Raw genomic sequence first — 144,179 nt, forward strand, 5'->3', positions numbered from 1 at the left:
GAATTTGTCTTTTTCCTTAAGCAAACTACCCCTATTCACAGGTAAAAAGTGGTCCCAGAGAAAGAATTTTGCCAACTGAATTTCTTTCATTTTGATACATCAACAGTCCCACCCCAACTCTCAAGCCAAGGTCAGGGACAGATTGATGTGACTTGATTGTTTTATGACAACAAGATATTATTTTTTATTAAAATACTCCCAAGGAATTTCTTCCTGTTATGAGTAAAATGAGGCTGACCCAGGAGTAAGTCTGTGCTTTACAGGGAAGGTGATTGCTCCCAGGGATTCTGATTGTTAGACTCTGGGCTAAAATTCCCAGGTTCAGAAGCATTTTTAGAAAAGCTCTCAATCAACCCTCCAGAGCCTTGGTCCCAACCCATCAGCAGACAGGTCTGAGAGCTGAGGGTGATGACTGAGCCCTGCTCAGTGAGGGCTGGTACCTTCATTTGGGTCTGAGTCACCTTCTGACAGGCTGCTCTCTATCATACCAAAGGCATCCCTGTGCATTATGCACACTCACTGCCAGCTGGAGTTGTCTCACTGTGGTGAAAACAAAAGAATAATGACATTAATGATTTGCCCTAAAACACATTGCTGGGAAAGTCACACTTCAGGGCTTGACAGGTTCTCCTCAGCTGTGTGAGTAAAAGTAGCTGTCAGTGAGGTAAAATACCAGGAAAAATCTGACACTGGTGGTACAAAGGCTGCCTGAATTGTGTCCTGAGGGCAGCCCTGGGACAGATAAGCCCAAGCCCAGTGAGCTCAGGGCACAGCCTCCAGAGCAGCTGCCCACTCTGTGTGCCAGTGCAGAGCCCAGCAGGGCAGCCCTGCCCCAGGGACACCGAGGAGCTGAGCAGCAGAGCTCAGAGCTGCTCCAGCACAGCCAGCCAGAGCACAGCCCTTCTCCTGCACCTGTGTGTGCAAAAGGCAATCTCACTTACACACTGACAGATGCAGGTTGGTTTTGTGCTACTCCGTTGGGGTGAAAGGAGCCTCTGTTTGAAAATTCCACTGCTAGATGGTACTAGGCATCTACTAGGAGCTTTTCACTGGGAAAAACTCCTCAAACCTTTCTCAAAGGATCCATAAACCTGTGCCTTCCACCATTTAACTTGTTACTAAGCAAGAGGAAAACCCCACCCACTATTCCAGCAGAGCTCTTGCACACCCATCTGTATATTTGGCTTATAACACACAGCACTGTTGAAGACAAACACAGGTTTAACACATCACTCACAAGTTATTCCAAGAATTGAAACACTTGTGTGGATTTCTTTGGGTTTCAGAATAGCTCCTTCTTAGAACTGTCACAGTCAATCAATTAAGAAAGCTAAAAGTAATCAGTCACCCACGGTTGATTGGATTTAGTACTTGGTGAATGCTTTTTTGTTCCTGGATCAACTACACCCACTTTCAAAGCTGATTAAAAATTGTTTATGATCTCTTCCACCTGTTCAGGGTGATAAACTGGCTCCAAAACTAATAATTTCCAAAACTCTGCCTAAGTCAAAAGTGGCTCCTGACAGGGTGCAGCCTGGTGTGAAGACAAAAGCAGGTGAAATGTGAAGCAGCATCTGTGGAAGGAAAGCTTACAGACATCACTTTTTGAAGCCACACTAAGAGAGCAGTGTCTCTGGGCACAGGGAAAGTGGAGTTGCTGCCTGCAAATGCTCAGCAGCTGCCCCTGCTGGGCTCTCCTGCCTGCCTTCCCCAGAGCCACCCTGCAGGGACACGGTGTGGGACAGCATCACTGTGGGTGAATCTCCAGCACTTGAACCAGCCCTGCCCTGCTGGTGCTGCTGAGAGCTCAACAGGCAGCTTATCCTTAGAGCCAGGACTGCCAATCCTGGCTCTGCCATTCCCAGGGCTCCTACAGGCACATGGATGCCCTGCCTCTTCAGCAGCTACAGTGGAACACTGGGAGAGTCTGCAAAAATGGCAAAAAATGGTCTCTGAGACCAAAAATGGTCTTGCTGCAATCCAAACCATTTGGGCAAATAAAACCTTCTGCCATCAAACCTGAAAACAGAAGCTGACAAAGCCAGGAGCTGCAGGACTCCACGGAAACCCTCCTGTCTGTTGTTGGATACCATTATTTTGTTTTGTTCAACAAGTACTTCAAATATTTGTATGAGTAATGGCAACATAAAAAAAATCAACAGACAAAAAGACCTTGAGTCATTGCCAAACCACAATAAAATATATTTTCTGGTGAAATATACAAACAGAATTACCCAAGTTTCATGTGGCACGTAGATAAGGACTAGATCTCTAAGATGATGCAAGTCAGGGCACTCCCAGTGAAATCAGTTCATACCACCTGCAGGCTCAGATCAACTCATTTATCCTTATTTCCTTAATTGTCAGTGTCACCTTTCCTAGGCCATTCATTTAGGCTGCTTCAATCCACCCAGCAGCCTCTTTAATTGTGGAAGAATATCAACATTCAATTTTAACCCTTTTTTAGAAGCACTTTTTTGGAACATAATTTTAACAATTTTCCAAAAAGGTGGAAGTAAATGATATTTTATACTTGTCACCCATTGTGGATCTGCTGGCTGGGTAATGTCTCAGGCACAGCCTCATGTGCTCAGCAGATGAAGCAGGCACTCCCTGGGGACTCCTGTGCTGAATTCTCACATGCTGGTTTTGCAGGTGACTCCACTGGCACGTGGCACTGAGAGGGCACAGGTCTCCACAGCATTCTGAAAACTTGAGGCCAGAATCCTGAAAGGGCTTCTGGATTTAAACCTTCTGGGTTTAATGCATCTCCAATGCCCACTTCCCTCCTGCAATCTGCATTTCCAGAGCATGAGAGGTTAGCCCAGCCTCTGATGATGCTCCTGGTGAAGGATCTCATCCCAGCCCTGCAGTGAGCTCAGAGCCATCTCCTGGGGTCCCTGTGACACCCTGGACCTGCTCTGGCCCTGTCAGACCTCGGTGCCCGGGGGGGGAGGCATCATGTCACCATCCCAGTGTCATTGCCATGTGAGGAAGGGCTGACACAGAGCAGGGGAGGCAGGAGGGAAGAGGCAGCTCTCTCCAAGGCTGGCTCAGGACACAGATTGCAGAGGGCTCCAGGACACGAGAGGCACCAGGGCAGCACAGCAGGGCTCCCCCACAGCTCTCCAGCCCCTCTGAACTCATGTGGCTTCTTGCTGTCATGGTTGGCTTCTGAGAAGTCCCTCCCCAAGGTGATTAGGGCACAGTTTAGGTAATTTCATCAGCAGGATGCTTAGTGCAAGGCTGAAGATCCAACTGGGAAGTGGGAGTTCACTACCTGAGCTGCTGCACCCCTCTGCCAAGCAGCCCCATTAAAAACTGGCAGTAGGCACCTACCCACACCTATAAATGCCTATTGACCCTGGGGGAGGCTGGTTACCTCGTCAGAAATGGGAGGGGAGCTGGGCTCCTCGTGGTGGCTTTGTTCTGCTGACCAGTGGGGGTTTTTTAATTTTAAAAATAGTCTTCAAAAAATGGATGTCTCAAAATGCCTCAGCCCATTTAATTAATTACAAGATTTTATAGAAGAAAGTAATGAGTAAGTTCAAGAGAACTGCAAAAAAACAAGGATTTATATCATCTTTTCTTGGTCTGGTTAAAGGCTGGTAATCCACAGCAGATTACTGGGATATAATTGACCCATATATATAAATACATATGTATGAAAGCAAGTTAAGGTAGCATATTCCTGTGGCTGCTCTCTCCATCCACCCATGAAGAATACATTTTACTAATGGAATGAAATGCTTTAGGTTTTCATTTTACTTTTAAAAGTCTACATATTCATATAACTTTCTTGGAGGCTCCTATAAACTAAGAATTATGTTCAGGGCCACTGCCAGAAATAAGGTTTGTCAGGGGTCTGTAACCCATTCAATAGAGGATCAGCCAATGGCCCAAGGGCACTTCCCTTCAAGGGAAAGGGTGAAATAACTGAGGTCAAGGCCTCAAACCCAGCTCCAGTTTTAATCATGTTGCTGATTTAGAGCATAACAAGCCTTTTTTTTTTTTTTTTTTTTTTTTTTTTTTTTGCAATTGTCAAAAAACATTTTGTTTTTCCTGACATGTCTACACTGGCCCCCACATCTGTTTTTTGCACTACTCCATGCTCAGCTCAAGGACAGGGATATTCACCATGAATGAAATGCAAATATATAAGCTTTATGTGGAAATAGATTCACTTGTCTTATGATGCTGCATAAATACGAGGAAAGAGGAGAGAAAAAATATATTTTTGGTGAGGAAATCTTTCAGTAAAATCCATATTCTTGGAAGTAAATTAAAGCATTGGGGTAAAAAGTTCCTAGAGGATAATTTCTTAGATTTGGGAGGAAAGGGGAAAAGAGGAGATAATCAGCAGAAGGAAGGGAAGGAGCCAGGTGTTCAACCCTCATTGGACATTTTGACACAGCTGTTTCTTAAAAAAGACATAAAGGTTCTTTCTCCATTTCACAATGAAGCTAAACAATTTGTAAAACATCTTTGTGTGTGTGAAATGGAATCTGTTCCTCCAGCCATGACACATCTCCCTCAGAACCCAGCTGCTGAATCCACCTGGCTGGCTGCCCTCCTCACCCAGCTACTGCAGGTGAACTTGCTTTTACATCACAACCACCCAGTGCTGCCAGCAGGGCTTTTGGGCACCAGCAGTGCACAATCCTGTTCTGCTGATATCACTGCAGTCTTTTCCAATTCGTTTGGTTCAAAATCTTCTTCAAATAGCTCAAAATCTTAAGGAAAATTCGACAAGAGCCACTGTTGTTTCTTTGCCTCCCATGAATGGTGTACATGTGTCATTTGGGTAGTTAAAGGCCTGTGTATCCCAAAGTAAGCAGCAGCCCTGCTGTGGAGGTGATGTCTGGGGCCACTGCACCTCTGGCACCCACAGCCCACACATCATCACACAGCAACATCCTTTCCACAACGTCCATGCTCTCAGCTCCTGGCTTGGAGCGTCCTCAGGGAAACTGCCCCTCTCCACTTTCTGTGCTCCTGACACCTTTCCATCAGTGTCCCACACGAGCCCCTGGGCAGGGCACTGTGGGCAGTGACAGCAGCAAGGCCATGGCTCACAGGAGGGGTGAGCCTGGCCCAAGGGACACCGGGATAACTGCAGGAGTTCTGCCAAGGACATCTGACCTTAGCCAAGGTCCAGCTGGGGAGCAGGGCAGGGACACCATGCCTAGCCAATCCCACTCATGAATAGGAAAAATGATGGCCCTGAAGGCTTTCTCAGGCACAGTGGCCATGGATAGCACCTGGTCTCCAAGGAAGGATCAGTGATATTACCACCAAGCAGCCTGGCTGCAGCACCCCTCCCACATCACAAACACCACGGCTCAGGGCAGCAGCAAGGAAATCTGAAATCTGCTGAACAGAATAAATCCCTTTGGGGCAAACACCAGGATTGTTACTCTGAATTCTCCAGCTTATCTGTTGTGCATAAACTCTAAATTAAAAGCAACATGCAATAAATAGAAATAGTCCATTTCAGGTTTGTACAGCAACTACTTTATTATTTTCAAATGCAAATGTTTGCATTGTTTGCTATTTTACAATTTTACAAACTAGGTATAAAAGACCATAAATAAATGACATAAGTTATGTGTACCTAAAATTCACGGAGGGAGAAAAAAATTACAAATTAAAACAAAATAGAAAAATCTATATATCTAACCCAGAGATCGTTCAAATGCACGAACCAAGAAATGCTGTTAGATTTTTTCAGTATGAACTAAATTATAATATGCCTCATACATTCTAATTTACACAGTCCTTGCATATTCCAACATACTTGCAGTGATACAAAAAAATAAATGCACTCTCTTTTTATTTGTCTGATTAGTATTTCAGATTTTTTTTTTTCTGGTTATGAAAATGTCACATAAAAGAAAAATACTGCTTTTTAAGTCCTGTTTACTGGTTACTTACCAGCTTTTTTTTTTTTTTTTTGTATTTTATACATATATATTTTTAATACATAAGATCCATCACAAAATGAGCACAGCAAGAAACCCGGACAAACATCAACCATTGGTGTGTGAGCAGGACAATTGAACACACTCCTCGTGGGGGATAAGCTGGTGATGGCCTGTCCCCGAGGGCAGCAGTGTCTGGAGCAGCCTGTGGTGGCCCAGCCTCTCTGTGGTGGCCACCTCTGGCAGGCACAGCTGGCACATCCTGGTGCCTGCCATGCCCAGCTGCCCTCGCCTCCCTGCCAGCCCTGCTGCTCCTCCTCCTCCAGAGCAGGAATTACCATGGAGGCTCAGCGAGGGGGGAAAAGGGAGCAGCAGCAGCCTCGGGCACCAGGCCACAGCTCTGGGCAGGGCTGTGTGCCCAGACTGCCCCACGTGTGCCCGAGAGCCCCTGGCCCCCGGGGGCAGCACGGCCACCTGTCCCCTGCCCGGTGCTGGTGGCCCTGTGTCCCTGGGGGCAGGCACTCAGCTCCACTCCAGCTGCCCCACAGCACACAGGGTGAATTCTCCAAACACAGCCAGCTCTCCTAGGGAGGGTCAGCATGCTGCAGCACTGCTCCCTGGGCCATGGAGTGTCTTCTGCTGCTCTTCAACTGCCCTTCAACTGCACAAGGAACGGGACACACTGCACAACTCTTGCTAACTGTTAACTTTACAGGTCTTGTTGCATTTTTGTTCCTTATCTGTGCTGGGAACCAGGGAAGTGTTCTGATTATTACGTTGCACACAGAGCAAGGTGCTTCTGTGAATGGAAGAACTGCATATATTTGCTAGCATTCAACAAGTCTTTAAAATCCTATTTTTGCAGATAAAAAAGGCTACGTAAGAATTCAGTTCAGGATTTCCAGTGGATGGAGATGCAGGTGTTGCCTCCACCACCTTGCCACTGAGAAACTGGTCCTTCTTGGTCATGAGCAGGGCACTAGTACAAATAAACAACACTTAACAAGAACCTTTAGCACCCTTTAGATCCTGCATCCATTACTCCAAAACTAACTTGAAATTGCCCCTGTTTCAGGCTGCTGAACTACTCAACAACGTTAGTGTGGCAGCTAAAAAATACACTTACAGATACAGAAATTTCAACACTTTCTTAACGTGTGTGTTCTCGCTATCCTTTCAGACATGAGCTATCAGCCTGGTCTCACAGGACAGAGGTGTTTGGGGCACGTTCACAGGCAGTTCTACACACGAGGTGACCTGCACGCCGACACACGCACACGAGCACACGTACGCACCTTTCAGAGGAGACAATAATCCATTATCCATTCAAGGAAAAAAATATATTTATATCACTGCAATGGCACCTTTAGTGTAAAATGTCACTTCAGCAATGTACACAGGCAGCTCACAGGAACTGGGTTCTTTGCTGTGGCACCTGGCCTGGCGTCCATGGTAAGATGTGTAGTGCTCTGTCACCTTCATTGGTCCGGGATGCAGCGGTGACAGCCAGGGGAATGAGGGAGACAACAACAAAATATATAAATAAAACCAAAGGTAAGCAGAGAAAGCAGAAGAGGAGGAAAAACAAAATCCAGAAGTCTGCAGGGCTTTGACACAGTACATTCCTCAAGTGACAACTGGGTGCTGAGTCTTAACGAGTTAGTTATCGCTCAGTGGAGAAAAACAACGGAGTGGGTGGCCCAGGAAAAAAAAAAGAGAAAGTAAAAGTCACACTCTCTTCAGGGACTGATGACTGTTCAGCATGTGTTTTCCAGAATCAGTGCTATGGAAGACGCAACTGTGGGTCCAGAAGGCTTCATGTCTGCTCTGTGTTCCTCCATGGTCAATGTGATGAACAGGATGGGCTACGAGGCTGTGAAAGCAAAATCCATTTCCCTGCACGAAAAGAGAACCCAAATTAAATGTATTAAACCACATGCTCCAGACCTGCCCAAATGGCAACGCTCAAAGGGTGGGAGCCATCTGCCTTCCCTGTCCTTCTCCCTTCCCTCACACTATTCCAAAGTCTTGCCTCCATGGCATACCTTACATACAGATGTGTAATCAACCAATCTACCTTTCCATCTATACTTATATGGGCCACTTTTTTTTCCCTCCATCTGCTCTCTTCAAGCTAAAATTCCATTCCAGTGGATGCCCCTCCTTGGCCATATTTCATCTTACAGGAAACACAACCACCAGTGGCAGTGCTGAAAACCCAGCATCTGAGCTGCCTTCACAGTTTTCATTCTATAGGGACACAGTTTTCCATTTTGTGTGGAAAATATTGCACTGTTTTGAATTACCACTACTAGACTCCGAGACAGCAATTTAACAAACTGGCCAGAAAATTGGGTGTATTTTGGTTTTAGATAAAAAAGATGATCTCAACAGAACGCAACAGATTTACAGCAAGGAAACTTCAAGTATCTCTGCACTTGAGAGGCAGAAGAATTTTTCCTGCTGAAAGTACAAATGTCAGGTCTTTAAGATGAGTAACTACTTCTTATGTTGCCTGGCAAAGTGACATTAAAACATGCTGGTTTAAGTAGATTTTTTTTTTAAAGAAATCTTAAATTTCTTGAAATGGAAAAGCTTTTAAAAGTAATACTGCAGAACAGTTTATACTGAGCTGTCATGACTTGACAGGATCCAAATTTAGCATCTCATATTCAGAACAAGTTGTTCTCTGAGAGAGTTGGGAGTGAGGGAGAGTTAGTGGTTAAAATCAGCAAGTTATTGTTAAAAGTGACAAAAAAAGTGATGTGAGTGACAATACAGTATGTGTGATTTGTCCAACCGAGTGAACTGTTTTGGATTTAGGATAAACTCAATTATTAAGAAAGTTTGACCTATAAAGCCACTAAATCATTTCTGAATTTGCTGTCAGGTGTGGAATAGGACCAAAATATTATAGACTAAAGAACCAGTCTTAGTGCCATCAAACGATAAATCTCACCTTTCTGACATTGTGCCTGGCACAGCTGAAATGCAATGTCAGTTCTAAAGGACATGTCATGAAAATCCTCCTCCTGCTCAGCCCAGAAAAAGTGCCCCATCTTTTTTCTAAGGTCATCTCATCACTTTGGTTCTCAGAAGGACTTTAAAGAATCTAACTTACATACTCTGTTCAAAAAGAGTAATAAAAGCTTCATGACAAATAAATTCAAGCCTCAGTGTGTTAAGAGCTTTACTGGATAAAGCTTTATCCTGTGTGACCTGCTGAGGACAACCACACTGCCACAGCAGTCTCCTCCACGTAGCAAGCCAGGGCATGCTTTCAGTGACTCAGCTTCCACCTATTCCCTGGAGGAGGCAGAGGGCAGCTCTTCCATGCTCCCTCTTGTTGGCCATACCTGCAGAGGGGTGTCAGGCCCCAGCTGTGCAGGCTGCACCTGGCACTCACACACCCACAGCTGCCCCCATAATCCCAGATACCCACCCTACAGGGCTGGTTTTCCAAGTGGAGTTTGGTTCCCACAACTGATCCAACAGGATCACGGTGCACGAGCTGTTACCCTGCCTGACACCCAAACTGCATAAAACCTGCAAGGCTGCATGCTCTATCCCATTTTTATCTGCTCCCTTTCCCATAAAACCACTGACACCACAAGTGAAACACATCTCTCTAAAACCCAAACACTGCTTTTACTGCTGTTCCTGAGAATGCAGGAGAAGCCTTTGGTTCTTCTCGGTGCATTTATGAGTATTTGTACTTTACACTGTGGCATCCATTCATGTTGAGCTTTTCCAACCACAGCATAAGGGCATCCCTACTGCTCTCAGTGTGAATTGAGGTCAAGCTTTCAGCACTGAGCTGAGCCCCAAGACACTCCTACACCTTGAATGCACACCCTACCAGGCAACAGCTTGAGAGCAATTTGAGATAGTGCAATTTTCACTGCCATCAAATAGAGCAAACAATGGGAAAGGCTCAGCAATTAGTCTGGGAAACCAGCACAGATTCTTACCAACCATTTAGGAACCCCAAACAACACATACCACAGCAGTTTTTATTTTCCCCCAACAGTGATGAAATCCTAGCACAGCTTACAAAATAAAGCACCATGAATATGTTGGACACAGTACTTCCACTGACCTTCCGTGAGGCAAAGGGAGTAAGTTTCTTGAAAGAGAAAAGAAGTCTGAAAACTCCACAGCCACGATTGTCACAGCTGACTCCTGGCAAGATGGTCACAAAAGTCTTTCAATGGCAGGTTTCAGCACGGCACAACAGCCAAGCACCTCCCCAGAAGTCCAGTTTGGCCCACTAATCCACAAGGTGGGTCACTTCACGTCTCAAGCCCATAAACGGGTAGATCACTAATTGGCAGGCACTGATTAGCCACATGATATTCTCACTGAGGTTTTTGCAAGGTGTTAGTGATGCATCCAGTCTGCAAAGAATATCCTAGGGCAGATTCTTCATTCCAGTGAAAGATACACAACGGTGGTTTCACCCACAAATAAAACACTACGGTTGTAATCCTACAGGTCACAGGGAGAAGGAAAGTACTGTTGTTTTTCAAGCACAGTATCTGGCAGCAAACATAGCATCAAAACTTGAATGTGACTTTATATTTATATAGATACATGTATTTTACATATCATTGATCAACAGAGAAGTATGTTCCAAGAAACCATTTGTTCCAGGTCTGGTTTCAAACGACGGCTCGTCATTTCTGGAGGCCCCCTCCCAACACACACACTCGGCTTCCGCAATCTGTACATCAAGCAACGCTGCAGATCTTGATTTCCACGGGCGAGGAGACGAAGTAAAAAAAGTGCAGTTCTTCAATTAAAGTGCATGGATGAGGTAAACTAATTTCAAGAGTTTTGAGTTTATTCAGTGCTGGCTCAGACGGGAACCATCCTGCCGTGCATCTGTTGCATTTGGGTGCGCATCGCTTGGACGCTGCTCAGGATCTTGTTCTGGTGTGCCAGGGCCGTGATCCCGATCCTGGCCAGGTCCCTGTGGAAGGCGAGAGAACAACAAGGGGCTGAGAGTGGTGGATCAGATGCTGCTGCAGAGAAAAATATCAAGAGCCAACCGCAAGCAGCATTAGCAAAAGCAGATGTACAGAAATGTTTAATTAAATAAGTGGAGGCATTGTGGAGGCATTTTAAAGTTATCCTCCATCCAAATGAAAGGCATTCCATTCCTTTAATGAGTGCGATGATATGCAGCACAAAGCAAGAGAGGCTGATTAAATCCAGATTTACCAGTTTTTTTGTTATATTGCTGAGTACTTACTCCTGGTTCATATGCACCACAGCCTCTAGGGTGGTATAGCCAGCAGCTGTGAAGTTATCCTTGTATCGCTCCATTTTCATGGCTTGGAGCCAGTCACTGACAGAAACAACCGCCGAGAACTCAGGGGAGCTGGGATCCAGCAGGGCTGTGCTAGGTCTGGATGCCAAACAGTGAAAGGACAGAGAAATGGTGTCAGCTGGATCACAAACCACAAACCCAAGTTTGGTCTCTGCAACAAGTAACCTCAATGATGAGGGAAAGCAAGGGCAAGAGGCTGTGCCCAAAGAAACTCTGCACATCAACTCAGATCAAAACTGAACTAGATGCAAAGGAATAGGCCAATTTTTGCTAAGAATGAATTTCACCTGATGTTTCTATTTTTGGTTTGATATCTAACTTGAACCACAATACAGCTTATGATTTCCATCTCAGATATATCCAAGTTCACAGAAAATGCTTTTCCTCCCCAAAACAAGGAAGATGGCAATGCTGGAAGGCATTTGGCCTGCTGGGTCTGTATCTCATGGGCAGCAATGCCAGACCTTGCCAGCCCTGCATGTGTCAGACTTCAGCTCAGCAGCTATAGAAACACTGCTGAAGTATGTGCAAAGAACTGGGAGCTCACACCCTGCCAGACTGGTTTGGAGGGTAAAACTCTGGGCAGGTTCAGATAACTCCTGTTTCTAGCCAGGTCTGCTCAGTGCATTCAATCAAACTCAGGACAGCAGGGAGTTAATCCTCTCTTTAATCAATCCATTCCTGACCGAGTGTGTGCCAGGAGTGGCGGGAATCACACCAGCTTTAGCTTTGATCTTTCTTTGCACTGTGGAATGTGCTTCTCATTTTGCCTTGCACAGTTTTGCCAATAATTATTTTTACAACATTTTCTTCTCTTATTAATATTGCATTTACTATTTCTTGTATATCATAAGTCACAGGTTCATTAAAGCACTATAAATTACTGTTATCTATCTAATCAAAACAATTATCATTTAGCAATTTAATTGAAAATGCACATCATCAAAGACTAGGTGTGCAATAGCATGGTTAGGTCTTGCCTGAGGCATTGAGTACACGCTGGCAACACTTGGTTCAACTCTTTTACTGCATTATCTAACACAAGACCAATGATGATAACCTATTTATATATAATTATGCTTTATGTATAAAGTCATATATTAATAATGCTATATGCATATTTGAAATTCCTACTCTGAAGACAAAAAAAAATATTTATAAACAGCCGTGAATGTGAAATGACCTTGAATAGGCTGTTAACTTACACACAAAGAGAATGACCTTGAAGAGGTTATTAACTATTGGAGAACCTAAATATTTCAAAGAATACCTGAAAATTGAAAAGAATGCAAAATGGAGGAGCTCAAACTGTGATTCTTCAACCAAATGATCACAGCAGATCCTACTGTGATTCTCACCACGTAAATTATTTAAGCCTGGAGGGAGGATACATTTTTGCCAGGCTCCCAGTGCAATTAGGGCAATCTGGAAGAAGTGGTGATAGTGGTCTCACAGGGTTAATGATCCCTCTTCTGGTGACATACATTGTAAGCAAGACTCACAAAGGGACATACAAGCTTAAAAAAGGATGTTGTTCTGTTGGAGGCTGAGACAGAATCTCTGTTACTCCCCCACTGATTCAAGAAACTTAATTTTGCATTGTCTAATGCATATTTTTGGCCCTTTTCTCCTACTAAAAAACATTTTTCTATTATCTTCCTCGTTTCTTTTAAACTTTTTTCCCATATCTGCTGTAAGCAATCTACCTGACAAAGCAGAGAAGTTTGGAAAAAACGGACCAAAGCTGGTAGGGATCAGTAAAGCTCCTATTACTTCAGCAGTGTTTCACCAGCTTACACAAACTGCTGATCTGTCCCAACAAAGCTATTTTGGTTTTACCCTACAACTCTGGGAGTTTTCCTTCCTGCTCACTTCTCTTGCACGTACCAGGCACACCATGCTTAGCAAACAAAACAAATGTAATGCGGGATCGGTGGAGACATGAAACTGGCTTTCCACAAAATTAAATTCAAATTCACATAAAAATTAATCCACACCTTCCCAATGCCTGCGAGGCGTTGGCTGTAATGCTGTAACGCTCATTTGCAAATCCTACACAAATCTTAGGGTTTATAAAACTTGATGATGTGCTTTTCCTGCAGAAAACCACATCACTCTTGTTAGCTGCACTGACTGAGGTGACCCTACCCACTCAAGCCCTTTCACCGGGGGGAAAAGGGGAAAGAAGCAGCAAACTTTGCTGCTCATCAGAGCTTGCCTGCTCAGGACGTGCTTAAGGCTGTGCTGGGAACTTGCTCAGCGTTGGTGTGATCCAGCAGCAGCTCTGCTCACTCCCCTTTCCTCCTGGCAGGGCTGAGCCTGGGTGCCTGGGGGGCCACAGGGAGCCAGCAGAGCCCTGTGCTCACCCACTCAGAGCAGTGGCTGCTGTGCAGGCTGGCCCTGGGAGCTGTGTGCCACCTGCACTCTGCCTGCCACCTGCACTCCGTGTGTGCCACCTGCACTCCGTGTGTGCCACCTGCACCTGCCTGTCACCTCCCCCGGGCTCCCTGGTCCGTCACAGAGCAGGGCTGACCTGGAGCTCTCGCTGCCTGTCCTCTTGAGGCTGTTGGGGTTGCGGATGAGCTTGTCCAGCATGTTGACGATCTGGCCGAACTTGGGCCGGTCGCTGCGCTCCTTCTGCCAGCAGTCCAGCATCAGCTGGTGCAGGGCGATGGGGCAGTCCATGGGCGGGGGCAGCCGGTACCCCTCCTCGATGGCTTTGATCACCTGCAAATGGCACAATTAGGAAGACACTGGAGAACATCACACCCTGCTCAGCCCACCAGCCGTTTATCCTAGGGCTGTCCAGACTTCGGTGACAAATCCCCAGTGAAGTGATGCAACGTGGAAAATTGCACTCGGACTCAGACAGCTGGTGGTCTCAGAACTGTCATTTCTCCTCAGCAACTCAAAACTGAAAGTGTACCCAGAGCAGACATCAGATACAGCAGGGCAATTTGTCACAAAAAAGCACATGGGATACAGGGATGACAGAAGAGCCCTGGTTAGAAATAAGCAGCTAGCCTCGTTGGACAGAGGGCTGGAGAAGCAACAGCTCTACAGCAAGTCTTTATTACCAGTCAGTTTTGGGTGCAGTATGTTGAGACTGTATTTTCCCCATCATTTTTAAGGTACAGCAGATCACTCCCTCCCCCTGTCCTCCCAGGTTAGCTCATCTCTGTCAGTGAGAGAGGCCTTGCAGAGAACATCTTCCCTCACTGCTGTATGCTCTGAGCCAAGAAATACAGAGATGGGAACCCTTTTGTGCAGCTTTACAAAAGTCCAACACATCTTAAGTATGTATTTCATATTTAACAGAACTCAGACTGAAATCACTTCGAGCCCTCTAAAAAGCACTCCAGAGGCTCTAATGGCTTCTTAGCTCTCTCAGGAGAATGGGACACAACCAGAACTCAATTCTGACATGACAGGGACATGACCCAGGAGCCTTCAGATCTGAATTAATCAATATGACACTGCTGGCAGGACTCACCATGAGACAAGAGACCAGGAGTGCTCAGAGACTGAGCTGCACTAAATTCTCTCCTTCTGGACTTGTCCAATTAGTGGCTAAAATCCACTGGGAGGACGAGGTGAGGGATATGCTTGCATTATTAGCAGCTATTCAGTGACCACAAATAAAGTGGCTCTCACTCCTCCAGGAAGTATGAAGATCCTTTTGATTTCTCTTGATTCAACAGACACTGAGTATAATTTGAAATCTACTTCTGCTTTGTTGTGAGAGGACCTGCTCTTGCCATCATTAAGGAAGAAAAAAGGTATGTCTATGCTATGGACTGTAAGGAGTGTGCACAGAGAGTAATATTGGCTCTCCCTGTCATGTTCAACGTGGTCTAGCAGTGCACAGTCTCAGTGAACACCAGCCTAACATAAACAGCTCTAATAAAAGCAGCTGTTTGTTGCAGGGAGCTCCACTGTGCTGTGCAGACATGCCTGATATAACCGAGACACATCTGGTGTTTTATTTTCTTGCTAAGTCTTGATGACTTCCTGTTAGCAAAAGGAAGGCAAGATTGGGTGCCAGAAGAGACATTTCACATCAGAAGGAAATTAAAATTATATCTCCCATTTAGATTAAATGCCATCCGCATCTAGACACTCTTTGAAAACGTTCAGCTCTACAGAAGAAAGCAGATGACTTGTAAAATGCCTTAACCACTCCCATGGCTGTATATTCAGATTACCATTTTTCTTCTTCTCTTACTTGCTTGTAAATCCCCTGGGAAAAGAATTACGGATAATCTAGGCCTCATTTTCAGTGGGATTTTTTTTTTTCCATTTAATAAAAATTCTATTAGCAAAAGCTCTTATTAGCATTATTATTAAATACTCTTCTGGAACAGCAGCCATTGTGCACAGTCCCTCTTGGAACACACTGAAGTAGTCCAGATGGTATGGTTAAACAGGACATGCATAATTTAAGAATGGTCATTTACAAAAGCTGCTTTTTAATGCCCTCAGGGGGCAGCTATGCCATTGTCACAAGGATGCTCTGACTGATAATCAGAATTGGATTTCCTATGTGTTGATTTAGATATCCTACAAGGAGTAAAATCACCTGGAAGAGTTATAAGCATAGTGGAGCTTCAAGAATTAACTACCAATAGGAAGCCCAATCAAATTCAAGAGTTTTTCTCTTAAAGACATTCAGTAAACTCAAGATTTAATATGAACATTCAGATCTTCCTTCTCTTGACAGTATTCTGATTTGACAGTTTAAATATATTAGTTTCCCTTTCCTCCATTTTTCTTTAATTGCCGTTTTTTTTTTTTTTTTTACATTTAAAAGACCAAACCAAATAAACCCTTGTGTATAGACTCTAACTTGAGAATCCCCTATTCCATGAGCTTAGACAAAGCTTGAAGCACTCAAGGAACTTTAGTTCCACAGAAGTTCCCTGAGAAAACAGGAGTCTACCACCCATGGCATCCTTTTAAAAACCTGGAATAAACATCCTACAGCTACATAGCAACTGCCACAGAAACACATCAGCAGACATCTAAGGACAGAGATGAAGGGGAAAGGCAGGGGAGCTCAGCAGGACACTCACATCTTGGTTGGACATGTCCCAGTAGGGTCTCTCCCCGTAGGACATCACCTCCCACATGACGATGCCGTAGCTCCAGACGTCGCTGGCCGAGGTGAACTTGCGGTAGGCGATGGCCTCCGGTGCTGTCCACCTGATGGGGATCTTGCCCCCCTGCCACCAGGGAAAGAACCACAGGCTGGTGAGTCAGTGCACTGCTGTGTGTGGCTGACACTGTTCTTCCTATTCAGAGTACAAAATGGTTTTTTGTGCACAGCTCCAGAACCCTCGTGAAAAACGCAGCCACTTTCTCTCCCCCTCGCCACAAAGCTGTCAGATCCAACCAGGAGGCAATGCTGCCCATCTGCTTGCTTTAGTCACCAGGAGGAGAACCAGTACATTGTTAAATGTATTTTTATCAGCCCTCCAAGAGATCTCTGCTTAGGGCTATGCTGAAGCCTGAGAACAAGCCAGGGGTTTTACAAAGTATATATTAGAGATTTAGTTGACAAAACAAATAAGTACACGCTGTTAATTACTATTTCCTTGCTTGCTTGTCTGACCTGCTTGGCCTGTTTCAGAAAAATGGGATTATAAACATTTTGCTTTTCAAAAAGGTAAAATAAAGAGAGGATAAACTGGGAAGATTTATGAATACAGTGGTGTTTCCCATGGGCAATATCCCAACTCCTACCAGAGATGTGAGAAGGCAAGCAAGCCTCTGGGCTCTCCCAGACCCTGGAGGACAAGTTCAACACCAAACCAGGGTACAAGGCTGCTTTTAATACCTGTTGGAGAAATCTGCCTCTTCTTAAAATACTTTTTTTAAACAAATAAAAACACTTGGCCATCTGATTTGGGCCACTGAGGTCCTACGCTGTTTAAAAAAGGAACTCACTCCATCCTGTTTATCTGATTTTGCCTTAGCTGAGTGATCCCAGGCCAGAGATTTCTCCTTTTGTTTATGCTAATATGCAAGGTGTTTTTAATTGAGCTTTTGGTTTCCTGCAGTTCCATCTGGGGAATGACTTAAGCTGAACAAAGGTTTTTGGATTTTTTTTCATTTGCTTTTATGCTTCTTTGATTAAGTTTATTTTGGTAGTTTTTTTTCCCAGCCATCTCCTAGATAGCTTTTATCCATAACTGAGTGCAGTGTGTGCATACTTAATAGTATATTGTTCTACTATATCTCTCAAGTGTTTAATATGGACTGGTTCCAAGCCAAGGGAAATCAAAAGGGGTCCTTCCCTGGCTGCTTCAGCCTTTGCATCAGGCCCTTTGTGAATCAGGCTGTGGCAATATGTGCCTTGGTGACTACAAGATGCTCTCGCTTTAACGAGTTACTAACAGGAGCAGAACACATCCTTTTCTTAAAAAATGTTGCTTTAGAAAATTGCATTCTATTGCAGCCTCTCTGGTTATGCAAAAGCTTTATTCCTCCTTTCAGACACAGATGCACTGACATTGTTTATACAGGGCTGTCACTCTAAAAATTGTCAATAAGCTCTTTATATTTAGCTGCTTGAGCACAGTGGAGTTAATCCAAATATCCCTGATCCTTCATTACTGATACCAAATGAAGAGAATGACTGTAAAGCAAATGTCATTGACTCTCTCTAGTTTACTCCTGAGAGCCAACAATACCATATCTTCAACTGCTAAATTCAAAGAGAAGCTTTTCAGTCATTTGTCTTGCCCTTGTGTGCTTGTCTAAACTCTGATTTCCCTGAATACAGCTTTTCAGACCTCTGCCTCTGCTTCTTCCACTTGCCACCCTTATGAGTGAGAGACACCAAGGCTGGCCAGCATTTAATGCTACAGGAGTCTATCCTTCCCTGTAATGAGCTGTGAATCCATTAAAGGATGAGTGTTGGGATTAAACAGCAAGATCTGAGTGCTGCAAACAAACTCAGCACTAGGGAGAACAGATGGAGAATGGCAGATATTTAAAAACGAAGAAAAGAAGCAATTAAAAAAGGAGACTTTATAAACAGACATTTTTCTCTTTAGGTGCATGTTGATATCAGAGGTATTGGTACAAAGGCTGGTAATGGCTGGGATGTTGTTTTGTGGCCAGAATACTTGCATTAGCCTTATTCCTCGTGCAGCATATTAAAACGGCTTTACCAAAATTACCTAACAGTGGGATGCCAAAATATAGATAAAATGGAAAAGAAACAAAAAATGGGAACGTAGGCCTAACACTTTTCCCAGTCCAAACAATCTAGGTCAAATTTATGACTGGCTTTGTGATGGGTAAAAGTGTATGCATCTTTTAAATTTTTTTTGTGGTGCATCTACACCTTCTGTATCAAACATGAGTATGAGCAGCCATGTGAAACCCTGTTTCTAGATTATCAGGAGGAACAGAAGTCCAGGCTCTAATTTCTGGCACCAGATTCCTGTCACGTGCTGTATTATGAAAAAGGAACAAGAGGAATACATGGGTCACATCCTCAGAAAAGAAATACTGCTGTGGCCACTGCTGTAGCAGCCACAGCACATCAATTTATAGGAGCTATGGAGCCTGGGCCAATGTTTACTTTTAGGTTGTGATTTAGGTTTTCACTTGTGACTGAGACTATTTTAAAACAAACCACTGACACCTCCCACACAGTCAGACAAAACCAACATGCAGGCACGACAGCATGGCCATTTTCCTTCCCTCCTTACCCGTGTGGTGTAAGCTGCCTCAGGATCATCCTCCAGCACCCGGGACATGCCAAAGTCAGACACCTTGCAGACCAGGTTGCTGTTGACCAGGATGTTGCGAGCAGCGAGGTCCCGGTGCACGTAGCTCATGTCAGACAGGTACTTCATCCCTGAGCCAATGCCACGGAGCATCCCCACCAACTGGATGACTGTGAATCTGCCATCATTCTTCTGCATATGGGGAAAGGAGCAAAATCACAGAGCATTAAGCTAAAAGCTACATTATTGCCACTGCTGAAATTGGCCAAGAGCAGAGCTGCGGATTCCCATCTTCCCTCCAATAAAATGCAAAGTTATTTCCTTGCTCTCCTCACCAGTGTCTATAATTCACCAGTAAAGCAAAAACCCAGAGGTTCTGTCACAGCTTTCAGTATCCTGCTTGCAATGAATCTGATTTTAATGAGTCTACAGCACTGCAATGCTCTCAAAAATGGAGCAAGTCAGAACTGTTCACATTAAACATGGATTAGTTAAAATCCTGCTATTTTAAAAATTAATTTATTTTATATTCTTCCACTTTATATTAATTCTGGTTTTTGATAAAAGCAACACCAGAAAACAGAATTCCCCAAGTACAAACATAATTTCTTTAAAACTGCGCAAGTTTCAGTATCTGTCTGAAAAGAGAAAAGAAGAGAAAAGAGAAGGGAAAGAAAAAGAAAAAGAAAAGAAAAGGAAAAGGAAAAGGAAAAGGAAAAGGAAAAGGAAAAGGAAAAGGAAAAGGAAAAGGAAAAGGAAAAGGAAAAGGAAAAGGAAAAGGAAAAGGAAAAGGAAAAGGAAAAGGAAAAGGAAAAGGAAAAGGAAAAGGAAAAGAAAAAAAAGAAAAAGAAAAAGAAAAAGAAAAAGAAGAAGAAGAAGAAGAAAAAGAAAAAGAAAAAGAAGAAAAAGAAGAAAAGAAAAAGAAGAAAGAGAAGAAAAGAAAAAGAAGAAAAGAAAAAGAAGAAAAGAAAAAGCTGTTTCCCAGTATAAAATCTCCTTAGCTTTTGAAGAAATCACCTACCCTGAGGAAGGCATCCAAGGAGCCATTCTCCATGTACTCAGTTATGATCATTACTGGTTTACCTAGAATGTGCAGAAAGAAAAACACAATTCCATGATGAACACCAATGTTAATGGGATAAAAATGGCTTGCACATGATTTTACTGCCAAGACACCTGGCTTACACAATCTAATTTAATTTGAAATGCACCAAGCTTATGCCTCAGCTGTGAGAAGCAAGAGATGAAATATTACAGGACAGAAACATTTAATGGGCCCATTTGGAAGGTTAACCCTTTGGCTGATTCATTGACAAGGTCTTTAACTAAAGTGGCTCCTGCTCCCTAAGGAATATGTGAATTGATAATTGAGAACTAAGAAACAGATCTGTCCAAACCTGACAAAAATCTTTAGCATTATATATTGTTCTCAGAGCAGAAAATGGAATTCATGAATGCTTTGGTCTTTCTGTCTTTTTTGAAAGATCAATGCTTTAGGCAAGTTGGAAGCTGCCAGGAGCTACAAGGTATTCCAAGACAACTGGATTCAAGAATGAAAAATGCAGGCTGTTCCTTTCAACCATTTCTGTCCTGAATTTGTATTCTGTGTTTCTCTCGTTATTTATAAATGAGCCAAAGCCATTTGCCTCCTGAAGTCAGCCAGGGGCAAATTCAGTGCCCTGTGTCACACAGGGGGCCCAGAGCTCAGCAGCACCCAGCTCCTCATGCTGCAACAGGGGCCAAGCTGGGCAACCTGAGGAGAAATGCAATGTTACTGACAGGGGGATGCTTTCTAGGCACTCTCCTGCCTAAAGCAACAGCAAATACACAAATAATGCTTGATGTGCTCTTTAAGAGTTTTATTAAGACCATACAGGAACTATAGTTTTCTTCCTAAATAAAATATGGTGTCCCAGAGAAACTCAGCTTTTACTTTTTGGAGCAGGTCTGAATAAGGGAACATCACAGGGAAAGAAGGCTTCAAAGGCAAGGTCACCCAGACTGTAGATAGCTCAACTGCATCTTGGCATGGGAGGTATCAGAACTACTTAATTTTTCCTTGCTTCTGTCACCAGCAAGGATCTGCTCCAGAACAACCATCTCTAAAAATTACCCTACCGTGAAATGTTGCAGCATTTAACGTTCCCCTAATAGTTTCTACCTCAGTGCATCTTTCACCAAGATTCTTTTCTCTTCATTTGTCAGGGATTTCTGGTTCTGAAGTAACCTTTTTTTAATTAGAAAACCATATGCTATAGGGACTGACTGTAGGAACATTTTACCACATTTCACTTCGGCCAACGTCTATGTGCGATACGTAACTTGTTTCACTCATCATTACTTATTTCACCTTCCCGGTCCCAACCTGCCCTTTACAGGCCTTTTACTACTCCTGCTTTTACTTCCCTTCCCTGCTGGTAATCAAATTATTACTGGTTTGGTCCCAAGCAAACCAGCACGCCTGGGAAATGCCATTACTGAATGTTGCAGAGAAGCAATGGTATTGCATAAAGCAAACTGCTCTGGATGAAGGGCTGAGTGACCTTGGCTGAGTACATCCTTAAGTAAAAGGATGTGATTAAACATCATCCTCCCTCTAATTCACCTTTGAAAGCATTCTTTGGTAGAAAGAGGAAAAACTTCAACCAAATCTGCATATGGCACTGGTTCATTTATGCTTTGCAACTGTGACGGCCACCCTTCCACTGAACAAATACAGCTAAATGAGTATTAATTAACCTTCTTCAATCAAAAGATACTATGTCAATGGAGAAGGGAAAAAAAAGAAGACTCTTTCAGTGCATTAACATGTAATTTCATTACTCAGACACTTCTTTAGCAGGGGAGGGGGGATAGAGAGAGGAGGGAGAAGTTACCATCAGCGAGTCAATTATTAAAGTACTTGACTAGCAGCCAATAATTTATTCATGGTTTTTTGCTCCCTCTCTCAACCCCCATCTATACCACTATTTATCTCACATTTTAATTTTCAGTTTATTAAATGCATCCATTTATCACAGCATTCAGCAAACCTATGGAGAAATGGAGACAAATGTGTTCTTAAGTGGCCCTGTTTCCCCAGGAGTGCAGCTGGCAGTAAGGGAGCCGTGTTGCTGCTGGAGCATCACTTACTGGGAGCCAGGAACGGGGCACTGCCAGGTCACACTGCCACCTCCTCCCCGGGTGAAAATTCCCAATCATTTTAATTCACTGACAAGTGCATTATGCAAATGCCTACGGCCATTATAAGTGCTGGAGCTGTAGCAGCTCAGGAGCTTCCAGCCTCAGTGGGACTGCAACACAAAGATTCCCCTGTTGTCTTTCTTTAACTGAGGTGCTAAAAGAATCACTGTCTGAGACAAACACCGTGGCCTGACCACAGCCCTCCTCCCCTTCGTTATAACAATCACAGAGAGAGACACTCAGACCTTCCAAATTTAAACAGAGTACCGTATTTTAATTTTAGTTTTGAGGGAGGCTCTCAGTAAAGGATGGCCAGAAATTAGTCCAAATTGCTCTCTGCCTTTAAAAGCAAACTGCCACACACTGTATGAGCCATTTTCAACTGTTGAGAGAAGGCAGACCAGGAGACAGCAACACAAATGAGCAGGGGTAAGATTTCCAGAAACAAAAGTGGCAGAGTAAGTATCAGCTCTCACTGACATTCAAGAGGGACGGAGTTTTACAGTGGAACTGATGGTTTTGATAACCTTTTATGAGAGGTACTTTGTTCTTCTAGTGATATTTTACTTTTTAACTTTTCATCCATCTCAAATTTTAATTGCTCCCACTATCAATACCCTGCATTCATGTTCCTCATTCTACAGAAGGTGAGCTTCACAAAGTCCACTCTGACAGCAGCTCATAATATCACTGCCTGCTTTCTATGCTACCCTGAGCATGAGCCCCAAGACCCAAAGAGTCTTGAGACTGGCAGAGCCAGGCTTTGCCACCGTGCTACCGAGGGCAGCTGGGCAGAGACAATACCTACAGCATGGCAGTGGCACCTCATCAGCTCAGACCCAAGCACTGGTGTCTCACAGGTGCATTTTCAGCTCTAGACTACAGCCAGCACCCAGCAAGCACTGTCACTCTCTAAAGCACTGTCAGACTTAAAAAACCCCAAACAAAAATATGGTCCAGGTAAATTCTGCACAGTGAAATTAGCACACCTGTAAATCAGAGAAAACAAATAACCAAGTTTCACACTAAAATTGCCTGCTTCATTTCAAAGGCTTGCTCCTTACATCTGTGCTTTGTACTTCAAACATATGACTGTGTAGTTTTGTTTTGGTATTTTCCCCCATCATTTTGAATTCTTCGCTCACCATCTGCTTTTGCCTATCCTGTAACAATCATTTCAGTCTAGCAAAGATGTGAAAGATGCCTGCTTGGCATAGCAAGAAGGGATAAAAAAAAAAGCCAACCCCTGCAGTATTAATTCCCTCTACAAAATCTTGTACAAGCTGCCTACAGATAGAATATCAGCTGAAGCCGTAAACCCATTTATAGCTGACAACAAGATTAATGACTTGTCCTGCACTGATTTCCTCCTATTAGCTATCAGTGGATCTGTTCCATCTGTCATTTTACAGGAAAGAGGGTAAGAAGGAGAAAAAAAAAAAAAAGCCAGCACACACCACACAGACTTAATTTCTCAGTGACTTCTAAATTAGACTTGTCAGGAAAATGACCTACTTACATTTAGTAACTACACCTTCCAAGTGGATGATATTGGGGTGGTCAAATTGTCCCATGATACTGGCCTCACTCAGAAAGTCTCTCCTTTGTTTATCAGTGTAACCAGCTTTTAGAGTCTTGATAGCAACACAGATCTCTCTTTTTCCTGGCACTTTGAGACGTCCACTGCACACTTCACCAAACTCCCCTTAAAGAAAAAGGCACAAGAATCCATGGTCACGAGCCTGAAGCATGCACTTGTGTTGTCAAACTGTTATGTCAGTACATTTGGGAAAACTGTCATACAAAAATTATAGGATCACACGTTCCCTAAAAGCAAATTTAAAAGTGTATTTAGGGAAAAAAATGCAAAAGTTCTGGCACTTACCCACACCAATAACTTTTTCAATCTTTATGCAGGAGGCATCAATTTCTTTGGCAAATTCCCTCACAGCTTGGTTTGGATCCTCATATGTAAAAGGATCCACATATGTTCTAACACCTGCAAGGCAGAAATGTTTTATTTGAAGTCACTGATCTACATGCTGCTGAACACAGAACATATGAGACTGAAGCCTTAATGATATACAACAGCAAAGAGAGTGTACAATAAAAATGTACTGTAAGCCAGGAATGACTGATAAGGAAGGAAGGACTTAAGTATTTTCCCCCCCCAGTACAATATTTTTAAGTGTAAACATTTAATATTTCCCAATATTGATGTAAGGAATCAGGCTTTTGCCAGTTAATGAGCTTCACCAATCACTGCCATCACTAGCAGAACCTGTCAGGGGCCTGTGAGAATAAAACACATCCCTTTTTCCTATGGGAGGCAGGAAACTCTGAGCTCAGGTCTTGGGTTTGGTACATGGAAGTAACAATAGGATTCAGTGCTGGAAAAAGGCAGCAAAGTTCTTTCTCCCTTTCCTGCAGGATTGCCTCTGGCCCATTCAGAAACTGCTTCAGCAGAGTGCTGTGGGGGGAAACCTTGCCTAAAAATCAAGTGGCTAAGAACAGGTATCTTTCAATGGCAAGGAACAATGGAAAAACTTGATAAACCCTTCTCCTCTCTGTAGCCTCAAAACATTTTCCCTGGACACTTCTATTTTCCCTGTCACTGGCATCAATAAATTTGGAAGCAGGATGTTTGCAAGAGGGGAAAACAGAAACCTATTCTCCTCAAGAGGAATGCAATCCCTTATCTCCTGAGCACCAGAACATGAGCCATGTTTCACAACCCAAACCAAAACCCCCCAGCACCAGGGCCTTTTACCTTGGTTCAGGTGTTTCTCCTCATCTGCCTCTTGCTTGGCCTTGCTGTACTTACTGCGCCTGCCGGAACAAAACACAGCACCTGAGTGCAAAGTAGGGACCTGAGAGGAGCTCAGCTGTCCTGACCTGCAGAGACCTGAGCTGCTGGCACCTGCCACAACACACAACCAGGGCAGGAGGATCCTTACACTCCCCTGCGTGTTACTGGCATCAACAGAAGCACAAATCTATTTTGTATCTCAGCATTTAAAGAAAGAAAAAAACCTTTGTGCTCCAGCCACTTTTTCTTCAAACTTGCTTTTGCAATTGAGAGCCCAAATTTCTTTTTTATCCCTACCACACAGGGATGGAAATGCTACAACAGAGGTGTTTTGGTAGATTGACTTTCAAACATCATTAGGCAAATGCCAACATCAATACTCTTATTTAAGTGCAAATTTAAAACTGAAAACAAGTCTCTCAACACAGAAATCAGGATCTCAGCAGAAAAAAAGGAAGAACCACCAACCCTGACCATCGAAAATTAGGATCCCAAGGATTTTGCTTATTCTTTTAATCACTGCTTAATTGAAGGGGCTGAAGAACTCCTGATGGCAGAACTCCTCTACTACTCCTCTGAGCTGGAGGCAGTAACATAGCAGAGTGTGTTAATTCTACAGATTACTACTTCTACACCTACACCTGTGACACTGTAATCTAGTTATGTATTTAATTAGTTCAGCTTTCAGCTCCAATGGACAAGGAGCACTACAAAAAAGCTAATACAAGAAGTTAGTCCATTAGGGAGGATATTTAGGAGTCTGCTCAGCCAAATGTGCAGGAATTTGAAGTTGCCCAGCATCCAGTGGTATGCAGATGCAGAGAAATGATTTGGGCTTTTACCCACCCATCCCTGAGTGCTCAGAATCAAGCACAGAGCAGACACTGATGGAGGGAAGGGCTTACTGTTTCTTACTCTCAGTTTGCCTGTTCCCAGGAAATCCAAATTTCCCAGTCAGGCCCAGGAGAGCTGACTGGCAAAAGGCTGGGGTGGAGAGAAGAGGGCAGGCAGAAGGAGAAACCAAGCCTGGAGAACAGGAGGGGAGAATGGCACTGCCAGCAATGTCCAGCTGCTGCCTGGAGTGGGGCAGGGGACAACCAGGCCTGCCAGGGACACCAGGGTGACACTGGGTTAATTAATAGGCTGAAAATGAGGAATAAGGAGAAGAGGAAAATGAGAGCAGGTACAACAAAAACCTATAAGATGTGATTGAAAGGGGTCAAAAAACTCTCAAGTAACAGGAATAAAAGACATAACTAAGAGCCACACTTGCAGCAAATCTCCCTGAGCCTTACCATACCTCTCCTGTCAGCAAAACCCCTCTGCCCCTGAGCAAAAAGCATCTCACTTCCCACTCTGCAGCTGCCCTGTGGGGAATGGCAGCTTCCCACTGCTGTCAGCTGGGAGCCCATTCCCAGCCTCTCCCTTTGCAGTCCTCGGGCTGGGTCATACAACACACTATGCCAAGAATTAAAAAAAAAATATATACACATTAACCATTAAACAGAAGGAAAAAAGTCCTGTTTGACATGTGAAGACAACCTGATCTTTGAACCAAGGGTCACAGGTCCCAACATTGACAGGACTTGTGTTCAGACAGAAAAAGCAGGTACACATCCAACCACAAACCAGTGGGAGCTTCTTCTCTTGAAACACAAATGGCTCCAATCACAAGAAGAGCATTATTGAAAACCACACTGGATCCAAACACCTCCTTAAACAGTTTATTTGCCCAGAACTTACAGCACTGGTATAACAGAGCTGAGTGAAATAATGGCATGATGAACTGAGCTGCTGAACTGAGTAAGAAGGAAGAGGCAGCACAAATCTCACCCAAGGCCACAAAAGACCAGGCCAGCTAAGGGGACTGCAGAGATGGTTTCAGGTATTGTACAACTTCTCTCAGAAGAAAGGAAAAAAAGGGAAAAAGAAGATTCTGCATTTTAATCAGGATGCTTCAAAATAATTTTATTAATGTTTAGGCACAGATGGGAAATACAAAATGCAAACAGACTTTGTGCATGAAAGCATTTTAAGTATGAAAAAAATTCTCTTTATCTTATTTTTAAAAAGTACAAGCACCCTTACAACAGATTAAAAAACAACCTTCCCCCACTAAAACTCAAAGACAGCAAAAAACAAAGGGAAACAAAGGGATTACTGTTCAAGCAATGTAATTGTAGCTTATTAAGTTTAAATAATACCTTCTAAACTACCTACTTCCACCTCTCCGTGTCACCTGCTGACCTCTCCTGCCTGGCTTTGGGCAGGACACTGCTGTGTGCCATTGTCCTGGAGAGCAGCCCAGGAGCCCCACGCCTCTGGGGCAGCTCACCTGAGTGGCAGAAGGGAGCCTTTGTCACAGATCTGAATCCCCTAATTACGGGGATTTGGGCAGTGCTGAGTCAGTAGCCGGCATTCAGGAAAAGAACACAGGAGCTTTCAGGAACTGCAGGGGTCAGAGACAGGCAGAGCTACAGGTGGGGCTGGTGATGAAGAGGAGTTAACAGCGGGGGGAATTAGCAGGCACTGAGGTGAAACAGCAGGACCCTGCTCCCACCTCCTCCTTCCCACACAAAGAGGGGGTGGGGGGCTCAGGCACCAGGCTGGCAGAGCACCTGCTCCAACACCACCGGGAAAAGGTGGGAAAATGTGTCAGCAGAGCAAAGATAAATCAATCAGCTGGAAGAATTTCAGAGAGAAACTTTCAGATGACCAGAGGATTTGGTCAGACCATCTGACTACACACAAGCCCTTTTAGAAAGTGTCTCTCTCTGTTCTACACTTCCCCAAATCCTTTACAACTCATTATGAGATGCTGCAATTTCCCTCAGCATTCCTTCGGAGCAGGGTTTAGGGCCACCCACGCCCTGTCCTGCCGGTGCTCCATGGATGTCCCCATCCAAACCTCGGGAAGTTTAAAGGAACATTAGGCAGATTGCTTCTCGCATAGCAGGACAGAGCCCACCAGCCTGAGCTGCCTGAAGGCAAAGTCCTTGGACTAATTCTGCTGTAAAGATGAATTTTGGGATTTGAACAATGTCTTGAAAAAAGCACGAGGCTAAATTATCAGCAGTAGCCCAGTGTTCAAAAGTGGGCACCCACAGCATATGCCCTGCTCCCACACTGGCTCGTGGAGCACAGAGGCCATGTCTGCAGGCCAAAGCACAGGCTTGATTGTACAAATATGACTTTCAGGTCGTGGTTAGATTACAAAACCTTCTCATGGGGACTCTCTGGATAGAAAAGCTTATTCTCATCTGGAGTAATTTTGGAACAAAGTATAATTATTTTGCTATTAACTTCTGCTGGCGTAGGAACATCGTGAAATATCCCCAAAGTCCACACCTCTCAATGACATTGTGATAGTAGTTAAAATCATTAGAGTGACAGTGAACGTAAAGTAGATTCTGTTTATTGAGAGCTACTTCCAGCTACTGGAGAGCTGAGTATTAAGGGCTATTAATTAGCAAGGCACCATGCATTAGTATGCACAGAGTAGTTTCACTGTCCTAGTATTTCATTCATCTTGCTCTGCCTTTCCCCTTCCATGGCCCCTCTGAGAGAGGCCAGTGCAGAGGTAGGGGACATCCCTGAGCCCATGGCCACCAGGATGTTTTATCTCCACTGCCACCAGTGCCTGGGCCGGGCTGCTGTCCCTGCTGCCACCTGCTCTGTGGTGCCTTGGCAGAGATAAGTGAGCAGACAGCCCTGGGCAGAGCTGTCTGAGCCCAGCAGGGCTGTCAGTACCTGGCTGCAGGCAGCCTCTCCTCTGACAGCTTTATGGCCGATCCTAACGAGAATCAATACCAGGGCAAGGGGTTGACAGTTCATTTTCTAAAGAGTGATCCATTGAGGGCCAATCACCAAGCAGTGTTTATCAGCCTTGGAAGAGACATTTTTTTATAGGGGGAGAAGGGGAAGGAATCATCTCAAAGCAGCTCGACAGGCTCAATTCTCCAAGGTGGCGACTCATAATTAGAAATCCAATGTATCCTGCTATCAATCCTACCTTAAATAATAAAGTGATCAATAAAAGCAAGAGGAGATTAAGTCATCAAGCTCAGTGATGCTATTTTCTGTTGCAATGGCTTTTAATAAACCTGTCTCTCCACACCACATTTTCATATGTTCTGCTCTTCTTTCCTCTTGCCAGCATGGAGGCTCTGAGTTGAACACCCACTGAAAGTGATCACAATGCATGTCTACTTTCCAGATATTACAATCAGAGTCACTTAACTGCTCCCCAGGACAATTTAAAGAGAGCAAATGAAGAGGAGTTTGAGTGCATTTACAGCTGATGCCATTAAACTGACCAACAGAGATTGACAAAATGTGCATCGCTCAGATCCCGGGCTTCAGATGCAGTAATGATACAAGCAGTTTTATCTCAAAATTACACTGAAGCAAGATCATGCTGATCTTTTTAAATGAGACTGAACACAAAGATGAAGACAGAAACACTCACACTGTGTTTCTGCTACACTGTCCTCCCACTCACAGGATTGTTCCTGATGCCTGGGTTGAATTTGGGAGAATGAAGAAGCACTTGGTAGAAGATTATGGTGCTGCATTGACGAAATAGCCATCGATCCAGTTCTGTTGTGTTACTGCATCTGATGCTGAATGACTGTGGCTTCCATTTTACAGTCATACCCCCTCACACAGGAAGGACTAGTACAGACTCATAGACTTACACAAAAATCACCAGCATAGCAGTCTGATGGCTTAGTTAACAAACTGCCGTTGTTTACTCCCTGTCTGTCAGGAGTCAGTCCAAGAAAATCTACTGTACCCATACCCATGAAACTTAACTTCAAATTACACTAACCACAAATCTCTAGCTGGCTTCCTTCTCAATGCCAGTTATTGGAATCAGCTTTGCATTTGAAGGGCAAATAGAGCTGGAACTATTGCCATTACATCACATGCTGCTTGGTACTAACGTCGAGAAGATCAAAGCTACACGGGAGAAGGCTTGTAATGCAAATGTACTGTTTATGATGCTAATCAAAGAATTTAGCTTTGTTTGGAGGAGACAAAAAGCTCCCTGATGAAAGAGAGAGAGGGAGAGAGAAGCTTAAGTTCTTACCTCCTGCTGATGACAAAGGCTGCAATGAGAATGACCACAAGAACAACACTGCCAGCCACAGAAACAAGAAGCACTGTGGGATTGGTACCATCGCCAATGATGGGGGAAGGAACTGAAAACAGAAAAGGGAGCATTTGTGTCAGACAATCCCAAAAAATCAACCTAGGTAGCACTCAATGAGCTTTCTGGCTTATGAAGGCAGTTTAGAGTAGCACATCTGCTTTCAGGCCTTTATTATATAGTCATTTGACACAATTTTTCCAACTGCTAATGAGCTGAAGACATGATGTTTGATAATTATTTGGGGAACTTCAGTTCACCAGGCACAAGGACTCCCTCTCCTTCTCCCCTCCAGTGCTGCTCAGAGGGTATAATGACTAATTTTTTTTCCTTTCTAATTGCTTTCCACACTTCTTTCCTTCTCCTTTTTTCTTTCAGGGTGACTAGATGATCACTCCACAACTGACAGTAGGAGAGTAAGTAATTTTAAAATGTCTACTCTCTTCCTGATGGATTGTTTTCAGTTGTTAACATCCTGAATGATATTGCCACTAACTGGCATGACCTTAACTTGATTTAAGGAGACCTCTATGTCCAAAATAAAATAGGTTTGGTCACAGTGCCTTTCTGTCACTGAAAAGCAAACATTTTGGGGACTAAATCTGCATGTTTCCTTGAGCAAAGTGAAAAGCCCTCCTGACAACATAGTTTGAACATTCTTGTCTTTATGTAACTGTCTAAAGAAAAGTGCAATTATGGGAGCTGATGTAGGACACCTAAATGATCTGTGTCAATAGCTTGTAAAGGGGAGTAACAGGGTTCTATTCTCCTTGAAATAAGATATTCCAGAAACATGCAAATGTCTACTTTTCAGAAAACAAAATCTCTCAAGCATCAATGGTTTCCAAGTGCTTATGGGGTGCCTGTTTCCTTATACCACAGTGAAGCACTGTCACTGCTAGAATCTACAATACAGTGTGGCATTCACATTCTATGGAAAAATCCCTTTGCCTAGGATTTTTCTCCTAGGAAGATGAGAAGCCTCAGAGAAAAGAAAACAATTATTATTTTAATTGATTTTCCTGTGTCTTGCTCGTCTGGAATGTGTTTGGAGATTGTTTCATTGGACTCTGGTGTGAGTTGTTTTCACTCTTTGGCCAATCAGGGCCAAGCTGTGTCAGGACTCTGGAGAGAGTCAGGAGTTTTTATTATTATCTTTTCAGCATTCTGTAAGTATCCTTTCTGTATTCTTTAGTATAGTTTAGTTTAGTATCCTTTAATATAATATAGTATCATAAAATATTAAATGAGCCTTCTGAGAACATGGAGTCAGATTCCTCATTCCTCCCTGCCACGGGGGTCCCTGCAAATACAATAATACAGCATATCCAAATAGATGTCTCGGGCCAGCATCATGCCATCACCAACAGCCATGTGGCCATGGAGGAACATCTCACAGCACATACACCACAATCCAAGTGTGAGAAATAGCTTCTCACTTTTCATAGTTTAGGAAGGTTTATTAAACCTCATCAAAAATACAACAGAAGACTGAATAAAGAAAAAAGGTTACAGCGCCAGGAGCAAAAGATTTTCCCCACTAGGTGCTCAGCCTCCTCCCAATGGAGGGTTTCCCTTTTTAACCTTTTAACCCCTCCCAAAGTTCTGTCCATCAACCCCTTCTTCACTGTCCAGCGGTGGAGATGTCTTCCTCAAATCCTGATTGGAGGTCAGGTGTTCCACAGTGACAAGCCAGCCCTCCCAGATGTCCCAACTCCAGCGTCCCTTGATAACCATGCCAGGGGGTACAACATAACTATAAATCTATAAACTTCTCTTAACTTTATGCATGACATTTGTCTATGAATTGTGAGAGCCAATCATGGCATTGCTCACCTATCACACAAGCATCCAATGGGAAACTCCCCGCACACAGCCCATTATATCAGCACTGTCTGCAGGAGGAGCAGCAGGGGGACGGGCTGGGGATGCCATTACCTGTGTTGGTGGTGAACTCAAAGGGCCCACTGAAGTCTCCGTAGCCTGCTGCTGTCCTGGCCCGCACGTGGAACACGTAGGAGGTCAGGGGGTTGAGCCCTTTGATGTCGGTGTTCCTGGAGGCCGTTTTCACGATGCGATAGCTGCGCTCGTTCTGGTCCTGCCAAGGCAGAACACGGCGTGATGGAGTGGAACTGTGAACCTGGAACCCTGCTGCCTTGCCAAAACTGTCTGATCAAAGATGAGTAACAGCAATGGAATTCTCAAAATACACCCTGAGGGCTCCTGCTGCTGGCCTTGCTCAATCCCCCTAGCTGCCTGTGCTGCACGGGGCTCTGAGCAAGCCAAAAAAGGAGGATGAGGCAGTACGAATGATGCTCATATATCACTGATTATTTAAGAAGTCACACAATGAAAACCTTTGGAAAACGGCCAAGCATTCAAATAGGATTCTCTTGATGAACAAGCACGTTTTACTCACACATGCTGGCACTTTCCTTTTCTTCCTACCAGCCAGAAGCCATATAAAAAAAGGATAAAAATATTTTTAAAAAAGAAAAGACTTAGAAAATATCTTCCAGAAAGTCCATTATTAAAATCATTCTATTTCTGGCTGGAAAATCTATCAGAAAATGTAATAATCTAGCTTCCCTGCAAATCAGATGCTTTTTAATGTATGTGGAAAGCAAGTAAGTGATTTTTTTAAAATAAAAAAATTAGAAGCATTCGTGTGCATGTGAGAGACAGCGCACACAAGCAAGAGCAGGTAATTGTTCATTTTTGTAGAGACCCTTCAAAGAAAATAGCTCTTTTCATAATTCCCTACTTGAGAAGTTATTTGAAGGAATAACATCTCCCTCGAACTTGGAAAGTATGAAGAATCTAATTTTCTCTCCTTATTCTCTATTAAAAGCCAGCCAGTCCACGCTATCACTCTAAGCAGAAGCTGTCGGCAAACAGATCTTATTATTATGACTCTGTTATATACTTCATTATTATACTTCTGTCTATGAAGTAAAGCTAATGTCTCACTTCTGCCCAACACTATTGACTCTCATTATAAATGTGATTGCTATAAAAGCCCAGTTTCTAGGTAGGAAAGGAATAACAAAATAAACTCATTCTGTACAGCAGGAACAGCCTATGAGTCTTACTCTTTCAAGCAACCATTCAAGTGCATGAAATCCTTAATTGGATTTTATTAAACTGAATCTACTTCGTTTCAAATGATGGAATCCTATCTGGAAATAAACCACAGTGGGATGGAGTAAAAAAGCTGTGCCCAAGCCCAAAGGGAACTCCTGGCCTGTCCATTTGTGAGCAGTACCTTTTCATAGTATTTGACCTCATACTCCAGGATGACTCCATTTGGCCTGTCAGGTTCCAGCCAAGCCAAGGCAACACTGTGCCTTGTTATCTCCTTAGCCTGGATCAACGCAATCGGGGACGGAGCTGCCAGGAAAAAAAAAAACAAACAAAAAACAAAGAAACATTATAAGCAATCATTTCATTTTAATGAGGAACATGTATTTTTAGTTGTAACTTTCACAACATGAGCACTTTCAGAAATTGTGTTTTTCCGGGGGGGTGCAGGTGAGGGGAAATTAGAAATATTATGAAGATTTTTCCTGTTTTCTCTACCAAAATGACATTTAATCATCTCTAAGAAAGATTGGCTTTGGATGCTGGACAGTACTAGATAGGTGGGTTTTGAAGTAACAATGCAGTTGTCTAAGCACTGAAACGTTCATGCTGCCCAGGAAAAACCTTCATAAGAGATGGTGGTACTAAAAGGATCTCTTATTTTTGTCTTGTGTCATTTTGGTCCACAGTCACTCTCTTCTTCCATCTACTAAAATTAACTGATGTTACTCCATTAGCTATTTACTTTAAAGGAACTATGAAGTTCCTGAGGTTCCAATCTTGTTTTCTCTAAAGTTGAGAAAATATTGCCACTGAATTTAGTAAGGCCAGAGTAAAGCTGAATACATATGAATTTAGGCCCTCCCATTAGAACCAGGAAACTTGTATTTCAACAGCCTGAGCCAATTTGTGCCTCATAACGTGCCCTGCTTACACCCAAATCTGTGAGCAGTCCCAGGAAAATGGCCAAGGGCCAGATTCTGGCTTTGGTAGCTCCTTCCCAGCCAAAAGATACAGAGACTGGTCCAGTGTGTGCCAAAATGGCATCTCCAGACCCTGTCCCACGTGGTGCTGCATTGATGCCATGAATAGAAAGAGCAGGATTGCACCACCACGGGTAAGGGCTGCAGCATTTTTGGAAAAACTCTCCCTAGCAACAAGCTAAACTCCAAGACCCTTTAAACTGTATCTGTGTCAGTAATAAAGGCTGCAATGAAGAAGATAATGGAAAACATCTCTTTGTGCACCGTGCACTGTCTAAAGAGCCCCTGCTAATGCTGAAGTTCAGGTTTCTGACTGGCTGGAGGACAAAGCCTTCTCCCTTTGCCTGTGATAGCAGCAGATTCATGGCTGTGCTGGAGAACGGGCCTTCTGAAGATTTATGAACCCGGCTGCCCCTTTCTTGCTGTTGTGTTGCTGTGTGGTCACATCTCTAGCCAGCTGTTATCAAGCTCTTTTGATGCTGACAATAGCTGGTATAAATGGTGGAGTCTCCAGGGATAAAAAGGGACATTCATGAAATTTTTAATCTTATCTAACAAAGCTGTCCTGTATAACCAGAGATTAGAGGTCTTCCTAAATTGAATATATTTCTTCTTTTGTCCCCTGATGCTGTAGCTGCTCTTTTTCCCCCACTTCCCTTTCTTTTTGTTTCTTTTTCTACCTTTAACTTTGGAATGATGTTTCACGAAAATGTTATAAAGTTAAAAGTATCCTTGAAAGAGATATCCTTGAAAACTACCAAGAAAGGCAAATAAATAAAACAGTCACTATAAATGAAAGGAAAATTGAATGTTGAAAGCCTCAAACCTACTTGACCATATCAGACAGTTCTGATGGAAGTGAAAATAACCGGTAGATGCTGCAGTCACAAAAGGGTGTCTCCTCTTGATGTGAAACCATCAGGGAGCTGCTTCCCGATTTACTATTTGACAGTTTGGCATCTCTGTTAGAAATGCCTCCAAAACCTTTATCTCTTTTTTCCTTGTCTGTCTCTCACAGGCAAAGGCAAATACTCAATGACAGAGGAGACTATAAACACACAGCCAACAGGGAGGATCCAGGTGTGCTCCATCAAATTATATCTGTGGCACGACTGCAAACCTGCTTAATAACCTCACACTTCCTCAAGAGAGAATCAAACCTTTTTTTAATTCCCCTCTGCAATAAGAATACTGCTCAGCTAATAAATTAGAAATCAGATTTGTTACCCTAAAACACACATGCACACGCCATTACTGATAAACCAAGCAGAGAGAAATCTGCTTAGTTAATCGCTGCCTCATGCAGGGCAGACAAGCAATTCTTTTTACTGAGAATCCATCACTTATGCTGGTCCGAGCTCAAGAACTGTAGAGGGAAAGTTCCTTTTCTTTCCTTTATCCTCTCTTTAACCTCCTTGGTTTGCCATTTGATTTCAGCAGGCATCTATATTGGAATTTACTGAGTCCTTCAATATTGGGCTGGTAAGTGCTGTATGAAAACACATCTCTTCTCTGTAAAATGGCTATTTGCAGCAGAAGAATTTATATTAACTAAGCCTTCTAGTGAAAGACTCTCAGCTTTATATAGCTTAACAAGTGCTTTCTCACTTCTCACAAAAAATGGACAGCTGATCTTAGGCACCACACCATGCTGGAATAAGCAACATGCTCCTGGCTTCCAGGACACAAAAAGGACTTGCACATCAACTCCTTTGTTACTCCTTGCACTTTTAAGAATGGCCCTATTTTTTCCTTCCTGCCCTTTATATGCATATTCATCCTCCTTAACTTCTAGTATTTTCTTTTGTCCTGGATTCTGCAGATGAGCCATTTGCTCCTGACTTTGACTGCACACCCTGCCTCTCCATACGCCATACAGAAATCCTAAGAATGCCAAAGTCCAACTACAGAACTGCAAGGAGTGACATCCCCGCAGCACAGACCTACAGTGGTCTATACAATAGGATGGTGAGCTGAAACTCTGAAGACCTTGAGGAGCAGGACCCAGTACCCACAAGGTACTACAGTTATCCCACTGCATGGATACAACTCTCAGTTACCAATTCCCTTTTATTTCTGCAGGTAGCCCTACAAATCAGGCTTACTTTTCCCCCTTGTTTTTCAGGATCCACCATCTGACCTGAAAGACTGGACTCCTGGAAGAACACCAGTTTCTCCTTGCACATGTATTACCAAAGGACATAAGGGTCTGGTCAATACTGTCCATGATAAAGAGGATGTCAGCACTGCCAGCTCAACATGGCACTCCAGGCAGCAGGCACGGCCTTCTGAGTGAGCTTGTGTAAAATATTTACATTCTTTGTTCTTCTGCCTTTTGCCTTTAAACTGCCTCTTAGGGATGATGTGAAGATAAACGTGTAACAGGTTGTAAAATGATGCTTTGATCACAAGCAGAATAAAAGACAGAATACTCTCTTCTATGTGCGTGGGCTAACTGTTCATCAGATGCACACATTCCTACATAAAACACACTGAGGACAGCTTGACCAAGAAGAATAATGTTCACAATTAAGGTGCTCACAGTAAGATCCCATGAAACTTATGGAAGGGAGTAGGAGATCACTTTTTCTTTCACCTTTTGCACTTTCCTCCACCCTGCTCCTTTATGTTTGGAAAGAAGCAGTAAGCAATAACTTGTTTCTCAATCATCACTGCTTACAACAGCTAGCTTTCTGCCACACGTGCACAGACTGCACATACCAAGCACCAATCCTACCAGAACAGCCCATTTCACAAAATGAGGTATTTTGGTGTTTAAAAAGGGGTCTCCCCTTGAACAAAAGCACCAAGTGTAACTTTCCTGAGTTCAAAGCTCAGCAGTTCCTCTCCCTGAAAAAGCCCACTCCCTACTGATGTGAATGTTGCAATTTTCTTTCATCTACTTCCTCAATAACCTGCCATTAAACACCTACTAGTAGTTTTATTACCTCAGTTCTGAGCTTGCAGCCTACAGAGAGAGAAAGAGCACAGATGTACTACAAAAACTTCACCCAAATGCCATAAAGCCATGTCCCAAGGCTAGCCAGTGCTGAATTGTAGCACTTTTGAGGCACTTTAAAGGATGGCAGAGGCAGAGTGTCAGTTTTTCATTACTGGTTCAAATTAGGAGGGGTGGGGGGGAATGGAAAGAGGAAAAAAACAGGAAATAAATAGATGCAATAAAGTCTCTGGCATGTAGGCATCCATGAGTGAAAACAGCCCTTTATAAAACTACAGCACATGAGTACTCAGATATCAAAGATACACAATGCCCAGTGTTTTATTGAAGATGCCTTCTTACCCACAGCGGGGTTTACTTTCCACTCCCCATGATTTGAATTTAAATGGATCATGTTTACTCAAGGGGTCTTTCACTGACTGAAAAATATACCCACAGTTTGTACATTATCTCAGCTAAATTCAAATAACATATTTAAATTTAATTACTTGAAGCTTAGGGGTTTTCATGCTTTTCTTTATTCCCTCAATTGCACACAACACTTATTTGTTCTTATCAATGGCTATGCGCTTTGTCAAGCAGCAAAATTAAATGCTTGAAAGCACTAATGATGTTACTGTGATTAAGGGTTTTTACCTTCCAGGGTAGATACTAAAAGCCTGCTCCATTATTAATTACTTAAAAAAAAAAAAAAAAAAAAAAGGAAAAATAAAGGAAAAAAAAAAGAAAATATTTCTGAGAATCTAACACTGAAGAAAAATCCTCTTAGAAATCAAAGCAAGAAAATAAAAGGTCTTTCATTAAAAAATCTTCTCTTGATTAGGACACAACATATTTAAGGGAACCCGGCACATTTCAGGGGTTTTTTTGACTATTTACCTTGTAACACTGAGGGTGCTTACATGAGATTTTGTAAATTATATTAGTAAATAATCTCACAGCAGGAAAATTATATAGAGCACAAAGAATCAAATACACTTTTAATAATTTCTAAAGGCCCATGCTCTGGACCAGATTCTGATCATTTTATTCATGTAAGAGGGCATCTAAGTTGACTAGCTGTCACACTGACTTCAAATCTAGGGAAGAGAGAATTGTCCAACCCTCTTTAGTTATATAAAACCATTTACATAGCTTTACATAAAACTAAAGTGTATTTACCAGAATAAATTAAAAAGAAAGCAGTTCTCTTTCACAGAATCACAGCATTGTTAGGGTTGGAAGGGACCTCTGGAGATCATCCAGTCCAATCCCCTGCCAAGGCAGGGTCACCTGGGCAGGTTACACAGAAATGAATCCAAATGGGTTTGGAATGTCTCCAGAAGGGGAGACTCCATGACCTCCCTGGGTGGCTGTTCCAGTGCTGTTCTTCTTCATGCTGAGCAACTGCTTATGTTTTAGTTTATGGCCTTTGCTCCTTGTCCCATCACTGGGCACCACTGAAAAGAGCCTGGCACCATGCTCTTGGCACCCCTTTGAGATCTCTTTATTGCATTAATGAGATCTCCTCAGTCTCCTCCAGACTAACCAGCTCCTGCAGTCTCTCCTCACAAGAGAGATGCTCCAGACCCCTCACCATCTTTTGGCATCCACTGCACTCCCTCCAGTCACTCTTTCATTTTTGCACTGAGGACCCCAGAACTGGACACAGCACTCCAGATGTGGCCTCACTGGGACCAGAAAACATTTTAGCATGACCACAGCTCAAACATATGCAAAGCATATGTACAAGGCATGTATGTGCATCGGGATAAGCACAGCAAAGGCTCCTGCACATGTGTGAGGCGACGTGCACTCCCAGATTAGATGTCTGTGCACGTCTGAAGAGCCAAGCTGGAGTCTGGCATTCCCATTCCTCACTGTCAGCATGACAGCTACGCCTTCTCCCAGGGACCTGCCAGAGTCTGTGGGCTGCCTCTGCGCTTCAAAAACTAACCACATGCATATTTGGGGCTTTTTTCATTATTCCCTCTGTAGAAGTGGAGCAAACATTTGTACTAGTGATGATTGGGCCAGGTTAGGACTTGGACAAGGATCTAGAGGCCTGATTGCTCAACCAAGCCACTGGAAGCTTCCCAAGACATTCCCGAGTCCTCTGTCTTCCCACCGTCTGCCTCTCCTTCCCCCAGGAATGACGACTGGCGAGGAACACCTCCCAGCCTGGGGAGTGAGACAGCCAAGATTCAGGGCAGCACTTTCACACTTTTAGTGTTTAAAGCAGAGACGTTAAATCTCCTCCTGAGGAGTAAAGTGCCCGAGGTTATCCACCCACACACCGAATCCCGGCCGGCGCAGGGAGAAGGTGTGACAGCTGAGCTTGGCCTCCTTCTCCCAATCCCTTCAACCAGCCCTAATGCTGCTGAGCTGAGCTTCCCCTCCTTCTTGCTGGAAATTACACTGCTGAGGGAAAGCACCAGCTTGGCCACAGGATATTCTCACAGGACACCTTCATCCCAAAATAACAGGCACAAGGGATCTTCCCGTGCTTTCCAGGCTCTGCACCCCAGTCACAGACCTCTGAGGAAAACAAGTGACAGGCTCTCCAACCTAGGGACCAGCTCACATCAGTTGTTTGTAATGACGTGTTCATAAAGAAAGGGGCTAGAAAATGAGATTTTAAAGACTGTTAACACAGTATTATTATGTTTTAAACATTTCCTCTGTTTTAAAGTTTTCATTTCTTGCCTCTCCCAAAAGAACCTGTGCTGCAAATCTTGCCAAACCACAAAAGCTGGCTCTGACTTGCATCAAATCAAAAACTTGAAGGAAAACCCAGGCTCTCAGCAGCAACAAATAGTAGTAGTTGAGGATTATTAGTGCTGTACTTTTACTACCTAAGTCCAGCTTCATTTCTTGGTGACTAGCAGTGGCTGCTGAGGACCCACAAAGAGCCTGTGTATTTTCTGGGCTGCACATCCAGTTCACTTCTAGCACAGAATACTTCAACATACCAGAACTCCTCTAATTCAGATGAAAACTATTACAGGAATTGAGATGAGACCAGAGTTCCCTGTGGTTTACATCAGAAATGAAGGGAGGATGAAGAAGATTTCTGCAAGCCCAGGAGATGGCTTGTTCTGGGGATCAAAGAGGGCCAGCTCTGGACAGCAATACATTATTTTCAGGTACTGGCTCCTCCAATTTTGAAGGCCAAATAATGATGTCAGCTTATGCAATGCAGGTCTGGAATTACTCCAAAGATCTGAATCTGCAACCTACAATCTCAAAGATTGCCTTAAACCAAAAGATTATAGAATCTACATAGCATTTAGCAAGAGATTTGTATTACAACTCAAGCATGGGGTCTGTTTCATCTGAAAACTGCTTGTTTTCTTTCTGCTAGCTTGCTAAGAAATCTTGTTGGCATGTTCTGACAAGGATAACTTAATAGTTGCCAACAGAAACATGGCAGAATACCGTGTATTTCCTGTATGTACCAATGCCAGTTTAAAACAAACAGGAAAACAAGCCTTTCAGTTGGGAGGCAATTTATAAAAGTCTATCTGAACATCACAACCACTTAAAAACCCCAGCACCAAAATATTTCTAAATGCTAGAATGATTAACATGGAAGGGTGAACATACTTTGAGCTGTGAGTTGCTCTAGAAACTCTAGAGCTCTAAGTAATTTGTTAAGATGGATAATTAGTCAGCAGCTGTCTGACCCGAGCAGGTTTGGAGCCGCTGGTCACAAAGCACGTCATGCTGCAGTTACTCTTCCCTCTGGTTGAGCTTGGAATCTGACCCAGTATAAACAGCAATAAATTTTGTAGCCTAAAGAAGCCAACACTGATGCTCCACTGCATTATATTGGCTTGAGAGAAGCAGAAAAAATGGGCCAGGCAGTCCAGACAAAGAGAGACTGCTGTGGGCCAGAGCTGTCACACTTAGAGGTGGGACCCCAGGACCTGAGTTTGGGTGGGACACTTGTGGCAAGGACGGGCTGTAATCATCCTCCTGCTTCTCAGATGCTGGTGGTCTCTGCAAGCACAGACCACCAGAAACCCCTGATGGTGTGACACAATGTACAGCACCCCTGAGGACAGTGGCTCTGGGGGAGCTGAAAGCAGGAATTAGAGACCATAACCCCTAGCTATTAAAGCAGATAATAATGCTAGAAATTGAGTGTTCCCCAACAGTTCAAAGTAAGTAGTCTGGAGCAAAAAGCTCCACTTAGCATCTTTCCCTCAGGGCAGCTCTGCCTGACCCACATGCCCTGCTGTTCCTCCCAGGAAGCCAGAAGTAGCCACCAGAGTTAATTCCTGCCCAGAAATAGCCTTTCTTTCACCCTTGCACTGCTGCCTTTTCTAAACAAACTCCACTCCCCCTCAGCCCCTTCCACCAGGAAATCAAAGCTACCCTTAAAGAAACACCAGTTACCCCCAAATGAGACCCCCATCCCATTCTCTAAGCCCTTCCTCAAGTCAAGCAACCATCCAGCTACTCCTCCTTCATTGTGCCATCCTCCTGCCCACAGTTAAGACACGTTTGCACACACATCATGAGTCAACACACAAGAGGGGAAGAGCTGTTCCCAAATTGCACAGAACCAATGAAATAACTGACTGTATCTGTGCCCTGCAAACCACTTGATGTGCACAGCTTTCAAGCCTCTTACAACAGTGTTTCAATAATCCATAGAACAACATAAAAATACTGACCCTGCATCCCAAAGGGGCAACCCACTGTCTCACAGGGCATAGGACAGCTCTCACCTGATGCCCCATGTCTGTATCTATTAACAGAAAGCCTCATTTCTTCTCCCTGGTCCTTTCTTATACTTACCAACAAGTCACCTGAGCATGTGGTTACCCCAACAGGTATGGCATGAAGCTTAATCTATCATGGGGCAAATGTGTGATTTGGCACCCAAGGCAACACATCTCCTAATGCTGCTCTCCCTGGTTCTCACACAGTTACTTCTTATTTACTTGAAACAAGGATGTCTAGATGATGTATATACATGTGCTAAATAACCTCCTTTGCCACTTACCTTCAGCATTAAGAATATTAGATTTTGTAAAAAGTGCTGCTTAAAAGCCTTTTTAAAATCCAGAAAAACAGAAGCCTCTGCCCTATTTGCCACTTAGATGCCTTGGAAATACTGAAGTATCTTCTAAACAAAATAAATAAATAAATAAATGGCATGACTCACTCTGCTAAAGCAGCATTCGCTATTTTAATAAATAGATTTGGCCACATTGCCTCATCCTGGCTTCTGAAGTGCTGCAGTAATAGCAGAGACTTAGATTTTGCCATTTGAGTTTCTCAGATCAATCATCTAAAGTCAGAGATGGCAAGATTCTTGGGGGAAGAAAAAGCAATACAATTATAAACGTTTTACTCCCACTGTGATCCACAGCTCCAACAGCCACTGCAGGCTGGGTCTGTGCCATGCCCTCCTGAGCCTGCAGCACCCAACACAATCCAAACCCAGGACTCACTCAACAATAAAAAACACAATTCTTACCTTAACACTTGTGAGCATAAATTGTTTCAAGCCACCCAAGGTAAGGAACTTCAGCCATATTTAGTTTCAGCTCCTTCACACAGAAGAGGCTGGTACAGAAGGTTTGCATTTATGTATTTACATTTCAGCTGAACAAACGATACATTTTAATTATAGCTGATATTCAGAGCATTCAGCTGGAACTCCAGTGAAGTACCATTCAGCTGGAACTCCAGTGAAGTACCCTCTGTACAAAGGTTAGGTGGATTTGACATGATACCATCTCAGTGCTGATGAGAAATGCTTGTGATTGAATCAAGGTTTGGGTTTTCTGGGCTCAGGTCAGTAGCACTTTGTGAAGAACACTGCTCTGACAGCACTTGGAGATCCTCATTCTTGCAGGATGCTGCTAAACACTGCCATACTCCCCTGTCAAAACGTCTCTTCTCCAGAGAACAAAGATACTCTGTGCTGTTGGAAAGTACCACAGAGAATCAGACTACAGCACACTTAACTCACACTTGGAGCTTTCCCACCAGGTCCTTTCACTGAACTGAATTAAAGCCCCTTTCCTTCACCCATAGCGGGCAGATTTGTTCAGGAAATTAAAAATCATTAATAGACCCGATGAGAGAGAAAAAACTCTGCACACAGTGTTGCTACAAAAAGCAAAATTACCTATGTTTGCCATTCATTAAAAAGAAAAAAAAAAAAAAGTGATGAGGTACAAACTGGGGAAGAGTCCTAAGCTTCCTGAAACACATAAACCTTAAAATTAAAATCTTAGTTCATGATGTCAGTAGCCAATTACATCATAGGTGGCACATAATTAAACTTATAAAGGGGTTTCATTATTTTGGTTTTATGCTGCATACTGAAAACCAGTGCATTATTTGTTTTAAAATTGTGTCAATTGGAAAAAGTCCAAGTGGAATCAGCAATTAAATATTAAAGGTGATTGCCTCAGTGTAAAAGACTCCAAAGAATAACTGGTTTCCTGTGCAATGCAAGTGCCATTACAAAGTCTGAAAAATTTCAATACTAAAAATAAATAAATAAAAATTTAAAAAAAAATTTAACCTTGTGAGGTTATAAGGATATTGACCTGTACAAAGACCAGCCAGATTTATGTCCTGGAAGAGTACTGAGTTACAGTCTGGGCAAATGAAAGCCCATGAAAACAATAACTTGTGCAGCAGTCAAACGGACTGGTCTGTCTCCTGAGTTTGGACATTCATTTCCAGTCCCAGATTCCAGCAGACAGGATGACACTGACTGACCTCTTGCAAAGGCACCACTGGGCCTGCACCCCCTGCCTGCAGAGCCCCCAAACGCCTGCAGCTCCTCCAGGACTGCCCTTGGCTGCTCCACTGCTGAGTGCCCACAGGATTTAACACTCAGCCACTTAGATATTCCAGTCACTTTCTGCCTTATTTATGTGCATGCACAATATCCTGATAAACTATAAGGGAGGCTGTGGCTACTCCATCTGCATTCCCTTTTATGCTGGGAAGATAAATTGGGGCTGATTCAGAGGACAGATTTAAAGAACGCAGTCTGTTACCGAGACAAGCGCAATCTTCCCAGGGAGCCCTTGTAGCGGGTTGTCTCCAGATCATGCCTTGATTTGTTTGCTAAAATAAATGGGACAGCACACAAAACTCAATTCATATACCAGACACCTCTTCCAGCCCACTATACTTTCCTGGTTTGCTCAGTCAAAACTGTCTTGTTCTATTATCTCTCAATCAGACCACTTAAAGGCAACACAGAAAATTAAAAATAATAAAAAGCTAATTAAAAATGTCAGTGCTTTCTTTTTAGCCTTTGGTAATCTGTGGAATTGGAAGACATATCCAAAGCACATTACAGTTTAAGGGTTTTTCTGACTGCAATAATCCATTGATACTTTCCATGGATTTTTATAAAGACAAAACCAAAGCTATATTTTATGGAGCAGTAGAAGAATTTAATAAAAAAATCAGCATCAGTCAATTGTCTTTTTAAGACTAGGTGATAGAATTCAATAGCAGGGATAAAAGTCCTAATAAACTCTGCAGGAACAGTTCAGAAGGCTGAGACAAAAACTATCATTTCCTTGTAAATTAACAGTAGGATTTTTCTATAAGGGATGGTTTGAAATACAAATGACCACAGGAATAACAGACAAACACTTGAGCTTCCTCCACCTCTTTTGACTGCATTTAAAAAAGTAAATACAAAACCACTTTTATTATCACCAGTTTCCAAACCACAATTTTCAGGGACCCTGAATCCATTCTCAAAGAGCACTCGAAGTTCTGGGGCTCTGGTTTTTGAATTTAGTAATGAAGACAGATTACCTTAATCTAAGGAGATGCCATGAAATCCTTCAAGTGGATGCAGAGAGAGGCTCCCACTTTGTTTGGGAGGGGAAGCCCACTGGAGCCCTGCCACGATAATAAAGCGCTGCCTGCACACCAGTTCACACGTGGGGCTAAATCTGAAGTGACATTTCTCAATGAAAGAAGCAGTATTCACTCGTGTGCTCAGCATTTTGATGTCCACCAGAAGCTGGCAAACATGATTATAGGGAGCCAGCAGGCATGCCACAGCTCTATTTAGCCCTCACGGTTTAGCACAGCGCTATGCAACACATAAATAAAATATAACGGGCTGCTTTGGGATGGCATTCTGGGAGTGGGATTTCATGCATATGGATGGACTTGACACACATTTCACAAGGACAGAATATCTGAACCAGAATGGGCTGCTTCTTCACCCACCCTTTGGGGTCAGTTCAGCATCCTGCCCTCCAAACCATGAGCCAATGCAAAAACTTTTGGGCTTCGGGGACTAGCGATGTTTATTTGTGCTACTCTGCATGGCATTTTAATTAGTAACTGTGTGGATTTAAAAACTGTGAATGGACACACAGGGGCAGTTGTGCAGCCTAGCTTTTGTGTTTCTATTCTCTCAAAAAAATCCTGTTTGAGGACATCAGCAGGGGGTTAATGGAAGCTTTGATAAAGTCCTCCGAAGCCTTTTATTGTTGCTGAACTACCGACTGGACTCTGCTGTCTCTCTGGCTGCTTTCCAATTTATTTAGTCAGCTGCAAAAACAACTAGGGAATTTAGAAGCCCATCCAAACATTTAGTAGCCACAAACATTTTTGGGCAAATTCTCCTTCCACATGAAAATATTTCTGTGCCAGTTGTTTAAGGGAAGTGCTCACACCGATCATCAAGCCCCATGAATGGGAAATGTCAGTTTACTGCCAGGGAAAGTGAGCACACAGTTAAATAGACCAGGGCAAATAAAAGCTGCAGGACCACATCTCCATCTCTGTCAGTTTGGCAGCTATTCATCTGTACCAACATCACTGAGACCAGAATTTTATTCCTCTTTGAAGTAAATATATATGACTTAAATATGACCAACACTACCCAATGCTGAAATTAAGCATCTCTTTCCCTAGGAGGGTGTGTAACTAACTTCCATTTTCTATAGCAAACCACGAGATCTTTTAAAAAATGTGACTAAAATTTTATTTAAATGCTGCAATTACATCTTGGCTCTATCTGACATGCAGCTTGTCTAAGCTGTTCACTGAACCCTGAAGCTGGTTATTTACTAAGGATCTTTAGAAAGCACTTTTTTTTTTCCTTCCGACCAAGACTTGCATCCCCCACCTTGAATACAAATTCATGGAAATGGGTGGTGCAGACAGCTTTGGCAGAAAGCAGGCAGTTGTTATTTTAATTATTATTTCCTTGTGGAATGCTGCAGTTACCTTAAAATAATAATTTAGTCCTTCTCAACAATAGTTTTCCCAGTTTTGTTTTTAAGACGGGAGCACGTATGCTTATAACTACACATTTATTACAGACCATCAGTTAAAGCCTCTGCAAGAACACGGAGTTGTTAAGAAGAAACTCCCACTTGCATCTGCCAGCTTGGAGAAGCTCCTTACTCAGACACATAAACTTACACACGTAATTAAACGTGCAGCAGAAGAAACCTGAAGCAGTCAACACATGACATCTTCAAGTCTCTGAGAAATCTCATGCTCAATGCTGAAATTTGCCCATTGAAAAGTATCCCCCCCCCACTGTTCAGTTCCACACAATTCCCAAATTTCTAGTGCTAGGATCACTTTTCTTTCTGGGTCTCTCACTGCATTAATATTTGAAAGATCTGTGGTTTCCCAAAATACACATTGGGTTTGCTTCAGGAGTCTTCGCAGTAACTCATTCAATGTAAATCTTCAGATGCCCAACGCCAAAACACAAGACCCTCTGAAAGCCAAAGCAGGGGAAGAAAAGGCAGGTGAAGAAAAGGCTGTCCTGCACATCTTGGCAGGTCACCTCACTGATCAGGGCAGATAAAAACCAACAACAGCACCTTGTCCCAACCCTCCTGCTTGAACAATGTGCAGGGGGTACCGCTGCTCATGTCCAGCAGAAAAACGTGAAGCCTTACAAACCCCACTGATTTAGATTTCAAATGGGAAAGTTGCATATAATTACCCTGGAATTCTGCAAGATGCTGTAAGAAATCACTCAGAGTGTCACGCTCATGGATCACCCCTTTTCCAAGTCCATGCTTACTTTTGATTTTCTTTCCTACTGAATACAGGCTTGACACAGCTCCATTTGGGGAATAATTTGCTGGTCTATCACCCTTAGTACAAACACCTTAAGGCAAAGTAAGAACACCCCTTTGCAGGTCCCTTTTCCCATTACCCTGACATTGTACAGAAAAAAGAATGCAGCTGGTAGTATCACACACACTTCCCATGCTCTGGACAGCTGGCACATATCCAGATGTTTGCCAAGAGATTATTTTAAATCAGATTTGTTGGGAACTGGGTGGCCAGGGTGCTGCGACTGTTTATACACACCCAGATACGTGCATGAGTTTCCTCACGGGTTTGTGTGCCTGAAAAAGGACTCCTGGAACAGGCTATTTGTATCCTTTGGCTGCAGGGAACAAGTAACTGGAAAGGGTGGGACTGTGCTGGTAGCAAGTACTTAGAATAAAAATAAAAAACTGAACTGACTCTTGGATGCCTGAGAAGGCTACAGGCAGACCAGCTGTGCCAGCATCTGGAGCGCCACTCACTCCTCGGCCTGAGCAGTGACACGAACTCACTCACCCTCCTGCACCTCTCCCAGGTGGGCCATTGAGCTGGATGTCACCTCAACACCCTCCAAAGGTCCAGAGACTCCTGAGGAACAGCCGGGCCCAGCACCTCAATCCTTCCCTCCACAAAACCCCACAGCACAGCCCTGTCCCTACCTCACCCCCAGGGACTCGGCAGGGGCCGGGCTGGAGAGCTGATGTGCACGAGCATCCCCACAGCCTCACCAGGCACCAGGGAAGGGGGATGCCAGCACAGAAAATGACTTATTTTGCCAGCTTACACTATTTCATAGGGTCTGTGAAACAGTGACAGGAGTGCATGATGAATTCTGTCTTCACATTCACAGAGCTCCTTTGCCGGCTATTTGGAGATGAAGTCTTCCTTGGGGTTATACAGATCTTCAAAAATTATGTTTCAACACAACAATAAACAGCTCTTCACCAGGACTGCATTAAAAAAGGAACATTTTTTGCAAGAGCTGAGCATAAAACTAGCAGTCTGAATGACTACAGACCTTGCAATTTTTAAAATCAAAATTAACTTCCTTCAGCACCTCCCTATCGATAGATTTTTAATATGCACATAAATATCACCACACATAAAATCAAAAAATGTTATGTTCACTCTCAGCAAACAAAAATGATTTACTATTACTTGTATTGAAACCAGGATTGTACTCAAATAACATAAGGGAGGCTTAGAGAATCAGATGGATTGATCAACCTTCAGAGTAACAGTTAATTTTATTTTCCAGTAGTAGTTTAAGGGTGTTCATGCAGTCACCTAAAGAAAGGTCTGTGACTGAAATCTACGTAACAATGTCTTTTGATGTTTCACTACAGAGCAATTCTTTATAGGTAAGTTATAAATATCCAGGAAAATAGTGCATTGAAAAGAATATACTAAAATCTTTAGCTTTCCTGGCCTTGGCATGCATTGCTTTTGATCTGCCTGAGCAACTATTATTTTTTTGACACAAGGAGTGCACACTGACCAAGGGCAATGTATGTCCATGAATTTTTACTGACTGCAAATGTAGCTCAGCACAGGCTAAACCACACTGGCATAATGTAAGACCTTATATGCATTTTCTGTGCTGCTCTGCACAACACGTGAGGAATGCTAAACAGCATTTGAAAGGAAACATGGGCTTTCAAAGAAGACCCACCAAAATATAAAATGGGAATATATATTGCCCAACCAAAAAGTCCAGTAGAACTTATGAGTCATAACTCCCAATTCTTTCCTCCTTACCCCTGCCATTTCTGACTTAAAATACCAACATCCTCAAAGGACTGGGATCTTTCAGGTTTGGGTTTTTTTTTTTTCCTTTTAGTAAAGGAATTAAGAACATAAACAACAAACAACCTAAATGCTAAATAGAAGTGAGTAGCAGCTGACATTTCCCTTCCCTGCACTGGAAGTCAGTATTTTGGGCTCACCACAACTGCAGCCTGTCCCAGAAGAACACTCCATTCCCACGGATCTTCTCGGGGGTGCTGAAATATCCTGGTGGCACCGTGACCCATTTCAGCTCCTGCCTGGAAAGGGCAATGAAGCACTGCAGGGCTCTGAGTGCCAGGGCAGGATCTGGGGAGCACACAGGAGAGGGGAAGGACTGCAACACTGCCAGCCCCCTGCTCTGCCAGGGATGGGGCAGCTCTGGGACACTGAACACACGGCTGCACAGGCCAGAGAGGGGCCCTGCACACACACGGGGCTGGGCAGAGCACTGACAACAGGAGCAGCAATAACTGGGACAGAGAGCCTGAGACATTCTCCAGAAAGATCATTTCTTGATCCTGAGCACTGGCAGCTCGAAAACATCCAGGGTGATGCAACAGGAGAAGAAGTGACTTTATTTACGTACACTGTATTTTCATCCTAATTGGCACATCCTGCATCCATCCAGCTCTGCTGATCCACTTAAGGAAACACAGAGCCCAAGGTAACCTAACAAGGTAACAAATCACCAGGCAGTTTGTTTATTCAGAAATACCAACTGCTTCAACTCCAACAAGCAAAGGAGCGAGCAGGACACCCGTCCCTCATAAAATGCAAACAAAACAAAGGGAGCCAAGCAAGCAGGAAAATAAGTTTGGATTTTAAATCTCATTTAAGCCTGTGCAGGCTCTGCCCCCACACCACTCCCCTGCCTTATGGATGCCTCCAGCATCCATGCAAAAACCTTGTCCCTGTGGCACTGCCCCCACAGGGGGACTGAGCGGGGAACCTGCCTCTCAGGCTGGAGACACAAACAGCTCAGCTCTTTAATCCTTAATAAAAATATAAACTGTTCAGCACATCTTCGAAAGAAAACACACAACCTTCCTGCATGCTGTGAACAAGATCTCTTTATTGAGAGCTTTTCTTTTAATTTTGAACAGTTTCACAGCATTAACCTTAGCAGAAAAAAAAACCAAAAACCAACCAAGAAGCCCAGAGATTTCTGAGCTACACAGTCAACAGCCTGATAGAGTTCCTCATTGAAATTAGCTTCTCCTAGCAGCATCACATGAGAATTGCTGGCCTGCATCTCTTCCACAAATAATTTCACAAATTTTTAAAGATGGGCAAAGTGCTGATTTCATTTCACTGAAAACTGAAAGCCCAAAAGCCACCACTGCCAGTGGTGAGACCCCCAATGTCAGCACTTGCAGTACTCGGTGTGCTAAGGACACTGGCTTCAAGTTTCAGCCACTCAGTGTTCCATCCTTGCTTTTTCTATTTTTTAATCTCATAGGGGAAAAGAGTAATGGTTCCCAACTCAAAAAAAAAAAAAAAAAAAACCAAAAAAAAAACATGCAGAACAATGAGCTGAATTAACTCAAAATTCTTAAAATGTCACAACACTGAAGTATTTAACTGGGAGATAGAAATTTTTACTTGCTTCAAAGACTGAAATTTAGCTTTTTTTTTTGGAAAAGTAAGCAAGTTATAATAACCAATACTTTTCCAAAGAAGCAGAAAAATACTTTTTCAAACTATTTTTGATCCTACTGTGAATGGCAAATCTTATTCTCATTTAAACACTTTTCTATAGTATTGCAAACTGAAAAGAGTTTCTAAATGAAGAGTGGAAAGCAAACTGCCTCATTTCATTATCTCAGGAGTAAAACGACAAAAGCAAACAAAAACCCACCTGTGCTTTTCAACTGCACCTTTTAAGTCACTGCAATGCATTCCATCAATTTTGGGCTGAATATACCACAAGTGATTTCTCATTGCTTTCTGCCTGTCTCCAAATGCACACCTTCCAAGGGGCAGGCACCACGGCCAGCAAACACACAGACACCCAGATTCCTGATCCTCACATCAAAAACTGCTTGGAAAATTCCTGCCTATCTTATTCACATTATACAGTTGCATATTTGGAAGGTGAAGTTGTTATGAGGAAGAATTTCCTGATCCCTTGCATACTCATCATTTTTACGGAATTTGACTCAGAGTTGCACCTCTTGCAAAGAGTTCTAGCAAATTCTCCAGAAGATAACCCAAAAGCACTGCTCATATATAAAGAATTATCAAAAACTCCCCATATTGACAATATTTTCTTTTTCCTATCAAGCACAGGCATACAAAACAAAACCAATGAAGTAATTTACAACTTTTCAGTGTTGGAGCCTTCATTTTTATTAGTAAAACAGGGAAGAAGCGCTATTAAGGGAGGAGCTTGGCTCTAATCTGAATTTAGAATTGCCTTAAAGAAACCAAGGCAGCTTTACATTAGTGTAAGAAAGGTGCAAGATGAAAACCAAGCCTGTGGCAGTGCACCATCATGACATGATTTCTTTATAATGAAATATAGTGAAAGAAAATTAGTGGCACAAGGATTTTAATGCACCCCAGACACACATTTACAATGATTAAACAGATGAGTACTTGTAAAACCCAAGGGTCTAACTTTACAAACCTTTACTCAAGCAAGCAGTTTCACCAAAATCAATGGGACAATTTGCATATGTAAGGCTATTTATCTCGCTGGGATCTGTAGGTTTAGGCCACACATTTCTATTTAGATCTTCTATGCAGCAGAAACCACAAAGTTGTATGAAGAATGGGAGAACAGTGCACCTTGGAGTTAATTTTCTTTTATACCAGTATAATTTTCTCTGTCCCTCTGACGCATTTGATAAACTGGGCATGTTTCGAAATTGGAAACGTTGGCAAAAACACAAATTTCCTGATGGGAAGAATACTACTCATGGATAATAAACAAAATCAATTCTTATTTGAATATTCAATCAGATTTTGGTTTGCATATAAAAGCATAAGATGGCAGAATTTTCACACGGTAGGTGGATCCCGCTCACTTATTCATGCATATATGCATCCACTAATCCTTACACATGCCAAAATCAGTCAGAAATACTCTCTTTGCTAGGCATTCACAGCACAAAAACACTGTCCCTGCTGCTGTCCTCAACCTTCTCTTTTCGTATAGCGTATGACAGCACTCTCCCACGGCTTTCTCCCAAGACTCCCTAATAGCCCCTGCTCTCTATTAGTCTTCTTTTCACTAGGCAAAGTGGTGGTTTGAATTTTTGAATCATAATTTAAAAGGGATGCTGTCAACTGTATATGAAGAACAAAAAACACTGGACCAGATTTTCAAAGGCGCTTCAGCATGGACTTGACAATTTCGCTTGTAACTGTCACTGCAAAATTGAATGTATCTCTCACTGGTAATACTGACATGTCCTGGACTACAGCTAAAAGCTGCAGATTTAGACTATGCCTCTGCCTATTTTTCACACACACCAAATAGGAAACAGAATTCAAAATATTTATATGGTCTGGTCCTATCAAAATATGCAATATTAATAATGTCTCATACACCGTAAGCCCAGTAATAAATGATACCCTGTGAGCTATGCTCTGAGGCACTGAATGCCTGCAACATCTGTGGGACCTGAAGGCAATCAGCACTCTGAGCCATCAGATAACAGGTTTGACGGTCTTGTAGCCAGTCTGACAGTCTGGAGATCTCATTTGCATTTAGAAGAGTGTCATATTCAAATGTATATAATTTTGTGCATTAAATTAAAAATTCAACTGGAACCCTGTGTGTTAAACCCTAGCTGGCTGCAAACTAAGAAATGTTTTCATGGAATTAAAGGAAAAGATCAAACAAATTAGCATCAAAACAAAATGGCAATCTGCTGCTGCAGCCTTTGCCCTTACTAGGTCAAGCATGGGGTACTAAAAAAGCAGAGCTGCCCAGGGTATCTGAAATAATCTCGTATACACAGAAATAGTATTTCGCTCTCCCAGATGAACGAAACGCAAAAATCAGTCAGCCTGAAGTTGAAAGCTCATATAGGATTTCTACTGCAATGCCAGTTCTGATCAATCGAAACATTGTCAGCAGCAGGTTAAGGAGGTATTTATTTAACAAGGGGACAGAATCTAATTGACTTTCCAGGAGAGGAGAGCGAGCAGGCAGGCGAGCGGGCGCCCACTCGTTCCGCTCTTTGAATCTTACACAGCCCTTTTTCAAGAGGGGCAGGAGCACAACCCTGTGCTCCCCAGGCATGTATTTTGCCCTCTGCAGATACCAAGGACATCCTTGTGCCCCTGTGCAGGGTGTCCCCTGCAAGGAGCAGAGCTGCTGGTGGGCCAGGGTGGGAACAGGGTAGCTGTGCCGTTGTGCTTCTGCAGAATGCCTCCCAGCGTCCTGCCCGTGTGCTGCAGCACAGACACAGCACCCAAACCCTTCTCTCTCCCTGCCTCTGAAGCATTTAAAGTATCCATATAAATCACCAGAAAATAAGGGTTTGACCCAGTTACACATCTTAAAGCTCCTCCTCGCATTCATTTGCTAATGCTAAATGTAATGGAAATCTCAGCTTCCCTAAAAAACAGGCAGCAGAGAGGAAGGGAGTTGCTGTTTATGTTCCTACCTGCTTGGTTAGTGGTCACAGTGACTGACACAGCCTGGTCCTGGCTGGGGTTTTGCTTGGACACTCCATTCACTGCCCAGACTTCAAAGGTGTAGTTGGTGTGTGCCAGGAGGTCGGTGATGGAGACTTTGGTGGTTTTCAGGCCGTTCTGCTGGGGGCTGAAGTGCACCCCACTGCCACAGGAGCGGCAGCGGCTGGGCTCGCCCGCCCCGCACCGCTTGCACACCACGTTGTAGGAGATGTCCTCCCGGCCACCCTTGTTCTGGGGGGGGCTCCATTCCAGGTTCACTGAGGTCTCGTTGACATTGGAAATCAGGTGCTGGGGAGCAGATGGAGGGCCTAAAAAGACAAAGTACACATATTTTTAATTAAGGGGAGGGGAAAAAAAAAAAAAACAAAACAAAGCCTACATAGTGACATCAGAGTTGCACATCCCAGATGCTGTGCAACTCCCATTCAAGTTAAGGACAAGAGAGAATTGAGAGACCAAGCAGAATTTTACTTCTCTATGTTCATAATGAAGGCAGAAAAATTAGCTGGTAAGTCAAACTCTGATCTCTTTATCTGATGAACTAACAGTATTTTCCAGCTCTAAATGAGCCTGAAATCTCAGTATTGCTACTAAACAGGAGTGGGACTTTTTCCCTTTCACTGTTTATACTTGTTATGAAAAATGTAAATTTACCTATCTTACATATTTTTTTCCATGATCTCCTAAGCAAAGCATCAAATGCACAAACTTCTGCTTCACTTCAGATTTTCAAAGTCCCCCATTACCTACAGGCAGACTCTCATTGAAATTATTATAGAAATATCTCAAGGTATCTTTTTCTGAAAAATACAAGTGCAATATTTTCCAGACAAGTTGATGTCAAATCACATTCAGTGAACACCGAAACCCATCAAGCAGGGACCTGAACATGACACTTCAGCATGCAGGATGGAGATTTGAGTAGGAAGCCAGACACAGAACTAACGCTTTGAAGGATGGAAAATAAAGTTTACAACAGGGGAGTGCTGGAGAAGGTGAAAGAACTGAAGAGGAAAATATGGCCAGCATCTGAAGGAAGGGCTGATAAAAGAAACCTGGTCAGAAACAAGAGTCCAGACAGAAAGCTTGGCAAAAAGGCTGGATTTGAGACACAAATTTTCCACCACAGGGATGGGAGACTTTATAAACACGCTGCCTGAGAGCTCCCAGCAGGTTCTAACACAGGGACTGTGGGATCAGAGCAGAGCCCAAGGCAGGCTGGGCAGAGCCCAGAGGCAGAGCCCCTCCTGCACCTCTCCAGAGGTGCCATGGCCAGCGCCGCCCTGCCCCGCGCCGACCAACGCACGGGCACAAATCCTATTGATGTGCCTAAATCCCCACAGGCCTCAAACCCAGAGGCAAATTGGAAATGCAGAAGAGCTAATCCTGCAACTCTTAATCTAATTTCAATACAGTTGAGACACACTTTTTGTAGCCTTAAATTTAAGGCGGATGATTCAGAGTGAAGCCATGAAAGAGATGGGTATTTCATCCATCCCAAAAGGCTTCCCTGACCATTGCCAGGCAGGCTGCTCTGGGCAGAGCACACAGGGACTCTGACACACACAGGGCTTTGGGACAGGGCTGCAGGTAAGCACTGCATCAAACAGAAATGAGACAGAATGAGAATGAAGATTGCAAAAGGTATCAATCCAAAACAGAACACAGTAAAAATAGCTCTGCTTGCTAACTACTGATAGTCAGAGCTTTACATACAAATATTATTAGCAGAAAAATACTGCTAATAATTTTGCAAAGTCACAAATTCAAGACACAGGAAAGCTCATGAAAGCTTCCTAGATTTCATCAAATACTTTTGATGGGTGCAACACAAAAGAAGTTCAGCTAGATCTCCTTGCAGAAAAGGAAGGAAAGGAGAAAGTTCTGGCAAATTTGTCAAACATTATGAAACTATGAACCTGCCAAAAAAGAATCAGCCAGCACCAACAGTTCCATTAAGTGTATAAATAAATAAGTCATAATCTCTCATATGCCAAAGGTACAAAAACAGTCATTGTGGTAAGACAGGAACCAAATACATTGAAATGTGAAATTCTACTGAAATTACAAAGTGACTCATCAAGTGTAAGAGCAAAAAGGTTAAGCTGTTAAGGGAGGACTATGGGGAAAATTAATTGTGGCTCCCTCCTCAATCTATCAGGTTCATGTCAAAGGAAGCCTGAGGCCTGAACAGGCTACATAGGACAAGGTTTTGAGGGCTGCATCACCTCTTCAGGCCTGTGCTTGAAGCCACTTGATGCAAGACATGCTCAACAGGAGACAGGACTTATATTTTGAGAGAGGTAGCTAGGTTAAGAAAATGTCTAGCTAAGTCTTAAATGATATAGAGAGCTCAAATGGGTCTTTGGTACCCAAATGAAAGGTCTCTGTTGCAGGAGTAACTAAACAGGAATTTTTTTGTCTGTATTTACTTCAAAAATACAAAATAAATATATTTCTTTTGAAAGGTGGGAAATCCTCCCTTCTTGCCAAAGCTTTGAAACAGTCTCTGAGTTAATCGGGGTTGACAGGTAGAATTACTGCAAGAAGAGAGAGCTGAGTCCAGTCCCTGAGCCAGGGAGCCCTCCTGCCTGCTGCTCTACCAGGCTGCCATTCAGGGCTTTTATTTATGCACTGGCAGCATTCTGGACTCCTAAGGACAAAACCCTTTTACTCAAAGATCAGTTACTGAACACAGTAAGAGACGTTTCCTGATCCAAAAAACAGACGAGAAAGAGAAAGGAAAGAAACTGGTTTTAATCTCTATTCATCATGTGGAAATGGAGGCAGAGAGAGATGTGGCGAGACAAGGGCACACAAGACATGCTTTGCACATCTGGGCAGTGGTCAAAACTGCCCCACGTCCCAGCCCAATGCCTCTGTCCCTTAAGCAGCTCTCCTTTCCCCAAAAGCTGGCTTTGCCAGCTCCCCTGGGTACGAGAAAGTGGTCTCTGCTTAGCCTGCAAATACATGAGCTTCCTCTTCAAAAATAAACTCAGAGTGCAATGAGGTGGAAGACACTCCTGAAATCGTGAACTCAAGCGGCAGCACAGGAACTGCTGAGCAGGGACTGAACCAAACTCTCTCCACCCTGGGCTTCCCCAAACGGCCTCACACCTGGGCTCTCTTCAGGGCAGGCAGGTGCACAAGGTAACAACACCTGTGCCTCTGCACTCTCAAGGGAAAGGGAAAACCAACACAAGCCTCGGGGGGAACAGCAGCCTCAGCAGGCGGCAAGCCCAGGTGCACATTGTACAGTGAAGGTCTGCCCTGCACAGAGCAGCAGCCAGACACTCTGGGAGCTGAGGCTGTGTGTCCTCCCAGAGACTGGTCAGGACCAACAGAAACTGCTCCTGTGGGAAACACCAAGAGCCTGAGAGCGAGGAACAGCAAAAGGCATTTTCTTACAGAGCATTCACTCCCTGCAGCCACACACATGAGAGCATCCACTCGGAGCACAGCCAGGAGAGCTGAGATGGAAACACCTCAGTGCAAACACCTCCTTCCCCAGGCAGCACCAGCTCTGCCAGGGCCAAGAATATCCCCATTTCATGGGGGTATTCCTAAAGCAAAGACCCCCATGGGGGAGGGTTCATACTACCGCAGCTGTGGTCTAAAAGATGTGCCTCTTAGCTCAGATACAGCAGCCAGTTTGGGGTTAAACTCAGACTTAGTCTGGTGTCCATTAAGATATTTTCCAAGGCTCTAAGTCCAGTTTCACATGGGAAAATGTGCCAGAATGAATCAAGCTCCTCAGAAGCAAAAAGTCAGTAATTAGTATGTGGGACAGGGCACTGCAGTGTCTAAACAGAGATGCAGTGAAGTGGAAAACCAGGGAAGCAGATGCTTGCAGGTCACAGAGATGAGTGCACCACCTCCAGCGTGAAAAGGAAGATGCGGGGGAGTCTCCAAGTGGTGGGCTGACATTACAGTGAGGGGAAAAGCAATTTCTTTTCTTCCTGGAGTACAGTCATCAATGGAGCTGTTGGCACAGGGAGCGGGGAAAGGCTTCAGATTGATGGGCCTGGTTTCAGATGATGAAACACAGGGCGGATCCTCTCCATCAATGGTGATCAGGATTTGCTTTGTTTCTGACAACAGAGCCTCTGCCCATCGATGAGACAAACCCTTTCAGGGCCAGGGCAGGCTGCAAGGGCCAGGACAGTACATGGATGAACCCAGCTAGCAGGATCCCACAGGGAACAGCATCCTGACAGCCAGACCATCCTCCGCACACAAACCTGTGTCCTCTGGCAGAAAAATCTAGCTACAGGGCAGATGAGAGAGGAGACAAGGACCTGTGCTTCTGAATCACCACCACCATCTGTAATTTTGTCACAAGTCCCACAATCTACAGCATTTTCATCAATCTCCTGCCAATGGAAGCTTGCTATTGCATGGGCTATTTGGCAGTGTGGAAGAACGGAGCTAATACTGCCACACTGCCTGGAACAGTTTGAAAATGTGACAGTTCCTACAGGAAATCAAAATTAAATCTAAACATTTTAATCCTGAAAGCTGATTAATTTTAAAATTCATTTTATGATGTTAGGAAGGCAGGTGCTGTTGTTTTCCCTGCACAGGGCAACAGAATCTGAGGGTGGATCTGCAGAGCCACTCAGTCTTCTCACATCAGTGACTGCAAAGGGGACACAGTTTGATCATGGGGCCTGAAAGCCAGATCCCTCTCCAGCCCCTTTAACCAGCACCCTGAACGGATGGGGGGCTCCTCTGTGGGAACACAGGGAACGGAAGTTTTCAATTTTATTCCTTCCTGGGGCTCCATAAATCTTGCTTCACAATAAAACCATCAAAATCAAGTGAGCCATGAAGCAAATGGGAAGGCCCTGGGTGGAGCAGTTCATTGTGTGTGTCAGGGCTGAGGGAAACACTGCAGAGTCTGTTTAGCAACAAATAATCTTCATCAAGCTAATCTTGCCATCTTCCTCAACCCTCCTATTCGATTTCCTCAAATATATTGGGCAATGCAGATTGTTTGGCTTTCTCTTGCTGCAATAGGCTATAGCCCTTACAGCCATCTGTCTTTCATCCACAGATAAAGAGATCTGTCTGTCTTAAGGACAATGCACCCTGTGTCAAACAAACATTCAGCAAAACAAGAGTTTTTAAGGCGTTAATAGCATAAGCACTACTTGCATTAAAAGGACTGATGCATTTTAGCACTCTTTCTACAACTTCAGGCAGTATTTTAACTTTTCATTTATCAACTTTTCATTTATCAACTCCCTTCCTACACTCAAGTCTCTCTCCAGTCAGAAGCCTCCCACACACGCCTGTACAACTGACAAGGACCTGGTGAAAACCATGACAAGGGCACATACCAACACCTGACTGTCTCCTTCCTTCCTTCCAGACCACAGGAGATCCCTGTGTGCCAGCTGTCTGTGGATTACAGGTCTCTGTGGGCACACTGAAGGAGCTTTGATGATGCACACCAGGGATCAAGCCTGGTCCAAGCACTGCAGTGACTCACAGAGAGCTTCCCCGGTGAAGACCCAGTAATGAACTTGCTCTCCAGGACTGAAGCAGCACCTGTGGGGTGCAGATGGCAAGGGGACACAGCTGGGAAGCAAACCAGGCTGCAGACTAACACTGGGCATAATGACACCTCAGTAAACTGTTTATTTGCAAGGAGTACAGTATTTTCCATTTAAATCAGCTGCCCTAAAGACTAAGGGGCAACAGAGATAATTGAGTCAAACATCACCAGTTTGTTTGACTGTTGTTTGGATGCCATCCAGCTGAGAACGTTATCCCAAAGCCCCTTTCTTCCTGTCCCCAAAGGACAGCAGCACAAATGTAGGAGGCTCAGCCTCACAAATTTGGCAAAGTCATTCCACCAAGGAGAAAGAACGTCTACCCCAATGCAATGAATGATTTCAAAGAAAGATAGCACAAAGGGGATTAGCTACAACTGAGTGAATATTCCCGCTGCCCTGAGGGATCAGTGTGCCCAGCCCTTCATGCACACCTCAGGGAAAGCACAGATCCCAGGACAGGGTCTAACCAGGGCAGGCCAGGACTGCAAGTGCAGCATCACCACAAAGGCACAAGTGGGAAGGAGAGAGCCCCTCCCCTGACAAATGCCATACACCACAAACCCATCCAAAGCCATGGCAGAGGACATGCTGTAGCTGGCCTCCAGGAGCTGGAGGGGCTCCAGGGAGGCAGGCATGGTTGGTTGGTTGTGCAGGTTGACTCCAACCACGTCTGTCCTCCCTTCCTTCCTACAGCTGCAAACCCGACAGATCCGCACAACCAAAAAATATCCCTCAAAACTAACCCTGGGACTTGAAGGTAGACTTGTAAGGGCACTGTGCCGGGGAACTGTATTTAAATGGTTATGACAGAGGTTTTAATATCCCTGGTTTTACATCTTCCTTTTTTATTACTGATCTGCCCAGCAAGGTGTTTCTCTAAAAGTCTCTGTGGGTGTATGCGGTAAATTCAATTACAGTTTTCTACAAGCAGACCAGACAGACTTGTTTGACATCAAGAATACTGTCTTCACTAAACCAGTTAATTTAGTTCAGCAACAGTGTATGGTTAGGAGGCGTGGATTAAAGCACAGAGAACGGAGATGAGAAAGAAATGATTCCCAGCAAAACAGCTCCCGAGTGACCTTGTTGTCCCATAAAATGAGAAGAAATGAGAAAGACCTTGCAGCTTGGTTCTCTGCTGCCCCAGGGTGACAGGACTCCAAAATCCCATTTCTAGACAACGAGCAGCTCCGAATTTTGGGCAAACGACTTTCGTTCACCAAAGGCAGACATGAGTAAAAGATTCCTCTTTCCTTTTCTCAGAGGTCCCATGGCCCCAGGACTGAAGATAAAGTTGAGGGCTTTGGTTTGGCCAATTTTATCAGATACAAGTAGTCTTTATATACTATTTTCTTGTGTTGAGAAACAAAAACATCACAAAACAAACCAAAAGGCACTTCAGCACAGGGTTCTGACAATTAATTCCTTTAAAGTGAATTCAGCACTTCCAAGAAACCCACTCTGGTGGCACCCAAAACAAAGAAGCTCTCTTAGCCACAAACAGCTGCCTGTCTGCACAGTTTCTGTCACAGCCTGGCAGAGGGCTCCTTCAGGAGCTCCCTTTTGTATGCCAGCTTAGTCTTCAGCCATCAGCAGTGGTAGTGAATTATTCTGGCAGCAACATTACCCATTAAGGACTGAACTGATATTATCAGTATTAGGACTGTAACCACATCTATTTACTACTAGCCTCTGTTATAGTTAAGATTTATTACCTTGAAAGATCTGGCTGTGGGAGGAGATCTATTAAAAATGCAAACTGAAACCCACACTCTCCATGGAAGTGCTAATGGAGATATTTCAAACATATACCCTCAAGAAGGCAAGCCTTTGTTAGGAGCATCCTGTCAGTCACCAGATCAGTGCATTTAAAATGCACCTCCTTTAAAAGAAAAATGCTTTCTAAAGGTATGTATGTAACTAAGTAACTAGCACGATGAAACTTTTGAGCCCTGGAAGGAGAAAATGATTTAAAAAATAATTTACTCCATCTGCTTGGGCACGTGTGTAAAAGCACATTTCTCCAGCAGGTAACGGATGTCTCTGCAGCCAGGGCAGTGGATAATTATTTTCAAGTGGGTTGTCACACTGCATTCAGCCTGCGTTCGCCTGACAGTGTGAAATCAGAAGGAAGCTTCATTGGCAATTCCCACCAGACATCAGAAAACCTCAAGCATGTAGAAAAGACTTTAATCTTCTTTAACCATTCCCGCACTCTCCTTGAAGAAAATATCACTTCTTTTTTGAGGCAGAAAAAGCAGACCTTAGCTTGATATGGGTTCAAAATTATTTTACCAACCAAAAAAATAATAAAATACTGTATTAAAAATAAAACAAAAATCTGCTGCAGTTTGGAGCTTTCTAACTTCACCCTAAAACTGTGAAAGCCCTGCAAACCCACTGTTCAATGCAGCTGTGTGCCAGCTATGGGTGTTTGCTAATCAAAGTCAATCAGGCAGACCAGCAGCCCTCAATGGGCTTTGGACCAGGAGTGACAAAAGGATCCTCTTTATGAGCCTGCTCCAGAGACGCTGACCCTCTTCATCTGCCCTGATTTCAAAGAGAACTCGGGGCATTCAGAAATCTTGAGCTAATTTGCTACATAATAAACAAGATTCATACAGCAGGGAAGGTTGCTATGACACACCGTGGTTTAAAAGGAGCCCAGGATGAACTGGCCTGGTTTGAATCGGCAGCTTGGCCTTGGCTGCACTACAGAGGAGCAGCAAAGTCTTTGATAAGTTAAAGGAGCAGCAGGCACCTGGGAGCAAGCATCCGACTGTCTAATAGCAAGAAAACCTGACTAGAAATGCTCTATCAGAAGCAGGGAAAAGTTTAGCACATCTGCTGTACAAGATCTGAGAGCCAGCTTTTGTGTGTAACACAGAAAGAATAAAGAGACCAAATAAAGAGGTGTACAAAAAAAAATAAAAAGGATCTATACAATGAATGCTTCCATAGATCTTTGGAGCATATCTGGAAGTACATCAGGGGCCTTTGAAAGGGCTGGCTCAGGCGCAGAGAGGCAGCATAGGGCTCTGCTAAGGCTGTTGGTGGTGTTGCCAGCCTCGCCCACGGGGTCACACTGCTGCTCTCTCAGCAAGGCTTCACCCCACTGGTACTGTATGGATGGCCTTAACAATGCTAATCAATGCTCTTTAATTTGATCATGATCCTCGAATTATCTCACTGGGGGCAGGGCTGAGCACAAAATAGAGAGTATTTCAGAGAGCATGGAAGAGAAAGTACTTCTCTACTATTTGCAGAGAGGATAAGAAGAAAGCAATTATTAAATAATCAATGTCTTTAAACACCTGAAGTTCACTGACTAAAATGTCTGGCAAAGCCATGCCAGGCACAGTGTTCAAGAGGAAGCACTTTGGCCTCCTCTTTCTAGCTCATAAGGCTTTATTGAACCTGTACAGCAGTGGAGCTGTCAATGATGTTTCAGCATGTGAGCTGTGATGCCCTTCAGATATGCCTTTGTTGTTGATCTCTATCCATCTGAAAGAAAAGTTCTAACACAGAGTAAATACCTGGGTCCTGTACGTTTAGGTTTGCAAATAAAGCCCACACTTTCCCGAGACAGTTCTGTATGTTGCTGCCACTAATTGCCTCTTTCAGCAGCTGTGGACAGGTCCCCTGTTGTTGTGGGCTAATTCACACAAGCAAAGGCAGCTCAGACAGCCCTCACTTCTTGCCTGCCTGGCTATTCCTGACCATTTATCATCACAGATTATGTGTTTTACAACTGGCAAGACCAAAGCCACCAGGCCACAAGATGCAGCAGTCACTTAAAATCCCAGTAATCTGCTCCATTTCCACCCTCTCTCCTGTCTGCATAGTCAGCTTTACAACTGGGTTATAATAAGGCAAATGATTTGGTAAACAATTCTTCATTTATTTACTTGGGCAAGATTCCTTTGACTCCAGCGGGAGTCCTGCCAAGGCAGGGATGCTGGAGCAGGGCCAGTGACAAAATGCCCATTTCACTGGAATGTACGATTTCCTATTTACTTGCCAGAAGTAACCCAGTTACCAGCTTCACAATAGGCTTTGTTCCTTTCACCCAGAGAACAATCCAATTAATAGCTCCTCTCCTAAAAAGGCTAAAGAAGTTAAGCAAAGAGGTCCAGTTACCACGGGCAGAGATGTGGGAAAACTGATGCTCGCAGGTACCACTCCTTTGGGCTCTAGGCTTCCCTTCCAAGAGCTGCCATATAAGAACATTTTGCATTGTCACATATACTAAGCTATGTTATCACATCTACTCTAATGCCCTGTGCTGCAGACAATACCACCTGTGTTCACTCACTCCTTTGAGATAAAAAGAATTCCACTGTGGAAACCAGAAAGTTATCTGACAGGCTGACAGGAAAGAAATCCAACCAGAAAAATAAGCTGTTCTGTAATTGGCCCAACTGCTGAATTTCTTATGCTGTTTGCCCTCTAATTTACTTCAACAACTCTACAGAACTAGGTCCTGACTAACCAAATCAAAGCCCCCATTTAATTGAGTAAATGTCTCTGTTAATTTAAGGCTCTGGCCAGAAAATCAGGAGACAGCTAATAAACAGTTGCTGTATTTAAAGGAGTGATGATTCCAAGTCTACTGATTATAAACACACACTGTCAAATTACTCCCTTCTCTTCTCAAGCCATAACCACTCCCCTTCTTATTCAATTCCTTCAGCCCATCACCACACACAAGGGGAGACAGCTTTCTCCTCTGAGATTCCCATCACTCACAATCCCTTTCTCTCAGCCTGGCAGCAGTGCAGCAATGGATGGTCCATTTTCCCAGCCTACGTGGAGAAGAAAAATCATTCTCTCCTTACAGCCTACCCACTGTTCCCTCTGCTCTTGTAACTGCTGTACTACAGCTTAAAAGGCATTCTGATGTACTATTTACATAATGAACAATATCACAGGATGTTTTAAGAACAAAGTCATTTACTGAAGGTGCAGACATATATATAAAGATGTGGAAGAGTTATTATGTCATAAATTTAAATTCTGAAGATCAGAGGCTCTACTGGCATATACCTGCTACTACAGAGAACAGGCTCCAACAGCAGAGGACTGCACAAACGTGGAAGTGTGGCAAAGCCACCTAAAATGCAGTAGCCATCATGACTGTGTGGTGCATCCTGCTTTCCCTTTTTCCTAGCAGCCACAGTGGTGATAATCCATATCTGACTGGAAACTTAGAAAAGGAACAAGTTCAGTTCAAGGAAAAAGAACACATTTGCTTATTTATATTGTTTATAGTTTAAGCACTCATTATAAACATGTGCTCAAATAATCAGCTCCTACGTAATTACTCATTTGCAGCCACAGTTATTAGGTAGGTAAATTCACTCTTTTTTGAAAATGCAGGTCAAATATTTATCTCTGAGATATGTTTAATGTAACACAAGATTGAGTTAAGGGTATATATTACACTGCAACATTAACAAAATTGAAGTGTTTAGACCTTTGAAACCTTTTTTAAAGCCTTGACCTTGGAAGCAAATAAGGACAGTGTTATTTTAATGTGCATTCAAATTTTAACAACAGTCACACAGCTCTAGTGGAATTCACATTGAGTTTCCACTGTAGATTGCTCATCATTTCATTATGGTTCATTATGCTGATAACTGTCAGAAAGCATTAGAAGCAGGAGCCTTGAGTAATAGCACTGAAATGGTAATTTAAAAACAATATACTTTCTGAAGGAAATACAGCAGAGCACTAAATTCAATTAGAAGAGGGGAATGTAAAGACAAGTAAGTGATGTTTGCTGTTTGAAGTCAGACTATTCAGTTTCTTGATAACCTAGACTGGAGAAGGTCCTTTTAAAGCAGGCACTCTTCTCTTGCATCTCACTACATCTGCTCTTATTATCTCCAAGCTTCTCCACTATAAACTGTCTTAAATGCAACCGTTTTTGAAATATTTCAGGCCATGACAAAATATCAATCAATCCATCAGTCCCTGCTTGGGTGACACAACTGACTAAATTATTCAGGGTCATTTACTGAGGCAGATTTCAAGCTGGACAGTCCATGATGGTAATCTCTCTTTTGTAAAGGGCTCCCAATTAAAAATCATCAATAATTTGAATTGAACAGACAACATAAACAATACAAAACCGTCCCGTTCTGGCTCATAATGTGAGCATTGTTTGTTAAGAGTTAGAGAACCCAGCTCATTAATGGTGGGGATGCAGGAGCAATGCCCATTAATTTGGGTGGGAACTGCACCTGCCTGCACCAGGCTGCAACTCACAGGAGATCTCCTTACAGAGAAGGGAATTCAGGGACAAGGGCCATGACTGAGACTGATTTGTTTTCCTGCCTCATGGATTCATGTGTGGGTGAGGCAATTTATTCTCCATTACATTGCTAACCTTATGAAAGACCCTTCCTCTCTGCAAGTACTGAAATATAATGAAGGCCTGTAGAGTCGCCTTGACATTACTTCTGCAACTCTTCCAAAAGGGAAAGGTGTTTCCCATGGTTTGGGCTCAGGTGTATTACAAGTCCATCATCCCACCTCCATGCCCAAGCACACAGCTGACAAGCCCACTGTGCTTCAGAGCTCCAAGTCCAAATTCCCAAGTTCGGCCAAAGAGGGAGATCCAGGCTGGCTCTGCCCCGCGGTGGTGACAGACACATTGATGATTATCCCCACGGGGCAAGTTTGGGGGAAAGATGCAGCAGCAAACGTGTGTGTGTGTGTCAGGGTTCTGCCTGGCCTTTGACACAGCCCACTCTGCTCTCTCTACACCCACACTGCCACAATCTGCTCTTACTTGCACAAACTTTACACCAGACATAATCACTCACTCTAGCAGAGCTGAATTAGAGCAGTACACTAAAACCAGAGTTTGAGTAACTCATTTAGGAGCCTGATGCCTGGCTTACCTGAGGTTAGACACAGTTTTAACAGCTCAGCAAGGGATAGCAATGTCAGAGAGCAGCGTTATGGGAGGGTAAAACTCTGGAGCACCTCTCCTGGCCAGCACACCAGGAAGCAGCTACTGCTTTTGTTACTTATCATGGGAATTGCAAGAAAGGAAAAGGAAGGGGAATTCTCTAATTCCCTTTCATCCACTAGCACAATCAGGCTAATGGAAAGTCCTAACAGTCTTCCTCCCCCAACCTAGAAGGCGAGATAAATGACAAGGCCAGCCAGTTTACTACTAAAGGAAATCAATAGCCAAGGGTCAAAGCTTTACAAAAACACATCTTAAGAAGGCTGAAGTTCTTAATCTTAAAAAGTGTTTAGGAATAATAAAGAAGGGATCAATCCACAGTCCATTCCAGGTGTTCTTTCCAAATTATCCAATGTTACTTTTATTCACCTGGTCTAATAGTTCTCCAAGTGAACAGAAACCTGATTTTACAAGCCAGTGGAGCAGAGTCTATCTTTTTGCTAGAAGAATGGATCTCAGATACTGTTTTATTTCTTCATTAGTGTGCCGTCACACTGAGCGATTACTAAATGCAGGCCTGAATGAGAATACCAGAGTTAAAGAGAGCATAATGAACAAAGAAGGTGCCTGATTATTATGGCTGTCAGCACAAGGGAATTGGGTTTGTCACCTGGTTTAACCAACTGGTAAGAACTGATTACAGTCTGAATCCCCCTGAAAGCACCTTTGATGTTTATGCTCCCTTCTGTCTGCACGTCTTGTCCAAAAGTCAGACAAATGGGGACCTTCTCCTGAAGAGGCCCTCTGAAGGCTGTCACCTGCCTGGGATACATGGGCAGAAGCCTCTCAGAGGGGCAGCATGGCCAAGGAAGAGCCCCCAGAGCCCTGCCCAGCTCGGCAGGCAGGGCTGAGTCCCACGCTGAGCAGGCACCACCCTCCCAGCACAGCTAAGGCAGGGCTCAGAGAGGGGCACAGCAGGGCTGGGGGCACAGCTGCCCACAGGCCAGCTCAGAAACAGCTCCTGTGGCATCCTTCACCTTGGATCACAGAAATACAAGCCCTTCAGCTGCAGGAAAATGCAAAGCTGTGAACCAGGAGCTCCAGAGACAGGCCTGTTTTCCAAGAGCAGGTGTCCATAGGATTGTGGTGCTGGCTTCCTCTGCCTGCAGAGCCCTCCTAGGCTGCTGCAGAGATGAAGGCTGAGGCCAGCACCACAGCCTCTGCCTTTTCAAGATCAGGAACTTCAGCTTTGTCTGACCTGCCAAGACAGGAATGGGGAGGAGTGCCTGCAGCAGGCCCAAGACTTGACAAAAAAGGGCTAAGCTTGCAGGGGTACATTTTGCAATAATACCAGCAAACATACGTATCATTTGCTTACAGTTTCCCCATCTGGAAATGTTTTGCTCTCCCCTCATACTTCCCTAACTGCACATGACTATTTAAATTCAACCAGTTGATTACTAATTTGATTTTGATTTGGTCAAGATATCATTCACAAGGACCAGGGCTTTGAAAATCTTTCGTTGGTATAATGTTATTCAGGGTGTAGATTTCACACAATAGTTTTGTTGTTGCAGAGAGACATTTTCTCTATCAAAACTGGTCACGTTTTAGATCTAGTAGTGTAAATTACATTACAGAAAGCATGTTCTTGCCCATTTAGACAAGGTTTCACAATACAGTTAGACTCCATTCCCAGTCAATACTTGGCAAGGGATTCATGCACCACTCTCTTTCCTACTAAGCAAAAGCAGCTGCTCTAAGCTATGCCCTGGCCTCCTCAAGCACCACCCAGCAAAACTCACTGCTGAAAAGAAGAAAATCACTGGAGAACAGCTGGAATCAAGGGGGTGTGGGGAAGGGATGAGTGCTAACTTAGTTATGGACATGCTCTGTTTCTGCCTTGTAAGGGAGAAATTAAGGTTTAAATAAATGTGAGTCATCTCTCACAAAATTAATTCTCAATATATTAAAACATTACAAAAGAAATATCTCGGCCTTTCCTCACTCAGACACACACACACTCTCTCTCTACATAAATATACAGCTGAACTCCAAAAATCTGGAAACACTTCCAATAGCTTTCAGGGAACGCCACACATGGATATCCCCCTGGTAAAATACAGCCCTTTCACTTATTGTTTCAAACTGCTCTGCTCCTAAGAAAGTGAAAATCAAGGAACTAGATGATGACAATTTAACACCAGGACATGCCTGGAATCCCAGGTCTTGGACTGCATGAGCCATTAACCAATACACAGGACAAGGAGTTTATCTAGCAATCCTGACTGTGCTCAGTGCATCTCTCCTTCTCCCTGATGAAGGCATTTTGGTGGAACTAAAGCAAATTCTATTTGCTGCACATGATGTATTTCCCTACACAGGATAAAATAAACCATGCATTGGGGGTTTCATTAAAGTTTAAGGTTTATTATTACCACCCCTTTCAGATGAACACTTGGGTTCCTAAGGGTCACCAGCTATACTTCAAGCAAATTAGAAATATAATGAGATTATAAAGATTACCTGTTTACCTGAGGTCATACAATTACAAGGAAAGCTTTCACAATTTCTGCAAATATTCATATTTAAAGATATGAAGGGTGATGTGCTCTACTGGCCAGGTGCTCAGACTGGAGCTGAGGCCTGTATTTTACTTCTAGCTGCATTACAAAGGTGTGCAAGTCCCTGTTTTGTAACTGTGTCTCCTGATTTTTTTATACAAGGGTCAGCACAACCACGCCACCATTAGGAACTAAGGGCTGAGAGCTAACACTGTCACTCAGAAGCGTGACTCAAATACAAACTGCATCTGCAAAGGGCCATAAGAGCTACAGAATGCTGCTGCCAGAAGCAGAGCACTTTTTAGAGACACAGAGAAGAAATGGGTGATAAAAGGAGCAGGAGATTGCTCAAAGACCAACTCACGAGTGCAGGGCATGGAGGCAGCGTCGTTCTCGGCTCGGAAGAAGCCGCGGTCGCAGGTGCAGGACATGGAGCCTTCCCAGATGGAGTAGCTGTGGGGCGGGCACTTGGCACAGGCAGCGTCTGTCGAGAGAGCCTTGTAGTATCCGATTTTGCAAGCTGGATGGAGGAACAGGAAGGGAGAGAGTTACTGGCCCGGGCTGTGATCATAAATTGCCAGCTTACTCATTCAAAATCAAGGCAGGAGACGTTTCAAAGAGATCTAATGATGTCCTCTTAGCCCCAGGTGAAGAATTAACAATCATCACACTCTTAACGAGTAGTCCTACGTCAGGGGATACTGATTTCTAATTCCAACAAGGAGCCATTTTAAAAGCTGGCTTAGAGATGGCAAAAAAAAAAATTATACTCTTCTGTTGACACTGCCAGAAAATCAGCTGCCTCTTTGTGCTTACTGTGGAGTTGCATGTGGCTTAACCCATGTCCACCTGCACCCCACACACACAGAGCGTGACAAAAGGGGTGCAGTTGGTTTATTCCATGACCACTTAAGGAATGGCAGCTGACAGTCAGACACTGCCAATTTTTAAGAGGGAGCGGGACAGGAACCCAACATGCCCGGAAATGGCACATCTCCCTCCTGGCAAGGCAGAATTCATTTGGCTCTTTCTCCCCAAGGGAGGAGATCAGCAATGCTCTCCCCTGCTCAAAGCTGGGGCACAGCAGTAACTGCACCACTGCCACCCGGGCCCACGTGCAGCTGGCAAGCTTTTGGTGACTTCAGCTTCATAAAAGCTGGTTTTACATCACTTGGAAAAAACTCATTAGCATCATTAATAACACATTTTCATGGTGGCTAACATTTCTAGGTATGTCATCCTAGAAATTTTTCCCTTGGCTAGAGAAAAAAGCCCACCATCACCACCACTGGCAGAGAAGAGAGAAAATTCCCAGGCACGCAAACCAGTAAAAAAGAAAGGCTGTTCCCAGTATTTACTGTGTGAGTCACTCCTACATCTTGTCATTTATCACCTACACTACCTTTAGGGTTCCCCTGTTACACACAGGCTCCTGTTGGGAGGGCATAAGCCCCCGCACAGCCAGGGCTCACTCTTGCTGTTTCAACCTTCCCCTAGCCCCCTCACTCCTTCCCTGTTTCTCTTATGAAGCCCTCCAGTGGGAAATGGAGAGGGATATTAGTAACACATTTATAAAAGAGCAAGTTACTTCACTCTTATTAGCCAAAGCCATTTATGAAATGTCCTTAACAAGTCCTGACTTTACGATGTGCCACACGCCACGTGTGAGAGCACTGGGAGATCAGCCTGGTGACACTCACTGGGGCTGCCACAGGGCCAGAGGAGCCTGGGAAAACACCTTGCTCAAGTGACTGAGATTTACAGAGTTCACATGCATCATGGTGTGAGATAAGGTTCGACTTGCAAGGTGTGTTTTGGCCATGCTTCAAACAGCCTTGGGGTTTCCATTAAAATCAGCAGCTACAGCTCTGGCAGGAGGAACAGCAGGGGTTAAACCCAGCCTGCCCCATGTCAGGAACGATTTTGGCCTCTGAACACAAATTCAAGCCCTCCACATCTGGCCCATCAGCCAAGCCCCAGCAGAATGCAAAGGCATCACCTGAGAAACAGTTTATTCTGCCTGGGATGGGAATTGCCAGCAAAACAAACAAACAAACAAAATAACCCTTCTTTTTTAATATATGATTTGCACTATCTGGTGAGCAAGTTGCTATATCACTACGTGTCCTGGTTTTAACAACAGCATCAGTCAAGTGGCAGATGCTGGTCTTAGATATTATTCCTGGTTTTCACTGTCACAGCTCAGATGAGGAATATTCCTAAGTCTGTGTATGACCAGGAGAGACACCCACAGGAAGGATCCTGCTGCCACATATAAAGACAAGGCATTGAAAAACAGAATACAAGAGGAAACCAAGCTGACTGCTACTATCCACAAAATTCTTTCTATTATTCACGGTTTTAAACATGTAAACTCTATTGCAACTCTTAATATGAACATCAGGAACCACAGAAATTATTAAACAGTGAGCTATCTCTAGCATATTTGAGATATTAAAATACTTCTAGCTCAAAGCTGAAAATCCTATTTGGGTTACAAAATGCTTCTAGAAAGACTAGAAAATGTCACAGGTAAAGACTTTTGAGACCATTCCTCCCTGTCTTTTCATACTCCATGGTCCAGAAGGGAATAGATGTATTCACTGGGTACTGCAAGGTCAACACCCTGTAACTCAAGGATTTTTTCCCCCCTCGTTTCATGCACTGTATTTTGTTTTCTACTATATTAAGCCAAGATCATTAATATTTCAAGACCTGAAGAAAGCTCTCCAAACACACTGGCGGCTCCTAAAGCACACACAGCCATTTTGCTTCAAAAATCAACTACTCCTGAAGACAGTTTTCTTCATTTTAGTGTGCTCAGAGATTCACCACATTTCACAACGGACATAAAAGGGCATTAGAGCATGTGCTGCATTAAACCAGGAGTTCTTTGCCCCCAAGAGCTCCATGGTAGCGCCACTTAAAAACTCAAACCTAATCCTGTAAAAGCTGTTCTTAGCATGAAGTGCTGCTGACACACCTATTACAACTACAGATGGAACTTTTTTTTGAAGGGTAATGATTTAGTAGGCAAACAAGAAGCCTGTACAGAACTCATTCCCTGGAAGTCTTTATTGCTTGCTCATGACAAATCTTCACGCAGCTGCTTTTCTAGGAAGGATTTGCTGGGTGAGACCCAGCATGAATGGGGCTCTTACACAGTTTTCGAAAGATGCCTTTGTAAAAAGATTAGTTCACATGTGCAATGCAAACTTTGAGTTCAATTTCTTAGCTTTGCCTTAATTAGTTCTTTCTGTGAGGTTGCTTTTTGTTTTTTGAAAGAGAAAAAAAATTTTCTCACATTCAGGTCACCCCCAAGAGTAACACGGTTACAATTGGCTGCACCACATTCAAGGGAAATGCTCAAACAAAAATATTTTCACTTCACAGTTTTTCCTCAGAACAAATCACATTAATTTAAATGGACATCAGCTTGAAATAATCATGCTGATATCTTTGAGTTATAATACTAAAATCTATTTGATTTCTATTTCTCTTAAAGCAAGACAAGATCTGGCAAACATTGCTGGTCATTATTACACGCCTTTTTCCTTCTTTTTTCCAAATATATCAGAGTGATGCATGTCAAAACTGCAAAAATTGCTCTGAAGAATTATGGAACTTCAGTCAAATCTAGCTGTAAATTTTCTCAAGCTGTTTTTCCAACTCTATTTTCACATTAAAACCTGATTTTCAGACTTAAAGATTCCTCAAAAAAAGAGAAAGAATATGTGTGTGGGCTGCAAAGTCTGCTTGCTTGGTTTCTCCAAATGCTGAATTTTTGCCTGGAAAATTTCAGGCAGCAATTTCAGAATTTAAAACCTCATCTCATAGTGGATGGGGCTCTAATCACATTCTTTTTAAACACCACTGCAACAAAATACTTGTATTAAATTGGTTTTAACTATTTTTAAATAAGCCATGTTGTTGGGTTTTTTTTAACTGGGGGCAGGGGAAATATTTAAGAAAATTATTCTTTAAAATTAAGAGTTGTTTAAAAAAAAAATCCCCCTGTACTTGCTCTTAAATAGTTCCTCTATCCTTGTGGAAATGGCAATAATTCCTTCCCATTTAGGAAAAGGCTTGACACACCTAACAGTCCTTTAACAAAAATTAAAAATTGTGTAATGTTCGCAAATGGTTGGATAAAGAAATAATCCCAAACTGCTGACAAATTCCTAAACCATTAAAAACGCAGTGCACATCCTAGAAGCATCTCAGGGAGCTCCAGGCAGAGGCTCTGGCAGTGCCTGGAGGCTGAGCAGGACTGAGGCAGGGATGGGAGACACCCCGAGCCTGGCTGGGATCTGAGCAGGGATGGGATGGGCAAGGCCCAAGAGGGGCAGCCCCGAGCTGAAAACTGCTGGGCAGGAGCTCTGGCAGCAGCCCTGGGCACCAGGGACCAAGGGCAGCAGAAATCAGAAATCAGAAATCCTGCTTGAAGCCTCGGCCTCTGCTGAAGAGAATTGTAACCAAGAAAATACTGATTTCTGATTAGGACCTAATAAAGCAACTAGAGAGAAAAACAAGCAGAGAAACGTGGTTTTATTCAAGTAAATCTAGCTAAGTCAATAAACTGATCTTAGAAGCAAATGTGACAGAGGTGTTGTGAAGTGCTCACTCACAGCAGCCCCGTGGGATGCAGTCCTGCACAGCCCAGCAGCACTGCCCGCAGAGCCACGGCCATGAGAGCCCTGTGCCAAAGGCTCAGCCCTCCACACAAGCAAAAGGCTCCCAAGCAGGACAGGACCACAACCAAAATATGCCCTGCTGCACCCTCCTGCCCAAAAGGAACCCTCTGTGCCCCCAAGAACATTGATTATCACAGGCAAGCGAGCCATGCTGCTAAAACCTGTGCAGTCAGCTCAGCTGTCAGAAGCTATGCATTCCAGTTCCCTTTCTTGGAGCAGAAAAATATGTTAGCTATAAACCCAAGAAAACTTCAAAATTCCTCAAGAAGCAATTTTAATAAAATCTCCCTCTGCATACAACAGAAGAGGGGAAACTACTTTTAAGTCAATGATTGTAGCCAACTTTAAAGAAAGACTCCAAAATAGTACTCTTGGTGAAATGAAGGACAAGGCATCTAATTTAATAAGAGATATCTCAATGTCACATTTATACATTTCAGTGAGAAAAGAAATTTGTGTTTAAAGACTTGAAAAAAATACTTTGGTAGCACATTTGATGTGTTTCATCACTGGTTACTTTTCCTACAACTCTTCTCCCTGGAAATATTTTGAGCTCACGTTTCAACTGCACCCTCAGGAACAAAAAGTTACATTTACTTTTCCCCTTGAATGTTGTTCTTAGTCTTTAAGAGGACGGATTTTCTCTCTCATCATAACAAAACTACATCTGCCACATAAGAAGGCAGCATCTTCTTAGCTTACTTTTACTGTTATTACCATTTCTGAACAGATTTTTGTGTGTTAATTATAGAACTCAATTGTTTGGATAGTCTCTTTTGATGAGCTTTCTGCCCTGCACCATGAACCCCTCTGTTATTGTACAGCTGTTTTACTTCCAAATGCTCATCAGGGCTTTCTAATTGTCAAGCTGTCCCAGCAACCAGGTCTTTTGACCTAAAAGTCAAAGAAAGGGAGTCACCCTTGTCTCCCCGACATGAATACCCCAGCAGTCCCAGTGGGCCCCTGATACCTATGAGACAATGCCTTTCCAGATCATTGCCACTACAAGCATAATTGGGTTTGGGGTGAAATGAGAAGATTTAAAATAGGATGAATTAATGAGTTTCTTGTAAAATTAAGTCATTCTCCTGGTCCAATCTAATTACTCACTGTAATGCCCCTGAGGGTGATAAATAAAGATCCTTAGAAGCCAAGCAGGAGGGGAAAAAAAAAAAAAGCTTTCTCTTGAGCATTTCTTAAAAGTCAAGTTGTAGAATGTGATGTGATATACCAAATGCTCTTTCCAAATAACGTCAGATTCCTTTGATGTTCACATTGTAAGATCTTTGCCTCCTGTTAATAATGACTGTACTATTGCTACACATAAAAAGGAGCTCCCCATCTTTAGCTGGTATCTCTGATGAGAAAACCAGTATTTCTACACACTAAGCATGTATTTTTTGATGCATGAGTGGCACAAGGAAACACAAAAATCCCACTGGGGAAGAGTCTAGACTGTTTGACTGCAGAGCACTTTTACTCCGTGATTGGGTAAAAACTCAGGAAGTTCAAAACAGAAATAAAGGGACCTTAGAACATTAATGTAGTATGATTTGAAATCCAAACTCTGAGTATCCAAGCCACTGGACCTGTACATGCAGATACCCTAGCAGGTTAAGCACTCAGACCTCCTTTGCAAAGCTGCAGCATAAACCAAGTGGAGGAGCTTTTCACACATATCCAATCTGAACAACCATTAAAAAAAAATTAAATCTCTTTGGTTATGTTTTCCCCAGTATAGCTTCCTCAGCTACAGGTCTGTTGCTACTGCTGTGGTTTGCTGATTAAAGGCAGGGGAGTGATCCCATGATGCCAGTCACAGCAGGACTCAAACATCTTTGGCAAATCTAAGAGTACCTTGCCTGACTGTGCATCCATGAAGACATGATCATCTCGTTGACAGGTGGCCAGATTTTCATTTGGCTCATGGGAGACTAGAAAGTCAGCTTCCTACTTCAGTTTAAGAATGAGGAGCTCCAGTGATCTTTGGTGTGGAAACAAACCACCATCACCATCCAAGGTCTCTCACTGAATCCTCAGAGGGAAAGGGAGGAGGCACTGACTGCTAACTGCAAGGTGCCCATTCCATTGCCACAGCCTGTCAAAGAGAGCAGGGAATGGCAGTGCACTGACATCAGCCAAACCTTGCTGCACCATCAGGCACATCCCATCAGGTCCACCTCACTTCAGTTCCTCTGTGCTCAGCCCCCTCCTCTAACACTTCATTTTGACAGACTCTGGTGGACCGGCAGGGCCAGCAGCCAACACTGCCAGTGAAAGCCAAGGCAAAAAGGCATTCAGTGCCTCTGCCATGTCCTTGGTCACTAGGTCTCCTCCCCACTGAGCCCTGGGACCATGTTTTCCTCAGCCTTCCTTACTGTGCCTGCAGGAGCAGGCGTCCTTGGTGTCCTTCGTATCCCACACCAGACCAACTCCAGCCTAGCTTTGGCTTTCCCAACACCTCCTCTGCATCCTCAGGCAATGGCTAGACTCCAGCATCCTCCTGGGTGCTTCTCCTGTGTGTCTGAGCTGTGCCAAGGGCTCCCTGCCCATCTACCTTGGCCTTCTGCAACACTCCCTTTACCTTCTGCAGCTGCTGTGCATGTGCTTTAAAACCCACCAGCCCATGTAAGCTTCTTCACTGCCCTCCTGATAAAATCCCTGAACAAGCCAAAGTCTTCTAACCTGAATGCCAGAGCTTTAATTTTTTCTTTTTTTTTTTAATATACATGAAATCCAGGGAAACAAACCACAAAAAATGAAGTCTCCAGCTGAGCAAAGGGCACAAGCACAACAGGACTGGACATCTGACACGGCAGTCTGTTCAAGAGAGAGCTACAGGCACTCACAAAACTCCCAGGTGTATGACACAAGAACCAGAAAGGCCCGTTAATCCCAGCCAAGGAGGTCCTGTTCACCTGGGTATCATTTTCTTTGCACAGCCTTCAGAGCCAATTGCCAGAAGTTTTTGCCATGCATTTGGTCACTGCACACTGTGGGCACAAGGCACTGCTGCATCTGCATGGCCAAATCCTCTCTGCAGGGACAGCGTTTGTGGGCTTGGAATGCCACTCCTCAGCAGCAACACTTTTTTTCTCCTGTGTTTTACACAGAGAAACATTTTGCTTGTCTTCCACAGAAATATTACAACTCAACTTGCACCTCAAAAGAAATAAAATTACGCTGAAAATGCAATCATTTGAAAAGCTTAAATCTGCTTCATCAGTCCCCTTTTTCTAAAGAAACTAGATAGTCAAAATCATAAACCAAAAAATTAAATCCATATGCCATTCATATATTAAGTTTAATAGGTACATACATAGAAAAGTTAAAAATTAAAAATTAGCTTTAATTCTTAAAAATTAAGAATTATTCTGAACTTTGCTATGTAGCTGATAGATCACAACTGCTAAAAAACCCCTCTCCTTAAAAATATACGAATTTGAAAATCTCACATTTCTATGAATTAATAATAATATCTTATCCATGCAACCCTTTTCTCTGCTCTTTTCTCTGCTACAGCTGTGGTGTTTGGGGGAGTAGATGGGGATAAGCTTGACATTTCTCACATCATGCTCACTCCTGGTCTTTGACAGCACCCTGATCTCACGTCAGCTCTGTCAACCCCACCAGCACACAAAGCTTCCAGCCCTGCACCAGAGGGGGGAACAGCTGGAAAATCTCACCAAGGAAAAACAGCCCCTGGACAGAACACTTACTGAAATAAAAATAGAAAGCTAAAAATTCAAGGACTAGGTGAAAAAATTTGTGACTGAAAATAACCACCAAAAAAAAAAAAAAAAAAAAAGCCTTTGTCAGTGAGAAATCAGCACTTTCCAGGAGAAGTGAAAATCCCAACCTGCTCTGCTCTCTACAGGATGATATTTGCTAGCACTGGCAAGCGAAGCAGCCGAGGGCCACCAGCAGGAAGCACTGGGGACACTGTGCCTGCACAGTGGCACAGGGATGTGTCCCTTCCTTGCAAGCAGGAGAGCACTGAAAGCACACACAGCTTCACATTTAAGGGCTTTAAGGAAGAGGAATGTGCTGCTGAACTGGGGACTTGGCAGGTCACTGTTTGCATTTTTACTTTTTAAAAGTCTTTGAACACTGAACAGATGCCCTGGGTTGATAAAGCGCCTCTGCTCAGAAGCGGTGCTGGAGCAGCCGTGTCCTTTTTGGGAGCAGAGAGCACCAGCACTGCCAGCACACTGACCCCAGTGCTGAGGGCATCTAAAACACTGCTCTGAGCAAGGGCTCTGATGTTCTGCTCTTCTGAGGGCTCAGGCTGTCACTCTGCTCTATCACAGACTTCATCTAACTTTGGAAGTTTAATCACCTTTCTACAAGCTGTGAGATTTAAGGGATGAGTCAACTAATCAGTTTCAAATAATTACTCAATTAGAAAAACAAGTTGATGGATTCCCTTGAACAGAAGCAGCACAAGGAGAATCACAAAACTGACAGATTTTCAAGCAAACCTAAGATAATAAGGTGGGGGTTTTTATAAAAAAAACAGAACAGAAAATCGTGGTTTTTGTTCTTTAGCAACTACATTTTACAGAGGAAAAAAAATCCCTACTGAACTTTTATGATATACTCCAGTGAAAGCTGATTAATTGGCCTGAATCTCCACATTAACAAGCCCTAATCCTCTTGTCAGGAGACCTGCTTACAAGCTTCTCTCCCCAGTGGTGTAAAAGCACTGATGAGAACAGAGATCTGTATCTCAAAAGCACTGTCCAGCCAGCCTGGGATTATCTCTCATCTCCTGAATCTTAACAGCTCTGTAGGAAGGCAATTAAACCTCCAAAGTTAGATAAGCCTGTGATAGAGCACAGCATCAGCTTGAGCACTTTAAGACAGAAAGGCCCACCACAGAGCTCTGACATTACTGTTTAAAATGTCTGTTTGCTCCTAACACAAGCATCAGCTCAGGGTCCTGGACTTTGCAAAGATTGTACTTGTAATGTATTACAGAGCACCTAACACGTTACTCCCCGTTATTTGAAAGGTGCTTGTATTTTATACAGGCTATTGAGACATTGCAAGTTGGCTGAAATAATTATTACATTAATACCCCTTAACAAATTGTCTATTGTGAAGAATTTGAGGATTGATCCTGCCCTTCAATCCCTTAATGCTGTCTCTTTTGTGCTAGTGGAATTTCACTCCGCAGCAGAACCCGGCACAGCTGCAATGTTTTCTGCTACTGTTTGAACTTGTATCATGAGTGTGATGGAGCCATGTCATGGCAGCAAACTAAAAACCACAGTGTTTTTCTGGGCTTTTTTTATCCTGGCTTTAACTTCGAGCAGCCTGGAACACAATTAAACCTCCTATCTCCAGAGCTATAGCAAGATGTCTTAATATGGTTTAATCATCACATCCTCTCTAGATGGCTGTACAACATTATATATAAACAACAAAAAAAAAAGCTATTTTGGTCTCCCCGGAGAATTGCTTGACACAAAGGTTTTGGAAGATGCCTAAATATAGACAGTTCTGGTGAGATCCGGGTCTATGCAAGATAAGAACTCTGCACTATTTTTGACTGTTTAACAAAGATACTGGGAACACAATGGCTTCAAAAAACCACTGCTTTGGCTCTCCCCAGCACCAAAGAAAATAGACAAGGTGCTTACATAGTCATTTAGTTAGGGAAAAAAACCGAGTCCAACTGCTAACTCTGCACTGCCAAGTCCACCACCAAGCCATGTCCCTAGGTGCCACATCTACACATCTTTTAAATACCTTTGCTTCTGAGGGACTCCCATCAACACCACTGTAAAAAACTATCAAACCTCTACTAAGTAGTACATCAATCAAAATAGTGGCATGCAAATCATGATCCATTAAGTACTTCACACTTGATTACCCACGACACTTCAGAGAGGGTCATACATTGATGAGTTGCTTCTCTCTTCTTTGCCCTTTGCTGTTTGGAGCACGTGAGCACTTTTAGTTCATTACCAATGCAAAATTTAGCACAAAGCTCAACTTCAGCAAGAGGAAAACAGCAGCTCAATTGTTTGTCCTTTTCTCCCTAAATCTGCTCAAGCTGCATATTTCTCTGTTCTAAACAGATCCCACCTTTTCAGAAGTACTGGACTTGAGGAACATTCAGCTGCACCTTGTTCAAATGTGGCACTTGCTACTAAAGAGGTTCTGAAAGAGGAAGACTCACACCACCCAGGATTTCCCTAGATGCCTTTTTTCCCCCTCCAACTCTCTCCTAGATGTGAAAATCAAGCTGAAGTTTCACAGAATGGGTCAGGTTGGAAGGGACCACTGGAGGTTCTCCGCTCCAACCCCTCGGCTCAAGCAGGGCTCTGTAGAGCACATTACTCAGGATTGTGTCCAGACCACTTCTGAGTATCCCCAGGGCAGGAGATTTGCCCCTCACTGGGCTAACCTCCGAACCCCCAAACATGCCAGGAGCCATCTGGAAGCTATTCACCCACACCTGTTCTCCTCACAGGCTGAAGCTTCTCACCGAGGGGCAATCTCACAGCTATGTGGCAGACCAAGACAGGTGTGACTCCTGGCTCTGCCAGAGGCTGAGAACAGCTTGCCTGGCCTGCCTCTGGCATTCATGGACACAACAGTGTGTATCACTGTCTTAGAGAGGAAAAATCATTCGTTTTCCTCCCAGCTGGTCTGGCATCACCTTCTGCTCACCTCTCTACAGATCATGAAAAATTGCTTTTTTTATGGATAACCCTCTCACAGGAGTTATTGGCATGAAAGAAGCAGGGAAAGAGAAAGCAGGGATGCTCCTTTGGGCCCCCTAAATTGAAAAGGGTAACTACACAGACACCCAAAATGTATGCCTCAATATCCCTGCCTCAGTTTATCCACTGAGGAAGTGGCAATAAGATGCACAATACATACACCTAAAAGCTGTTGTGAGGTTTAATTAAGCAATAGAGCACTTGCAGATCTCCAGATAACAAGATGCCCATAAAACAAGGGGAGGTGATTATTTCTGATGAAACAAATCATGGCAACAGCCTTACTCAGCAGGGAATACCCAGGGCTGTCTCAGCTCTCCTTTCACAGCCTTGATGGAGGAAGCTTGTAGAGATTGTTTAGCTGCTCTTTTGCATCTTGGGCTTTGGTAGGACATTCAAGAGGATGCAGCAAAATGCCTGCATGGGCTGCAGTCTCAGAGATGCGAAATACAGCCCCTATTTAAAAATCAAAGAGCTGGGAATCTTCTCCTGTCAACAAGCCTTCCAACAGAGAAGAATAATTTAGCAAGAATAGCTGAAATCTCCCACCTTAGGGTGATTGGGTGGCTGTGAGGAGAAACGCGTTTTGGCAGTTCCCACATTCTTTTGTCAAACTTCTGTTGTCTGGGAAAGAGCAGAGTGCCAGAAGCCCTTGCAGGTGAATACCTTGGCTGTTTCATGCTCATTTGATTCAGAGCAATAGCGTGTTTATCTAGATGTTTGGAAAGTTATTAATGAGATCAGCAAATCCTTTCCATGTATAAATTGTAAATCACCTTCAGCAATGCCATGTAAGTTATCGAGTCAAGTGAGAACATGCCTATTTATCTGTGATAGTCTTTTATCACCAATAAATAAAAGCAAGACAGGGAATTACCTCAGGAGAAAATAGCTCAGGAGCAGAGTCTGTTAGGTCACCAAGAGAAACACCAGCACAGCAGAACCCCTGTGAAGTTGTGTATAATGACATTCTGAAGGACATGCCCAGGAGTGGCACTGCACCAGCCCAGGAGAAGGAAAGCAGCTCTTGCTGCTGACCCCATTCAGGTGCATTCAGAATGCTTCACTCCACTCTGGTTCACCAGCACTTGCTCTGCAGAGAGCAGATGTCGCCCTCAAGCCTGCACAGAGTGCCTCTTTTCATCCTCACACATCCCTGCAGAGTGAGGGAAAGGCACTTGATGTACAGAGGCTGGTTTGGAGGACCTGCTGTCACAGCCCCAGCAAGCAAGAGGCTCAAAAAAAGAACAGGCAAAGAGAGACCAGTTTTATGAGGGGCTGTTGGGGATTCTGGACAAGAAGAATCACAATTTGAGCGGGACACAGTTTTTAAACCCTCTACTATCCTGAATTCATAAGATGTATGGTATCTATAAATCAGAGCTCTGCCCATCCATCTTCCAGGTCCAGGCAACCCAGAGATTTACAGCTCAGCTGCTGCTCCAGGAGTACAGGATTTGGCCAAGCTGTGCAATGGACATATCACCTGGTAAAACTTTGAAGTGGGGGGTTTTATGGAGGCAGACATTTAATGAATCCTTTAAGAACTCTTCAAGGGTCCTGCAGAAACTCTCCCTTTTGATGAGAAGGTAAATTAACTAAAGTCCTGGGGGAAAGAAGCCAATGTCAGGCATGACCAAAAATAGCTGTGATAGGTCTCTTCTGTCCCAGCCTAGCATTTGCCAGGCAGCTCCAGGGAGGCTCTCAGCAGACACACCAGTGAGCAGCAGAAATGATGAATTACAAGAGGATGGCAGGGCCCTCTGACTTGCTCCAGGGGAAGCATCTGGAGTGTGAATCCACCTGTACCAGAGCAAAGCCACCGTGGCTGAAAGCCTGCATGGTGGAGGTGTCTGTGGCTCCTGTGGGACATGAAGCTCACACTCAGGGCACTGCAGGAGGCACAAACCATGGCATGGTAACACAGTCCCAAGACCAGCTCCAGCAAGAGGAACAAACCCACAGCTGAGCCAACTGCTAAAGCAAATGAAGACTTCTCAGGTGACTGGGATATTGTCAGCTAATGCTCATGAGGAGTTTTCTCCCCTCTCTCCATACAGATCCCAGATGCCAACCCCATCCCCAGTGGGGCTTGGTCAGGTTGCCTGAGCCTCCTGCAGCCCTGGTCACCAGAGCAGGTACCCAGAGGGCACACACAGTCCCCAGGCTGGGATCCAGGTCAGGACACAGCCCAGCCCACAGAGCCTTCACTCCAGCAATGGTGACACACAAGAAGGAAAGCTTCCCTTCAAATTCCTGCTGGATGTCGTACAGCTGCTAATTAGGAGAAAGTGAAAAAACAAACACAGTTTTGCTTCTTAATCTGGAAAAGCATCTGTCTCCAACAAAACTACTGGCAAATAAACTCAACAATAACATTCCATTTTGGCTCAGAGGCCCCCATGCTTGACACGATAGAGCTATTCATTCAAATATCTACACAATACTTAAATTAATGCAAGATAATAAAAAAATTAATTGTGGTAACCATGGAGCTATTTAGAAATGGCCAAAAGCACCACTGACTTCAGTCCAGGCCACAAAGCTTTACTCCAGCCAAGAAAAGTGGTGGCAAGGCTCACGCCCGCCCTGATCACCCCGTGCTCTTCCTGATACGATAAGCTATCAGCTCAGAGCTCTTATGAGCACCACGTTATCTACTCTCACTAAACCATATCAAGGCTTAATTTTGCCTCAACAATTAACAAAATGCTATCACCAACACCCCAATTGTATCCAAGATAGCTTAGGAGAGCGAGGTTTTAAAATGCTCTTGACATGGTGATCTTATAGAAGTTAAATAAATTGGCTTGGGTATGCAGGACAATGCAAATCTGTTTTCAGCATATATTTCTCACTTTTCAAGAGATCCCAAAGTCACACAGAGTAACCTACAGTCCCACCTTCAGCCAAGACAGAAGACCTGAGGCAGAAATGGATTTTTTTCCCCTTTTTCTCTCTGCTTCTGTCAACTACCAGTAGGGTCTTCTCAAAATAGAAATGCCTTGAAAATGTCATTGTCTTCCTGGTGCTCCTCTGACTGTTGAGTTTCATACAGAGAGGTACCTTACAACTACAGATGGATGATCCTCTAGAGCAGCCCCAGCATCCACCTATAGCCACCAGAGCTTTCCCCTGTGCCCACCCCGCAGAAGGGTTACTTGCACTCTGCCTTTAACCACCAAAACTGAGCTCCCAGAGGATTTGTTAGGTTGCTCCAGCAAGGGGTCCTCCAGGGACCACCATCAGTTTGAATTTGCAAGCACTTCGTCGCTCATTTACCAAAATTTTTATTAGATTATTAAAAAAGGAGAGACTTTCAAAAACTAACACTCAGCTCAGCATAGCAGTTTTCCATGTTCCTCACTTGTAATTACTTAGCGCTTTCTCTTGCATGCATTCATTAAGAAATATAAATTTAAATAAACAAACCCCAGATTTTCTAGCAGAACCAAACCATTAAATTTGTACATAATCAAAACTCGAGGCAGTTAAGCAGAACAGGAGGAAATGTGCTGGCTGCAATGATTTAGTTATGGCGTGTCTGATGTGCCAAGTTTATTTTCTAGACATAATTTTCCTATGTGGAGGTGCAGCCAAACAGCAGCCACTAATGGATCAGTAAATCTGCACTGTGCCAGGCAGAGCCCCAAATACATGAGATCAGCAACCAACTGGGGGAAGGAGGATTTTTGTTGTATTTTATTCTTATGCATTTGCTTAGGTTTTGTGAATGAGACACTTAGGGCTATTTTTGCAGTTGTAGCCAACCCTTCATGGGAGATGATAAGCAATCTTTTATAAGACCCATATGAATCACTTTTTCCAACATTAAGTGGATTTTGGTATTGCAAACACTTAGTGACTTTATTCAGGCATGCACCAAAGAAGCCAAGGCCAAAAGACAGAGCAGCTGCTCTGGGATATTAAAAGGTTTCCCAGAAATGCTGTCAAGGAGCAGCCTCAGCATCCAGACACCTCAGTGGTTACCTGAACACTCACAGAGAGCTGCTGCTGACTCATAACCCAATTGCACTGGAAATTCTGCAGTTGGGGAGCACAGGGTGCCTCAGAGCTCCTCCGCCTTGTTACGCACACAGAGCCCATGACAAAGAGCATTTGCAATTCAGGGCACTCACAGATTCAAGGTCAAAGTTTCCAAGTTTCAGGAATTCACCCTAAGTGCAAAGTCTAAAGCGCGGGTACCAACAGATTGATTTTTAGCGTCTACCTGAAGAAAGCAAAGATGAAGGCTATCATTAGTTCAGCTTCTTCAGGGGGGACTCCCCTGTCAGTGTGTGTTAGAGACTCGTTAAACAAACTGTTCTGCAGTAAATCACATGGAAACGTGAACTCAGCAAATGCCAGAGGCAATGGCAGGCGGATATGAATGACAATCAGAAAGGCGTGTCCTGTCCGGATGCTTGAGGTATGAGCCATGATGAAGTGCTCGTGAAATTTCACCTGCCCACATTGGGACAAGAGGTTGTGGCCTTCAAAAAAGGAAAAAAACAAGGAAAAAAAAAAGCACTTGATGTGCTAATTAGAAAGTAAACTCTATGTCTGAACAGACATCCAAATATTCCAGCCTCAGCAGGGAATATAACCCAGAGATTGTGGGAATTAGTCTGAATCAGACCTCACTAAATGGTCATGGAAAGGCTGGAAGAAGACAGGGCAAGCCAACAGCTACTGCAAGCACCTCTTTAGTCAGAGGAAAGACTGAATATTTTTCACATAATCATTCATTTGTACTCATGGGCTTCTAAAATAGATTTAGCAGACCTCTGTTCATCTTCTCTGAGCTGCTTCTGATTCTTAGAAAACACACGGAGCTGATAACAATCCTTGAAAATTTCGAGAAAGAAAAGCAGACAGACACATACCTTAGCTGATTAAATGTTGAGCATTAACATCCATTACCATCACCAGCAGCTAGAGATAACTAACAAAGAGGAACATGAAATCACATTACTGCATTTAGCAAACCTTCAGAAAATGCTACTTTTCACAGTCAAAAATAGCATACCTTCCCAGCCCAGATTTCATCAGCCCATTCTGTCAGCAGTAAAAGCTGTTTTCTAGGCCAGGCATTTTCCATTAATGCAATCTGATTTGCCTTTGCATTTTGAGAAAGCTAAGGTGAATGTGTGATGCTGAGAGAGGACAGTTGGTAATCCAGAAATGAAAGCCTGAAACTCCTCATGTAGGGCAAGGTCAAAGAACAGCTGCCCATGGAAACCCCTGCACAGAGAGACTTGCATACCACATTCTCACTGGTATTCCCAGGAGCTTTGCACTAAGGGTATTTGAAATAAACAGCAACATACATCTCAACAAATGCTTTTAAAAATGTGGAGATAATGACTTCTCATATGGCTTTACTACTGCTTGCACTTACAAATCTGTCACCTGGGTAGTTTTATCTCCCACATTAGTCGATATTTAAGTTCTGATTATTACTCACACTGTTCTGAGTGTTATATCTGTTCCTAGCAACTGAGAGAGGAAAACAAGCCAAAATAAAACACAATGGTATTTTTGAAGCCACAATGTAATAGCCACGTGGGATAAAATCCTGCTTGCATGTTTCTAAGAACTCTGGTACCATGGAGAATTAGTGATGAAAGAGCTCGTGGAAGTTTTTGATAAAGACAACTACCTCTCATAAGCTACAAGCAAACCAAACAAAAATTAACAAGCTCCATAAAGCAATTAAAATCCAAAGTGTAAAGTAGATGTAATGACTCAACAGCCTGATCACTGCTCTCATAAAACCACCCTCATAATGCATGGCCTGAGTCTCCTCACCCTGATATCACCATAAAATTAAACAGCAAATTGAAATTCTGATCCTCTGTCAATGGGGTTTCACTGATAGAAAAGTTGTAAGGCAGGAGAAGCAGAGCCAAGGGCCATGCACAGAGAAGCCTCACAAGAAACCAGATCTGTGCACCACAGGATGCCTGAGTTTGGCTTGCCAGAGGCCAGCTATCAGCACTGCACTCCCTGCACAGTGTGCTGCTGTATCAATCCCCCCCTCTACAGACAATTAAGTGGGCACTGTCACTCACATCCTAGAGGCAAAGCACATCCCTCCTGGCAGTGAGAAAAATGATTCTCCAGTGGGCTTAAAAAAAATAAACTAAGCAAACAATCCCCACCCCAAACTGCAGAAGGGAACAAACACAAACAAACCCCTAATTTCTGCATTTTAAACCTGTCTCATTTCCACCTCCATTCCCTCCTCTTTCCACCCTGCCCTCTGCACTGCCAGTAGAATGCTGCTTACAACTTGATGTGATTCAGAGAACATTCTCATCCTAGACTTGCACCCAGCTGAAAAGTTTCAAAGATGTTATAAGACTCAACACAATAAAACAACTGTCCTTGGTCTCCCAGATAACAAGGCTTTTTTAGTGTTTCAAATAACCAATACACATTCCATGCATATTTAAACACATCTTTGCATTATTTCTTTATAAAGACAACTTTGGTCCTCACAAAAGAGGCTGTTCATGGTCTTAGGTAATGCAGAGTATATTAATTGGGCAATCCCTCACACTTATTTTGGGATGCTAATTCGGACAGAGCCCAGCTCTCACTGCACCCACTGTCACTTGCTGACTCTTTAGAGGGGTGGCAGTGAATCAGGAACACAACAGCACATTTGTCAGGTGAATTTCAAGCATGCTTGGGCATCACAGTATGGCTTGAGCAGTGCTCCTGAACCACCAAAGCTGATGGGTTGAGATTTAACCACCTAGTTTTAGGTGGCAGATGTCATCAGCAGTTTGGGATCAGCTTTTAACTTTGGATGGAGCAAGAGAGTTCAAAAATTAACTAGATACACCCTGCCAGTATCTATCACCAAGGCTCTGCCAGGAATGAAGCAACTCTTAGTCCCTGCTTATGCAGCTCATATCAAAGTTAACCCTCAAATTCATGACATTAAAGAGTCCATGCTACATAATAATTTGGGGCACCACCTGCCTGCAGAAAATACAAGCAGCATGTTTAAACAAATGGAACAGCCCATGAAGCACAAACCTCCCCAGCTCGGGTTGGAGCAGAGGAGCTCGAAGCAGGGAGGATTTGCATAGATACCACTGCACCCCTCCCTCCTGCTCTCCTGAAGCCATTCCCGAGGCTGTGCCCTGGGGGAGGCTGAGGAGGGAGAGTGCAGCCTGGCTGGGCACCACCCTGCAGTACAGGGAACTGGAGGCATCGGAGCGGTGCCCTCTGAAGCTGGGGATTGCTCAAGGAGCTCCGGGATGGAATGGGGCAGCCCCGGGCTCCTTCTGCAGTGTGCTGGCTGGCCCTGGCTCCCCAGGGCCACAGAGCCTGCTGAGCCCTCTGTGCTTGCCCTGGGGACTGCAGGGGCTGACTCAGCAAGGCTTGGGTGCTTCAGGCTGAGAGCAGCCCGTGGGAAAGGTTTGGCTGAAAGCTCCTCCAGATCTACTCTTTAGCAAAGCCTGGTCCAGAGCCCCACTCCTTCCCTTCCCATCAGTATTAGCTGCCCCAGAACCAGTGTTAGTCAAACCCTTGCTGTCCTTAGCACTTTCAGTACATCAGTTTGCCATAGTTACTTTGTCCCAGCAAAGCCACCAGCAACACACTGTGACTTGCAATGCTGCCTCCCTTTATGCTTCCTTAGGGCACCCTTCCATGGCCTTTCCTCCTTTTCAAAATGAAACTTGGTTAAATCCACACAAAATTAAACACAGAGGACCAGAAAGACCCTTCTTTCCTTTAAAGACTTACCACTGAGAAGTATTTTTGGCAATTGATTTTTTTTTTATGAGCTGGGTAATCACCTACAATTCTACAAAAGACCCCGTTCAGGTTTTGATTATTTATGTGCTTCTTTCTTACACAAAAAGATGCACTGAAACAGACAGAAGCTCCCACAGCCAAGCCCTGTTCTGAGCACCATCCCTGCAGCTCAGGTGAGGACTCTGGGCATCACCACCTCTGCTCAGCTGACACATCCTTTCTGTCCACTTGGGAAAAATCACTGTTGACCCCAGCCCTTAATTTCCTGCTAGTCCCTCCCTGTTGCAATGGCATTCCCAGCAAGAGCTTTAAATAACAGCCTGGGGTACAAGAAGAGTGACTAACTCTTCACATTTCCAGTCACACACGGTAATCTCCCAACAGCAACAGCACTGACAAGCCCTTCCTGCAATACTCTATTTAGCAGACTTTTTTTTTTCTGTGGAAAGATGCTGGTAATCATATCTTAGAGCAATTAGAAACACAAATTGGTTTTCCCTTTCTCCTGGCAGGCTGTGGCTGGCGGTGCCCTTGAAGAGCAGCCAGGACAGGTAGGGCCAGCTGCTGCAGGGAGCAGGAAGGGCTGAGCCCCAGGGGCCAGAGCTCAGCTCAGCCTGCTGGGCTTCAGCAGGACTGCTCTGCAAAGGAGGGCTCAGGCACAAAGGGCTGGCTCAGCACCAGATGAAACCAAAGATGAGCCAGAAAGGATGACTGTGAAATGGGGAAGAGCATCCCAGTGGCCAGGGCAGGTGACAACCCGTGATGAGAAGATGCTGCCCTCATTAGGGCTCAGTGTTTTTCAGACAAGGTTCACTGGACAGCTACTGGGGAGCAAAGCACCCTCCTCACATGAGAAAGCGAGCTCCTAATAGAAGGTAAATGGGGCACTGTAAACTTGCCTTATTTTATTGCACTGGTATTGCACTCGCCCATGAGAACACTACAGTGGTCTTTATGACTAAGAAACTTCAGAATGTTTACACTAAAATCAGCATGAGCCCTCAGCTAAAAAATACACTTCCAATTTTATTAAAAACTAGAAACCCAGTGATTTGCTCACATTCACATAATTCAAAGGAACAGGCCTTCTCTGGCACTTCCCTAAGCTCAGGAGTTTATACTAGCAAACAAAATTAGTGCTGTAGGTTGAAGCTACTCTTTGATCTGCTAAATAAATCCATAGTAAATTCAGGTTCAATTACAGTATTCAAATTTATGACATCCACAGTGCTTTGTGAAGTTAGTGACAAATGCCAGTTTCATATAGAAAACATGTATTAACGTGCACAAGCCACAAAAAAAGGAAAAATCAATTGGCTCTATACAGATGTATCAAAATGTACTTTGACAGTTTTATACAGTCTTTTACATGCATTTGTCAATACACTTGATTGCAGCTGTAGATACTGTGAACAACTCACTGTTACTAAGAAATTTTTAGTTTGATACACTGAAAAGTAAAATTTGCTTTACTGATACACCTACATGCATATTCACCAATGCAGTCATTGTTACTGCCAAAATTTCATTTGCATGCAAAATACCTCTGGTGCAAATTACCAATAACATAAGGGAGCCCATGAAATGTTAAAGACTTCAAAGGATGAGAGAAAAACTATTTGCATTTTGGGCCTGATCCAAAGCACATTAAAGTCAAGAGGAATCTTTCCATTGGCCGCAACAGATGTTCTGACTCGAGGAAGTTTTGATGCAAGTCTCTGACATAACAGCAGACCAGCAGGACCACAAAATCCACTTTCTAAAGAACCCAAAAGCTAACTTTGCTAAATACTGGTTTATAGCGTGGCAGTTGTCCCTCAGTTTCTCCCAGGACAATCCCTGCTGCCTCTCCTGCTGTCCACAGCACATCTTTGTTTGGTAGCCCACATTCATTCAGCTTTTACACCTACACTTGCTTCTCTCTTGTTCATGGCTTTTAATTTCTTTCTTGCTCTGCAGATACATAACTTCATAACATTGTTGTTGTTTAATTCCACAAAAGTGACTTATGAGACAGGTACCAAGGCAGGACAATACAAAAGCTGTCAAAATATGTTTTGATAGATCACTACCTATAGAGAGAGCATCAACTGCTTTCAGTCCTTGAAAAACAGCTACTGGGTCTCATAAAAAAGGTAAGCTGCTAGCTGCTCTCATCTCTTTGGGGATAATCAGCCTAATCAATGTTGCTTCAGCAACCTCTGCTCTATTCCATCAATGTTTTAGATTCAACTTTTCATAGGGCAAGGATGCCATAATGGCTCATACTCCAGGGCAGAAAAAAACCTGTTCACAGAAAGGACAGGAAACACAGCATGGAAAATGAAAACAAGTGATTGGACTTGCAACAGTGCAGGTACCAGGCAGATAAATAATAGCATGTTTATTTACATAAAATTGAATAATTTATTCCTTTTAGGAAGCAACATCTTTCCTAGAGTGACCAAAAAAAGAAATTAACTAGTAAAAAGAGCATTTCTCTACCACAAACATTAGCAATGCTGTATATCTTCTATGTTTGTCACCAGTAAGCAAAAACAAACCCTTGCAATAAAACAAAATAAACAAAACCAATACAACCACCAAAAACCCAAACAAAGAAAAGTACGAGGACATAATGCACATTTTTCTGCCTCTCTATATTTCAAAATCATAAGCACTCCTCCCATTTCACTGTAAAAGGTTTTATTTCTTGGTTCCTGCAGCTCAGGTAATGATATCGTAACTCATAGGTGGTGCAAGGCTCACTACAGCTCTGACCTCGTAAACAATTTTAATATCCCTTCTCCACATCCTAACAGATATTAGGACTGCACCTGAGCAGACAATATCTCCTCAGGAGTTACTTGTTTATTCAGCTTGTGAGTGAGCACACGTGCTCCACACTAAGACCAACCTGGATGCAAAGAGAAGGCTTCCTTTGCCATAAGGGGAGCATCCCTCAACAGGCTGAGATACTTCTGCCAAGTATCCCGCAGGAGGGAATGCAAAATTGAGCCAAAATCCAGCACAGAGCCACAAAGCAAGGAGTGCAGCAGCATTTCTGCTGCACACATCTCCTCTGGGCTCTTCTGAGTGCCCAGGAGGCTCCAGAGTAAGGAGAGCAGGGACAGGGCAAGGAGCCAGGCAGCAGCAGCACTTCTGCTCCTCTTTCCAGGCAAGCCAGGCAGAGCTCTTTGTGCCTACTGCACAGCATCCCTGACATTCTCTATCATGAGCACAGCTCAGATGCTCAGAGGGGACACTAAGGCCAGGAAAATTATTCTCTTATGTAGGGCCATGATTCACTGGAAAAGCCAGGGCCTGTCCAGGATCCCAATGGCTCCATGAAGGACTGGAACAAACAGAGAGGGTTATCCAAGACACCTCCAGAAAGTTCTGTGTAGCTGGTTAAACTGGAAAGCTGAACAGCACAGCGAGAGCTCTAGTAGCCAAGAGACCTCTTCAGACTGAACAAGTTTCTCTTGAGGAAAAGAAGCCAGGAGACAGTATGATCAAACCTCTCTTTCTAGGTCAGAGCTCAAGAGCTGCTTCTCACCTGTAAGACAATGGTGATCCCATAACAACTGTACAAGAGCGCTTTCCACAAAAGACACAGATGATCTCAGTCAGCCTATTCCCAGCCCCACAGAGGATAACATGCAGTTAAACCATGCTACTGGATGTCTAACTTACTCTGAAAATCCTCTGATACTGAGATTTCCCCACATTCCTGAGCAATCTGCACTGACACTACAGATCTCAGTATTTTTTTTCCCTTGGGTCTAGCCTAATCTTTTGGCTTTGCAATTTCAACCCATTTTTTCTTGCCCAGTTTATCAGTTCTTTACAGCTAAATTCTGTGCACCTCTTGTTAAAGAATAAAGGTGAGAGACATTTCAAGATATCTTCAATTTTAAGCAATTCCAACCTTTGAACTACTAAAAGTGAACTGGACAGTGAGCCCTACCATAGGCAGAAGGGATGCCTTAGTCTCTTAAGCCTGCTTAAGGGCTACAAATCTATCAATCAAGCTCTGGACTACTTAGAAAGCCAATGCATAGTGTTTCAATTATTCCCTTCTGGAGTAAGGCCAAAATAAGCTTGTTGATGTGAATAAGTAAAACAGAACCTATTATTTTCTGAAAAATCTCTTTGAAAAGTGCTCTCAAAAATTTATCTCCCCTTACCTTACCAGGAGGACTTATTTGTTACTGAAAGCCTGCCTGCAAGCCTCATGATGCTGAACTCAGAGCAATAAACAATTTATTTTGAGAAATCACAGACGGACTGACTGAAGATATAGAAATTAGAACCTAATACAGAAAGGAGACAGGTCAAATCAGCATTGGGCCATCTCAATAGGACCTCTATAAAGCACCAGTAATGATTAATAAACTTGAATTCATGCCATACTTCTGGCTTTTCTGAAGGTTTGTACACAAAAAACAGCAAAAAGAAAATACCTGGCAAAGGACAGGGGCTATTTTCCAAAAATAGTAACGAGGTCTAATTTTCTATTTCATTGGCACAACTCATCCATAGCCTCACTATCTGGCTCACAACTTCCCTGGACAAAATCAATCAGAGCAGTGGCACCAAGCAGGGCCAAGTCTCAAGACTGTGGAAATACTCCTTGGAAGCATTAGGAGCCTTTTTCCAATTCCTGCCAACACTCTGGCAGGGGAGAGGAGGAGCTTTCATCCTTTTAATCATTAAGAGTTATAGGTAAATTGTCAGAGTATCACACCTCCATATACACTTCATATTTTTTTATAATGGGCAAATTCTGCCCTCTTCTATACTCTGACAACCCCTGCTAGCTCTGAGTGACATAGATATAGTATTTGACCTAATTGCACCTTAAAGGTTCTTGCACTCTAAGCTGAGACAGACAACTTTTTTCCTACCCACAAGTCCCTGTGACACAATACTTCTGACACATTGCAAATTTCTGAAGCATTATTCCTTCCAAACAAGTATCTTCCTTGTTATTTGGCCAGGCTGAAGGGCAGTTCACTGTCATTTATGGCACAGGCACAGAAAGGAGTGAATAGCAATTACTCAGCATTTGTTAAAGGGAAGGCCTCACCTTTAATAATTGCACAGTCACATTTCTTTCCACAGGGTCAACCAGAACTCCGGAAAGGAGACTTGCTGATTGACACAAATATGTTTGTATTTCAAAGGGCAAACTACAAAGTCAAATAAAAGGCAATGTTTGCACAAGAGTTAACTTTGTCATTCGGCATTCTCAAAGAGCTCAACAATCCCACGGAAAAATGTCTCTCCTTTGCTACACTACATTTTTGACTCAAACTTTAATACAGGTGTATAGAGAGGTCAAATTAGCATTACTGCAAAAGGCTAGCTAAACACACAGCCACAAGAAAGAGGAGCTAGTGGCAACCTTTGAAGAAGCAGAGGAATATGGTAGGCAGAACTCCTTCCCCCCATGTCCCCACAGTGAGCTGGGAGCTGCTAAAAGCTCAGCACAAGTCAGGGCAGCAGGGTCCTCTGATCACACAGACAAACCAATGCCCAACCAAACAGGAAAGAGGGTGGAGATCTGCTTTTGCACACTCTCATACCCCAATTACAGTTCATCTTGAATAAAACCACTGCACAGTCACCGCCTCAGCACAGCCTAATGGGACGGAGATGAGATAATAAGGCCACATACTGCTCTCGGGACTGCTCCACTCCTGTTAAGACAAGGGCAGGTCCCTGCCATGCTGGACCAGCCCACAGTGCAACTCCACCTGCCTCTGTCACAGCCAGGGCAGCTCCTCCAAGGTGGACAAGGGCTCCTGCCCTTTCTGGATCTGGCCAGCCACCCTTCTTGGCAGAGCTGTGACCATGCTCCTTTCCCTTCTGCTGCTGTGACTGTAGGTGGATTTTGTTCTCTCTTCTCTCCCAAATTAAAGAATCCTAAAGCTACAAATGGGTGCTTTCACAGTGCCCACAACCCTTTGAGCTCACTTTCCCAAGCTATTGGGTGTGTTGAATTCAAGGTTACCAAGTGCATTAATTCCGGGCACATTAAAACTGGGCACCAAGAGCACGTCTTCAAAGAGCCACTGAGAACTTTAAGGTGAATCAACTAAATGGATAAAGGATCTGCACTGGGGTAGATTCAGATGAAAAGGATGGAAACAGTCTTGCAGGTAATTAGTGATGCACCTTCAGTTATGTACGCTGACTTCACCCCTTTAGCTGATTGCTTTCAACTTTCTTCCCCACGTAGAGAGGCCTTTGAACCTCAAAGCATGACAAAACTGTACATTACTATCAGCCACATCTGTGGGCATGCGTGCAGCACTCAGCACCCACTGAAATGTCATGTCCAGCCTAAATACTCGGATCCAGTATTTTCACCTTGTATGGATTTTTGGAAGTAGTCCAAATTTGGGCCAGCCTGACAGAACTGCACCTGGGAGTAGCAGAGGGAATGGGAACGTGCCATGGGAATGACTTCAGCAACAAACCACAAAAAAAGTTCTTTCACATTAAGTGTAACTATTGCTACTCTAAGATTAAATATTACCTGGAAATTACACTCATTAACTGCAGAGTCCTTGATTAATGAGCAGGTAGAGTGCACACAGGGACCTGGTCCTGATTTCAGCTGTCTTATTAGCTCTACCCTGGACACTACTGATCACCACAAAAATAAATGAGGACATCCAAGAACTAATTACGAGTGGACAAAATGTGTCAACCTAATAACTGTGTTAGGGTAGTTCAGAGATTAAGGGAAGGCTGGCAGATGTGCAAGATGAAAATACTGAAGCCACTAAAAAGAAACAGCAAGAGAACTCTACTATTTTCTGGTATCTCTGGTGAGTAAGAGTGCAGGATGCCTCTCAAGAAATAGTCTCCATTTCAGAACAGCTCTGGAGGCATTTGGATTACTGCAATCATCTGTTTGTTGGTTTCACAGCGGTGGACAGAGGAGGAACCCTAGTGCTGCCCCATTCCCAAGGCAGGGGCTGTGTCTCCCCAGCAGCAGACCCTGGGCTCTGCCAAGGCCCAGGGAGGGAGGTCAGTATGGGTGAGCAGGAGCCTGGCAGAGGGAGCCGAGGGCAGGAGGGAGCAGCCCACGCCAGCTGCGGAGGGTGCCCTGCAGGAGTGCGGGCTGGGGCTCACACGGGGAAGCCAGAACCACCTTCTGCAGCTTGTTGGCAAACACAGCTGCATCTAAGCATCTCCTGCTACACTTCTCCAGAGCCACTGCCTCCGAGCATTGCTGTGAAACAGTAGGGACTGCCCACACTCCCTCTTTTAATTGGTGTTTACTTGTCTCTTCAAAAAAGCCCAAAGAAATCTTCTACACACAGCAGCTAAGTACAACAAAACTCAAGCATCAGAAGAGGAGTTCAGCCAACTTGTGCCCTACGATTGATCTCCTATTTCTCCCTCCACTTTCCTTCTAATCCTGTTTATAATTACACAAGCTGTCTGATCTTCCCAAAGCTATCAATTCCCTCAAATCCATTTTCAAATCACCATTCTTGAAAGAGCCTGGGCACCAGATCAAGCAGCCTCAGCTTGACACAACCCACGCCCCTATTGATGGCTCCCCCGAAATGCTGGGGTGCAGCTGGCCAGACCCCGAGCAAGGGCTGCCAAGACCCAGCCCCAGCCGAGATCAGGCAAAGAGAAAGTATTGATCCGCTGCTTTTAACATGCTAATTTGCCCAGTGGCTGCTTAGTCATTGCCAGGCTGGACACTTCAAAAGGAAACTGTTTTCAAAGCAGCGATGTCTTTTTCAGCAGCAGAAAAACTTAAACTGAAAACAAATGAATTCAAGCCCCAAATTCACAGAGGCACTCGCAGGTATTCTTCAGCTCCCCAGACAGAGATGTTTGATGTATGGAAAGACAGACTTGTTAATTAGGGTTATTAAAATGTGACCTGGCAAAAACCCTCTGGGATTTAAAATAAAATCCACACCCTCTAAGTGCACACTTTAATATAAAGATAGCCTGTATTTGTATCAAAAATATTCAGCCCTAACCTCTGGAAATGTTCCATTGATTCCCCCACATACGCACTTCTTAGGAGAAGAATAAAATGTATTTAAAATTAAATTTCTGTAATTCAATTTCTGTAATTCAGCATCAACACTGGAGAACATTTTGGCCTTTCTTAGCATTGATAATGGGGAGAATAAAAGCAATTGTTCAATCCCTTCAGGCCGCCGAGAACACACAAGGAAGGCCAGACAAAACCCTCGGTGTGACAGAGACATTATTGGAGTATTTCAGGAAGCAGCAGCGTTATTGACTGAAGCCTTTGCTACCAACACTGGCCTTTCAATCACGGGCTAAATACAAAGTGAGGAATGGATAAAATAGCAGGGTTTAATTAAAGATCTGGGCAAGTACTGAAATATGTTACATTGCACAAGTCTTGCAGGCAGAACAGAACTCAATTCAGTGTTTTGCATCAGTGTTTGTGGCTTGCACCCTGCTCCTAGGAAAACCTGATATGCGCTGGGAAAACCAGGAGTGCTCTCCAAGCTAAAGGAGATAACGAGCTGTAGCTCTGACACACAGTGTATTACTCGGTTTGCAAAGACTGAAGAGCCAAGAACTTGAATTTCCCTTGAAATACGTCTTAATTTCCAAATGCAGGAAGAGCTTCAGTCACCAAGCTGAGCCTGCTCCCTCTCCTCTGGACCCTGCCCAGGACAGCCCCAATGCACTGAGCCCAGTGCCAGCTACACCAGCAGCACCAGCTGTGCCCCTCCACACTCACACGGCCTGGCAAAGGAGGGAACTCGGGATGCTGCTGACCTCTAACCCCCGGCTGCAGGGGACAAAAAGCTGCAGAGAGAACAGGCAAATGGGGAGAAGTGACTATCAGCCCGACCTTTGCTCTGGAGCAGGCAGCAGCATCACAGCAAACTCATTCACAGAAACAAGGCATGAGGAGATAACACCAGAAAATACAAGCAAAATGGAACTTGCTTCCTTGCCACTAAATTGTCAGCTTTATGGGACTTCATGCTGAACAGTATGAAAAAAAAATCCAATTTGCTTTGAAGCACATTAGTCTAACATCCTAATTATTGTTTACATTGCCATTTGCCTTCTATTAAGAATTGAATAATTACCCAGCACTCCATAGTTTAAAAATACAAGCAAACAGGATTATCTGGGTAATTAAGACACTGTACTGCAGCTTTGTGGTGTGGCTGTACAAAGCTTTCACATATACAAGCAGAAGCAATAGGTATTGATTGCCTTAGCTCAAATGATGCTTTAAGGATGTGCAAGATGGGTCCCTCATTTGCAAAAGGTGAGCAAAAACTTTTGACAAGTGAGGAGGGGCAGAAGCTATCAGCACATTCACCTACATTCAGCCTTCACTCTGGTCTTATCTCAGTCACAGACATCCTGTGTGTCTCTGGGAAAGTTATCCAGGCTTCATCCCACCATCCTCTGGCTGCTGCAGCTCAGGAGCATCCCTCCTCCTCCTCCTCCTGCCCAGGACCCTGCCTTTGCCCAGGCTGCTGAAACTGCTGCCTGTCCCAGCCTGAGCTGGCCCCCAGTGAATCCAAAGCCTGTTTCCCAGCACACCTCTTTCAGTGGGTTTGTACAGATCAACTCAACGTTAGTGAGGTTTAAACACACCCATCTAAGGGAAGTGTAAAAAGCAGACCAGCAAATGGGTTTTTTTCTACCCATCCATGATTAAATGAGCCAAAGCAAATGCCAACTGTATAGTAAAGCTTTTGGTTTTGCTTTTTTCCCCTCCAAACCTTAATGGCCCATCCATATTGTACTTTGAACAGCATGACCTCCCCTTCTGGGTGACTGTTAGGACAAAAGCAAAGTTTTTGCACGTTCCTTTGTTGTTTTAAAGAGCCTTTCCTCCATTTAATTATGCCACCAGGTTTCACACTGCGCAGTTTACTACCCCTGTGAAATTACCTTCAAGTTAAACACTAATTGGACATCCAACAAAAATGAAAACCCCCCACAACCATGTTTTTCCTTCTGGTTTCTTATAGGATGTAGCTCCAACACGATTGGGGTCCCAATTTCATACCACTGATTTATAAAGACACAAAATGAAAACCAGTCCTTTAAAGAAATACAGTACATTCATGCAGCATGTGTTCTAACTTATATCAATAAACCTTTCAACAAATCCATTCTGAACAAGCCTGTGTTTTGGGAGCATTTAATGAGCCTCAGCTTTATTTCAAGCCAAAGGCAATTTTAAGTAAAGTTGAAATAAAGAAAAGTTAAAAAGAAAAGAAAGCCACTAAAACCAAAAATAAAATAAAATATGGGTTCTCGTATAATCATGAGGCTTAAGAAAGCAGAACTTTTCTCACAGATTATTTTCATTCAATAAATAAAGACAGCAGAGCATTTCTGCATGTTTACTTACCCGAGTGCTGCGAGCCCCTTTTCACCACGCTATGACCATGGGCCAATCAAGGCCAGCAAAGGGAAGAGCACTAGCCCAGGCCTGAGCAGCTCCTTGGCCCAAAGCATAGGAAATGTCCAATGTAAAGCTGCTTTTTCATGCCCTAAGTGCACACTTAGAGCCCAGAGGGGATCCCACCTCCTGAACCTCACCCCCCCCAGCTGAGGCTGCAGCTACAGGAGAGCCTGGTGATCACTGGTGAACATCTGGAGGACAGAGGGGACACCCAAGGGCCTGCAGCCCCTCCAGGCATGGGGAGCAGCTCTTCCACATCCAGCCATGGTTTGAGAGGTGGTCAGGGCGTGAGCACAGCACTGTCACACACACCACCTGCAAGGGAGCTGCACATGGGGGCGAGAGGGACAACCAGCCATGGTCAGGACATGAGGAACACACGGAGCAAATACCATGCTGTCTCTTAAAGATCAAAAAAAAAAAAAAAAAAAAAAACCAGAATTCATTTGCATAAAATCCAAATCTTTTGAGCTCTGCATAAACAGAAGAAGATTCTGGCTGGCTTTTCCAAAGGAAGCTCTTATCTCCTTTGTGAAATGGGGAAATGGGTGTGCTGCTTTGCATGAGGGAGTATACAAATGATGGAAATGAGGAATTTGCTGCATGCAAAAGGCAAAGCGGCCGACAGCTGCCAATCCCCATTCACAGGGAGAGCTTCCCTAGTCTCCGGCAGGAGGAAGGAGAAGGGAACCAGCATGTTTGCTTCCCAGGGAGGTGAAGCAGGCTCTGAATATTCATAAAATGGCCGTTTAGTCATGGGAGTGTTAATTGTCTCTGATTCACAAAACTGTGTGACCTCACCTGCTCCCTGCAACATATGAAAAGGATGTCACATAATGGGAGGAAACCAGATAAGATATTTATCTCACAAGTTTGGGGGGCTTTTTGATGCAGTCTCAAAAGACCTTAGAGTACTGCTGAGCATTTCTTTAATCACTACTCACAAGCACAATAAAGACCAAGCTCAGTGGAGCATATTATTAGAGAGATAATAACCCTTACCCAGCCAAGATCTAAATACTGAACTCATCACACACTGGATGAGTTGTCTGGAAAGTTTTGGGTTGCCTTTTTTTTTAATCCTAAAAGAACACACAACCCAGAAGATGGGCTGGAAGTCCCACAAAAGACTACCCAGACCTACCATGAAATTCATTACCACCACAAAGCTCATCTGGCTTTGGTTGTGAGGATTGTGCTTTTCACCAGTAACACAGAGAATAAGGACCAGATATTGCTTCCCTGTGCAATACTAGCAGAAATCCTGTCAGAAATTCAAAAGGAGCAATCACAGCCTTTCTCCAAGCAATACAAGAAGGGACAATTGTTTGACAACTGTAACTTGACTTCGGAGGAGGCCAGGCAAGAGAAAAGCAGTAGAGCTCCTGCAATAACATTTAAATGCTGATTTTGAAATGCACCAGGTGGTACAAGAAAATCACAGAGGGAGTAACCCTTGGAAGATCTATTGAGCTACATGAGAACATAACATAACCAAATCAGCAGAGGAGAGAACCAACTAAATTTGGTTCAGACAGACTGTGTTGCAGTAGCGCTCCCAGGCCCCGCCTGTAGCTTCCGTCTTCTCAGCGCCTTTCAAAACCTAACATGTTGAGTCTGTGCATTTTCTCCCCTGCCAAAAATAATCAACCTGAAAAAAAAATCCTCCTGAAATCTCAATTCTGCACAGTCTTAGTCACCCTTCTGATCACCCTTTTGTGCAGACAGACTGTACATCAGTGCTATTTTGACAAAAAGAGTTATCTATGACTAAAATGGGAAAGTACACACAAATTACATTGCTTCCCCACCCTTAAAAAACCCACCATCCAAGAATCTTATCACAGAAAACCATATAATTAGACTGTACACTTCTGATGCAAACTGAACTGCTGCTTTCCATGATCACAGCCACTCTTCAAAGCCTCCAAGATTAAAAGAATCTTATCATTCAAATTATTACTTCTTAGGGATGCTCTTATCAAAGTTTGAAGGAAAATTCTAAAAACAGCAGTGATATGAAACCAGGACTGAGCCATATTTTAAATGACACTGGATTTTCTGCCAATTGGCCAATTCGCAACTCAGAAAAAGCAAGTGTAGATGAAGACAAAGCTGTTGGCTCTCATAACCTTTACAATATCACAGTAAAAATCTCAACTGTCTCACATATTTATACTAAATGGCAGGTCTAAAATTGAGATTTGTAATTTCACAGCATCAAAATCATCACAGATGGCTACAGTCTATTGCTTCTTTAATCTGTCTTTTCTCCCTTCCTGCTTGTTTTCCCCCCTCCTCCTTTGAGTTAGAAAGATACGTGTTTTATCATAAGGAAATAGTAACTAAATCCAAACCACATTTTATTAATGTGTAACAAAACAATTTACATAACAATGATGTCTACAAGTGAAGTTTAAAATTACTTTATGTCTCAGCTTTGCCCTAAAGCAGTAATTGCCTCAGCCTTGAGATGTGCCCCTATTTGGGATAGTCATCTTCCATCAACAATATTCCACATTCATATTCTCCTAAATGGATAGCCACTAACACAGAACATTTGAGGGAGAATAAACAGTAGTAGAAACAGCAAATTGGAATTTTTTTTTTTGGTATCTAATTCACAGCTACAAGTTCTTTTTCAAGCAAAGAATCAGAGCTCACCTAAAACTTTTACACATCAGGACCAATTTTGCAGAACTACTGCCATGACACACCTGTGAAGCTTCCCAAATAAATATGGATTTAGTACTTAGCTCCTTTTCCTTCCTGTCCCAGGTTTTTGCATATATACATACACACACACTTATGGATGTGCAGTAAGACAACCAGCATCAATAAAATCAACTGGGGAAAAAAAAGCAGTCAGAGAAAGGACAGCTTTTTGTCATCATATTCAAACACCTCCATACCACCAACACAAATTTTTAAAAATCCCATTTGAGGTCAGAAAGTCATTAGCTCCCACGACAAGAACTTTAGATGTGAAAAGGCTTTCCATTATGCTTCCCACACACACATCAGAAATTAGGCAAAAGAATCTCAAGGAAAATGTATTATTTAAAAACTGGGAGGGCGAGTGAACTTGAAGCAGCTTGCAGGACAACCCAAGGGCCAGCTGGTCTGTCCCAGCCCTGTGGGGCAGGGAGCAGGTCCCAGGAGAGGACAAGAAGCTCCAGCACAGACTGGGGCTCTCCCAACAAGTGCAAAGCCCAGTCCACTGGCCCAAACCATTCCTGCCCACTGAGCTTTTGTTAAACATTTAAGATCTTAATCAATCCTCACTCTGACCCTAGGATCACAGGGGAAGATGGATGAGGAAATGGACAACCTCTGACCTTTCCTTGTATTTGTCCTGCCACAGTCAACCTATTGAAAAACAATTGAGGTGGAACCTGCTCACCAGCTCCCGTCCCAGACCAGCGCCCTTTCACAGCCTTTCCCAAACTCAACGTCTCTTCCCCTGCCCCCAGTCCTCTATATCAAAACCACAGGAATCCTCCTCACTTCATCCTCCTCCTCCCCTCCAAAAACCTGTCAGAGTAGAACATTAGCTAAACGATTAAGTTAAGAGTGGAAAGAAAAGGGGAAACCTCATTCAGTAGTGTCAGAGGCCAAACTGCTTTAACAGCCTCACTGGAAACTGGAGAGAAGCTGCACAGTTCTGGTGAGCTTCATGAATTCATCAGGAGGAGCTTCCCAGTTAACTGTTCTGGCTGGAGAATGGCAAGTGTGAGAAAAGGAAACCACAAGTAACAGCTGATGAAATGGGTTTAGCACTTTCAATTATGTGCTGGCTCGAACGCTCTCAAAATGACGAGCACAGGCCAACTTCACTCTGGAGAGCCCAAGAGAGAGAACATTTCTAACACCTTTGTCAATATGGCATCACCTGATCTCCCTTTTAATTGGCAAAGGGAAGAATTGGGTTTCCTGAGCCCAAACGTCCCCAGATGCAGCTGAGAGCCTTTAGGTAAGCTGGCAGTCATCCCCCAGGTCCAGTCCAACACTACAAAAATGAGCTTAAAAAGCATGCCACTAAAACCACTGCCCATCAGCAAAACCTCAAGAGATTTCCCCCAAACAACACAAGATTTGTTGGACAATTAGCTCACCACATCTGGGCCACTGACACTGAGAAATGGATGATCTGTGTCAGTCAGAATGACCCAGTACTGACCTAACAGGCGTTGGGAGAAAGGTGGAATCATCTCTGTGCAATAAACCAATAAATGCTTCCCCACTTCACTTCCTCCTCTCACAACCCAGGCTGGGAAGGTGTCAGGAAGCTTTGCTCAGAAGTTATTGAGCTGTGAAAGACAAACAGCATCTCCCCAGCCACCAATGGCTCCCCCAGCAGCATCCAGGCAGTGCCACAGCCACAGGTTCACACACTTGGTGACAAACAGGCTTTTGAGTTTCCATCTCACAGGATGGAAAAACCAACAAGAAAAAACAGCATTTTACCCCAGACAAGATGGCCTGTCATTGTGCAGCTCATCTTTCAGTCCTCTGTAATTTCAGCTCATGGCAGTTTTGTTGCCACTATGTCACATTAGGCTTCTGTCATACAGCAAAATCTCTGTAAACTAAGGCTGAAGCTCACACATAGCAGTTCTTTTCTACCCAAATATAATTTCAATGCATAATAATGAACTTCATATTGACTGTAAATTACCATTGAAAAGAAATCAAGTAGGACATTCAAAAGCCACCATTCTCTCAGGAGTCCATCACAAAAGCAGCCAGTTACTTGCTTTGCTAACTTGTTCTCAGTCTCAAGATGGTAAAAATGCTCTAGTAAAAGACACACCAAGAAGATGAGCCAACTGACTCCAAAGAAACTTTTCTAAAAACATGGCTCCAAAACCCTGAAGGAGCTAAGGACCTTCAATTCAGCACCCAGCAAAATTAAGCTCACTGACCTGTGCAAGAAACCATTTAAGTTTGATCTTAATTTATGCTTACATGAGCAAGACTTTGAAAGCAGAGGCTAAAGATATTTTATTTATAAACTGTCTTCTCTCCTTCCCTAACCTTCTACACCTTCTTTATCCAGAAAAGGAAGGCAAAGAGAATATAAGTATTGAGGGTTTTTCTTTTAGGCAAATCTGTCTTTTATACAAACTTTAATCCCTAATTCTGCAGCACACAGGATAGTGTGCGTGTGTGGGAGGGTGGGGTGGAGATTTTTAGCATTTCTAAGAGTATCCTAGCACCTCTATTATTTAACTGACAATAGAGACTCTCTGAGAAATGAAAATATTTAACAAAGGCAGCAGTGTCAAATATCAAAGGGTATTTAGTGCTAAAAATTTGTGACAAGTAAAACACCAGAGATTTCCACTTCCTAAAGTGGGAAAGTAATCCAGCTAAAACTCCTGTCCTGCCTCCCAGACTGGTTCTTAACCTACTGCATTATCCAAAGTCAACTTTGCCAGAATTTCCCGTGTTTAACGAAGTTCCCTTGAAAGATTTGTCTCTTCAAACAATGGTAGCTCAACTGCACTGCTTTGCAGTCATCCACATTTTGGTGACTATCACGAGCCAAATCAAATTTAGGCATCTGCTAGAAAATGTGTTTCACCTTCTGCCTATTACAGCAGTATCATTTGTTTTGCATTATAGAATTCTTAGCCTTGCCACCTGGAGCTGTTGGACTTCTTCATTAAACCCCTCCGTCCCACCACATCCCAGAGGGCTGCTAATCACTGGCTTTAGTCCATTTACTCTCATCTCTGATTCAATTATGCATTCCACTAAGCCCTAATGAACAGTTCAATATGGCTCATCCTACCTTGGCATTCTCCGTTGCGCTCCTCATAGCCAGCATTGCACAAGCAGTTGCCAATGGGCACCAGCCATTCGCCATCTGCCCCACAGTACATTTTTGGCACATCCTTCTCTTCCGAGTTGTTGACACAGGAGCCACGAACCTCCACCAGAGAGGAGGTGTCAGCCCCAGTAATGGTGTCTGGAAACTGCGCCAGGTTCCGAACGGTCAGCGGGCACTTCTTGTAGAACACACGGACAGAGACCAAAGCAATGCAGGCACCGACGTCCTGGAAAGCCAAATAAAACCCCTTCTTGCTGAGTGGCCCCACATCCCGGATCTCCGTATTCAGCTTCATGATCCTGTCACCAATGTCCACCTGGGTGAAGCTCTCATCAGCAGCAATGGTGTCGATCTTGGCAAACTGGCTCTCGCGAATAAAGCGCTCTTTGTCGTTGTTTGATTCGTAGTAATAAAGGTTGAAAGTCTCTTTGCAAGTTCCCATGACACCTGGCAGGCTGTTGCAGTCTCTGAGCGTGAACTTGATTTCAATATAAACCCTCTGAGCCCCCTCTCGGGGAATCCAATCAGTTCGTAACCAGTTATTCTGGCTGGGCTCCATCACGTTGCAGACTTGATAGGTGCGGATAGGAGTGTTCTTCTCATCCATGATGCTCACTTCCTCCCACTGCAGGGAGGAAAAGGGGGAGAAAAACACATCACTATTAAAAGGAACAACAGAGCTTCAAAACAAACAACATGCACTTGTTCCATTACGAGGAAACAAACAAACAGACCAAAAAACAACCCAGCAGAGCAAGCCATAGCCAGGACTTCAACTACTTGGACATTAAAGGAAGCATCTGTTCAGGAGAAACAAATTCCAAATCCCTCATGCCTCGAGGAGCAAGCATGTGCTTTAAGGGCCCTCTGAACCAACCCAAGAAGGCTCCCTCGACTGACTAGGTTTATATGCAGTAGAGTTCAGTCTACAGAACACTGCCTGGAGCAGGGCTACACACAGAACTTCACCAACCAGCACTGCCCTGCAGTGTTTTCTCTGCAGCAGATATCTCATGGACCCTGCCTTGCACCTGGGAATATCCAACAGGTGACACAGCATGACTTAGTCACACAGAGAAAGTGAAATCCACATTTCAGGCATTGCTACCATTTATTGTCAAAACTCTCAAGCCATCTCTTATTATTTCTCTAAGCTGACAACTACTTTCCTGGGCTACCAATGTCCCAGACAGACTCAGTAAATTCTGCTTTGGAGCTGAGCAGAAATAGCTGTCTACAAAGAACTTGGGTAGCTCTTATAGAAGGAAAAACAGGTAACAAGACAACATCATCAGTCTACCAGCAACATCACCATAACTTTGTTATCCAAACAGAGTTTCTTACTAGTGGGAAGGTAAAAAAAGAAGAAATACTACACGTATTTTTTTTCTGGAGAAAATGTCAGGGAACATCTAAATTCATACTATCAAAATCCCAAAAGGGTTAGCAGAGAGGGAAAGTGCTGAAAGATCAGGATAGCAGCATTCTTCAGAATTGTTACACCCCTCAGATCAAGTTCAGGCATCTTCAGAAGTGCCAGCCAGGCAACATGATTATGAAACAACAGCAACATGTGTAATCCAAAGTGGGTATGGAAGGAGGAGATGCAGGAGTTCACCATAATGAATTCAGAAAAGGAAAGCACACATACTCAACGGTTCTGAAAAATATTGGTCAAAGTATTATCATAGACAGAAGAAAGTTTATCACAGTGCTCTAATGGCAGGGAGAGAAGGGAAAGTAAGGGCATTAGGAAAAGAAATCTCTCCAGGAAATAAAACCAGCAGAACCATAGCACTTCAATTCATATCATTCAATTTATCCTTCCCTATAACAATATTAGATAATGATATGCTGACTAGGTTTGCAAGCAATACAATGAAGCATATAAAATTATCCTTAGAAAACAGTAATAACTTTAAAGAGACTTCTCAGAAGTGCTTTTCAAAACTACTGAAGCCATAGCTTTGATAAACAGAAGCCTTCTTAAGATGAAGGGTCTTCTTGTATAATATCCTGCATTCTTCTCACAAGGATTGCTCTTATGCAAGTGATTTTTACTTAAAAAGCTTCCAGCTTAGCTGAATCCGTTTATAGAATGACAGCAGTTAGCACCATGAGTCACTAGGAGCAGAAAGAATAATATTTTATTTGCTGCCTAGAGATAACTGCAAATTAAAATGAAGGAGGGGGGAAATCAATACTCAGCATGTCACTCCTTTCCAGAGAAAAGGAAGAAATAAATCTTAAAAAGCCATCTATCAATGTAAAGTGTAACACGTTGTTAGTAAGAAGACAGACTTGTTTAATTTAGAGCACCGCAGAGCTAGTGCACTGCTACAATGTTGTCTTTATGATCCGTCACTTTCCATTCTGCTTATCTTCAGATTGCCTATGCTACCAATATTGTGTGTGGCACAAGAGAAAGGAAGAAGCAGAGGGAAATAATACTTGTTGATGGGATTTCCTTTAGTGCATTTACACAATGGAGGATGCTGCTCGAGGATTCAATAGCGAGACCGGCGAGGTCACAGACACACAGCAACTGAATTCAGCAAGTTTCTGGATCCTGTTCTCAACACACCCATCTGCTGACCAACACACAAATGTACAGAGCCGGGCTTCTTATTCCATTAACACACAAGTACGAAACAAACCCAAGTGCATCTTTCTAATGGAGCTGAAAATAACTACAGCCCAAAATGTCCAGCCACTGTAAATGACTTGTGACTCTAAGTATGTGGTCAAAGCTGTAACTTTTTGCTTTCAAGCTGAAATTAAATTTTATAATTCAGCTCTTCCCACAGTTTAATGATGCAGATTAAAACATTCTGGGCACAAAACCTGCTTTTCAACTGTGAAATGCAAGAGTAAATCATTAATTACATATATAATGCAACTCATTAATTCCTCCGGGGCTACTATATAGCTAGTCACTGCTAAACGACTAAATCTTTATCTCCAGCCATTCTTGTCCACATAACCCTCACAACCCAGGAACAGTGTGCTTTAGATCTAGAAAAATACCTTTTTCTTATAGACAATAAAGTATACACAGTCAAAGATAAACACTTAAAGGACAAATTCTTCCCAGGAAGAAAAAGGAGTTTGTTTCTGCTGCTTGAAATAAATTTGCAGCATATGAAGTAAAGTAAATGCTTTCCAAGCACTGTATCTCAGAAACAGACCATGTACTCTTAAATTTTTCACTACAGGCTTAAAAATAGAACACACATATGTAGGTTTAGTGAAACGAGTCACGTCCACAATAAGAGCACACATTTTTCCTTCTCAAGCTTGCATGGTGCTTTCAGAAAAAGCATGTGGAGAAAAGGGGAATCCAACAGCCATTAATAATACACAGCTGTCCTCTGATCATTGATTCCACTGCCGACTTATTAAAACTTGTATTTTAGGTTCTGTTTGAATACACAGTGTAGATATCCCTCGGAGAGGCGTCCGAAAGACCCTGTCTCATTAAGCAACATTTCCAGGGTGTGGGATTAACAGGGAAGCCCGTCCCTGCCCGAGATAGAGCTGTACCTTTCCACGCTGTCAAAAGATGAGGGCAATTGCCTGCAATCAGCACTGAATGTGCACCGTGGGCGCTGCCAGAGGCCTGCCAATCACATCCCCACTCTCTGAAAAAGCGAGTTTCGGGGACAGCACAGCGTGCTCAGGCGGAGCACAAGCCAGGACTGTAGTCAAGTTCACCCAGAACGACAATGGGGGAGCAAAACAATCCCCCATTCTCCCATGTTATGGTTATTCAGAGCTTATGCATAATGCATCAGCAGCCAAGGCAGCCTCGGATTCCTTCCGCTCACTGCTGTTTCCTTAGCTCTGCTTCTTCTAATTACGAGCGGGAACGCACACACAAAAAAAAAGTAAATTTGTAGGTTCCTGAAGAATCCAGTGCTTTGTTGTGCACAGGTCCTGATCTTTCAGCATTTTCCTCTTTCAAACACTTTGACTTAGTTACTTCTGCTTAAGGATTCCAAGCGGCTTTTACTCCTCTAATATAAAAAGGATTTGGGATTTTTATTTTTTAAACATTCGTGTTTAGTGCGCATTGCTGGCATTTTTGCTTAAATTGTTCATATGAAGAAAGAAAACGCCTTTCTAATTGCTTATTAAAAGAAAGTCCCATGAAGTACAGTCTCCTCCAGATCCCAGCAATTCCAGAGTCCAACATTCGAAGGAGTTTCCCAGAGAGGCACTGGGCACCCTGTACATCAGGGCACAGATGAAGGAGCAGCAAGGAGGATCCAATAATATAAAGCTAAACCAAAAATTAAAGCTACCTTGTGAGAAGCTCTCTTAGCAAAGGGACTCTAAGCCCAGCAATGAACCTCTTAATGTCATCACATCAGCATTGGGCAGTGCATTCGAGCAGCCTTCTGTTCAATAAGATAATGGTAAAAGTATATAAAAAGAAACTCCAAGGAATCACAGTCAAGCACTGGGTGCTGCAGTTTATCTGTTCAGAAACCAAAACACACGATGTTTACACCCTGAAACAGGACAACTGTCCCGTCACAACAAAAGGTCTATCATGTATATTGATCCCTACTCCTTCATCCAGAAATAGAACAGCAATTGCCCTGAACATCTCCCAGCCGAGACAGTCCACAGATAAAATAATAGCAGTCAAGAATGCCAATTCAGTCGGCAGATCACATTTCTTGTTGGTATTTCAGTTTTAAATAGGCATCTAAGCCCATGCCTCAACCAATCTCTTAATTCTGAAACCTCTTTTCTGCCCTTTTGGTTTCCACTTATTCCATGACAGAACTATCCAAAGGGAGTATAGAGTTTCTCCAACAAAGAGTAATTCACTTGGTAAGCCAGGGAAGAAATCTGACCTCCTCACCACAATCAACAATAATCGAGCCATTAGGACTCTCTGAAAGTTACTAATCACCCCCTTTACCCTTTTGATCAGATAGTGGTTTAAAACTTACCCCTCCTTCCAGGGGACTTGCTATCCACCCCAGTTCTCCCTGAACTGATCTGGAATCCAGCAAGGTAACTGCAGAAAGGTACAAATAAAAGAGATTAAATTCCAGCTGCCAAAAGGCAATGCTAAAATAAATGGTTTACCTGAACGTTTCCATATGTGCGGAGCACATCGCATCCACCTTCCACTTGAAACGAATTGTTATTTCCGAACGCGCAAATATCTTAGAAACACTTCGAAACTCTCACTGAGGAATCGCGGGTTCGTTTCCCGGCGCACTGGAGCCGCTCCGGGGCGCGGAGGGGAGCGGCGGAGTCCCGGCACACCTGCGAGAGACACCGGAGCGCCTCTCGGAGCGCTCCCGGCGCTGGGCACCGCACCTCCCGCCGCCCGGGACAGCGCGCCCGCACGCCAGCGATGGGCTCACAGCGGCTACCCTCCGAGAGCCCGGGAGCACGGCTAGGCACCGAGAGACCGGGCAGGGGCTCCCGAGGGGACCGGCGCCGCACGCCCGCAGCGGGAGACGGCCGCGGGCTTCCGCCGCGGAGCAGCCGCCGGACCGTCCCGCAGAACGGGCTGAACCGGGGCCCAGGGGAACGGCGCGGGGCCACCGAGCGCTCCAGGGAGAACCGGTTTCATGAGCCGCCCTCCGATCCGGGCCGCCCCGGCGCCACTGGCGGGAGCGCTGAGCCTCGGCGGCCCGGCCCAGCCGGGGCAGCGGCGGCGCGGGGGGACGCGCGGGGCAGGCGGCGGCCGCTCCGCTCCGCCCCGCGACACCTGTGCCGGCACCGCGGGCGGCCCCGGCAGCGCCGCTCGGACAGGTCCGCAGCCGCCGGACGGGCGGCGAGCAGCCGGGGCAGCGCGGGGCAAGCGCCGTCCCGGCGGCGAGCGGAGCGGCGAGGTGGGGAGGGGACGGGACAGCACCGCTGCCCGCCCGGGAACACCGAACTTCGCCCCCGGCGCCCCGCCGAGAGTACGCGCAGCCCGGCCGCCGGCAAGCCTCACCTTCGTTGGCGGGATAGACCCGAGAGCCGGTGACGGCGCCGCAAACGCCGACGAGGAGCGGGAGGAGGGCGCAGATCGGGACCCCGGCCATGCCGCCGCCGCCGCCGCGCTCCGGCCGCGCTATCCCAGCGGAATAACTGCCTACATGGGGCGCGCGGCGCGCGCTAGACATTGCCAAGGGGGCGGGGCCGGCCCGTCCGTCAGGCACCGCCGCCAATGGCCGCCCGCTCCGCGCCGCGCGCCCCGCCCCGTCCCGCCCCGCGGGCGCGCGGAGCGGGGAGCCGGGCCGGGCGCTGCGGGGCGCTCCGGCGGGGCCGTGAGGGGAGCGCTGCCCCGGGCGGGCGGCGGCAGCGAGCGGTCGCGGCCGGTGAGCGCTCCGCGGGGCTCTGCCACCTTAACAGTGTCCGAACTCCAAAAGATGATGGAAAAGGCGAAAAGACAAAGTTAGGAGAGGCAGAGCAGGTAGGGAGCCGCGGCCGCGGGGCGCAGACGGACCTGCCCCGCGCCGAGCCCGCGGCGGCCCCGCGTCCCGGGAGCGTCCCGGGAGCTGCCGCCGCCCCGCCCGGCTCGGCCCGGCTCGGCCCGGCGCCACCGTTGAGCAACAGCGCCACCTGGCGGGAGCAGCGGCTCCCGCGGCAGCGGCTCCCCGGGGCCGGGCAGGGACGGACCGGGACCGGCAGAGATCGGCGGGGATGTGCAGAGACGGACAGAGATGTGCAGTGACGGACAGAGATGTGCAGGGACGGACAGAGATGGGCAGTGAGGGCCGCCTCTCTCAGCGCCGCTTCCCTTGTGAGCGGCAGAGGCCGGGCCCCGGCGCTCACCGCGAAGGTGCCAATGGTTCACGCTTTTATGCACCGGGGCAGCGGCTGGGCGGGGCGGGCTGGAGGGAAAGCCGGGCTCGGAGCGGTTCCCTCTGAACGCTAAGATCCATCGGGACGCACAAGCTCCTGCGCATCCCCCTCGTCCACAGCCGTACACGGGACGCGTCCCCCCGAGCCGTGCCCGGGGACACCTGTGGCGGCTGATGCCCTTAGGCTGTCCCCGGGATCCTGCGCTGTGCAGCCACAGCCGCGCTTTGCTTTGGACGCTCCCAAAACCTGACTTCTTCAACAATGTCTCTAAAGGCGCCTTGACAATAAAAGCGTAGTTTGTAGAAGCCCTCTAAGCTTCGTATAGGTCAGGCAGCGTCAGTGGGCTGAGCACCGTCCTTGAGCAACCCGTACTCACAGAGCAGTCCCCGGACCCGTCTGTCTGTCCGGCCGCCACAGCCGCCTGCCGGGACAGCGCTGCGGGACCGGGGAAAACGGAGCAGCTCGGCCGCTGCCCGGCCCGTGATGCTCCATCCCTCCGCCGCTATCGGTACCGCTGCCTGAGCCTCGGGAAGCTCCAGAGCCGGCGGTTCCCGCAGCGCATCCCTCTTCGGCCGCCGAGTCCCCCGCGCTGCCGCCCGCGGCTGGCGGCGGCGGCGCTGCCTCAGTTTCCCGCAGGTTCGGAGGCGGTAGCAGCCCCCTTGTCCCGCCGAGCAGCTCCCTCGTCCCGCGGCGCCCTCTCGGCCCCCCCGGCGCTCCCCTCGCTCCGTGCGGGACACAGTTTCTTCCCCCGGCTGCGTCCCAGCGCCCGGCACTCGGGAATCGCACCCAGACGCTCCGAGGATTTTTCCTCCGTCTGGGCTAAAGCGAATCCTTGCCAGAGTTAGCTGTAGCTTCCGCACAGAAGCCCTTTACAGGTCCGATTAGCTAAAAAAATATTTTGAATGCGGCTTAAAGTCTGACTAACAATTCTGTGCATCAGGAAACACGCCTGCTCAGAATCTGCTGTTTTCTCTTTAAATCGCTCTACTTTTTCCCAAATCCAAATATCTCTGAAACATAATAGTTACAAACACGCCCTTACTGACACTTTTTGCTTAAAACATAGAGTGTCTTTCACCCGTTTTAGATTCAGGTCAAGATTTTGGGATGATGCATTTTTTGGCTCTTAAAACTGCTGTTAAGAAGGTTTGGTAACACAGTATTTACAATGAGGTTCCTATTTCTGAGGCTTAGATTGTTTTCCTTAGCCTTGAACATTTCTTTTGGAGCTCCCACTGGCAGAACCTTCAAGATAACCCTGCAAAGATAGCTGGTGTGTTTTTCTCTTCCCGTAGAAAATAAATCTTTTAAGCGGCTGCTTGGCTAATGGGAGTTAGAAAACAGTGTAGCACAGTCAATGCAACTGTTAAAACTTGTACTTCCTGACTTTAATTATCTTCAAGAATTCTTGGCCTAATGAGAAGGAAGAAAAAGTTTAGTGCCTTTTTTATTATTTACACAGAAATATAGGCAGTCTTCAATTAAAACTATCTGAATGTTCTTTTCACATCTTTGATGGCTCTGACAGATCTACTACTAGTCAGGATAAACTTTATGGGAATGGTGAAGCATCAAAACGTCTTCTTTTTTTAATTAAAGTTATTTTGGCAATGCCAGAAGAGTCAGTCGTCATTAAAAATATATAAAATGCTTTGAAACCTTAAAAATTTTTCTGTAATTTAATGCAACTTTAATTTGTTTAAAAAGTAACATAAAATAAACACAGACAATGTAAAAAAGGCCTGCAAATGTCATAAAATAAAATGTTTGCAATCCTACCAAAACTACTATATTTTGCCTCCAGTATGTGGGGCTTTTTTTAAGAAGTCTTGCCAAAACAATCACAATTTCCTTACTTTGTGTCATTTCAACGAATCCTAAAAGCCCAGCTTGGTTTTAACAGATGTCATTGATACTTGGACTAAATCCTGTTCTCGGCTTCAGCCAATAACTCCACCCTTCAACAAAGTATTTGACTTCAAAATTTATTCCTTAAAATTTTGTTACAGCTGTTGGAGCTGTTACATTTGTCTTAAACGCCTATTACCTGAGCAGCCTGCTCTGCTGCCAACCGGACAACTTATGTTATTGTAACTCACTCTCAGGAGTGATTTGGCTTTGATGGGAACTAATCATGTTTGCAACATCATCAAGTTTACACCATTTAAACGGTCAATTTAATGCAGCTCAATAAAGCACAGCCAGCGTCTCTGGTGTTTGTCTCAGAGCTTGTATTTGTCTCAGTTCCTCGGTGAAATTGTATTCACTAGCAGCAGACACTGTAATAATTATGACATTGTGTTAAATGTTTGATCCTGCCTGCTTCAGAGAGCTCAACCCCAGCCGAATTATTTAGAGATCAGGACTCGAGTGGTCCAGACAAACAGGCACATGAGCACACCAACACAGACCCTCTGAGAAACTGTAAATCATCTGGAAATGTAAGGACTGAAATATTGTTGCATTTCCTACTCACTCACCATTTGTTCTCCTCGTATTTTAAAGCACTGAGGGAATATATTAGTGTATAAATAATTGGGCACTGACACAAGGGCGTTGTCTTGGATGTATCTCTGTAGTTAATATAATTTCTAGCAGAACACTGAATGGATATCAAATGTCTCACACACATGTATGCTTATACATACAGAGTTGCTTTATGTTTTTCCCAATCACAAACACCACATTTGTAAGTTACATTAAGCCCCTGAAAGGGCTGTGATTTTGGATGAACATTGGGTTCTATTTTTACTTTATCTTTTCATTCTCCATTTTTCTGTGTCCACCTACTCATGCTCGTCCATCTCCCCAGAAGCTTTTTGCTGTCAGTCAAGTGACAACCTCAGTAGGAAGCTCTGTGTGTTCATGGGCCTCCTGAGGCCCAGCACTACATTTAGAAGGGGAAAAAAAAAAGAAAAAAAAAAAAAAAAGGAAAAATAAAGCAGGGGGGGAGGAAGCTCATCCTTTAGTATGCAATTCCACAGCCTGCAGGAAAAATTCGCCCGTCTCCTCTGAAAAGCCTTTTCCTACAAAAATTCAATCCTATTTACTCCACTCCCACACAACTTCCACACTACTTGGGTATTTGCAAAAGAGTGTAAAATAACCCCAGGAAGTGTAAGACTCACACACAGAGTCTCATTGTCAAAGGAAAGAATGCCCCAAAGGTGCACCTTTATCAGGCTTGGCACCAGCCAGTCACTGCCGGCTCCTTCCCAGCACAAGTGCTCAGATGTGCCCAGCCTTTCCCCCTGGATTCACTGATTCTTTTGGATCTGTGAGTATTAAACATTTGCCAGTAGATTACTTGACAAAATTTATTGCTAGCTATGTCAGAATAACAGCTTTTTATTTGATATGTGTAAGATTTCATTCCTCAGGTCACGTTTGCTTTAGGTGAAGTTGCAGGCTGTAATACAAAAAGCTGTAGTGGGAGAACATCTCCATGAAGGTAATATGCATTTCTATAAACATCAAGCTGGCAGAATGATTTTGTTTCAGCTGGGATTAGCAGGAGTTTTGCTGCTGACCTCAATAAGAAAAGGATCAGGTTTATAGCTCACTTGCAAATCCACTCTGCAAAAAAGTGAGCTTTAGGCACTGTAGATTATTTACATTTCCTTTTGTTAATCGTGATCATCATCACAAGATTTTCCTATTCATTACTGCCTTGATGCTGATTACAGGACCTGTGACAATGTCTTTATTGAGAGTAGGCACACGGCGTGACTTGACAATATACAGACAGACATGCATAGATTTTTTGCCTTTTCTAAGCAGCAGTGCTAAGGGAAACTAGAGAAGCGTAAGTGAAATGTAACAGGATTTTAATGACAATTGAAGGAGTATCTTTTATTACATTGGTCCTGGCAACACAACTCAAATCTCATAGTTAGTCTAAAATTTATAATATGCCATTACCAGGTCCGTGAAAAGAAATCCTATCAGCAAAGCTATTTACAAATCCAGGAGTGTTTACAATGCAGATTATGTTTCCTAAAATAAATAAACCTAAAAGGGCACTGGCAAAAGATAAAATCAGTGTGGATGAAGGAGAGAAATAAATGCAGCAAAATGTCAGAACAGGTATTACTGCTTTTCACTGAATGAGCAGATCAAATGTAAGCAGTGCAAGCTCGCACTCTGCAGCAGAGGTGTCAGCTTAGCTCACCACAGCTCTCACCCTCAGCAAGGCCGGGGGCAAGCAGAGACCTGCAGGTTTTTCCTGTGAAAGTGTGACCAATAAACCAGAGCAAATAACTGTGTAAGGCTGTTTGCAGTGCACAGATGCTTGGCAACCTGGAGAGGAATGTGCCTGCCCACGTTTCACTGAAAGGCTATTTAAAGCTGGGGAGGTTAACAGACACCTTAATTATTACAAACTGCTTTCGAATCTCTTCCTTTTTGTACTGCCTGCCCTCAGCAGCTGCGCTTCTTGCTCAGGAGCCTTTGGGAGTGGCTCAGCTTCCAGAAATGAAAAATTGGCGGGTTGGTGATGTCAGCCTGGCACAGGAGCGGTGCCAGTGGCAGGAGAGCTCTGGCAGGGCCAGGGCCACCAGCCAGAGGGGACATGCAGGGACAGCCTCCTCCCAAGGGCTCCGTGTGCCATTAATAATGAAACCAACGTCAGCCCGAGAGCCTGTGCCAGAGCGCGCGGATGATCGCCCGCAGCAGCTTCAGAGGAGCCTCGGCTGAATGGGAAAGGTAAAGCTGGAACTACAAACTGCATAAACTGCATCCAGACTTCCTTAAAAGCACCCACACATTTCTCTGCACCAGGAAAAACAATGTCAGGCAGACTTGGGTTTTGTCTGTCAAGAATAGGGTCACAGTTTAAGATTCTGAACCAGATTCTGGTCTGTTCTAAAGTTGAATTTTACCAGCAGCTTAGCTACTAAGCTTTAATATGTAGGCAGAATTGGGCCCTTCATGTGAAAACCGAATAAATCTAAAATTAATATAAATTAAAGCAAAGTGTTTCCCAGATTTTTTTTTTTCATACTGGAATTTTAGGTTTCTTATCATAATTTACTACAGATATTATTAAAAAAAAAATAAAGCATTACTTCAATTGCACCAGTAAAAGTTCAGTATAAACAAAGATAATTTTTTGTGCAAAAATCTTTGAATTGTCTTTTTTGTAAAACTGTCAAAAGAATAGAGAGTCAGAGCTCTAATTCATTTTTATTCTGTGTTCAGAGACAGCGATCTTTTCAGAGATTATTTATGCAATGATGGTACCAATCAAACTGCATCAGAGACAGGTTCCCTACAGAGCACTGAAGCTTTCTGGCACTTCTAATAGAGTGTAAATTCTAATTAACTCAGATTAAACCATCCTATCTGAGATGGTCCACCCATTATATGAACAAAATATTGGCAACCATATAGGAGAAAACTGTGTAAAGTAAGAAAAAATACCAATTCCTCCTTTTTTTTAAAGTGTGCTATTTTTAATAGGAGGGCAGACTCTTTGTCCTTCTTTACAAGTAAATAAAAAATTGTTGCTTTTTGTTCCACAAAGTGGAAAGTTTTTTCTATGCACGCAGGCTTGACTGAAACATTCACAGGACAGGAGAAAGATGAATTTTGTGACTTAACCTCTGGGAGAAGCACTCTGCTCCAAGCTCTGCACAGGCCTCCTGAGGCAGCCACTAGCAGCAACACTTTTAAAGCTGGATGTATGTGATTATCCACATTAAAACTGTGAGGCTAAATAAACAAAATCAGATCTGTAGGGATCCAGTGCCTGTTGTGCTGTCGTTGCCAAGAATATGGAGATGTGCAGTTCCTTGTGGTATCATCTGTAAGGAAGTGTGGAACTTGTGGCCTAGAGGTTGGCCAGCCTTTAAGTAATGGTGAGCATACTCAGGTCCTGAAGCATTCCTGTGTTTCTCTGTCCTGATTTCAGATTATGTGTAGATGCAAAAGAATGGTTGTTTATTAGCTAAGAAACTACTTGTCCTATTTTAGGGAGCCACTAACTGAAAGAAGTGAGTACATGTACATGCATGTGCTCTAGTTCACTATTTGCACTGATTTTGTAGCAGAATACTGCAAATTCTGGATTAACTTCATGTAAGCAAAATAGTAGGCACAGAGATAAAGAACTGTAAGGACAATGGAAAAAAAACACAAAACCCAAGCCCTCGCTTTTGTATTAGAAAAGTGGCAGCCATTATTCTCCTCAGTGCTGTCACTGATATTGGAAGAGTTCAGAGAATAAGGTAGTTTGTTGTGCTGGGCAATGCTGCCAGAGTATTTCCTTGTTCTCTTTTTATTTATACCCATCTGCTGGGTCTTGTCCTGCACTGAGATATTCTTGTACAGCTTTTAGCACAACCAGACCTCAAACCCACTCTCAAGGAGCTGAACATCACTGCTGCATTAGAACAAAAGGTGTTCACAGGTCTTATACCTGCATTACACCTTCCACAGGCATGAAACTCATTTCGAGAATATTTAAATTTCTGACGTGTAAATCAGTTCCTCCTATTTCCTACACCAAAGGCACCACAAACAATATTTCTCCAGCTGCAAACACTCTTTGTGTGTCCCATTTCCCTCCGAGTTTTCCTTCAGCAGTAACCATCTCATTCCTGAAATGGAAGTCAGACCCAAACCCTGAGCATATTTTCTTGTAAGCAGATCAGTAACAACAATAAAGAGAAGGGACACATCTCCCTGCATTCTACCTTAAGGCCAGATTTCCATTAGAAATTACTCATTGGTGTTTTACTGAGACAGGCAATTGTAAGACTTTCCTGACATGTATGCAGTTGATATTTCCAGTGATTTTTTTTTCCAATGAAGTCACCTTGCAGTATTCTGAGGTAAATAGCAAAAAATATTAAGTTTGGGGAGAAATGTGCAACCGCTACAGGTTTTACAGGCACAAAAATGCCACCCCTTCAGCTACCTCCCGTGCCCACTCACCATTACTAATCCTTATTCACACAACCACACTGGCCACAGTTCCCAATGCAGACCAAAATTAGTAGTGGAAAACTTGCTTGCCTTGCTTGAACAATGGGTTCAATTCTAAGAGAGAGTGTGACTAACTATTTGCCTTGACCCATTGTGATCCCTTGTCCCCCATTTCCAGGGCTTGCACAGGACCAGGAAAACAGCACACAGTCATTTGCAGTGTGTTGAAAACAAAAGGAAAGGATTCTTGGCCATTTTTTTGTCCTCTCCCTTCTGCACAAAAGGAACTCCCATAGCAAAATTTATGGGGTGTCTTCCCTTGATTACTATCGGAAACTTTTATCAAAACATATATTTGGGAGAAATCAAGTAAAAGAAAATATAGATTTGTTTGAGTTTCACACACATCCACACCCCATTCCAAAATATCAAAAAATGCCAGCAAGATACTCAAACAAAGAGCTGTAAAAGCAAAACAGATTCCCAGTGGTGACATCTGTTAGTATAAGGATTATTTAAACATCTCTAGAGTTTTTCAAAGAAATGCCAGGATGGCTTCCTACCAAAAGACAACTCAGTCTGATATCCTCCTTAGCTAATCTACATACAAGCCATGTCTCTATATTTGTTGGCACTAGAAAACCCACATGCTTGTCTTGACATGGAAATAAAAGCAATTCAAAGGGAATCTGGAAGTGTATATATAGTGGAATCAGCTTAAACTGACCTTGGGATTAGAGAATTACCTTTTCGTGAAGCTGAGCACAATTGTCAATGCATGGTTTGGTAAGAAACACATTTCTTCTGAAAGCAACTTTATCATCTAGTGCTAGACAGTTTCAATTTAAGAGGACAGCAGCATGATCAGGTGGTCTGTAAAGAAATATTTTCAGTCTATTTTTGATACTTTTTTTTTTACCAATGAACACAAACAGGCATGCAAATGTGCAAAACCTGAATAAACATGCTGCCAAGCACGTGGATGGAAGGAAAAACCAAAAGGACTCACTGGAAATTGTGCTGTGAACAGAACCAGAGGCCATGAAGCCACTCCAGAGCTATCCCAGACACAACATTCTCCATTCTCCTCAAAGTTCTCAGGTGGCAGATGCACACCATGGAGAGAGCTCTGAGCAAGCTGGGGCACCACTCCCTTTGTGTCAGTGCCAGCAGTCCCAGAGCAGTGGAATTGCACCAGGGGTGACGTGAAATGTGACGCCAGCAGCTCCACACCCCACGTGGAAATACCTGATGGCTTCATCACACTGGGATGCTCCTGGAGCTCATAAACTGATGAATAAAATTTACCTGAGGATTGCAACAATATTTATAGCAGAATAATTTGAGAATGAACACATTGGAGTTTCCAAAGCCTGGGCATAGAAACTTAATTTGGGAGACATTTACCAATGTACCAATGAAATCAACTACAAGAAGACAGCATTTAGCCCGATTCCAGTGCATGGTCTTTGTAAGTGCTAATGATTTTTTTTCTCCTTTAATTAAAATTCCCTTTAAAGTGTTCTCTAAATAAAACATTGCTTAAAATGCATCTGCTTCAGAGTCTATCACTCACACTAAGCTTTCAGAAAAAAAAATTGTCACAACTTAAAAGGCACTATAGGATATTTAGACTGGAGTTATCTCACAACATGTTCTCTGGCTGCTCTGTTATTTGAGCTCTAAATGTTAAACACGTGAAAGCAACATAAAAGGATCTTCCCTTTAAAGCACATTTTCCAAATTCTCTCTATCTGTTATTTAGAACCCCGTAAAGATCTGTGTGTGTCTACCCATCTGCAACCACATTTATTTTTGCATGTTTTTGAGTGCATATCTCTCAGTGTCATAAGGTCTTCATAAATAAATCAACCTACTTAGATCTGCATGCTTTGAATAACAAGTCAGCCACCAGCAGATGGATACATTTTTAATTAGGTAAGCAGTCAATGCCTGTTGGTTTGAAAACTCTCTTGTTTCTCTTAAAAAGACGGAAACTAACCAAATTAAATCCAAAATTGCAGTGGGACAGCAGAGTGGTTTTAATCTGCATGTAGCTGCAAATCAGCTTAGGTCCCAGCCTGTGAGACAGCTTGAACAAATGCAATATTTTATATCAAGCAAACCTCAAAGTGAAATATTTAAGGATCTTGCAAGAATACGTTGTAAACAGTATGTATTTTTCAATACCACATGTGGTTGCTTATGCAATCTTCTCACTTGAGCAAGACTCTGATCTTAATTCATTTACTGTGTTGCCTTTGCAATCTCTCAAGCAAAATATTTTTAAGCAGCAACTTTTAATTTACATAATCAGACATACTTTCCCAAATAACATGGAAGAAACTCAGAATTAACAACATCTTGTACCGCTTAAATAATCCATGAAAAGAAACTTCATCAGTTCCAGTTAACTTCTTCCCACAAAAAAAAAGTTCTCAGTTTTGGACTGGGACCAAAATGTAGTATGACAGATACACATCTTGCTCTTACCAAACTTTCCACACTCCTCTGATCTTCTCCAGCTCCTGAAAGTCCAGGTAAATGCTCCAGAGAGCAGCAGGACAGGGTGAGGGCTGGCCCATGGCACAGAGACCTCCATGTACAAGGACTCCCAGGGCACCCTCCTGCCTGCAGGCAGTGGGTCTGCCCAGAGCCACCTCTCCCACTGTCCCCACCTCCCCTTTGGCTCCCATTATCCAAAACAAGGCCCTTTGTGTCCCTTCAGCTCTTTCTCCCAGAGGAGTTTGGAAGTTCTCCTGTAGTTTCCCAAGCATTTTCTGCCACTCTTCTGAGCTAGGGAAATGAATTAAAGGAAACAATTCTGAGCCCAGGAAGGCAGCAGAGCTGGGAACAGGCTGTGGCTTCATGGGGTGTGAGGAGACAGCACGGCACCTCTGCCTGCCCAGACAGCACTGGCACTCCCCCTTCTCCTCTGCAGACAGGGCAATGACCAGGAGACAACGTTATCCCACACAGAATTACTGCCTCAGTGTGACCAGGTAGTGCAGATGGTTGTCCTTGGAACACAAAGGCTGCTCTGGCAGTAGGAGACCAGGGCTCCCCATGGACAAACTGTCTCCTGCTTGGCTGAAACCAGCCTGCACCACAATTGCTGTGCACACTGACCCCAGTGTGCTGCTGCTCTGTACCCAACACCCAAAACTGTCTAAAGAATTTCAGGGGCCAACATGAGGGTCTGATGTTGGGCATTGAGGGGACAAAATACATTCTTTTTGATCCTCATTCAGTTTTATGCTTACAAAAAGGAGTAAAATTCACAGAGTAGAGAAAATCTCCAGACATAAAATCTGATACTTAAACAAAACAGATTAAAAGTAAATGGGCCAGGTTTAATCTTTGATGTCACTTCCTTGGATTTCATGATACAACACCTGAGGTGAATTTTTTCCATTTTACTGCAGCACACTTTTTTTCCAGTGTAAGCTTATGGTAAAATAATAACCAAGTTTCCCAAATGTTATATAGTAAAATTTAGTTCTATCATTTCTTTCTATGCCTTTACAGTTCTCTTCAGTTGACTAAATGGAAAATACTGTATCTCTGGAGCAGGCTGGAAAAGAAATAAAAGTCTGACTCTCATCCTAGTTTTATGGGGATTGTGCTGATGTAATTGTACTGATTTCTAGGAAATTGCTTCAGATTTGTGCCATTAGTTAGATCAGAATCTAGATGTCAGTGCACCCTGAAAATACCCAGCTCTGCGGCAAGGTTCTGGATTACTCTGTTTTACATCCTGAAATCTAATTGCACTGTGTAAAATAACATTTATTAAAGATCAGATATGAAACATAAAGATGGCAATTATTTGAAACTTTAGGATGTAATATTTGCCCAGTGATCTACATGGGCCATTATTCTAAAAAACTGCAGCAGTACAGGAAATAAAATTTCTCTTATATGTGGCCTGATATTATATTCTTAGTTGAAATGAAAATACTGCAAGATGGAGAATATGAGTAGCACACTCTGAGACCAACTTGTATTGTTTAGAAAATCTTTTTAGCTGATAGTTCCTGTCCTGTGCTGTGCTACAGTTTTCCTTGTGCCTAGTCTGAGATATGTGTTGTAGCTCACAATTGAGAGGAAGGAAAATGCTTTAATTTAAGAGTTGCTGCTGATGAGAACTCACTACATTTATTTGAAAAAGCAGAAAATTACAATGGGCTGTGCAGAGCCCTGCTGCTCTCATGTACAGCAGCAGTGCTGAACAACTCAGGCACAGGTCTTGGAGCCCTGTAGGCTGGAAGGCAGGTCAGGAAAGGAGCAATTGGTGAGCTGGGGGGCTGAGGGCTGGGATGAAAAATGGGATGAAAACACCCTTGCTGTATTTCGTCTCTACATTAGCACATTAAAGATCAATATGACAAAGGTAAGGATAATTTGAGTCCTACGCACTCAAGACTTTCTGTACTGGGACCTGGAGCCTTGTGCTCAGACTGCCCTGTAGACCATCCAAATAGCATCCCCCTAACTCAGAGGAAGAGACCTCATTAGACAAACCACCACAGTCTTCCTTTTACCACTTTGTACAGTTTCTTGGAAGGAGCTAGGCAGCCAAAATTCATGAGGTTTTTTTTTATGGGCAACAGTAGAAAGATGGAGCCTTTCTATTGAAATAAAGGGATTTATGATTCACATTGATCTGGTGATCAACATCAGAATAAGTTAAAGGAAGACTATGCTTGTCCCATTTAACAGGACTTCCAGACCAGTGTTTTAAACAATAAGAAGAGTTGGTGTAAATTTCAAACCAATATTTTTTGTGCTTGTCCTTCAATCCTGTCCTGACCTCCTCCCCCCAGAGTGTCTTAAGTAAAAGTGCATAAATGCCTAAAGAATAGAATACTATTGCTCAATTTTGTCTGCCTTTCATTAACATTTATACGAGTTTATGCCATGCCTTTTTGCTGTTTTCCAGCTGATAAATGTTTTTTTAATATATGCGCACAGATCATTTTGCTTATAATCAAGGAAGAGAAATTAAGTTTAACATCTGAGAGCTTTAGGCAAAAAATGTCAAGCGTGGCCCGGATGACCACATGAGAGCTGCAGCCTCTCTTTGTGCCCCAGATTGGCTGGTATTGTTTTGATGCTGCTGCACTGGAGCAACAGAGCTAACGTAATTATGAGATCAAGCCACATCTGGCGGCTTTGGCACCCGGCTCACAATCGATGGCTGGCTCGGGTCACGGCGTGAATGCGCCCCAAGTGCACGTTAGGGTGCGCAAGCATAAAGCTGCATTGGCCAGCCAGGGGCAGCCCAGCATTCCTGGGTGTCATCGCCCCACAAAATGGATGGGCCACAAAAGAGCAGTGGCACAACACACAAAAGTGACGATGCCAGAGAGACTGATGCGCTGCGGGCGGTGTTTGACATCTCCTGGCTCTGGGCTCTTGTGTGTTGTGATTTATGTCACCCTAATGATTGATTACTTTCAGATCAGTCCCATTCTACCATATCTCTGAGAATTTCCCTCTTCTTCAAACATCTTTTTGTTCCACCAGCCCTAGGCTGCAGATGGCATCAACCCACGCATCTCCATTGTTTGAGGCCTGCAAGAACTCCGCCATTCTTTGGGGGAATGCTCATAGTCGAGTAGCTAGTGTCCAATTAAGTCCTGAAACTGTGGCTGGGGGCGCTTTAACCTTTTTATTTCCTTGCTCTCTTAGGAATTTCATTTCCCATGACAGCTGCAACTCGACAATACCTAAAAAAGTCATCAAGAACAAAAATCAGAAGGAGACGCATTTTTAAGGCTGTGGAAAAGAGCTTCAAGTGATGGCTACAGCTGCATCTGTCACACCTCCGTAAAGGTTCTTCTGATCATGTTTCACAAAGTGAATTATCATCTCTGGCATGCAGCATTACAGCAGTCTCTGTGTAAAGACAACAGGCTAAAGCTCCTGCATGCCAGGAAGCCAAAAATGCCTCTGGGATGCTTATGCAAATCATTAGTTTTCTCTGATATCTCAACCATTCTGTGTGACACACAAAATATCAATGACTCAATATTCATATGACAGAAAAACACAAGAATCCAGTGTATCAAGAAAACACTGAATTTGAAAAAATCTTTTTGATTTTGGCGAATCTAATAGGGCACAGTGTCAGGGCAAATAGTATAGTGGATGGTAAATATCTCAACTTCTTCAAACCGCAGCAAGCAACTACAACAGACTTCATTGGTTTGTATTTTCTCCTTCATTAGAAAGCAACACCACCAAAAAGAAAATATTTGCAACTACCTCAGTCACTGACAAGAAGATAGCCAAAAGAACTCCAAGTCCACAGAAGGCTTTTTCTGTCTCTGTGTACATGCAGTACTGCTGCCCAGTGCTCTCTGGAGCTCTGTGTACTCTCTTGAACTTCTGGAAGCCCTGGCATATAGGAAGAGATATACAACTCCCAAGAAATCCTTCCAGCTTCAAGTTCCTCAAACGGCACCAAACACCATGAGTCAGATGCAGTACCAAGAAGTAGCAGAAAGAGCTTTGCTTTTTGTCCCTCAAAGCCCTAATTTGGGGTTTAGGCAGGATATAACAAAGTCTATAACACACTTCATTTGCCAACCACATCTGTAGAGGGATCAGTTTCTGTATACACCTGGTCAGGATTCAAGCCACGGTGTACACTGAGGCTCATCAGTCTCAGAAGGAACTGAGCTCCTGTCAGACAAGTACCACTGTCACTGTATGTACAATGCAGAATTTCCTACCTTCTGTCAAAAGGCAGTGAAAACTTTCAGCTGGACTGGGGAGCTCTGGTCATAGCAGACAAAATACTCAAAGGACTCACATTGTGCCAGAAGGGGGGGAAAATACCAGAGAATGAGGGTAAGAGCAATAGATGATCTTGTTCTGGCCAAAGTCATGACTGATTGCACTTTTTCATAAAAACAAAATAATCTTAAACTGTGGCATTTAATAGTTCCATGGACACAGTCAATTTCTCATCCAGTGCTGCTCATCTCTTGCTTTGTTTAATTTTTGTACAGGTAACAAGGGATGCAAGATAGCTGTCAATGGCTCCAAGCCTGGATGTGTCCTCAGAGTAAAGATCAGAAGCACTGATCTGTGTTTTCCTTTCTTTTTTCTTTTTTTCTTTTTTAATAAGTATCTGAGGAGTTCCTGTGAAAGCATTTAATGTAACTGGGTCACAAAGAATGAAAGCTGTCCTTGGGCAGCCTTTGAACAGGCACAAATATGTTTTCCTCTTCACTTCTTTTTCAGCACAGTAGAAAACATAAGCCCCTTTCCATAAGCTTTATTTCATTTCTAACATGCTCTGCAACTCCTGAGAACCCATAAACAGTGCTGAATGTAATTCAAATAGTCTTCAATACACTCACTCCAGGTCTGAGTCCCATTTAAACTAAGGCTTGCATTATCTTAACACCCACTGTAAAACTGTTTTCATTGCTGGAGCTGCAAGGAAGGGTTTGACTTTAGGGAAGGGCAGATCAGAATATTTTGACACTGCCAGTTCAGACAGGAGGTCCCGTGCAGCAGAGACAGCACTGCCACCCACAAGGGCCTGACCTGCATTGATCCTCTCCTGGAACCCAGCTCTCATTGGTTTCATTTATCTAAATGCTGTGGATGTGTAGAACTTTTTAGATGCAAGAAAAGACAGTGAATATGTTTTTGTAAGAGGGCAAATGAGCCCATGTGCCCTGACAATGGTGAGTGATCCCTGTCCTTGTTCCCTTTGTAGGGGTGGGACAAGCCCACACTGTCCCATAACTTTTACTTTTTACTGCTTTGGAGCACAGTAATCTTAATCTTCCAATTTAGATATGTTCAATACAACCTGGGTGTAATGAGTAAAAAAAAATAAAAAGGGATATATATTTGGAGAGTTGAGAGCCTATCTATGGCTTTCTTTTGCCATACTGCTTGAAGCTGCCTTGTGATGGCTGCCCACAGTCCATGAGCTACAGCAGCTCTCAGGTAAGAATAAATTATTTGAACTGACAGAATACTTGCATAGCAGGATGAGGTGATGGAGAGAATAGATTCTCTTCAGTTGATATTGGCCCAGGAGATAGGCTAGACAGCTCAGTCAAAAAAAAAAAAAAAAAAAAAAGAGAGAGAACTGAAATAACTCTTTGGTCATTGGGCAAGATGGTGTTTGTCCAAAATCCAGTTTGCTTCATTGCTAAGCAGTAAATTGTGTTTTGAGAGATAACTGTGCATCAGTCAGTTAAGCATCAGGCTTTCAAAGGCTGTGTAAAAGGTAGACACTCACATGCACCCATCTCTCTGCTGCACAAACTATGTGCTTTTCTCAGTACTGTTTCAGTGAAAATCAGGATGGCTTTTATGCTGCCAAGCACTTAAGCTTGAGTATAAAAGCACCTCTCTTGACTTCCTCAAGATTATTTGTGTGCCTGCCTTTGGCATTTAAGCACTAAGTTGAGCCAAAATCCATAGTATTGTCTAAAGAAAATAACTAAATATACTGGACTAAAACACTTACAAATGTTGTGAGCATCATTGCTGTGGGGAGTCTGTTTTGTAGAATGGATAACATTTATAGAATAAAACAGGACAGAGGTTTCTATTGCTCTATCACCTGAATCCCAATGAAGAGACTGAGGAGTTACAAATAGAGAGCCACAGCCTGACTGAGACTGGCAGGGACTTGTGAAGGGAATTTTATCCAACCCCTTTCCCCCTTTCTCAAGAAGAGTCACCTACCACAGGCTTCCCACAACCTTGGGCATACTTATTTTGAAAACATGGGAATGCTAGAAACACCTCCAATCAAAAAAAAAAAAAAAAAAAGATTTCATACTATGAGTAAGTTTACAGATTCCTGAGAGAACTGAAGTCAAAGCAAAGACTTGCAGGAGAACAGAAACAGTCATGAACATCACAAAATAAACTTTCCTCAGTCTCCAATCTGACAGTAACTGATGATCTTAAGATAATACATCATACATCATTTTGGCCTAAAGACAGAAAGAGCTCTTTTTGTGAAGTAGCATCCCCTGCAAAAGGACACAGCATTCTCTCAATCCAGTCTCTACACCTCTGTTTCATAAAGAACTTGGGGATACAACTGAAGGCAGAATTGGGTCTGTTCTTCCAAAGAAAATAGTTGAAGCTGTACATTTTTTACTAAGAAAACTAATTTTTTGCCTGATGAAAACTACACAGTTTTACATTTATTGGTTTTGTCATGGGAGGAGGAGAGGTGCCTTGTGCAGAAATGACCCTTTGAAGGCATCAGCTGGCACAGCACCACACCATGATGCTGATGGGGATTTTGCAATGGAGATGGGAATTCCATGGCCATGGAAAAGCAGGATGTCCATCCCAGGCTGTGCAGCTCACAGATCCACATGAGATCTGACACGGACAGTGGTTCTACTTCCACTGTTTGACTCAAAGTCACAGACAGCAGAACCTAAGGACGGCAGTGAGCTCTTCCCAAAAGCAAAGCAGTCAGAAGTACTAATTTCTAGAGGCTGCACATGCTTTCCAGGTTCCCTCCAGGAGGCATTTCTGTACAAAGATGGACTAGGCTACTGCTGAAATCATCTACATGCTAAACACAGTTCTAATAAAGTTTCTGGGAAAGTAAGCCTTGAGAGTAGGCTCAGCATACAGGACTTGCTTTTTGACCTCTGCCCCCAGTGAAAATAAGCCTGATATGTAGACCTGTGTCTGAATTTCTGTTTCATGTCAACTGAGAGAGAGAGGTAAAAATTAAACCAAACCAAAATTCACTCCCAAAACTTTCTGAGTTTTAATGCTCTCAGTAGGTTTGAGATATTCATGGCAAAGGCACATCTTATCTGGAAATACTGGAAGGACTGATCAGTGTCCAGATCTGCATTATCAGAAAAAGAAAAAGTTAGTTTTCTTTTCTATTTATAGTGGCATTTATTTAGTAACTCCACTAAAAAATCAAACAATGTTCTTGTATCTATGACCAGCATAGAGCTCATAAGGAAGAATAAGCAGTTTGCAATTTCAGCTCAGTCACTGTAACTCTCCTTGCACACTCTTCTAGACTTCTCTTATTTATCTATTGCATTTCTAAGGATTTTCTGTTAGGGCCTGTGGACACGTGTACATAACAGCCATAAAAATCAAAACTGCAATCACAATCCCTGACCAAACAGGGTTAGTGAAAAGAAATGATTTATGCTCTGCACAATTCCTCTATGTGTTCAGCTTAACTGAAGCAATTGTTTTTCTTCCAACTGCACTCGTAACACAATCACCACATTTGCCCTTGAAAATGTCTGCCCAAGAACAACACACCTCCCAGGGTTAAAGAGCTGGGGTTTGGGGTTTGGTTTTTTTTTTGCCCCAGATCAGAATCTTTTAACATAAAAGGTTCAGAGATTTCTTTTGAGCTACTTCGATGGCTGCAGCCCTGCACAGGGTCAGGCAGCAATGAGCAACCCTGCTGTAATGGTGGGTTTCTGCTATTCCCCCTCAGAGCAGAATAAATGTCCTTTTGTCACTCTGTGGAGCACTCAATTTCTCACAGAATGGTTTATTTCTGCAGAATTCTCCAGGCACACAAACCATTCTGTTCTGGTGAGCTCTGCACGTCTTATTCATGGTAATTACGTTCACATCTTTGATCTCCGATGAGATCTCTTGTGCATATTTTGTTCTATTTATGTCTTTGATCTTGTTACTTGTTTTTCCCCCTTTTTTCCAGTTGCCTGTCTTTCCATTTGAAAGATATTCATCCTACATCACTCTAAAGACAAAAGGTGAAGCAGTGCTGTGTGTATCCTAAGTAACCTTGCAGAATAGACAGGAGCACTGAGCAATGCTGTGAGCAGTATCACATCAGGGTTCTGTCTCCCAGTTTAAACGAGCAGTATCACATCATGCTGCTGACACCAAGAGTGCATCTAAGCAGCTGAAAACAAGATGTGGTACAGAGAAGAGTATATTAAAAAAAAAAAAAGAAAAGCTAGTTATTGTGAGGACCACAGTGACAGCAGATTACCCTGGCAGAGAAGAGTCACACGGGAGTCATGAGTGTGCAGGACCAAATCTGCTCTCCATGGCAACAGGCAAGGGACAGGGGACAGCCTGGCAGGGGACAGCGTGGCAGGAGCCCCATGAGGAGCAGGGACATGCTGTCCCACAGCCCCCACTGCCCTGGCCAGGCTCTGCAGCTGTGGTACCCCAAAGTACCTTTGCAGCAGACTTGCCTCACAACAGGCATTTACAAATAAATCAAAGGAAGTAATAAATACTTGTATCTTTTCAGGTGCTTGAACTATTAATACTTAAATAGTGACAGCATAGTTGTCCTGCTAGCATCCTGCACAGTGGTGGCTCTGGTGGCCCTCTGGAGCAAGGAGCTCCTCTCTGGGCACACAAGCATGTGACAGCTCTAGCACTTAAAGTCAACAGGATCTGGACTTATAGTGGAGAGTAAAAATGCAATACTGTTGCCCTAAAGCTGGTTCTTTACTAGTTGTCAAAGCAGAGCAGAGGAGTAACATTTCCAGGGCTCTGAATTACCATAGTAAAATAACCTGAATTTACTGCAGCATTTCATGGGGATAAAGCTGAAAGAGTGGCTGAATCTCCAGTTGTGAAAGAAAATGCATGGGTAGGTCAGAGCTACTTAAAACAACTGTCTCAAACCCCAAATTCAGCCCAAACCTAAAACCAGCTCTTTACTGTCAAACAGTTGCATTTATCATTCCCCTCCACTGTGCTGGCTTGGCTGGAGCAGCAGAGACCTGACAGCAGATCCATGTTGTGATACAGCTATGGAAGAATCCTCTGCTCTCCTTTATCTCCTCACAGACCACATTTCATACCAGAAATACATACAGAGTCATCACACAGGCTGCTGGGCTGGTTAAGGGTGAATGACAGCTTCTCTCTGAGAATTTATAGAGATTAATCAACACTTTCATGCTAGAATTTCTCAAGCTATGGGAAGCATGTAGATTAGGGGCAGAAGGCTTCATTGGGCAAGCTGTTTCTAAATGCTCATGCTTATCTGTCAGATCTCAGTGGAATTCTCAAGCAGCCAGTATGATCCTCCTGTGTTGTAGCACTGAAGTAAATCCTTGTTTGCCTTCCTATGAAAACACATGGAGGCTGTGCTAAAGCTACCACGTTATGGTAACACAGAGCTACCAGTGCCAGAGTCACTGCCTGCAATGTGTGTGGAACTAATTTCTCTGAGATCTCAATTACCTCTCCACTCATCCTGTTGAGAAAGTGGAGTTGTTATCTCAGCAGGGAATATTAGTGTCACATTGCTTACTTTGCACAGGTTCCTCTCCACATGACTAATCCTTCGCCCATGGATATAAAGGTGCAGGGATTGGTTGCTAAAAGCTGTGTGAAAATAGCAGACAGAAGCTATAACTCCCAGGTCATCTCTAATCCAATGGATTAGGTGTCACAGACAGTATGAGCAAAATATGTTCTTCAGTTTTTAAAACTATGTGTAAACATTAATTAAACAATTAAGATGGTGAGAAATCTTTTCATTAGGATAGAGCTAAAAGGACACATTATTAGGATATTACTATTTTGAGAAAGAGAAGACAGATCCTTCAAATTATTTCGTCTCCATTTGTCTTAATTCCAGCAAGACAGAGCAAGTGTTTCTTTGGAATCTCCTCAGAGGCTATGCTCATATTTTCTCCTGCCTTCCAAAAGCATAGCAGCAATCTCACTTCCTTATTGTGGATGAGCATTTCCCCAAGCTACTCTCATTTTAAAGCAGAACCAGTAAATACTCTGCAACCAAAACCTCTCTGCTGGCAGGATCCCTCCCCCTGCAATTGAAGTTCCTTCTCCACCTGAGCCACAAATTGTGCAGCAATTATGGCACTTGCTGTCTTTGATGATGTGCAGACATCCCAGCCTCGTGCAGCCCAACACAACCCTCCATGGGAAAGTCCTTTCTGGGTAAATTTAAGGTAAATGGAAAGAAACCTTCATGTGTGAAATCCCATTTTAAAAATAATTCTATGGCACGGGAGCCTGGAAATCCCCATTTGAGCTGAAATTAAAAAGTAAACAGAACCAAGACATTTTAAATCCTCCCATACATGTTCTTCCATGATCCCAGTAGTATGGGTTACACAACTGCATTTCAGAAACTTTTCCTTTCCTCATCCATTGCTTGGCCAGACTGGTTTCCCTAAACCCAAACACCTTGTGCCATTTTAATCCCTGAATTGTTAAAAATAAATAAGACAAATCAAGAGTTGTCAGCTGAGCCCCCTGCCCAGAGCAGGATGCTGTTCCCAGCAGGAATTTGCTAACCTTTCCTCAGGCAGCTCTGCATCACCCTCTCCTAACATCTCTCCCTGCTCATCCCACGTGGTCCTTGCTCTCCACCCAGCCTCTGGCCCACATCTCCTCTCCTGAGCAGCTGGAAAAGCATCCCCCAGCTCCACACAAGCTGCCTCACCTTTCTGCAGAGCTTTCCTGCTGCCTTACTGGGCTTTGGTGGCAGCCAGTGGCCCCACAGGCAGGTGCCCAGTTTGGGGTGTGGCTGCCCTGCCCACCCAGGCTGAGCTGCACAGGGTCCTCCCCTCTAGGCTGAGCCTAAAACCTTCCTTGATTTGCCTTTGGCAGCTCCAGCAAGCCAGGCTGGAGGGAGGGCTTGGACAAGGCAGTCAGAGAGCACTCGAGGTGAGAAAATGAGGCAGAGTGTGTCCAGCTCTGGGGGCAGCACCCACTGCAGCCTGCCTGGGCATTGCTGCTGGAATTGCCAGCATGGGGACAGGGCATGGGGGTGGCTGGGCAGGGGACAGAGATTGGAGTGTGGCAACAGAGATAAGGGTGGCCAGCAGCATGGAAAACTGCCAGGAAGCCTCTTGACTTCATAGCATTTCTGCTGTCTGTGGAAATTGCATAAAACCCATTTTAATTTTTTATTGTTACTTTTTTTTTTATATGTGAAGAAATAGTATGCACTATTCCAGTTGAAAGTATCTTAATTTTAACCATTTTTTGCCTGTGTTCAAGGAATATATAAATAATCTTACATTAAAATATATATCCCCGTTTAATATAGATGAAGCAATATTTTATATTCATATATATATTCTATATTTGCCTATAAAAAAAAAGCTAGACACAGCCAGAACTACCAATATTTCAACATATTTTCAGACTTTTGCCATAATAGAATATTACCAAGAAACTGAACTCTCATTCCGATGGGAGTTAAAATTCAAGTCAAGCAGATCTATTTTTTTCCTTCTCAGGAAGAATTGTGGTCATTTTAGGCAAGATCAAAAAGCTCAGTCCTCCCAACACCAAATTTTGTGATTTTTTTCCCCCTCTTTTGCAGAGATATTCAGTCAAAACATTTTGGCTGCAAGGAAAGGGGTTAACAACTGTTAATACCTTTCAACTGCAAAGATTTCCATCATGATCATTTCTTGACTATGTGAATTTCATGTCTTAGAAAAGTATCTTAATTTCAGATTGAATACAATGGTTCAGCACTATAATTACAACCTCCCTCCCCCCCCTTTTCCTTCTCTTAAGGAAATAAAATTCATAATTCTTCCTGTCATTTTTACGTATTATACTCATGTCACCAGGAGTTTTAAAGTTTCTTTTTTTAAGGTAGTTACTGGTGGTATAATAAAAGAGAGAAAATTAATTTCCTGCAGTTTGAATCAAAGTGCCCCAGTGTCTCAAGATGCGATGTTATAGTAAAACTGTAAAGTTAATGGAATATTAAAATCTGTCAGTTGAGCTTCACAGGGAAAAATAGTTCATCATCTGAAGATTGAGAGTGTGATAGAGAAAGGGGCTACGTATTTAACCAATTAACTGCTCAAAATTAAAATGAGAGAGGACCTGTCCTTTCTGTTTACAGAAACAAGAGCTGTATTGCAACAATTAAAAGCTCCTTCTCATTTTCAGGTAAATAATAATTACCAATGCTTTTTAAACATCATATGACAGTAACAATGCTCCAAACACAAACAGCTTTTCCGTGCCTTTGCTGGAGTGATTAAAATGTTGAAGGCATCCCAGCAAGTCCCTGAGCTCCTTGACAGCTGTCATTGCTATTGAACACAACTATAACAGCCAGAGAGAGCTTTATTGGTAAACTGTTCTGCTTTGCCACAAAGGCAATCTCCCAGGCATCTGCTGCCATATTTCAGAGCTTTTTTCCTTCCCTCTCAGATGGAGCTGGTGACTCGGTGCCATGTGCAATCTCTCCCTCTTTATCAATACCATTTGGTGAGGCTTGTGCCACCAGAGCTCAGGAGGTTTTGTTTCCAGGAAAATGAGCAAGGAAAATACATTTTTGCTGAGTATAATGGCCTCTTTCTGGGCTAGTCATGTGCAACAATGGAGCCGAGGGCTTTTCAATAGGGAGTGGTGTGACTTCAGTGTTTAAATATAAATGCACAGAGTTTTTATGAGAAGTGCTGTACCCTTCCAATTTACATCTCTTTTTTATGGTAGGCAGAAGAGAAAGCTTCACCACAATGAGCTGCAGGCTCAATAAAGGCAGGTCAGACAGCCCCACGTCTGGCTGAGCACCGTGCACAGCCACAGCCCAGCACTGCCAGAGCCCCCTGCCAAAGGCAGCCCCTCTTCCCTGGCTCCCCCAGCTCTCCTGACCCTCTCATCCCTGCACCCCAAAGCTTCCATCCCCACAAAGCCCCTTCAGCAGTGCAAAGCACATTTGCTCTACTTTCTGTATGTTACAGACAGCAAACGAGGCACAGTGAAATCAGGTTACCTGCTCGAGGTCCCCTGTGACAAGGCTGGAGCTGAACCTCAGCTTCCCAAATCCCTTCTTCGACTGGGGGGGGTTGTTCCTGGCCTCCCTGCTGGCCTCTCTGGTGTGTCACCTGCACCCTGAGCAGAGCAAACATCACAAGGCCCCCAGGGGCAGGTAATGCTGTCCTACACCCTGTTGCCAGCTCAGCCTCCCTCTGCAAATCCCCACATCCCCCAGGTCCCTCAGCAGCACCTCCCTGGGCTCTTCCAGCACCTAGCCCAGTTACATCTAACACCTCTTCCTCTCTCCCTTCCCCACCCCTCTACACTTGGGTAGCTGTGATGCTGCAGGAAGGGACATGCAGAGGGTGGCTTCAGGTCTCAGGACAGGCACAACATCCCAGGGGGCAGAGGGAGGGAGGCTGGGACTAGAGCTGGGATTAAGCTGCACAGAATATTTCAGCCAGGAAAGCAGTGATGGAGCCAAGAGGTGTCAAAAACTTTTGGATATTTGTGGTGTGTGCTCCTGGAATGATAATCAGGTTGGTAGGGTGCAGGTTTCATCTGCTGACTGCTTAAATACTTTTTGGCTTCCCCTCTTAGTGGAAAATGGGAAATCAGGAAGGAATACTGTCAATCACAGAGGCAAGGACTACTGCAAAATCTAAAATATGTATATATCTCTGGGTGCTGAAAGCAGTTAAAATCAACCTGTTCCAATAACCCAAAAAGAAATCTTAAGAACAGCATGATTCAAACAGACATAAAAACAGATTTTTTTCTCTCAGTTCAGATTTTGCAATTCTTCAAATTAAAGCAGCAAGCAATTCTCTCTTATGAAGGAATCCCTGCCTGAACAACACTTTTAAGTTAGAGAATTATGACATTTTTCCTATGTTCTGCACCTTTAAATCTGTCAGACTACTTCTATCCATTTTAGACTATTGTGTTCATTCATGTGTGCAGACACATACATTGTGCCATGGAGACTGCAGGATATTCTTTTCTGTTTGGTGTTTTTAAAAATAAAAATTATTCAGACTGCAATGATCTATTTAGTGTTCATTGAAATACATAAAGTTTTATCCAGCACTGAAATGCATTTGTGATTGAGGTGCAGTGTGAGAGCTGCTCAGCAGCACAATGGAACACCAGAACTAGAGCTGGTTAGAAAATAGGTTTGATGTCCTCCAAAACAGTCCAAGATTTCTTCTTCTTTGTTGTTGCTGTTTTAGTCAGGGAAAAAAAGCTGGTTTTCTAAATGTTTGCACCAGACCCAGTTTTACAGGAGGGAGATTGTTTGTTTGATATATCAATTCTCTTCACTTTTATGTAAAACTCGTATTTTGAATAAAAAAGCATTTTATAGCTATATATTTGCACTTCAGAAATGACAAATCCTGGTTCTCACCAAGTTCCTGCTCCCCTTTGCTTTGTCCAGTCCCCATTTTGTGAAGAAGGGCCATTTTGTCAAAGTACTGTTTTCTACACAGGATCTGTTTTTTTCAAAAGAGAGAATAAAAGGACCAGATTCAGGTAAACAGAAGAGTCTCTGGGCAGTTAAAATTGCCAATCCATGCAGTTAGAATGTGAGCAGGGGGCCTCAGCATTCATTCTTCCCTAATTGCCAAGTACAGCCAGTAACTTCTGACAACCTGCAAGAGGTATCTAAATGTTTTTAGGTGCTCCCAAGAGATCCCCTAACCCCTACTTTCAGATCTGTTCATTGCACCATTATGAAGCCTCATCTTAAATTTTAGACTATCTCAAAATGCTCCAGGAAATTCAACACCATCCCAAAGAACCAGCCCCACAGAGGGTTAAAAAGAAAGTGAACAGAAGTACTGTTGCATTAAAATAAATGGCTAGCAAGTGGTCTAAATAAAGCATTGCTATCTGATGCCTGAAAACAGATTTGACTGAAAAGGTATGCTTTCAGACTAAGAAAGCAGAAAAAACTAATTAGACAAGAAGCAGCCGTGAACAAACATGTTAGCAGAATCAATAACTGGAACTGATCAGCTATTTCTTTAATTGTGCCAGCTGGGCTCTAGTGATGTGCTTAGAGGAGCATAATTACCCATTTCAGTTGTACAGCAGAGTTCTTTTTCTTTCCCTATCCTTTTATTCACCCTCCTTTCTTTCTTCTTACGTTAGGAGCTGGTCATATGCCATTAGAGCAAGAAAAACAGGGTGGAGAAATTAGGGAAAATGGGCCATCCTCATACATAAGACAATATTATATGAATAATTAGAAGTAGCCCTAAACAGTTATACCAAATGTAACCTAATAAGAAAGTGAGTCATCAAGGAAACGTAACTCATTTCTTAACGTTAAAGGACATTGTGTGTGCTGTGTGCAAAGCAGTGCTGCAAAATAAAATAAAATGAAAGAGGGGCTGCTCTCTCTCCTGTTTGGACATGCGTACCAGGGGCTGTTCTAATTGCTGAGGCTGTGACTGATCAGGCACAGAGTGCTGCTGCTAAAGCACTGAAGTCCACGCTGTACAGCTGCCTGCTACTGTTAGAAAGAATCCAGGACAGATATAAAATAAAGCAGAGAAAGGAGAGGGAAGGCATAGAGGAAAGAGACAAGGGGCTCACTGATTAATTAACAAGCCAAAAAAAACAACCCACCCTTCCTTGACTGATGTTTACCCATCTTTAATGGACAGCAAAACAAAGGATTTAATAACTACAAGGTTCTTGGGGGTAGCTCCATGGAAAATCCATAGCAGCACAGAGCAAGCTTGGGTTTTGATCTATAGCAATGACTAAATGGGTCTCCATTAGAGTGATGGCTACCCCAAAAAGTGAAAATTAAAAAGTGAAATATACATTTAATCAGCAACAGGCTAATATATCAAAGGCGTCAGCCTATCCCAACCAGGGGTCTGATCCAAAACCCATTGACGTGAGCAGAAAAAAGATTCATGCCCCACAAAAGCTTCAGCTCAGAAACTTGTCCAAAGCTGATCTAAACCCTTTAGAGAGCTGAAAGCCTCAGAAAACCACGGCTGGTGCTATTTTCTAGTCTCATGCAGGTCGGCTCCCTGTTCCAGGAGCAGCCCTAATTGGTGGCATGGCCAGAGGAGCCCAGCAATGTGCTGGGAGGATGGGGTGGCTCAGCTGTCCCCACCCCCTGGCAGGGCTCTGGGGGAGCCACCAGCCACCTCTGCCCCTCTGCCCACAGCGTGGCCTCTGAACACTGACCTCTTCTGCTTTCTGCAGCCCTCCTCATCTGCAAACTGCCCACCGAAGGGGAGCAGCCCCTGGAGCCAGGAAGGAAGCTGAAGGGAAGTAGAAGTAGGAAAGAACTGAGATCCTTTGGGATTGAGATGTAAAAATAAGCACCAGTAGCAGCCAGCAGCTCTCACCCACAGCCTGAGGCTCAGGACTAAATTCCCAGGAAAACCATGGAGGGATGCTGCTCACCAGGCTCCCTGCAGCTGTAGGTCATCCCCAAAACCCAGCAGAATGCATTCAACAGCAACAGCCCAGACTGGCTTGTGTATGCCAGGCTTGGTCAGGCAGGTATTTTATCTGAGACAAGTATCTCTATGCTTATAATTTTTCCTAGCTGAAGCCATTTAGCTCCATTGTGTGGCACATATGTCTCTTGATATGGAAAAGAAAGTTTTGTGAGGCAATATTCAGAGGGGTCTGCATTTATGTGGGCAGTTACGTCTGGCAGACGTCAGCTCTTTACAGAGAGGAGTAGCAGGATTCCCAGCTAATTAGGAAATTACAAAACAAAAAGGTATTCTCTAATGAGAAAAGATTCTTCAATCAGGATCAGTCAATCATACTGACAAGGAAAATAATTCAAGATTAGTTGCAGAGAGACTACAAATGCATTACATGGGGTTAAGTTGCAGCAATGTTCATGTAATCTTTTAACATAAGTTGCTGTATAGGCACTTAGCATTATATAGTACACACAGAATATTGCAACAGAAGATCTCAGTTTCATCTTTCAGCCTTTCAAAAAAGTATCTAAGTTCCTGATCATTTAAATCTTTGCTGATTATTCATCACGACCACATTTTCAGAAAGGAGATGCTAAATTAGCTACTTACTATGGATGATATTCACTGTGCTGCAGAGTGCAGTCACAGACCAAGCCTCAGAGAAGCAGTGGATGATAAAGCTTTCTGTGCTCATCCTAGGTATGATGAGCTCCATTTCAGCACAAACAGCCTGGCACAAAGGGTGGTCACGGGGCCAGGCTGAGGAAGAAGGGAAGTTTTGGCTGTTAGCAACAGCTATCAGCCTGGCACAGGTGATTCAGAGCACTCACTGTTCCAAGGGCTTCATCTTCAAACAGCCTGATCAGGACAAAACAAACCCAGAAGGGAGACCTTTGCCCCAAATTCAATTAAGGTATTGATTAGATTTTGCTGGAACCCATTTCTTGCACTGGCAACAGACAGGGTTTGGGCTGTCCATCACTGGCCCAGTTAAATTCATTTGCACAAATGTTGTAAGAGATGCAAAGAGAGCAGAGCTCTGCCCAGGGCTGCCCTAGCTCCAGGAGGAGCCCATGCTTCCACTGCCAGCCATACCTGTGCCCTGGTGTCCAGGCAAGGGAGGCTTTGATGAGCTCAGAGCAGCCTGTAGGAGGAGGCTTGGGAGAGAGAGAGATGAAGGTTTGTGCCTCCTTCCTGTCAGCAGGCTCCTGTCCAGTGCAGGGGGCCTTCACGGGCTGGGAGGAGATGTTTGGAAGGCTCAGACAGATGAGGAGTCCCTGGGAAGGAAGGGCAGGAGGGAAACTGCTCCCTGCATCCAGAGCTCAGGAGAGCAGGCTGGCTGTGCCACCACACTGCTGCTGAAAGCAAACCTGAAGGTGACAGATTTTCCCCTTATTTTTGAAAAAGTCAGAAATTCCTTTTTGCTTGCATATTACTTTTTACTTCATTTTACTGCTGTTGTCCTCAGAGGCTCCAGCCAGAATCAGGTCCCCCCCCCCGTGCCAGGCACTGCCCAACCCTGAGGTTACAGACACCCTCTGCCAGGGTCTGCAGCCTTACAGGACCAGACAGACCCAATTAACATCAGCCCTGCTTTCCAAGTAGGAAGCTGTTACATACAGGATTTCAACAGGAGCTGGGAAATGTTTCTAAAGTATGGCTTTCAAGCCTTCTGGGTCTCAGAAGCAGAATAAAACTCTGCCTTCTCCTCCTATAAAAATAGAGCCTGACTTTGGAGTGACTTCAGAGCCTGAGATACAAAGGGAGCATTTGGCCTCACCCAGAGCATGAAACCCAGCCCCAGTCACACAGCCTGCTCTAACAACTGACTGGCTTTTACATCCCCAAATGCCAAGGTGAGCATTTACTGTGAAAGGGAAAATGTTTTAAAAACCAAAACAGCTCTGAGAACTGTTAAGCAGAGCTGTCATCAGTAAATTATTCCTTTCTGCTGTTATATTTTTTTTCCCTCCTGTAGTATGATGGGAGAGCTAAGTGCAGCAGTCAATACGAAATAGTCAGGCTAATGATTGTCTAATAGCTAAATTAGAAGAGTGACTCTTAATCATGCAGTAGTCTAGCACTGAAATCCAGCCATGAAAACTCTTTGATTACACTTCACTTTTTTAAAGACCTAATTAACTTTTATAAGACTTCTTGATTTTTAAAATGTCTTGAGCAAACAGTAGAACATGAAAGCTCTATAGAAAGCAGCAATTGTTTCACTTCCATATCACCTGCATGGTCTGCAAAGGTGGTGGACCTCCACACAAAACTGTTAAAATTATGGAGCCCAGAATCATACATAATGTTACAAATCTTTTGATATTTGTATTAATTTTCTATAAACCTAACCTCCCTAATAAATGCATTTTAAATGGTCTTGCAGAAATACAATCCATTAAGGACTGTGTAATCTACTCCTGGACTGTCTTATAATGAACCCTAAGTGAATTTGTTCAGTTGAAGCTCAAAAAAAAGGTAAAGGGAAAATGGAAAAAAATAGTATAATATAGCCAATATAAAACATGAGCAAAAAGACAAATGAGCCTGTGCAATCTCCCTTCTGTGCACTAATATATTTGATTAGTCATGTACTGGTTCTATCATTCATATTAGAAAGAGCTTCCATTAAATTAGGGTGATTTCAAATCCTTTATTACAAATCTGTAATTCTCCTAATGAAATAGGAATAAAGAGATCCTAATTTTAAAAAACAAAATCTCACCATCTACTTTGCTGGAATTGCTGACAGTGGAACAGGGGAACCGTCTGGCTTCAAATAAGATTATAGTTCTTGTTACCACAAAGAAAAGAAAAAACAAAAAACCCAAACACCTCAAAAACCCAAAACAAACCAACATCAAACTTTAAATATCCTACCAGAGAGTTACTTGCAGCCTGGATGATCTTACAGACTTTCTGCCAGAAAAGCATCTCAGAAACCAGGAGGAATTTACCATAGTAAAAAAGAAATAAGCTATAAAATCTACATCTAATGCTCACCGAAATCAGTGGGCAGCCTTTTGGATGAATAGAGAAAAAAAAAAAATGAGTGCAATTAGTGCAGCTAGAGACCACTCTTGTTACTTAGAAAAATATTTCTGTTGGCTTCGAGCAAACCAACTGCATGGCCACAGCAGGCAGGACTTGGCCTGTCACTGCTAGGGAGAGGCAGGGAACACCACAGCAACTCAGAAAATTCCTTCCAGGGAAGGGGCAGAGAAGAGATTTAACATGCTTTTCCCCTCCCTGCACACTGAACTTCCTGAAGTTTTGACACTCTCTTCAATCATGCCCAGCGTGCTTTCCATTATGGGGAGACTGCAATGCACCCCTCTCACTTAAAAATAAATTTGGATCACTTTCCACCTGCCTAGATAATGAAAACAAGATCCTCAGGTACCACAGCATTGCAGAAATCAGATAATGAACTGAAATCATATGTTTCATGGATTAGTCTCTCTCTGAATCAATTTATGTTGGCTATTTTCTTGGAAAGCTGACCCAGATTCCATACATTTTTTTAATTACTGGAAAATCACTTCATCCAATTCTCCCATTATGGATGACATATTTCATCATTGTTCAATATTAAATCACAAAGGAAAGAAGAAATTGTTGGTGAGGTGTAGGAGTTTGCATTTCACATCCCTGCACTGACTGCAGAATTTTATATGTGATTAGTCTGATGGGTCACTGAATTACCTTCAGATTACTAGGTCTCCAATTCAAAAGCATTTCTTCTATTATTATTACTTTAAAATCCAGCCTTCTGTTTTTTTAACAAAGGTGCAAGTCAAAATAGAGTTTTAGAATATGTTATAATATGTTTTCCCTGGCCCCCTGCCCGCAGTTGTTTGGATAGCTGGCAGAGTGGGGTATCTGACAGTACAGGAACACTGTGGATAGTTTGCCATTCCTTTGGGGATCTATCTTTGGCAATGAATTTGGACTGGATGTCTGTTAGCAAAGCGTGTCAAAGCTGTGCCAAAAGCACTTTTGGACATCTAATAACAATAAATGAGCGTTGCACTGCATTAGTAGGGGAATTCTAATACAAGTTGTCCATCATCCTGCAGTAAGTTCTTTACCATGTTAGCGAATTTATGTCTCAGTATAAATTAACAGTTTCAAGTACTTCATCCCATAGGTTCAGTAAAGTAAATGTACATAAGTCTAGGTAACTTCCATGCCCACAGAACAATGCCCACATCCCTGTGCATTCCCTTAGCACACAACTCAAACAAACACAAATCCCAAGGCCAAATCCATGGCTGGGGCAGGGGAGCACATTAGAGCACAGCCACAGAGCTGGGCAGGCTCTGAGTGCCACTGGGGTTCTGCAGAAATCCCAGCTCCAGGGGTAAACATCCCTCCACATTCCACTATTCTGACTCTGCAACAGCCAGTCTAAAAGGGCTTATTTGGTATAGCTTTCCACTCTGATGCAGAAATGTAGACAATTCATCTCAGCTGGAAAAACATGATTTAATTGCTATGAGAACCATGCCAATCCTTCACAGTGTAGCAGCCAGTGTTTGGAAAATAGGTACCTGTTCAAAGCAAACAAACACATCAGAAGTGTTGGGTGTTCCTTGAAAAGCCTCACAAACATAAGAATAGGTAAACACCCAAAAGGATTTTAGCATCTCCAAATTCTGAGAGCATTTGTGAGAGCAGGTGATAAGAATCTGAAGATGCTGATGTTTGGCACGTGTGATGACACCAACAACAAATGATCACTACACACAAGCAGCAGCCCAAACAACTGTTACATCCATGGAAAATTTACACCATAATCTGCAGGTGGAAGGTTCAGAAAGGTCTTCATCTGGAAAATGGAGATCACCAAAATCCAAACTTGCAAAGGAAAACACACGTTAGTTTTAGCTTCTTTTTTTAAGCATACTTACAAAATTTGCTCTTTTGGAAGGCAGGACAGTTAAGCACAGGCTAAGTAACATTCCTGAATAAAGCAATACATGGCTGGATGTCCATGATTCAGCTTTCACCCCATAGTTTTCCTATTATACGATCATGATATGACATGAGAAATATTTTAAAATATCGGGCTTACAGTGGTTGCCAAAAGAATCAAAGACTCATCCAACTTGAAAGAACATCATGAATTCATCCTTTCAAAGCCAACAGGAGTCACAGGTGAGCCTACTTGCCAAAAAGCCTGGTTTTGATTCTGCTTCAATATGGATTGGGAAGTGCTCACGCTTGAGCAGTGACTTGCACACACTGACTCCCCAGGGATGGCCTGAGGGGGCCACGCAGGGAGGCAAATTGGCTCAATCAGGAGCACAGCACATCCTGCCTTTGCCAAGAGGTGTCTTCCAGAGACACCACAGAGCCAGGGGCAGCATGGCAGGGTGGGTTCACAATGGCAAAACTGGCAATGCCCCTTGCACAGTAGCATAGCCCGTGGACAGCGAGGGTAGCTGGAATTTCTGCTGTGCACAAAGCACTTTTCCCAACACAAACCACTCTGGAAAGGAGAGAATTCCTTTCCACTCAAAAAAAACTCTCTACATGTCTCCCCAGGAAGACTCACTGCCAAGAGATATGCACATGATGTACGAGACAGGCTGGAACTCTCCTCCACCAGGTAAGAGCAGAAACCTTCTGAGAGGGACTGCAGCTGTGAAAGGAGCAGCAGCAGGCAGCCAGGCAGGGTGCAGCTGGGATTGATGTGCACTCTGTGTGCTTTGTGCCTCTCTCTGTGATGGTTCTGAGGGAAACTCTTTGGAGCAGGGACTGGCACATCCATGCTGCAGCTTCCCTCAGCAACCACGGGAGCTGCACAGCTCAGCTCTCCCAGCCCCACTGGAAAGCTCAGGCACCCTCAGACCTGTGTCTGGGTGATATATTCAGCAATAACAGCTCAGCACCACCAAGTTTTTATTTGTGTAGCTGCTTTTCCTCCCTAATTTATCGTGCCAAGGAGGTGATGGTGAGGGCTGTACTGTGGCCAGTGGCACCAATGTCAGCAAGAAAGGGAGGGCTGGGAGCTCCCTCCACAGCTCAGCAGCCAAGGGTCACTCACACTGAGTCCAAGGGGGCTGACACAGAGCACAAGGAAACTCCACCTGCCATCAACAGCACCCAGGAGCAACCAGCAGCAGGAGCCCACCTGTTAAAACACCACTGCCCCTGGGTGATGAAAATGGCCACAATTTTCACATAGCCCTGATTTTTCTTCAGCATGAAGCACCTCTTAGGTCTGCTTTGGGACAGCACAGTTGTGTGCTGCCTCCTACTACAGCAAAATGGGGAAAAAGTTAGTTTAACTCTACAGTGGTAATTTCCAAGGTGGTTTTTTTTAGGCTATAAAACACCCTTCCTCGTGTAGTAGGCAAAAATGTACTTCAGCACTTAAGATGTTGGTTCAGCCAACTGAGATGGAGTAATTTTATTTCTATAAATGGTATTTTTCAATGGTCCCAGATGAATGTTTGTATTCCTCATAATGGCTGAGGAAGGAAAAGTCAAAATGTTACACTGTGAGAGCACTCCCATTATCTTTTCCTTAAAAATACTGTTATTTTAATTGAGGCTCAACTTCCTGCAGAAAATGCTGCACATTTCTGAAATATACTTTTTTTAGTGCTGAAGAACAAACTGCAGACATCTGAGTGAAAGTCACATTGTTTCCACTTGTTCATCTGAACAAATATACTGGCTTACTGTGCCTTGAGGAAAGCTATGAAGGATGGAGTGCTGTGGCTCAGATGTTCCCAAGGATTCCTCTGGACATCTCTTATAAATCCCTTGGTGGTACTGAAGGACTGGTCCAGAGCACTCCACCTCTGTTCCAAGCTTATCAGTATTTTTCTGGTCACCATCTCACCAATCTCTTCCTGCTGTATTTTGATTTAAAGGGTCTCTGGTCACACAAACATCCACACCAGGAGCTGGTTCTGGGGAAACCTGCCCCTTGTGACAGGAATACAGGTATGCCAAAATAAGATTCCCTCAGCCAACACTCTACAAGCTGCTGCAGGACAGCACAGTTGGGAGAAAGCA

At 43.7% G+C, this 144,179-nt stretch overlaps 1 protein-coding gene across 1 annotated transcript; it reads right to left on the reverse strand.

Annotated features, from left to right (window-relative positions):
* Positions 1 to 5,491: 5,491 nt before the first annotated feature.
* On the reverse strand, positions 5,492 to 110,309 carry EPHA4 (EPH receptor A4). The gene is made up of 18 exons (XM_059855254.1): positions 110,159 to 110,309; positions 109,158 to 109,225; positions 104,155 to 104,818; positions 69,077 to 69,232; positions 53,638 to 53,976; positions 33,402 to 33,526; positions 32,075 to 32,234; positions 30,077 to 30,188; positions 24,946 to 25,004; positions 24,061 to 24,174; positions 23,695 to 23,880; positions 20,014 to 20,075; positions 18,975 to 19,184; positions 16,326 to 16,475; positions 13,787 to 13,980; positions 11,176 to 11,331; positions 10,021 to 10,893; positions 5,492 to 7,817 (listed from the first exon to the last, which is right to left on the reverse strand). The coding sequence occupies exons 1-17, from the start codon at positions 110,247 to 110,249 to the stop codon at positions 10,779 to 10,781; spliced, it is 2,961 nt and encodes a 986-aa protein (XP_059711237.1). The 5' UTR covers positions 110,250 to 110,309; the 3' UTR covers positions 5,492 to 7,817; positions 10,021 to 10,778.
* Positions 110,310 to 144,179: the final 33,870 nt, after the last annotated feature.

The sequence above is a fragment of the Haemorhous mexicanus genome, chromosome 10, assembly GCF_027477595.1.
Source record: "Haemorhous mexicanus isolate bHaeMex1 chromosome 10, bHaeMex1.pri, whole genome shotgun sequence".
Taxonomy (NCBI): domain Eukaryota; kingdom Metazoa; phylum Chordata; class Aves; order Passeriformes; family Fringillidae; genus Haemorhous; species Haemorhous mexicanus.

Bases quoted from the DNA above. Each gene is read 5' to 3' on its own strand.
- EPHA4 (XM_059855254.1), bottom strand. From the start codon at position 110,249: ATGGCCGGGGTCCCGATCTGCGCCCTCCTCCCGCTCCTCGTCGGCGTT. The intron at 104,819-109,157 runs GTAAGTTTTAAA...TCCTCCCTGCAG, and splicing joins CAAGTCCCCTGGAAGGAGGG to TGGGAGGAAGTGAGCATCAT. The intron at 19,185-20,013 runs GTAGGTGATTTC...CCCCATATGCAG, and splicing joins CCTTGGATGCCTTCCTCAGG to AAGAATGATGGCAGATTCAC.